Genomic DNA, 107,848 nt, shown 5'->3' with positions numbered 1-107,848 from the left:
TATTACTATTATTATTGTTGTTGTTGTTGTTGTTGAGAAGTCGACACTTCTAACTAGGAGAAATTTGAGGCCTAAGGAGCTAGTCAAATGGAACGTAGTGTCCATGACATTCTTTTTATTTATTAATTTACTTCCTTTTAATTAATTAATTAATTGTTTTTTTATTTATTTATTTCCTTATTAATTATTTAATTTGTTTATTGTTAATTATTTACTTACTTAGTCATTTATTAATTTATTCATTCGTTCATTCTCTAATTTGAAACTGCTAGAAACGCCAATCACAACATGGCGTCGACAATAGCGGGTAACTGGGGTTGCTCGTGCGGCTTCTACTCTACAAAGTCTACAATCTGCGCATGTCCATCACCGGAAGCCTCGCCGCTTATTGGCTGATTCAACCATTCAAAACAGACAATCCCCCCAGCCTGCCCCCGCTTTCCCAACGCTTCACTCTCACGCAGAAACAGAAACCGAAGCATCACACGCCGGTGTAAATAACTCCGGTAAATCCCACGGCAAAATGAAAGCGAGGTGCAAAACAGAAAAACACATTCCAGAGGCTTGTTTTGACACATTTGTGAGTCACCTGCTAATCTCGCAGATCAGTTGTTAAAAACACATTCCTGAGTATTAAATGTTGTTTTGAAGTATGTTGGGAACATTTGGATTAATGAGGATTTTGAAATGTGCAACAGAAATTATACGTATTGATTGTACCCATTCATTTGTAAAGGCCGTGGGACTGTAAACAACCCTGACGTCCCAGTTGTTATATAAGGACTGTTGTGGCCTATTTTTAAACCTGTGGGTATCCCTAACCAACCGGAACATTGTGTTTCCTATTCCAGTTCTTCAGCATCCCTGCTCTAATCTGAACATTTGGTTGAAGCAATGGTTCAGCGTATTATGCACTTTTTATTCTCTTATGCTTATGCTTGCGCTTTGCTGTATCAGTACAAAATGATCCCTCTGAATGAAAAACAGCCATCTCACTCACTGTTCAGCAACTGCGTCAGAGGTTTCAGTCGGTGCAGCCATAATCTGAAGCAATGCTGCCATCAGATGGCTGCTGGGCTTCATCCCATATGTGTGCACGCAAGTTTTCTAATCTGAGCTCCAGGAAGAAGGGTGGTATTTTTGTTTACTATGTGGATCACAAAGACAAACAGAGTAGCTGTGAAATGACTGCTTTGAGACATCCGCTCCTCAGATCATCCTGGTAATTATGTCAGTAATTCCGTCCATGATCTCGAGGATCATGAAATCATATCCATGTAGGGATTGTTTTTATTTTTTGTATTCATCCCCCCAACAAGCAGATTGCACCTCAAACTCCAAGGTGTCAGAGTGAAGAGGGTCTCAGCGTCCTAAAAAGCAACAAACACACATATTCTCCAGATTAAGGCTAATCCTGACTAGTCCCAATCACTATTGTTCTCAAAGTTGGACTCCTGCTCCTTTTTTGTTTTTGTTTTGCACAGGAGTTAATTTAGAAGGGCTTAACCTCTGCTCTGCAGCATGTGTTTTCGTGAAAGCAAAACTGTAAACATTTGTAAACAAATTCAGTAAAATAAAAAAAAAAAAAAAAAATAAAGATCCAACAACCAGAGAAAAACAAAGCTAAAACAATAATGGCATATATTTAATACGTTTGTTTTAGTTGGCTTCCTGTCTGCCTGAGCCCAGATTTGAAATATCTATGATCATATACACTTCCACTTTTATACTGATGATATATAAAAATGTTGACCCAAATCAGTTAACTACACTTTAAGCCTTACTTAGGCCATTTGATCAACCTAAATTATCATTTAGACATCCATATGGCGGCGACTTTTTATCTTTCTTTCATAAAAACAGTAAGAAAATGTGGATTATTTGTGCATATTTTACAAAGAATATTTTTAAATAAATTGATATTTTGGATATTTTCTTTCCTAAAAGAAGTTGAATTGGGGTTTTGTATTACGGAGCCCTCCAGGGGACATGAGGATTTATTTTTCTTTTGCGTCCCCTCGCAATAATCTACTGATCAGTTATGCGGCATAATTGAATATCATAAACCTTTCTTACGGTGGCCGCCGCACTTCCTGCTTTAATACAAGGCTATGTAAGGTTTTTCCATGAATGTCAATCTCTCGTTGTGAAATATCTGACGTTTTACATCTTTTTCTTTAGTATAGAAAGGCACAATAAACCTAAGATATAAATAGAAACTTTACATAAGTAGGAAAGAAATAAAAAATACATTAAAACTATTAGGACTATTTCTGAGTTATTATCGCGGGGTAATCAGTCATCTGACAGTTTGGATTGTGTCTCTGTTGTGTTCGTAGTCTGAATGGTTTAAAGGGCTGCTTTCTGATTTTCACCTGACGAGAGCTGACTCACCTGAGGCTCCGCCCTCTTCCAGGTGACATTAAACACCTTAAATTCCACGTTGTCCTCTCTTGGTCTCCATGGTGATCTGAGCTGTGAAACTCTGAGTTCAGATTTGAAATTTTCGGGGGGGGTTTTTTCCAAAGTTTTCAGCTAATTTCCAACCAGCATTTTATTGCAGGAAATCGTTTCAGGAAAGAACCAGAAGATTCAGGAATCTGGGAGCTGTGACTGTAGCCAACCTGAATACTGAGGCCCCAGAGCGCCCCCTGCAGGATCTGATGCACCATTAGCCAGACAGAAATGACAGTTTTATACAAATTATTCTAATTCTACAGATTTATTTAATCAAGTTTTGATTGAAAAAAAAAAAAAGGTTCTCATCAGTTTTTAAAAAAAAAAAAAAACATCTTGAGTCTCAATAATGTAAAAATAAACTGCTGGCTTAATTAGTAGCTTAAAGCTGAGATCAGAGTTTCTGTGGGACATCCAGTTCTAAACTGGTTAAACTGGTTTCTGTGATGGAAGCTGAAGTTTCTCTGCAGTTTCCAGTAAAGCATCTTTTTATCTGTGGAGCTTTGAGGAACATTTTCCAGTTGAATCCAGTTCAGATCAAAACTCCATGAAGCCTCTAAATGGAGCCCAGTTTGAATCGGATCTTTATTGATCCAAAGAGACAAACAATATCAGACACTAAATGACAGACATGAGAAAATAAATAGGAGGAAAATCTTGGGGTCAGAGGTCATCATCAGGATCCAGTCAGAGTCTCTTTAGACTCAAACTGCTGCAGCTTCAACCTCTGAGGATCAGCAGGACACAGAGACCGTTCTCTACTTTACAGAGATCAGAACCTGCAAGAGAGAAGAAGGATGGAGAGATCAGATCTGTTGGGTATTTTTCTCGAACCTATATAAAAGACCACAGACAACGTATATGAATTTTATAGACAAAGCTTTTGCAAAAGGAGAACTCTCCACCAACAACCTCATCAGCCGTTCACAGAGAATTCTGATCTGCTTTCACGTGAGCTCCTTCTTTTATTGTCAAAGAAAAACAGTCACAGGGGGCAGTCAGGAAAACAACAGAGGTCGTAAAACATTTAACCTAAACAAACCAGCAACTCAGTTCCAGGTGTGATAACTGATCTACGGTCTGAGCCCAGTTCAGCTCTAGGTCAAACTGTCAACAAAGAGGGAGGATAAACAAGAGACAAAATACGACTGCTCACAGGCAGTTAGGAGGTATTCTGGTTGATAAGAATTAAGGTCTGGGAAACACAGAGTTAACTGTTACTGAATATGAACTAAAGTAATAACAAAATGATAATACCAAAAAATATCTAACAAGATCAGTGAGTGTTTCCAGCCTCTCCAGCAGCAGTCAGTGACGCAGCACATCCAGTAGATGGTTTCCAGGCTGCAGTCAAACTGATCTCAGAGCTGTGACCAAGATGAACCTGATCAGTTGTTTCCTGTTGAACTGAGAGGACAAGGAGATCTGAGATCAGATCTGCTGCTGCCACAGTTTGATGAATGAGGACCACTGTCTCTAGACATGTTGGACGGCTGGACGCTGGAGTCCAGCTGGACGTCCTGGAGACATGGACACAGCAACAACACTCATCTTCACACCAACACAAACACAGGAACACAGCAAGCTGCTGCTCCTCTGATTGGCTGATTGCTGTCTCTGTGTCCAATCAGGAAGCCTGAACCATTCTCCTCCCACTGAGAAGCTGCAGCTTTACTGGGAACACTGAAGCTTTGCTTTGATGCTAACTGGGTTTAGTTCAATATGCTGACAGCAGCTGGACTCACTACAGTCTCTGTCTTGCTCTCGATTTTACCAGACACTTTTTTCCTCTGCTCCCTCCCTGCCCTTGTCTGCCCTCCTTGCTCTGTTTTTGTCCGGTCTTTTCTATATTTTTGGAGCCTTTCTTTGCACATCACCCAAATCTACAAATTATGGATGTGTTCAACCGATCTCTCAATGTAATTGATAAAATTTTCCACGAGAAGTCTGGGCACAGGAGAGCCCTCTTGTCCTGCAGGTACACACCTGGCAGGATTCACCCTGGATTTATTCATGATAACAGGATCTCTGCTGTTTGGAGCTTGTGGATTCCTGGCTTATCAACAAATTTATGACGGACTTGGCCGAACTAGCGAACACTCAGACTGGTTGGTGTGGACAGAGACAAGGACTCTAAAACTCACTAACGAGTTGGAATCAATCTTAGAGAAGTTGCTAGTTTCGGCTCAGTGGAACAACCAAACTAATTTGGATGATTGGGAACTGGGATGTATCGGAGAGATTTCAGGGAAAATTGAAATTTATAATCTTCCCGACCTAAGACATTCTGTTTATGAATTGGCTGTCCCTGTGTGAGCTTGGAAGGGCTGCATATCTCTAATCTCCTCAAAGATATGTAAACACAACGCTCTTCCCTCCTCACTCCCTCTTGTATCCATGGAGTTGCGAAGCTGAACGCTCCTAAGGACATTCCTAGATAAACAACACCTTATAAGACTCTGCCAGGATGCTCAGTAACGTTCCTTTGTGGCCCTTTGATGTCACCGCCTTCACTCGTGTCTTTGTTTTACCCCTTTGTTTTGTCTGAATGTTGCCACCTGCCCTACTATGTCCATTCCTCTTTTTTGTTTAGAAACGGTGGAGTACTCCCTATTTAACCCAGAAAGGGATTATTTTAGTTTGTTAGTAATATCAGAAATTGTGGAGTACGCACTATTTAGATCAATGTTATACAGCCCAGAAATTGAATCAGAATTAGAATAACTACGAACTTGGAATCCAGAAATACTTAAGATGAACAGTCACTGCTTAGTTTATATTACTTTTAACCCAGAAAAGGAATTAGATCAGTCACTCTTTAGCTTATTTTATCTAAAACCGTACAGTATTCACTATTTAGAAATGGTAATAGATACTTAGCAACCTTGAACAGGAGCACTTAGTTTAGTTTTGAATTGCCTTGTTGCTGAAAATGTGCTATATAAATAAAATTACCTTACTACAAATATTTACTTACCATAAAGTCTTTACAAGATCCTTCAGCTGCTGAACATCTGAATCCTTCAGGTTGTTGTTCATCAGGTCCAGTTCTGTCAGATGGAGGCTGTTGGACTTCAGAGCTGAGGCCAGAAAATCACAGCTGATCTTTGACAACCTGCAGCTCTGCAGCCTGAATAAAGAATAAAAGATGAGCTGAAGCCAACAAGATGCAGGTGAACCAGTACAACAGAACCAGTTAAAGATTCTCATGAATATTAAAGCCAACAAGCTGCTGCTTCAATAAAGACCTGCTGACTTCAGAACCAGAACCAGAACCTGGTACTGGGTCATGTTGTGTTGGAGGATTTTAGTCAGTAAAATCATTCCAGGTTCTGATCAAAGTGTTGAAGCATCAATCATTGATTATTGATTTGTTCCTGTCAGATTCCAGGAATTCACTTTTCTAGACTGGGTTGAATGACCTTTGACCTGCTTGACATGAGGGGGATTTCTACACACTGGGGGTCCGAATGCTGTCCTGTTCTGACCTCAGGTCAGCAGGTCCAACTCAGTTACACAGAGGGACTAAATTAAACTCTGGATCCAAGTCCAGGAACAAACTCAGAAAATATTTATTAGAACAGAAGATATGAACTTTGATTTATGATCAATTATATATAATTATTCACAGAAACATCAATAATTATATAATTACATACAACAATGTTTCCAGTCTGCAGCCTTCAGTCTGTAGAAAACCACAGAGCTCCTTCGGTCCAGAACCTTCCAGCTTGGTTCTGTACAGGTCCAGTCTTGTCAGATGGGTCGGGTTGGACTTTAGAGCTGAGAACAGAGACGTCCAGCTGGTCTCTGACAAACTGCAGATCATCAATCTGAATAAAGAATAAAAGATGAGCTGAAGCCAACAGGATGCAGTTAAAACTGAAATATGAACAAATAAATAATAAAAACGTAGAAAATTAATTTCCCTGAATGTAAAAGAAACATGATGAACTGATTCTAACATCTGATCCAGGCAAACTGGTTTAAAGAGTCCAAACCAGCAGAACCAGAACATTTTATCAACAAAGAAACTCAAAGTTTTCCATGAGCAGCAGCCTGGATGAGGTGAGCTATTTCTGCTGGTTCCTGATTATCAGCTGGAGACCCGACTTGGTAACCGGATCAGAACCACTCAATTTATCCATGAATGGCCTTGGGTTCTTCTTAAAGCTGCTGAAAGCCAATGGAGGCCATTATTTCCTAAGGAGACGTGACCTGATGAAGCTTCATCACAGAGACGAGGCTCCAACCGACTGACAGCTGTCAGACTGAAGAGGACGGTTCCTCTCTGACCCGGCCCAACAGAACCACAGCTTCAGGACAAAGTGAGGAACCTGCTGCTGCTGCAAACCTCACTGTCATTCAATTCATCTAGATTTGCTTTTCTACAATCAGTCACTTCTTAGATGTTTCATTAATGATGATTTGAACTGGTCAGTGTTTGTGGCTCGACTGGAGGAAAACATTTCATTCTGGATGTAAAGATGAGAATCAGAAATAAAACAATCTGAATCTTTACCAACCAAACTGAAACATCTCCATCATTAATTAAATTCATTTGAATTATTTTACTCATTTTATTCAGTCAGAAATATTTTAAAAACTCAAAAGGTTCAATAATATAAAAGTCTGAAATGAGAAAATAATTAATTTATAAGGTAAAATGTTTTAGAAATTTTAATCTGACATTTAAAAAGGTTGTTTTAAAATATTACAATACAATAATTAATTAAACTAAGGACTAAAGTATCAATTAATGATTTTATTGTATAAATAGAGAAAACAAACCCCAGATTCTTCACTTTACTGACTGAACTCCCCAGGATCTCAGACAGATTCTTCATATCAGAGTCTCCGCCTCCAACTATGAAGATCTCACTTATTTCCAGTTCAGTCAGATCTGGGTTGGACTTCAGAGCTGAAGCCAAAACTTCACATTCAGCCTTATGGAGCCAACAGCTACCAAGTCTGTGATGAGAGAAGAAATAAATTCAGTTCTAATGAAATCAATCCGGATCATAAACAGACTAAAATATGCTAACAGTGATGTCATCATGATGTCATCATCTGATCTTCAGTTTACTGAGTTTGACCCGACAGAGAGTCTGTGCAGTTCCTGACTAAAGTCCAGGTTCTGGTTCTGGTTCTGGTCCAGGCTTCATGTCCTCAGACCTTCAGCTCAGTCAGATGTTGAAGATCTTCTATCATCTGTGAAGGAAAGTTCAGTTTCTCTGCAGCATCAGAGCCTCAAAGGAGCTGCAGCAGCTGATGAAGAGGCTGACTGAGCTGAATGAAGGAAACTACTGGAGATGATGGAGAGGAGGAGGAACTGCTCACAGCTCTGACAAGTCACACTGACTTGGACTAGACCGTTTGGCTCCTTGAGATCTTCCACCAAGCAGGAAGTGAGTTATAAATGAAGTGAGCAGAGCAGGAAGTCCAGCCTGCTGTGGACCTCTGGCATCTCTGGGTTTGTTTAGCCCATATCTGCTGCTGCAGCATCTAGAATCCTCCTCATCATTAATAATAGTAGTATATTCTATAGAAACATGGCTCCCAGCAGCAGATTATTAAATGCTGCCACAGAGGAAACTGGGAGCAGACCAGACACATGATGCTCCCAGTTGTGTCTCCGTTCATCTGCTGGATTTGATGCTTTAACAAAGTAGAAAGTGGACAGTCGTCAACCTGCTTCAGCTAAAAGCTGCAGATTGTTCTGGTCGTCCTGCAGAGCAGCAGCAGAACCGGTCCTGCTGCTCCTTCAGGTCTGGACCGTCCTCTGTTGGTCTGAGAGGAACTGGGACAAACTGGTTGGAAGAGGGACACATGTCTCTGCAGTGGTCTGTCCATCGTCTCAGAGGAACAAAGGTTTGGATGTCAGAAGAAATTGTTGCTAAACTCCTAAAGAGCTGAAGAGCAAAACCCCTGGAGGAGACGGAGCGTTTGGGTCCAGCAGCATCTTCATGGTGAAGCAGTGAAAGTTCTCCAGAACTAAAGAGGCTGGGATGTCTAAAGAGCTGAAGCTCATGTCTCTGCAGGTCTTCATGGAGGACAGCTAACAGCTTCAACAAAGGCTGCAGATGAAGAGTTGATGAGGAAAATGGTTCCAGCTCTGGAAGCAGAGTTCTCAGAGCTTTGGGAGGATCTGGCAGAAACTAGGACTTTTTCTGGAACCAGACAACAATCACCACATTTTGGTCTCAGTTACAAACTCAGAGGAAACTAGTGGAGGAGGAAGAGGTGAGGATGATGACGGGATGAAGAAGATCAACACTGTTCACAAAGTTTATAATTAATGCAATAGTTTATTTTAATGGTCCAAATTTCCATCAAACCTAAACAGTTATTTTATAAAAACAGTCAAAGATCCTAAAAGGTGAATTATGGAGCAGCAGCTCAACGAGTGACGAGAGTTTAAAGTTTAAAAAGTCTCTCTGGATGATTGGATCTTAGAGGAAATAGACATTTTCTAGAGTTCAGGGTTTTCTATTCATTTCTACCTGAAAACTGATAAAATGTTAAATATTTTTAAATGATCAAAATGTGAAAAAACCAGAAGCTGCAGCTGTCCTGGATGAACTGAATGTTTAGATGTTTGAATGTCTGAAATCATCCAGAGGATGAAGGAAGTAGTTAAAGGCAAAAACATCCAGAATCAACTTGAAGAAAGAAGAAGAAACAGGAGGACAATAGTGCTGAATCAGCATCACACAATGAAAACATCTGGACTCACCGAGCCTTTCTGCAGTTCCTCACAGCTGGAACCAGTCTCAGTCGTCCTGATTCTGATGTGTTGTACTTCTCCAGGTCCAACTCATCCAGAACCTCTGACATCTGCAGCATGAAGGCCAGAGCTGAACAGTCAGTCACTGAGAGCTCCTTCCCTGAATCCAGCAGCCGTTGGATCTCCTGATAAAATGAGACGTCGTTCATCTCCACCAGACAGTAGAAGATGTTGATGCTTCTGTCAGCAGAGATTCTATCAGTGTTCATCTCCTTCAGGTTGGTGATGATTCTCTGGATGGTTTCTGGACGGTTCTCTGTCTGACCCAGCAGATCTTCTAAGAGTCTCTGGTTGGACTCCACAGTGAGACCATGAAGGAAGCGGACAAACAGGTCCAGGTGGCCATTTTTACTGCTGAGGGATTTCTCCATGACTTTCTTCATGAACTCATCTAGAAATGTTTCATTGTATTCTTCTCCCAGGAACGTCTTGATGACCTCTGACCTCCTGCTGGTGAAGCAGTGGAGCATGTAGTCGGCAGCCAGAAACTCCTGGATGCTCAGATGAACAAAGGAGTAGACGGAGATGTTGCGCGTTCCTCTCTCCTTTTTAAACATCTGAGTGAAAACTCCTGAGAACAACGCAGCATCTTTGATGTTGATGCCGCACCGTTTCAGGTCTTTGTCATAGAAGATCAGGTTTCCCTTCAGCAGCTGATCTAGAGCCAGTCTTCCTAGAGACTCAATCAGCTTCCTGTTCTCTGGATCTTCTTCAGGTTTTCCTCTGTACTTTTCCTCCTTGATTTTGTTCTGAAGCAACAAGAACTTGATGTACATCTCAGTCAGGGTCTTGGGCAGCTCTCCTTCCTCTCTGGTCTTCATCACATCCTCCAGAACTTTAGCAGTGATCCAGCAGAAAACTGGGATGTGACACATGATGTGGAGACTTTTTGATTTCTGGATGTGGGAGATGATCCTGTTGGCCTTCTCCTCATCATCTCTGAATCTCTTCCTGAAGTACTCCTCCTTCTGGGGGTCAGTGAACCCTCTGACCTCTATGACCCTGTCAATAGACTCATCTGGGATCAAACTGGCTGCTGCAGGTCGTGTGGTTATCCAGAGGAGAGCAGAGGGAAGCAGTTTCCCAGTGATGAGGTTTGTCAGCAGAACATCCAGTGAGCTGGACTCTGTAACATCAGTCAGGATCAGATTATCATCAAAGTCCAGAGGAAGTCGACTTTCATCCAGACCATCAAAGATGAACAGAACCTGGAACTTTTTAAAGCTGCGGATTCCTGCGTCTTTAATATCTTCAAAGAAGTGATGAATCAGTTCCACCAAGCTGAACTTTTCTTCTTTCAGTACATTCAGCTCTCTGAAAGTGAATGGAAATATGAACTGGATGTTCTGGTTGGTTCTGCCTTCAGCCCAGTCCAGAGTGAACTTCTGTGTTAACAGTGTTTTCCCAATGCCAGCCACTCCCATGGTCATCACTCTTCTGATTGGTTGATCTCTTCCAGGTTTAAAGAGGTCTTCTCTTCTGATTGTTTCTTGTCTCCTGGATGCTGTTTCAATCCGTCTGACCTCATGTTCCTGGTTGACCTCTCTAGTTAACCCCTCTGTGATGTGGAGCTCAGTGTAGATCTGGTTCAGAAACGTTTGATTTCCAGGTTCAGCGACACCTTCAGAGAGACTCTGGAACTTCTTCTTCAAGTTTAACTTGAGTTTCCGTTGACATTTTCCAGCTCGAGTCCCTGCATGGAGACAAAACACTGTAAGGTCTGGAGGCCACTGTAGCTGGGGAGAGTGACCAATGAAAACAGCAAACACAATATTATGCAGCACTGGGTCAAGCCAGGTAACTGTTCTCTCCATTGTCCTGTTTACTCTTTACAAACCGACTTCCAGTAGAAATCCAGGTTCTGCCCTAAGCAGAAGGATTCAGAGACACTTTGATTGTTGGATGTTTGGGGATAAACAGGAAAAACTGTATAAAAACCTTGGCAAGAACTTTTTTAACTTGATCTGCATCAAATGCCTGCAGCTCAGTTCAACAAGGAGACCTTCTAGCCACCTCTTCTGTCTGGATGCATGTAGATGGACGGTAGACAGTCGGAGAGTTCATGTCATGCAGATCAGCAGCAGTTTATCATTTACTGGCCCTCAATGTTGGCGCTGCTGCATCACAGTGTGAATTTGGTAGCTGTCTGTGTGTTTCTGAAGGTTCTTCATCTGCAGCTGAATGGAACATTTTTATGTACTGGGTGCAGGAATTAAAACTAAAATGGGTTTTTATCTTGTGCATTGCTGCTATGTTTGTTTTTTACATTATTTTACGGTAAATATAAAGTTCCCAAAGTTTATATTTCATGAGCAGCAACCAGTCACCACAGGTGATGTTTAAATTAAAAAGCTGCTGAATCCAGAACGTCATTGAGATCATGTGACTGTTTGATGAAGATTTTCTGTATTTGTTCGTTTCTCTTGTTTGATTTCAGTTGAATTCATTTTCTCATGTAATCATGTTTTAATTATTCAACATAACAGCAGAATTGTTGTAGAAATCCTCTTACTGCTCTGCAGACGGTCAGCCAGCTCCTCCTGCTTCATCTTCCTCAGGAAGTTCAGGGTGATCTTCATCACCGCCTCTCTGCTGCTCCTCCTCTGCTCTTCATCCTCACCCCTCATCACCTCCTCATCCTCACTCTGACCCTCTGAGCATTCTGGGTCATCTGGACTCAGAACCTTTTGGATCTTCTTCAGCTCGTTCTTCACGAATGTGACAATGTTTTCCTCCAGCAGCTGGAACAGAATGAGAAGACATCAGACTAGATCTGAACATCAGGTCCATGTTGGACAGACTGACAGTCCTCTGGTCTACAGACTGAACAGAACCGATGTACAGACCATAAATATGGAGTCCAGCTGGACAGACGGATCAGTGGGAACCTCTGAGCTCTGCAGATCCTCTCTGTGGAGGAACCAGGACAAATGAACCAGAATCTGTCTGTCCACACAGAGACAAACTGAGATGAAGCTTCTCTGCAGATTGGAGGCAGAATTAGCTTTGCATAGTTCTTTAGTTTTCTAAACCTTAAAACCGGCAGCACAGGTTCCATCGGTGTTTAACTAGGAACACTGAGATATTTTAGGATCTGTTTTCTGATGATTGGGACTGAAACGCTGAGAGAAAGACAGCAGCAAAAGTCTGATTGGTTCAGGTTTAAATATCCAGAACAGAATAAAACATCCACCTTCTTTATGCAGAAACAATTAAATTAGCTCTGATTTTATAATTCAGACCAAAATTATTCATACCTTGTCAGATTTAACTTTTAATAAAATCAGTAAATTTAAAAGGAAACAATTATGTAATTCATATTTTTCTCCATAATTACAGGAATCAACTGTTTTAATCTTGGAGCTCCACTAATGTTTATCCACAGATTCTCAACATTGTATCTGCATTTCTTTAGATAAATTCATAAAATGCTCCAACAGGTGGTTTCCACAGAGCTGAAATCTAAGATGGCAGCAGCTGATGCAGCTCTTAGATCATTACATGTTTTCTCCCTGTTTTTTATTATCAATAACTTTCTACATCAACATGTACACATGTCCTCCCTTGTCGCTTCTCACACTTCACATCTTAACATCTTCATTGATGGAAGAGACGGTCAGACAGTTACATCTCCACCTTCGTCCCATTAAGAGAAATCCCTCCTCATCAACAACGTCCATGGATATATACATCAGAATAACTGCTGTGAAATGAACTGGAGAGATGCTGAAAATACAAACTCAAGTAATAAAGGTTCATAATAATGATAATACAAAATAAAATCAAAAAGTACACGAACCAAAAAAAAGAAAACAATTAAATAGAGGTGTGAAGGTTACAGTATGAATTTAGTTATAGGTCTCCATCTTAAGTTGTCGTCTTGATGTTGTTTTTTCCATATATAGACTTTTTTAATCCCATCTCTCCACTGTGTAAAACTGGGAGGTTGTGGCCTGAACCAAGCAGAAGTTATACACTTTTTACAATCATAAGCAGAAATCTGATCAAGTATTTATTGTCTTTGTCAATCATGTCTGAGGGCATTATTCCTGAAATAGAAACAGATATATCCAGATCTAAATGCCCAAAATACTTTTAATATCTGGACATTTTTCCAAAACTCCACCACCTTCGGGCGATCCCAACATATATGAGGAAAATCCTCCACTTTTCCACAATTTATCCAACAAAGCCAGGATGTTTCACCATATTTAGATGTGATAATTGACATGATGCCGACTCTCCTTCATGAGAGTTAAAGAAACTCATCTTAACTTTCCAATCAAACTCCCTAGTTAATGTGTCCAGAGCTAAATGTTTCTTCCCAATCCTCGTCTGATATTATTATATTATTTCTGTCTGAGTCGTCGTATAGTTTTTATAATAGTCTGCGATGCTTCAGCTGTTTCTTTGGGTTGTTTTAGTCTGCATAGTTGAGGGTGTTTTATTTACTTGGCCTTTAAGTTGAAATGCCAAGAGGCGACTCGTCCTGTTGCCCTTTTCATAATATCTTAGTAGAACCTTCTGCTTTGACAGATAGTATCTCCTCTAGTTTATCTTTTGCCTTTTTAATGCCACTATGACAATATTTTCATTAGACATGCTTGATACATTCATTCTCCAATATCTGGAACAAGGTTCCTTATTTATACTTAAAGTTAACATTATAGGTGCATGGCCACTTATAGTTATATTTTCTATGTTACATTTTAATACCTTATGTATGTGGCTGAGATTTGTATAGATAATCTATTCCAGAGTAGCTTTTGTGTGGATCTGAGTAAAATGTGTCGTCTCTCTTCTTGGGGTTGATATTTCTCCAAGCATCAATCAGACCAAACTCTTTAGTGATATTATTTAGCATTCTGGATGTCGTTGTCTGTGGCCCATAATCAGAAGAGAATCCAACTAATATATTAATTTAAACCGTATTAAAGTTTCCCCCCATCAGTTTCATTCCTTTTGCATCATTAGTTATTATTCTGACTATTAGTTTCAGGAAACTGTCCTTCTCCTCATAAACATTTATTACTGATATTGTCATTTCTCTGATTCATCCTACAATCATTATTTATCTTCCATCTTTATCCTTTTCCTCTTTTTCAACTTCAAATAAAATCCCTTTTTTCAGTAAAATTGCTGCCCCTCCTTTTTCCAAATGAAGCAGAAAATGTCTGACCTGTCCTCTCCCTTCTCATTTTCTGTGTTCGTTCTCCATCAGGTGTAATAAAGTTACTGAGCATCACCTGAGCTGATGCTGGGTAACCAACCACAGCCAACATTCAGTGAATCTTTAAGATCCTTCATCCTGCCTGATGTCTCACTGAGCACTGAAGCAAAGAGACAGTAGAAAACAGGAGGTAAGAAAAACTTTTGAAGCTTTTGAGTTTAAAAACCTTCTGCTTTAGTCTGTCTGTTATCACTGTTTGAAAGAAATGTGTTTTTATGTTCATTTAGGTCCAAATCAGCTTAAGATGCAAAACTGCATGATCACAATCCAAGTAGATAAATGTTATGTTGTTGGTTAAATCTTGGATTTAACAAGAAAATAAAAAGTTTATGAAGAAACTTTTTAATTTCAAGATTTTAGGGTTGAGTTTTGTTGTGGAGTTGGACAAAGTTTATCCCATGAATCAATCACTAGTCATCAATGTTAATAAATATCATGGAACAGAAAATGGACGCATAATAAAGCCTCCTTTACTTTCTGCCTGTCTCCTCATGTATCCAAGCCTAGAACCAGTCCTGCTCTGCAGAGTCACATGAACCAGATAGAAACTGGTTTCTTACTTTCTGTCTGATGGTCCAGATTCAGGACTGAACTGTGGAGGTCTTCGTTTGGACCGGTCACTCCTCATGGAGGCACAGCTGGATCCTGGAGGTTCTGCTTTCCGTTTGAGGTTCTGACCTCTGAAACACAAACATGTTGTTATTCAGATCAATCAGTGAGAAACTGAGATAAAACCAGAGAAGAAGCTCTGAACACAAACTGCTGCAGGTCTGAAGCTCCAGAGTGAAACATTCAGACTGATCTGTTGGGTCAAACTCAACATTTTCTCCAGAACTGGTTCTACTGGTCTGGGTCACAGCAGAACCTGCAGGACAACAGGCTCATGTCCCAGTTTGATGGAGATGACCAGATTGTATTTCTAGGGATTACAAAGTACTTCTATAGTGTCCACTACTAGAACTCCATATCCCAGAATGCACTGCTCACCGGCTCACTGCTGCCATCTAGTGGTAGAAAGTAGAGAGCAGAATATCTGGTCCCTGATATCAGAACTAAAGCTGTTCATCTGGTCTGAGGAGCCGATGTGGGTCATTAAAGACCAGAACCCAAAAACCGAGCAGGAAGCAGAACCTCAGAACCAGGAGACCAGCCCAGTCCTCTAGAGCTGCTCTGACCTTTGACCTTCCTGTTTGGATCTGCTTAGGCTCAGTGGGTGTGGCCAGGTCCTCAGCCTACCTGGGTCAACTGGACCCAGTGTTCCCACTATATAATCCGAGTCGTTGGTCCTCACATTCTTCGTTGTTTTTGTTTACATCCAACATTTTCATCACTGATTCATTCAAACTCTGATTCACTGACCAACATCCTTCATATTTATTTATCTTTAAGTTAATTTAAAATCAAAATTCTCACTTTTTATTTAAGCATTGAGATCAACCAGTTGATATCATTTATATTTTATCTCTATAAAATCACATGAACCAGTTAGAAACTGGTTTCTTACTCTGGTTCTGATGGTCCAGGTTCATTACTGAAATTTGGAGGTTCATCATTGGACTGGTCACTCCTCACAGATGGACTGATAGATCCTGGAGGTTCTGCTCTGTTCTTCTTCAGATCCTGATCTTCCATCTTCTGGACTTCTGGAGAGAGAAACCAGAACCAGTCAGTCCAGTGATCCAGGTCCAGTAAGTGTCCTGTGAAGCAGAAGCTGGTTCCCATCATGAGTCCAGATGTTACCAGCAGTAACATCTGGTTTGAATCGACTCCTTCACTCCTTCATGACCTTTGATCTCTGCTGGCTCATCTCCTCAAAAACATCTGGAGAACTTCTGAGTTCAGGAAGGAAATTAGAGCCAAAACTGAGTTTGAAACATTTTCAGGTCTAAACTGGAATCATGTTTGTGTTTTTACTTTGTTTCCTTCACAGTGAATAAAATATTAACTAGACCTGTTGGTCTCTGTTCTCTGGGTTCTGACCCGCTCAGCTCTCTGCTTATAGAACCTCCAGCTGCTGTGTAAAGTTAACTGGAAATACCAAAATAAACAAACCTTCTAATTTCACCTCATTCATGGACTAAAGTTGCACTGCTTTAGTCTGGACAAGTTGGACAAGTTGGGACTGAAATGGGACAAATTGACAGGTGTCACCAGAGACAGTTGTTCAGATCTAACAGGAAAAAAATGTGGGACTTTTAAAACGTATGCAGGATAAAATGAGTGAAATTGACCCAGATCAGAAATTGGTATTTTTACATTTTACACCAACATGTGTTGTACAAATCAGTGGTAAAATGTAACCACGTTATTGATGCTGTTACTAACATAGTGAACTTGTGGAGGAGCAGGAGACTGAGCCTAGTGACACTGGCTACCACACTTCAGTCAGATGCTCAGCCTGGCAAAATACTAAAGAGTCTGAGACCTGAAAGCTCAGATTGGAGAGTTTAGTGAGACGAAAGGCAAAGACATCCCAGAGCTTTCAGATGAGGACTGGATGGAAGATGTTGCATTTGCTGTTGATGTGACTGATGAGCGAACTGAACACCAGGCTGCAAGCCAAGGGCCTCTTTGTACATGAAATGCACAGCCTGGTGAAGGCTTTCATGAGAAAGATCCAGTTTGTTTCCAGAGAACCGGAGAGCAACACTCTGACTCACATGCAAACCCTGAAAGAAGTCACATCATCAGCTGATCACCTGTGCAGGTACTCAGCCATGCTAGGAGCTTTGCATGATGAGTTTTCAAGGCGCTTTAAGGATCTCAGAACAATGGAGGGTGAAATGCACATGATTTCCTCTCCCTTTACCTTCTGTGTGGATGATGCATCCAGTGATGTTCAGCTGGAACTAATTGTTCTGGCCCAGAACTTTCAGACAGGATCTCTGCTGGATTTCTACTCTTCTCTCACAGAGGAGAACTTTCCTCACATTGGAAACATCCAGATATAGATCCTATAGATCCTCTCTCACTGATATCTGTCAGCTGAGCTTCACATCTCCACTTCAGACATTCAACCTGACTCTGATGCCCTCGTTAAAGCAGGAGAGATTATTTTTCTCTCACTGAACAAGGAAAAGCAACAAACCAAATGAGGCGATTAGACCTGAAATGTGAGCAAACCAGATAGCAGTGAACTTTATCTGGAAGCCTTTTCAAAATCACAGTTCAATATGTTGTTTCCTGCTTAATGTTTGGAGACAAAGACGATGTTGGGACGTCTTTAAAATGATCAGAACCTTTACAGAACTTTCCATCAGTATCTGAAACTCAGATGTGTTTTGGAGTGAATGTGATGGAAAATGTTCACTAATGAGTCACAAATAGTAGAAATGTTAACATTTTATCATTGTTTTGAGACATTTATTTGAATAAATTAAATTTTTTGGAAGGCAACCTCACTTTTTTATTGCATAACTTTAACATATTCTAGTCTTGACTGCTTGTCAAAACAATGTTGTTTACTGCTGTTTGATATAAAGAAATACAATAAATACTATGCAGACCTGAGTTCAGCCTTGGCCCAGCCCTCCACTATATTTACTGTTTCTTATGGAAACATGGAAAAAATAAGTGACCTGATTTAGAGGTTGGAGCAGCTGTTTGGTTTTAATCTATTTAAATATTAATCTATGAAAGTATTGATTATTTTGGTGATGATATGGAAGAGAACAACACAAGCAGCAGAACCAAACTAAAGTCCAATTTCTCCCAGAGAGACGATTAAAGAGACTTTGACTCTAAAGAACCAGGATAAATGGGTCGGTCCAAGATTCCCACTGAGAGAACAAAGGTTTGAACTTCCTGCTTCTCTGTTAGTTTGAGTTCATCTGTCAGAAAATCAAAGCTTCGTCTATTTTTGTGAAGATATGAAGAGCTGAAGGAGAACCGGGCCGAGTTCTGGTTCTGGTTCCTCCACAGAGAGAAAACAAAGAGAGAGGAAAACAAGAAGTGAACACTCACCTGATCAAGATGCAGCTCTGCTACGAAGTGAACTTTGACCCCCTGATCTGATATCCCTGACTCCACCTGAGGCTCCACCCCCTGCCCAGGTGACTTTAACACCTTTAATGTTTTCTTCCCTTTGAATCAACACTGAGCTGAGCTGGAAAACTCTAAGCTTAAACTTTTTCAGTTTTTTTTATAATTTTTAGTTAATTTCCTGTCAACTTATCAATACAGGAAGTGGTTCAGAAACAGGAAGTGATCAGCAGAAATCCTGGGAGGAGATCTGATCGCTTTAGTTCAGCTTTAATTTCTGTCTTTGTTTCTAGTCTGGAAAACATTCGGCTCCATTTCTAGACGGATCGTTTTCTGACTGCTTCCACTTCTTTAAACATTAACCTTCATGCCACCAATCCTACTGCGAGGGTCAAAGGTTGATTCCTCTTTATTATCCTGGTTTCAATTCATTTTACAGCAGGCAGTAAAAACAGGAACAAACCAAAAGAAAATGAACCATAAATCTTTACGACTCTCTAAAGGCTCTTCTGGTTCAAACTGTTGGCAGCAACAGGTTTAGTTTGGTAATCAATAACTATCAATAATAGTCTGAAGGGCAATTATGGTTAAAGTTGATTATTTTGATGATCAAGTCTGGGCTCCATCTGATTAGGACGTTTTTAGGATGGAACCAGACTAAAGAGTGAACCGGGTCGAGATGCGCCGCAGCGCTCAGTGGAAACAAGGCATTAGTGACCCGAACCAGCAGGAGAGAGAAAAAGGAAAGATTCTCTAAAAGCAGAATAAAACGTGGATAAAAGCTGCTGAGCTTTTTAAACACAAAGTCAGTCTGGAGTTCAGATCAGCAGCAACAAAGTATTTCTGCTGCCGCCATCTTTCCACAGCCTGGTTCTGAATGAAGAGCGGTTCTGATCCAATCAGAGCACAGCTCTTTGACTTTTAAACATGAATGATTCAAAATGATGATGTTCAGCTGCTGACCAACTGAGTCACCACAGGACCGAGTTTACCGTCGTCACTGTGGAGTCAGAAAACCAGAAGAAGGAACCTGCTGGGAACCAGTGGGTCCAATGGGACCAAACGCCTTCAGCCTCACCTGGTACCATCACAGGGTTCAAGACATAAATCCATCCAGCAGCAATGAGAGCAGAACTGATGGTGGTAACTCTTCAACCATCGGCTGAATCCAACCAACGGCAGAGAAAGTGAGAGAATAAAGAGCAAACGATGGAGCGATCTCCCTCAGCCAATCAGACACCAGGTGCTGCAGCATCGGCCGCTCTGCTCCTCCTCTGGGCCAATCAAACGGGTCCGACTCGTCCTGGACGCCATCAGAAGCAGCATTTTAACTGGCTGTGCAGCGACTTCATGACAGGAGACGATTCAGGGTTCAACTCTTCTGGAAGGAAAAACTACTGAGTCCTTCCAGCTGCAGAGACAACGGAGGATAAAACTGAGACCAAATGTGGTCCAGAGCAGCAGAACCTCAGCCTGGTTCACTGAAGGAAAAGGAAAAAGGAGCATCTGAAAAATTACTAGAGGAAAAAAGGATTTGGTGAAAAAGCTTCTCATGTTCTGAGTCACTGATCAAAACATCAATTAATATTTATAAATTACATGATGACAGTAATTTTTATTTCACAAACATTTCACCTCCCAGACATATTCGTCACCCTGTTCGTCCCTGAACCTTTGAATAAAAACCATTTTGAGGCTTTTCTTATAACACGTCCTGCTTGGACTTCGCTTCAACTCTGAGTTTGTTCCAAATCTTCACACCAATCACTGAGACGCACATTATTTTCATCGTTGTTCCAACAGGTGAAGTTCTAAAGTTCAGGCTTTCTCTATAGTCATATCCACCCACTCTGTCCGTAACAAGTGTTTAATATTTTCTGGTGATAGTTTGTTTCTAGCTTTGTACATAAACTGTGCAGTTTGAAACTACCAAACTACTAAGAGCTAAAAAAATCTTAAATTGTTGGTCTGACATTAAAAATCAACCTTATGAACTATTTGAATGGCTCTTTTCTGTAATGTGCATAATGGTTGATGTGAAGTTAGCATTAGCGAGAACTCCAATACTTCTAGCTATTTTAGATTGCAAATATTTAATCTGAGGTTTCCAAAAGATCTGATTATGAATCAAAACTGCCAAAAAGTGAATTTCAGTCACTCTCTCCACATTCACATTATCAGTTATTTGTAAATCGCTATGCTATTTACAAATAACATTAACTTGGTTTTATCTACATTTAGTGATAATTAATCTCAAACCACTTTTTCAATTTACATAACTAAATTAATTTCTATCAAAAGTTACTGTAAATTTTCATCTGTAAATAAATGTTTGTATTGTCTGTAAATAAAACAATTAAGTATTTTGGAAACCTTACATATATCATTTATGTATAAAATAAACATCTTTGGTTCCAGTACTGAGCCCTGGGGAACACCACAAACATTACCAAAGCATGAGGAATGGAAATCACCCATTTGCACAAATTGTTGCCTGTTGCTGAGAAAACTTTTCATCCATTGCAAAACTATTCCTCTTAAACCATAGCGCTCGAGTTTCTTGATGAGGATTTCATCATCAATTGTATAAATTCTTTTTTAAAGTCAATAAATAAACAGCAGGTTTCTTTGTATCTAGTGAACAGGTAGCTTCTTCTGTTTTTAAAGAACTTCCATTGCTGTGGATCTTTGTGACCTAAATCCAAACTGACTCTCAGTGAGTCGTTGGTGTTTATTAACAAATCTATCCAATCTGGCAACAAATATCGTTTCCAAAAATTTTAACTTTAAATATAAAAGTTTGGAGGAAATGTTGGTATTTTACAGGCAAATGAAAAATAATTAATATAAATAACCTATTGCCAGAATAATAAAATAAGGTAAATATATTTATAAATCAGTTTCTCTCTAAATAAAACTGTAGATGTGTGTCTGGTGAATTTTAGTCTAAAACAAGTTTGTTCTTCATTCAGTGAAGTTCCTCTCAGCGAGTCGAGGAGCCAGAAAATTTACTGAAGTCAGAGTAAAAATACTTCAAAATAAAAGTACTCAGGAAGAGTACAGTGTAGTAAAAATACTCCTAAAGGCTCATTTTTACAAAAGATTACTGGAGTAAAAGTAACTGAGTAAATGTAACTCTGGTCAGAAACTGACTTCAGATCCATCTGGACCAGAACCAGAACTTTGACTCTAAAGAAGACCAACAATCCTGATGCATGCTGGGAGTTTTCCTGTCTATCAGAACCAGAACCTTCCAGAAACTCAACAATCATCTGGGCATCTGCATTTGCTTCCAGAGGTCAGAGGTCAAACTGTGACTGGTTCTGCTGGGTGGAACCAGAACAGAACCAGAACCAGAAGCTCCTGCTGGAGAATCTATCAGTCTGAATGTGTTGAATGAATATAAAATACAAATTTCACTCTTTGAATGGAAACAATGACTTCAATGAACTTTTTGTGATTTTCTAATTTTTTGACCAGCATCTGCAGTTTTGTAAACAATTTGCTGAACAGAATGTTATTAAAAACTTTATTGGTCATTAAACAGACAGCAACCCACATTACATTAGAATAAATATGAAAACAAACATGAACCAATCAGCACATTATCCCAGTGATTCTCTGAGGTCTGAATAAATCAGTAAATCTCAGTAAAGAGCCTGATGTGACACATTGAGTCCTAAAGGTCTCTAGAAAACTGAAAACATGAAACATGGAGGTAAAAATGGAAAAACCAAAACAAACTGAGGAATATTAAAGCTGAGGATCAATGAATATGATGCAAAACTTCATTATTTAAAGATTTTTAGAATGACTATAATAAGATAGCAATATAAATGAAATTTTTTTTTCCAGATAAATGTTGGATGTTCTTGAAAACTGCTCTAAGATCAGAGTTTCTGTGGGACATCCAGTTCTAAACTGGTTAAACTGGTTTCTGTGATGGAAGCTGAAGTTTCTCTGCAGTTTCCAGTAAAGCATATTTTTATCTGTGGAGCTTTGAGGAACATTTTCCTGTCAACAGAAGAAGAAGCAGCAGAGAAAAGAGGTTTGAAGTGTCTTTATGATTCAAAGCTGAACTGAAAATGATTCCCATGTTTCCATCTCAGACCATTTCTGGTTCCAGGATGAAAATGAATCAGAGAAAAAAGATCAACTTTCCAATTGAATCCAGTTCAGATCAAAACTCCATGAAGCCTCTAAATCAGTGTTTTTCAACCTTTTTTGGCCCAGCGCCCCCCTAGCCTTTATCCAGGTCCCTCCCCGCCTCCACCAAAGAATTTGCAGGCTATTTTGCACTGACTGTTATTTTATCATTAATATTACTATTGTATATTATAGTATAAACATCTACACTATTGTAGATGTTTTGATTTTTATGCCTGTTTCTGTATTTATCATCAAAAATAATTTCCCAGAGAACAAAAAACTCATGGGAATAGAAATTATTTTCAGGTGTCTACAAAAAATGCAATGAACATTCACTTTAAAATCGGTAGGTCTAACAGCAGCCAATCAATGGGAAAAAAATATTCTGGTTCTTTGTCATTTTCTAGTTGTTAAATATTCCCCAAAATGACCAGATAAAAGATGTACAACATGCCAGTTTAAACTTTGAACTATTTGCAAAACGACTGAGCTCTGCAATATTAAAACCTGGATAGAACTGTAACTACATTAATCATAGCTCTTCTTCTCTTCAGTGTTTCTGGTGGTGCAGCTCTGTGCTTCCTTCAGGAGAAAGGGACATCAGAGTATCATCCATACTCTTCACCCACATGGCATTTACTGTGCAAACTAGAGCTTTCAGTGGAAAAACTAAAGTTCCTTTTAATGCCATACAAATATGAGACAGAAACATGGATTATATCTTTATATAGACTATTGATTATAGATTAATAGTTTTACTGGACAGAAATGACAAAGAACAAATCTGGTTCTTAATCAAATCCTAATGAGTCAAACTGAAAGTGTCATGGAGTCGTCAGCCTCATGACATTAACACTGACATGAAAAATAATATTGAAGAAATAAATTAAACACATAAATAAGTGATAAGTTATTTACTGTTATGGTCTGTAAGTTATATTTATTCTCAATACTAGATGTGGTCTCAACAAACCCATGGCACTTCAACAATATTATTTTACTTTTTATCTGGAAATAGTGTCTGTTTATTCTTGCCATACAGTCCTCTTATTGATCGAAAGGTCTTGCCATACCAGTTTATTCTTCTGTATTTACTAGTTTCTTAGTTTATTCTTGCATTTTGTTCTTCATTCATTTCCATTTAGTTTCATTTGATTAGTTTTATCCTCTCTTGGTTTATTGCCATGTCCACTTTAGTTTCTTTCCTGTTGTTAGATTTATTTTATCGTTTATTGACCATCAGTAATCTTCACTCATCACCTGCTGCGCTGCCTAATAGTCACGATGTGTTTCACATCATGTGTTGATTTTTCACTGTTCGGCGTCGGATTCTCTGTTTTTATGCCATAATTCACATCTAGTTTGTCGCTCCGGTTTATCTCCCGCTTCTCCTGTTTCAGAGTTTTGCGTAATGTGCGTGTCGTTTGTTTTTTTTACCCCCTAAGGTGCGCAGCGGTCAGGAAGCATATCGATGGGGAAAAGGCAGACTTACATAAACATTTAAAACAATGGAAACAATTTCGGTATTCTGATTATTGAAATTTAAAAGTGCTGTGTTGTTCCATCACCCCGGTTTCACACCGGACCTGTTAAAATGAACACTCTCTGTCATGGTGTCACCATGGAGGGATTTCTTTATTTAAATAGGTTCAAAGTGATGGTATCGTGATTTTAGTAATTACATGTTTATAAGAGCAATTTTCTGTTGTCCTTCCATGGAAGCGAGCAGCATCCAGACGGAAATAAAACACGTTTTAACATAAGCTGCTGCTTAACATGATCATAGAACTGCAGAAACATATGTACAAAAATACCAGACAACGTGAATCACAGCAACGTCATCAGCCGGTGAGACGCTGAACTGATACAGTGAAGCTACTAGCAGGAGCGGAGCTGCGCCAAGAAGCTACAAACACTGAAGAGAAGAAGAAGAGCTGCCATCGATACCGTTGCAGCCAAGCATGATTTAATGTTTCACAAAACAGTTTTAGGAAGTTGCTCAAAGTCTAAACTGGTATTGTTATGCATATAAGGTGTAAAGTTTACCTTCGACCAGACGCCCCCCAAAGGAATCCCAGCGCCCCCTGCCATCCTCTGAACGTCCCTGGGGGGCGGTACCGCCACTTTGAATGGAACCCAGTTTGAATCGGATCTTTATTGATCCAAAGACACAAACAATATCAGACACTAAATGACAGACATGAGAAAATAAACAGGAGGAAAATCTTGGAGGTCAGAGGTCATCATCATGATCCAGTCAGAGTCTCTTTAGACTCAAACTGCTGCAACTTCAACCTCTGAGGATCAACAGGACACAGAGACCGTTCTCTACTTTACAGAGATCATCAGTTCCTCCACCTGCAGAGAGAAGAAGGAAGGAGAGATCAGATCAGTGAGTGTTTCCAGCCTCTCCAGCAGCAGTCAGTGACGCAGCACATCCAGTAGATGGTTTCCAGGCTGCAGTCAGACTGATCTCAGAGCTGTGACCAAGATGAACCTGATCAGTTGTTTCCTGTTGAACTGAGAGAACAAGCAGATCTGAGATCAGATCTGCTGCTGCCACAGTTTGATGAATGAGGACCACTGTCTCTAGACATGTTGGACGGCTGGGCGCTGGAGTCCAGCTGGACGTCCTGGAGACATGGACACAGCAACAACAATCATCTTCACACCAACACAAACACAGGAACACAGCAAGCTGCTGCTCCTCTGATTGGCTGATTGCTGTCTCTGTGTCCAATCAGGAAGCCTGAACCATTCTCCTCCCACTGAGAAGCTTCACTGGGAACACTGGAGCTTTGCTTTGATGCTAACAGGGTTTAGTTCGATATGCTGACAGCAGCTGGACTCACTACAAACATTTACTTACTGTAAAAAATTTACAAGATCCTTCAGCTGCTGAACATCTGACTCCTCCAGGTTGTTTCCTCCCAGGTCCAGTTCTGTCAGCTGGAGGCTGTTGGACTTCAGAGCTGAGGCCAGAAAATCACAGCTGATCTTTGACAAACTGCAGCTCTGCAACCTGAATAAAGAACAAAAGATGAGCTGAAGCAAACAGGATGCAGGTGAACCAGTACAACAGAACCAGTTAAAGATTCTCATGAATATTAAAGCCAACAAGCTGCTGCTTCAATAAAGACCTGCTGACTTCAGAACCAGAACCAGAACCTGGTACTGGGTCATGTTGTGTTGGTGGATTTTAGTCAGTAAAATCATTACAGGTTCTGATCAAAGTGTTGAAGCATCAATCATTGATTATTGATTTGTTCCTGTCAGATTCCAGGAATTCACTTTTCTAGACTGGGTTGAATGACCTTTGACCTGCTTGACATGAGGGGGATTTCTACACACTGGGGGTCCGAATGCTGTCCTGTTCTGACCTCAGGTCAGCAGGTCCAACTCAGTTACACAGAGGGACTAAATTAAACTCTGGATCCAAGTCCAGGAACAAACTCAGAAAATATTTATTAGAACAGAAGAAATGAACTTTGATTTATGATCAATTATATATAATTATTCACAGAAATATCAATAATTATATAATTACAAACCCCAATGTTTCCAGTCTGCAGCCTTCAGTCTGTAGAAAACCACAGAGCTCCTTCAGTCCAGAACCTTCCAGGTTGGTGTCGTACAGGACCAGTCCTGCCAGATGGGTCGGTTTGAACTTCAGAGCTGAGAACAGAGACGTCCAGCTGGTCTCTGACAATCTGCAGCTCATCAATCTGAATAAAGAATAAAAGATGAGCTGAAGTCAACAGGATGCAGTTAAAACTGAAATATGAACAAATTAATAATAAAATGTAGAAAATTAATTTCCCTGAATGTAAAAGAAACATGATGAACTGATTCTAACATCTGATCCAGTCAAACTGGTTTAAAGAGTCCAAACCAGCAGAACCAGAACATTTTATCGACAAAGAAACTCAAAGTTTTCTATGAGCAGCAGCCTGGATGAGGTGAGCTATTTCTGCTGGTTCCTGATTATCAGCTGGAGACCCGACTTGGTAACCGCATCAGAACCACTCAGTTTATTCATGAATGGCCTTGGGTTCTTCTTAAAGCTGCTGAAAGCCAATGGAGGCCATTATTTCCTAAGGAGACGTGACCTGATGAAGCTTCATCACAGAGACGAGGCTCCAACCGACTGAGAGCTGTCAGACTGAAGAGGACGGTTCCTCTCTGACCCGGCCCAACAGAACCACAGCTTCAGGACAAAGTGAGGAACCTGCTGCTGCTGCAAACCTCACTGTCATTCAGTTCATTTAGATTAGTAGTACTTGAGTTCGGTCTTGGTCTCGAGAAAATTTTTTGATGGTCTCGGTCTTGGGCTCTGAGGACTCGGCATTTTATTTCAAGATCAGTCGAGAACGTAACTGTAAAAATATCACTAAACGTACAACATACTGTCCCCTTCATTTGTTAACATCTTTGTTTTCACTGGATGCAAAACGCACCGATTCAAAACAAAGCAATTGCCGTGTTTCTGTTACTCCCCCTCCCCACCTTTCACTCGTGCGCGGCGCTCTGAGACATGCACAGTGGTTTTCTCTGAGCGGCAGAAGATGTCCGTCTAATCATCAATAATGCAATATTGCTGCATAAATCATAAGAAATCCGATGGCCACAGCTAACTCAGCAGCGCTTCGCTTTCACAGACGGTGAGGACAACGTCTAACTTTTTTTGTCACTTAGAAAAGTAGCTCAAAGAAAGGTAAGCTCCGTTGACGTGATGTTAGCAAAACTAGCTGTACAGAGACACGTTATTTGTGAAGAAAAAAAGTCACTCACTGCGCTGAATTATTGTGCGGAGGTGTTGACTGACTTGTCGCACATATGGGACAACACTGTGTCCAAAAGTCTGCAATATAGTGATGTGACACTCAGGAACAGTACGATTCATCTACTCGTCTCTTTACTTATTAGATAGGACTGGAGTGTCACTGAGAGTCGTTCTATTAGGTACCATACGCTGTCAGAATCGCATACATGCAGTGAGTAGCATGCCCGCGCATGCGCATTAAGAAGTCCGGCCATCAGTGGAGTTGTCAGTTCAGTAGAGGCAACAAGTTATGACGAAAATATGTCATTAAATTGTTCATAATATGACATAATATGATAACTAGATAGATATACATGCGTTGTCGTGGTTTCAAAGTGTATTTAAAGCAGAGTCTAGCTGCAGCTGCAGTCAACTACAACACACGCCCATGTAAAACTCATTAACCTGCTTACTTAACCTAAGTTAGGATGCCATACAGCTGTTAATAACATTGTATGATGATCTACGTCATGATTCTATGTTACTGATTAAATAAAAGCATATGGTTATGACAGCGCATCTCCTTGGGCTGCCACCATATCGTGGTGGAGGGGTTTGAGTGTCCCAATGATCCTAGGAGCTATGCTGTCTGGGTCTTTATGCCCCTGGTAGGGCCCCCCATGCAGACAGGTCCTAGGTGAGGAAGGACACAAAGCGCAGCCCGAAGACCCCTAATGAAGCACAAAAACTTTGGATCTGGCGTTCTCTCGCCTGGACGCGGGTCACCGGAGCCCCCTTCTGGAGCCAGGCCTGGAGGTGGGGCACGATGGTGAGCGCCTGGTGGCCAGGCTTTCACCCACAGAGCCCGGCCGGGCTCAGCCCGAAGAGGAGACGTGGGTCCCCCTTCCAACGGGCTCACCACCTGTAGGAGGGGCCAAGGGGGTCGGGTGCAGTGTGTAATGGGCAACGGCCGAAGGAGGGGACCCTGACGGTCTGATCCTCGGCTGCAGAAGCTGGCTCTTGGGACATGGAATATCACCTCTCTGGTGGGGAAGGAACCAGAGCTAGTGTGGGAGGCTGGGAGGTTCCGGCTAGAAATAGTCGGCCTCGCCTCGACGCATGGCTCTGGTTCTGAAACCAGTCTCCTTGAGAGGGGCTGGATGTACTTCCACTCTGGAGTTGCCCATGGTGAGAGGCGCCGAGCAGGAGTGGGCATACTTGTTGCCCCCCATCTTGGCGCCTCTACGTTGGGGTTTACCCCGGTGAACGAGAGGGTAGCCTCCCTCTGCCTATGGGTGGGGGGACGGGTTCTGACTGTGTCAGAACAGTTCAGATTACCCACCCTTCTTGGAGTCCTTGGAGGGGGTACTGGAGAGTGCCCCTCCTGAGGACTCCCTTGTTCTGCTGGGGGACTTCAACGCTCACATGGGCAATGACAGTGAGACCTGGAGGGGCGTGGTTGGGAGGAACGGCCCCCCCGATCTGAACTCAAGTGGTGTTCTGTTGTTGGACTTCTGTGCTCGTCACGGATTATCCATCACAAACACCATGTTCAGGCATAAGGGTGTCCATAAGTGCACCTGGCACCAGGACACCCTAGGCCGCAGTTCGATGATCGATTTTGTCGTCGTTTCATCGAATCTGCGGCCGTATGTCTTTGACACTCGGGTGAAGAGAGGTGCGGAGTATGGGGTACCGGGCCCTTTGATACGGGCTGTCACGTCCTTGTACGACCGGTGTCAGAGTCTGGTCTGCACTGCCGGCTATAAGTCAGGCTCGTTTCCGGTGAGAGTTGGACTACGCCAAGACTGCCCTTTGTCACCGATTCTGTTCATTACTTTCATGGACAGAATTTCTAGGCGCAGCCTAGGTGTTGAGGGGATCCGTTTTGGTGGCCTTAGGATCGCATCTCTGCTTTTTGCAGATTATGTGGTCCTGTTGGCTTCATCGAAACATGATCTGCAGCCCTCGCTGGAGCGGTTCGCAGCCGAGTGCGAAGCGGCCTGGATGAGGCTCAGTGCCTCCAAATCCGAGGCCATGGTCTTGAGCTGGAAAAGGGTAGAGTGCCTTCTCCGGGTCTGCTGTGAAGTGGGCGCTGTACTGATCCGTATTGTTGAAGAGAGAGCCGAGTCAAAAAGCGAAGCTCTGGATTTACCGGTCGATCTACGTTCCCAACCCACCCTCATCTATGGTCATGAGCTTTGGGTCATGACAGCAAGATCGAGGTCCCGGATACAAGCAGCCGAAATGGGTTTCCTCCGGAGGGTGGCTGGGCTCTCCCTTAGAGATAGGGTGAGAAGCTCGGTCATCCAGGAGGGAGCCGCTGCTCCTCCACGTCGAGAGGAGCCAGTTGAGGTGGCTCGGGCATCTGGTACGGATGCCTCCTGGACGCCTCCCTGGTGAGGTGTTCAGGGCACGTCCCACCGGGAGGAGGCCCCGAGGAAGACCCAGGACACGCTGGAGGGACTATGTCTCTCAGCTGGCCTGGGAACGCCTTGGGGTTCCCCCGGAGGAGCTGGAAGAAGTGTCTGGGGAGAGGAAAGTCTGGGCGACCCTTCTGAAGCTGCTGCCCCGCGACCCGACCCCGGATAAGCGTAAGAAAATGGAAGGATGGATGGATGGATGGATGGATGGATGGATGGTAATGACAGCAGCGTATACATGTCTGAGCTAAGCGTATGACTGACAACATATGTATGCTGATCTAATAGAACACTGTTGTTCTATCAGATTACCATACGCTGTCAGAATAGCAAACATGCAGTGAGTACCAGGCCTGCGCATTAAGAAGTCCGACAGTCAGAATTGTCAGTTCACCATACGCAGCAAGTTCTCATGAAAATAAGTAATTAAATTGTTTTCAATAATAACTATATCCTATACCATGACAACTATACCACGTCATGGTTTCAAAGTGTATTTAAAGCAGGGTCTGGCAGCAGCTGCAGTCAACTACAACACACGCCCATGTAAAACTCATTAACCTACTTAACCGCTAAGTCAGGATGCCATACAAGTGTTAGTAAAGTGTATGATGATCTACGTCATGATTCTATGTTGCTAATTAAATAAAATGATAATGGTAATGATGTGTCTGACAGATATAGCCGTGAGTTCGTTCTAAGCGTATGACGATCTGACAGTGTATGCTGACCTGACAGAACACTCTTCTTTGTTCTTGTAATGCTCTGCATACACTGCAGTACCTATCATTATTTTATTTAATTATATACATTGATATTTTTTTTATTAATAAATAAATAAAATACAAGAATGAAAGAGCACGCAGAGCATGCACATTGCTCTTTGATTGTTTTCGTTCAAAGTGGCAGCTGTAATGGTAGTCTACCATGGTGTCAGACTAGCTAGCTTCATGTTGTGGAGAGAGGGTGAAAACAGTCACGATGAGCGCCTTGTGCATGGTTACTTCTTGGTTGTTGCTCCTTGGTCAGTGTTCATAGTTGAGCATTATTTGCCATCTAGGCATTGCCTCAATTGCTATGTTAAATGGTACAGAGAGTGGTGGTTTCTGACATGAGCAATATAGGCAAATGCCCAGGGAGTTATCTTTTTAGGTATGGTTTCAGACCACCGCGGATTGTAGCACAGAGATGGAAGCAAAGCAGAAAAAAGTTTGTTCTGCTTTTAATATTGGTAAAATTTATCAAGTATTTAATATCTAGGTCGTTTTATGGAAATACGGATCTTTCAGATCAGTTTGAGAAGCAATTTCGATCATATTTCACATTTTATCACGTCGTAGCATGGGGCGCTGGTCTTGGTCTTGACTTGCTCTCGGACCCTAAAAGTCTTAGCCTTGTCTCGGTCTCGATACACTCTGGTCTTGGTCTCAGGTTAGGTGGTCTTGACCACAACACTGCTGGTCAGTGTTTGTGGCTCGACTGGAGGAAAACATTTCATTCTGGATGGAAAGATGAGAATCAGAAATAAAAAAATCTGAATCTTTATCAACCAAACTGAAACATCTTCATCATTAATTAACTTCATTTGAATTATTTACTCATTTTGTTTATCAGTCAGAAACATTTTAAAAACTGAAAAACAAAGTTCAATGATCTCAAAATCTGAAATAAGAAAATAATTTATTTATAAGGTAAAATATTTTAGAGATTTTATTCTGACATTAAAAAAGGTTGTTTTAAAATATTACAATAAAATTATTAATTAAACTAAGAACTGAAGTATCAATGAATGATTTTATGGGATAAGTAGGGAAAACAAACCTCAGACTCTTCACTTTACTGACTGAACTCTCCAAGATCTGAAGCAGAGGCTTCATATCAGAGTCTCCACCTCCATTTATGTAGATCTGACGTATTTCTAGTTCAGTCAGATCTGGGTTGGACTTCAGAGCTGAAGCCACAACTTCACATTCAGCCTTTACAAGCTTACAGCCACCAAGTCTGTGATGAGAGAAGAAATACATTCAGTTCTAATGAAATCAATCTGGATCATAAACAGATAAAATATGATAACAGTGATGTCATCATCTGATCTTCAGTTTACTGAGTTTGACCCGACAGAGAGTCTGTGCAGTTCCTGACGAAAATCCAGGTTCTGGTTCTGGTTCTGGTCCAGGCTTCATGTCCTCAGACCTTCAGCTCAGTCAGATGTTGAGCCTCAAAGGAGCTGCAGCAGCTGATGAAGAGGCTGACTGAGCTGAATGAAGGAAACTACTGGAGATGATGGAGAGGAGGAGGAACTGCTCACAGCTCTGACAAGTCACACTGACTTGGACTAGACCGTTTGGCTCCTTGAGATCTTCCACCAAGCAGAAAGTGAGTTATAAATGAAGTGAGCAGAGCAGGAAGTTCAGCCTGTTGTGGACCTCTGGCATCTCTGGGTTTGTTTAGCCCATATCTGCTGCTGCAGCATCTAGAATCCTCCTCATCATTAATAATAGTAGTATATTCTATAGAAACATGGCTCCCAGCAGCAGATTATTAAATGCTGCCACAGAGGAAACTGGGAGCAGACCAGAAACATGATGCTCCCAGTTGTGTCTCCGTTCATCTGCTGGATTTGATGCTGTAACAAAGTAGAAAGTGGACAGTCGTCAACCTGCTTCAGCTAAAAGCTGCAGATTGTTCTGGTCGTCCTGCAGAGCAGCAGCAGAACCGGTCCTGCTGCTCCTTCAGGTCTGGACCGTCCTCTGTTGGTCTGAGAGGAACTGGGATAAACTGGTTGGAAGAGGGACACATGTCTCTGCAGTGGTCTGTCCATCGTCTCAGAGGAACAAAGGTTTGGATGTCAGAAGAAATTGTTGCTAAACTCCTAAAGAGCTGAAGAGCAAAACCCCTGGAGGAGATGGAGCGTTTGGGTCCAGCAGCATCTTCATGGTGAAGCAGTGAAAGTTCTCCAGAACTAAAGAGGCTGGGATGTCTAAAGAGCTGAAGCTCATGTCTCTGCAGGTCTTCGTGGAGGACAGCTAACAGCTTCAACAAAGGCTGCAGATGAAGAGTTGATGAGGAAAATGGTTCCAGCTCTGGAAGCAGAGTTCTCAGAGCTTTGGGAGGATCTGACAGAAACTAGGACTTTTTCTGGAACCAGACAACAATCACCACATTTTGGTCTCAGTTACAAACTCAGAGGAAACTAGTGGAGGAGGAAGAGGTGAGGATGATGACGGGATGAAGAAGATCAACACTGTTCACAAAGTTTATAATTAATGCAATGGTTTATTTTAATGGTCCAAATTTCCATCAAACCTAAACAATTATTTTATAAAAACAGTCAAAGATCCTAAAAGGTGAATTATGGAGCAGCAGCTCAATGAGTGAAGAGAGTTTAAAGTTTAAAAAGTCTCTCTGGATGATTGGATCTTAGAGGAAATAGACATTTTCTAGAGTTCAGGGTTTTCTATTCATTTCTACCTGAAAACTGATAAAAAGTTAAAGATTTTTAATGATCAAAATGTGTAAAAACCAGAAGCTGCAGCTGTCCTGGATGAACTGAATGTTTAGATGTTTGAATGGCTGAAATCATCCAGAGGATGAAGGAAGTAGCTAAAGGCCAAAAACATCCAGAATCAACTTGAAGAAAGAAGAAGAAACAGGAGGACAATAGTGCTGAATCAGCATCACACAATGAAAACATCTGGACTCACCGAGCCTTTCTGCAGTTCCTCACAGCTGGAACCAGTCTCCGTCGTCCATACTCTGATGTGTTGTACTTCTCCAGGTCCAACTCATCCAGAACCTCCGACATCTGCAGCATGAAGGCCAGAGCTGAACAGTCAGTCACTGAGAGCTGCTTCCCTGATTTCATGAGCTGTTTTATCTCCTTAGTAAATGAAATGTGATTCATCTCCATCAGACAGTAGAAGATGTTGATGCTTCTGTCAGGAGAGATTCTATCAGTGTTCATCTCCTTCAGGTTGGTGATGATTCTCTGGATGGTTTCTGGATGGTTCTCTGTCTGACCCAGCAGATCTTCTAGGAGTCTCTGGTTGGACTCCACAGTGAGACCATGAAGGAAGCGGACAAACAGGTCCAGGTGGCCATTTTCACTGCTGAGGGATTTCTCCATGACTTTCTTCATGAACTCATCTAGAGATGTTTCATTGTATTCTTCTCCCAGGAACGTCTTGATGACCTCTGACCTCCTGCTGGTGAAGCAGTGGAGTATGTAGACGGCAGCCAGAAACTCCTGGATGCTCAGATGAACAAAGGAGTAGACGGAGATGTTGCCCAGCCCAGTCTCCTCTTTAAATATCTGAGTGAAAACTCCTGAGAACAACGCAGCATCTTTGATGTTGATGCCGCACCGTTCGAGGTCTTTGTCATAGAAGATCAGGTTTCCCTCCAGCAGCTGATCAAAAGCCAGTCTTCCTAGAGACTCAATCAGCTTCTTGTTCTCTGGATCTTCTTCAGGTTTTCTTCTGTACTTTTCCTCCTTGATTTTGTTCTGAAGCAATAAGAACTTGATGTACATCTCAGTCAGGGTTTTGGGAAGCTCTCCTCCCTCTCTGGTCTTCATCACATCCTCCAGAACTTTAGCAGTGATCCAGCAGAAAACTGGGATGTGACACATGATGTGGAGGGTTCGTGATTTCTGGATGTGGGAGATGATCCTGTTGGCCTTCTCCTCATCATCTCTGAATCTCTTCCTGAAGTACTCCTCCTTCTGGGGGTCAGTGAACCCTCTGACCTCTATGACCCTGTCAATAGACTCATCTGGGATCAAACTGGCTGCTGCAGGTCGTGTGGTTATCCAGAGGAGAGCAGAGGGAAGCAGTTTCCCAGTGATGAGGTTTGTCAGCAGAACATCCAGTGAGCTGGACTTTGAAGTGTTAGTCAGGACTGGATTGTTCTTGAAGTCCAGAGGAAGTCGACTCTCATCCAGACCATCAAAGATGAACAGAACATGAAAGTTTTCAAAGCTGCTGATTCCTTCCGTTTTAGTGAAGCGCTCATGAATCAGTTCCACCAAACTGGTTTCTTCTTTCAAGGTATTCAGCTCTCTGAAAGTGAATGGAAATATAAACTGGATGTTCTGGTGGGTTTTGTCTTCAGCCCAGTCCAGAGTGAACTTCTGTGTTAACAGTGTTTTCCCAATGCCAGCCACTCCCATGGTCATCACTGTTCTGATTGGTTGATCTCTTCCAGGTTTAAAGATTTCTTCTAGTTTTATTGTTGTTCCTTGTTTCCTGGATGCTGTTTCAATCTGTTTGATCTCATGTTCCTGGTTGACCTCTCCACTTCCTCCCTCCAAGATGTAGAGCTCTGTGTAGATCTGGTTCAGAAACGTTTTCTGTCCGTGTATCGCAATGCCTTCATAGACAGTTTGGACCATATTCTTTAGAGACTCTTTAAGGTCACGTTGACATCGACCATCAAACTCTGAACACAGAGACAAAGAGATAGGAGGAAACACTTCAGCAAATTAATATTCACAATACATCTATTATTTATACATCAAAATGTCTAGAAAGGAGTTCATTCCAACTACAAACCATGAGGAGGATTTCATTCAGAAGAAACCAGAAACATGTAAAACATGAAGAAAATAATTCATAGAGCTGTACTGTACAGCTTGTTGATCCTGCTGAACATTCAAAGGGTTTCTACAGTAGGAGCCTCCACCCCTCATATCAATCTGCAGGAAAACCTTTCCATAGTTTTTGACCTGCAGCTCAGCAGGATATTATCAGAGGATACGCACAAGACTTTCACTGCACCTGATCCACAAAACACAGCACCAATCTAACCCCCACTGATGGGCCACATGAACGAGATGCGCCTGGACAGAAACCGCAGATAACTTGATATTTGTTTTTACTCTGAGAAACATCTCAACACAGTGAGTTTTGCTCCAGCTGCAAGTTTCCCTGTGTGTCAGACTATGGTGATCTTTTCATTTTTGTTTTTCTAATTAAATTGTTGAATTAAAATAATTTCTGACCACTCCTTGATCTTCCTGTCCTCATAAGCATCAAAATTGACCAGGGTGCCAAAACTTTTATGAGTGTGTGAATACTTTTTAATAGGGGTCCCCAAACTTTTTCCTGAGAGGGCCACATAACTTTTCCTTTCTCTGGTGGGGGGCCGGAGTCATTTTGTAACAAGAAAAAGTGTGACGATTGCAGGAGTGCCTAAATGTAAAAATATATTGTTTTCCAGAAAGCACAATTAAATAACCCTCTGTGGCTTCTTCACAAAAAAATCCAGTAAGGATTATAGTCCGTATTTTCCGAACTATGAGCCGCACTGGCCTATAAACCACAACCCCAAAGTTTTTTTTTTAAACTAGTAAACATACACATATAAGCCGCAGATATCTCTGCCGCTCCAGGTTTTCCACAACTATGCAGCTGCAGCAGAGGGGAGCGGACAGCCAAAATTGGAGTCATAAGAGGTCAATTGAATATCACATTTTTTACGTTGAAAAAGAAAAAGTTGCCAAGATTAGATTTAACTGGACTGATTACGGTAGTTTCCGAACGGTAACTGTAACAGTAAAAGTGCTGATCCTTTGCGTCTGCTAGCATGTGCTAAATCAGTGGTCCCCAACCTTTTTATTACCGCGGACCGGTCAAGACCTGGAAATTTTGTTGCGGCCCGGTGGTAGGAGGAATGAACAGTCAGATAAGGCTTCTGCATGTTGGTGTTCCCACTAAATCCTGAATATGCCCTATTTGGGTTGTTTTGGCCCTTTTATCGCAGCCTGTGGGGTTTTCCCTGACTGGGAACGAGAATACAACCTGCTGAATGCGACAGGTAGCCAATCAGAAAGCGCAGTGAAGTCAGAACAGAGGGGAATCCCAAACAGGTGACATATCGCGCAACTGAGGGTCCGGTGGATATCGAAAATGATATGTGGAAATGTTTATTATTAAATCTAAAGGCTATTATTATGTTTTTCAGTTAAAAATGTTAACTAAGTAAAACATAACTCACCACCAAATCATAGTGCAGCAAATAGAGCGGCTGTTCCCGTCGTCTTTTATCCACCGCCTTTTCTTTTTGTTACGTCTTTTATCTCTTAAAATGAGTCCAAAAACTATCACTATTGCCTCTACATCGTCATCCGTGTTTGGTTATTCTAAATTCCCGTATGCTATGTTGGGGGTTTTACTGGATTATCCTCTGGAATCGGGAGGTTAGTGACTGGAATCGGTTCGTGTTGCTCCTGCCTTGTGGCTGGAGACACGACCCGATCGAACCTGTTGTACTTTTATCAGTTCTGTGGTCACAGAGGTTTGGAGAATCGGCCGACAATTCTTAAATCTTGCCGTCTAAACCAGACTTGAGACTCACAAGCTCTACTCACCTCCTCTCAATCACTGCCCAAACGCTCTCTGACTCTGGTCGCTATGGTAACATTTACATATCCCTTCTAAAGAAGCGCCACAAAAACGAACATTTTACTTTCGTGAAAATTTTAACTCATGATAATGACTAACGGGAGCTCTGAGTTTGTTTCTCAGCAACGAGACATCAGGGAGTGATGGGAAACAATGACACCCGAAGTGTTGCTTATATCCACAGCCTGCTTGGTCTCTACTTGGCGAAGCAGTTTGAAGCTTCATTGCCTCATTAGCAGCCGGTCGCCGCATGTTACGCAGAGCGGCTTGTAATGTTTGACTCACCTACCGGTCCGGGATAAATCCATCCTCCTGTCTCTTCTCTGGGCCTTTTCCCCTTTGCAAATGTACCATGTGGAACCAATAGGGGTCGCTTCCTCCACATTTTGAGCTCCCATAAAAGGGAAGCTGTCCGGCTGGTGGCCAATTGTCAATCTCCTGTGTTCGACCAGGTGTGTTGGTCCACACGTTGCACTGTTTGTGATCAGGTTTGTGTGTTTGTTTTTTTGTTGTAAAGAAAAAACTCTTTTAATTTGATTATAGTAAGTCAGTGTTTGTGTGGTGGTGTTTTTATATAGGGCCACACTTCATGGTTTGATCTGACGATTGCTACCTGGGCATGTGGTTGGTCGACGCTGCAGTTGTCGCTGCACCCTGCTGTTCTTTTAGAGTTTGATTTTTCTTTTTCCATTGTTTTTTTCATTTATTTTGTTTATCTATTGTTTTTTGCAAATACACATCCTCTTATTTTGTAATAATAAATTGTCTCTTTTATACTGGTTGTTTTTATTGCACTATAAGTGGCCGTAACACAAAGACACTTTACAAAGACACCTGATCTGTTTCTTACTCATTTTGCTGCTTGTGGGCTCAATGTTGGTGTGCAAGTAACGAATGATTCACTTCCTGCTAAAGAGCCCCCTGGTGGTTGAAGAAAAATATCACATATAAACGGCTTATAGTCCGGAAAATATGGTAAATGAAAAAAAAAAAAAAAATCTGAATGCTCTCTGGTATTGTTCAGGGGGCCGGACCAAATATGGAGGCAGGCCGGATCCGGTTTGGGGACCACTGCTTTTTAATATCTTCATTTTTGCTTAGTTTTAACATAGCAAGCTACCCTGAGAGTCTTAAAGTCCTGGGATCAACTTTTGCACAAAGTTATAGCAAGCTTACCCCTTAAGGGTACACATAGTTTCTTAAGCTTAGTGAAGCTCATACATATACTTATATCCAAATAGCATTACTTTTAGTGTCATATTAAAGAAACAACAAAATCAAGGTGCTAATACTTTTATTTGAAGACTGATACATACTTATTCAACAGCAGCCATGTGTGCAAAGAACAAATGGTCTCATAAGCCAATTGTCAGCAGAAACTAACAAGCAGAAGTGTCTGTATATGAAACTGATTTAACAGAAAAAGGCTTAGCCGCCTGCCTCGCTTCAGGGCTTAAGCAGGATGCTGCTTAGACTTACATGTCTCAGTTAAAGGTCAGTTTTTAGCACCTATGAATAGAGAACAAAGACATCAGCTAGAACATTTGCTGATCATAGGAAAATATTGACACCCACCCTTGCAGGATATGCAGTGAATAACCAATAGATATATCTCTGACATTATGAGGTACATCACACCTTTCAATTTCTTGGAATAAGAACTTGGTTGTCAGAAAGTTCTCAAAATTGGTTGACGATGTTTCGCAACTGTTTCCCCTCACACCTGCGTGTGTGATGTGACAAGAACTGCATAAAGAGAGGATGTCTCCTCACCCAAGTGGGAGCTCACTCTGACATTGTCAAGTGTGTTTCTCCATCTGCAGATGTTCATTAAAGTATTTGTTCCTTGAAACTTCCTTGAAAGTCATGCAACATAGAATCAATATTCAAAATATTACATTAAGTCAGGTGTCGTCATTAAATTTGTAATTGTTTATGTTTAAAATCCAACTCTAAACAGGTGGGATTTAGTCTAGATTTAAAGGCACTAAGTGTTTCAGCTGTTTTACAGTTTTCTAGAAGTTTGTTCCAAATTTGTGGTGCTAAACCATTCAGTGATTTATAAACTAACAACAGTATTTTAAAGTCTATCCTCTGAGATACAGGGAGTATGTAGGGACTTTAAAACTGGTGTTATGTGCTCTATCTTCCTGGTTTTAGTCAGAACTCCAGCAGCAGCATCTGGATCAGCTGCAGCTGTTTGTTTGATATGTTGGACAGACCTGTGAAGACGCTGCTGCAGTAATCAATGCGACCAAAAATAAATGCACGGATGAGTTTCTCCAGATCGCGCTGAGACATTAGTCCTCTAATTCTGGAGATGTTCTTCAGGTGATAGAAGGCCGACTTTGTAACTGTCTTAATGTGGCTCTGAAGGTTCAGGTCAGAGGTCAGCACTACTCCCAGGTTTCCGCCTGATAGCTGGTTTTCAGTTGTAATAACTGAAGCTGTGCACTGATTCTAGATCTATAACTCTAAATCTATAACTCTAGATCGATAACTGTAGAATTATAACTCTAGATCAGGGGTGCTCAATATGTCGATCGAGGGAATGTTTTGAGTCAATCTCGGCAGTAGGTGACAAACTGGACACTGAGACCAGCACTTCCTCTTCTCCCAGTCCTTAGGTTTGAAGTAATCCAGTTATGATGTTGATAATGTAAATATAACTATTACAACTGTGACTTTAAAAATAACTCACAGCCAAAGTTATCAGTGAGGACAAGAGAGAGCAGGATAAGCTGTTCCTCCTTCAGCTGCCAGGAAGCAAAAGCCTGTTCAGTGTCAGCTCCTTTTGACACCAAACATCAAAATCTGAAGAAAAACCCCAATAAAAACCATTTCTGATATTCTAAGAAGGGTTTGTGTATGAACTTTTATGATGGAAAAATAATTACAGAAAACTAATTAATTTTCTACCAAGCTGTCTAAACCTGAAAGTAATTCCAATTTCAGTCATTGAGGAAATATAAAATTATAATTTTATATTTTCTGAATAAAACTCCCACTGAGGCGACGGATAAAAGAAAAAAGCAAATAAATAAACCAGGTTCTTGCTACACAGACTTGATTTAATCAGTTTTGCTCATTAAACTCTGATTGTTTTTCTCTGGTTGAAGGTTCCAGTTAATCTGACATGTTTCCCACAGAGTGATTTTCAAATGTAAAAAAGTAAGAAAAAAATAGAAAATATTGTTGCCTGTTGAGTTTTGATAAAAACCAAATATTCATCATCATCTTCCATTTCCTTTATTTTACTTTAGCTCCAGTTGATGGATTTAGCCCCAGCTAATATATTAGACAGGTTTACTACTGTTCACATTATGAAAAGGTTTTTTGATTTTATTTATTATTCTGAAGCATCCAGGACAGCATGGCTTGAAGATCACAGATGGGGACAGGATGGATGTATAAGACATAAAACCCATAAAACCCCAAACTGCATTTTGTGTTTACTCTGTAATATAGTTTGACTGAATATTGTTCAAAATGCATTTCTATAAGAGCCCAGATGAACATGTGCATTTTATCAAGCAGGAAAACTATTAAACTGACAAAAGCAGTGATGGTCCAGCAGCACCGATGGGTCGGTCCATGTGTTCAGCCCTAGATGGACGGTAGACAGTCGGAGAGTTCATGTCATGCAGATCAGCAGCAGTTTATCATTTACTGGCCCTCAATGTTGGCGCTGCTGCATCACAGTGTGAATTTGGTGGCTGTCTGTGTGTTTCTGAAGGTTCTTCATCTGCAGCTGAATGGAACATTTTTATGTACTGGGTGCAGGAATTAAAACTAAAATGGGTTTTTATCTTGTGCATTGCTGCCATGTTGGTTTTTTACAGTATTTTACGGTAAGTATAAAGTTCCCAAAGTTTATATTTCATGAGCAGCAACCAGTCACCACAGGTGATGTTTAAATAAAGAAGCTGCTGAATCCAGAACGTCATTGAGATCATGTGACTGTTTGATTAAGATTTTCTGTATTTGTTCGTTTCTCTTGTTTGATTTCAGTTGAATTCATTTTCTCATGTAATCATGTTTTAATTATTCAACATAACAGCAGAATTGTTGTAGAAATCCTCTTACTGCTCTGCAGACGGTCAGCCAGCTCCTCCTGCTTCATCTTCCTCAGGAAGATCAGGGTGATCTTCATCACCGCCTCTCTGCTGCTCCTCCTCTGCTCTTCATCCTCACCCCTCATCACCTCCTCATCCTCACTCTGACCCTCTGAGCATTCTGGGTCATCTGGACTCAGAACCTTTTGGATCTTCTTCAGCTCGTTCTTCACGAATGTGACAATGTTTTCCTCCAGCAGCTGGAACAGAATGAGAAGACATCAGACTAGATCTGAACATCAGGTCCATGTTGGACAGACTGACAGTCCTCTGGTCTACAGACTGAACAGAACCGATGTACAGACCATAAATATGGAGTCCAGCTGGACAGACGGATCAGTGGGAACCTCTGAGCTCTGCAGATCCTCTCTGTGGAGGAACCAGGACAAATGAACCAGAATCTGTCTGTCCACACAGAGACAAACTGAGATGAAGCTTCTCTGCAGATTGGAGGCAGAATTAGCTTTGCATAGTTCTTTAGTTTTCTAAACCTTAAAACCGGCAGCACAGGTTCCATCGGTGTTTAACTAGGAACACTGAGATATTTTAGGATCTGTTTTCTGATGATTGGGACTGAAACGCTGAGAGAAAGACAGCAGCAAAAGTCTGTTTGGTTCAGGTTTAAATATCCAGAACAGAATAAAACATCCACCTTCTTTATGCAGAAACAATTCAATTAGCTCTGATTTTAGAATTCAGACCAAAATTATTCATACCCTGGCAGATTTAATTTTTAATAAAATCAGTAAATTTAAAAGGAAACTATTATGTAATTCATATTTTTCTCCATAATCAGTGAATTACAGGAATCAACTGTTTTAATCTTGGAGCTCCACTAATGTTTATCCACAGATTCGCAACATTGTATCTGCATTTCTTTAGATAAATTCATAAAATGCTCCAACAGGTGGTTTCCACAGAGCTGAAATCTAAGATGGCGGCAGCTGATGCAGCTCTTAGATCATTACATGTTTTCTCCCTATTTTTTATTATCAATAACTTTCTACATCAACATGTACACATGTCCTCCCTTGTCGCTTCTCACACTTCACATCTTAACATCTTCATTGATGGAAGAGACGGTCAGACAGTTACATCTCCACCTTCGTCCCATTAAGAGAAATCCCTCCTCATCAACAACATCCATGGATTTATACATCAGAATAACTGCTGTGAAATGAACTGGAGAGATGCTGAAAATACAAACTCAAGTAATAAAGGTTCACAATAATGATAATATAAAACAAAATCTAAAAGTACACGAACCAAAAAAAAGAAAAACATTAAATAGAGGTGTCAAGGTTACAGTATGAATTTAGTTACAGGTCTCCATCTTAAGTTGTCGTCTTGATGTTGTTTTTTCCATATATAGACTTTTTTAATCCCATCTCTCCACTGTGTAAAACTGGGAGGTTGTGGCCTGAACCAAGCAGAAGTTATACACTTTTTACAATCATAAGCAGAAATCTGATCAAGTATTTATTGTCTTTGTCAATCATGTCCGAGGGCATTATTCCTAAAATAGAAACAGAAATATCCAGATCTAAATGCCCAAAATACTTTTAATATCTGGACATTTTTCCAAAACTCCACCACCTTCGGGCGATCCCAACATATATGAGGAAAATTCTCCACTTTTCCACAATTTATCCAACAAAGTCGGGATGTTTCGTCATATTTAGATGTGATAGTTGACATGACTCCAGCTCTCCTCCATGAGAGTTAAAGAAACACATCTTAACTTTCCAATCAAACTCCCTCCACGTCGGCTGTTAGTTAATTTGTGTCCAGAGCTCAATGTTTCTTCCCAATCCTCGTCTGATATTATTATATTATTTCTGTCCCGAGTCGTCGTGTAGTTTTTATAATAGTCTGCGATGCTTCAGCTGTTTCTTTGGGTTGTTTTACTCTGCATAGTTGATGGTGTTTTATTTACTTGGCCTTTAAGTTGAAATGCCAAGAGGCGACTCGCCCTGTTGCCCATTTCATAATATCTTTGATTTGTAAAGCGTAGAGAACCTTCTGCTTTGACAGACAGCATCTCCTCTAGTTTATCTTTTGCCTTTTTAATGTCTCCCTTTATGTTTTTAGTTTCTTCTCCCTTTCCAGTTCTTTGATCTTATTTTCCAAATCCCTTTGTTCTTTCATTCTGCCTTTTTTCTTTCTGGATGATATTTCTATTATTTTCCCTCTTATCGCTGCTTTTCCTCCTTCCATAATATTGTTGGTGAAACTTCCTCATTATCATTTATTTCAAAGTTTTCCTTAAGTGACTCCTTGATTTCTTTGACAATATTTTCATTAGACATGATTGATACATTCATTCTCCAATATCAGAAACAAGGTTCCTCATTTATACTTAAAGTTAACATTATAGGTGCATGGCCACTTATAGTTATATTTTCTATGTTACATTTTAATACCTTATGTATATGTGGCTGAGATTTGTATAGATAATCTATTCTAGAGTAGCTTTTGTGTGGATCTGAGTAAAATGTGTCGTCTCTCTTCTTGGGGTTGATATTTCTCCAAGCATCAATCAGACCAAACTCTTTAGTGATATTATTTAGCATTCTGGATGTCGTCGTCTGTGGCCCATAATCAGAAGAGTATCTAACTAATATATTAATTTAAACCGTATTAAAGTCTCCCCCCCATCTGTCATGATGTCAGCCCTACCCTGACTGTGCTGATTACTCATTCCCCTCACCTGCACTGTGCTGCTCCCATTTAAACAGCTGCTCGTCACCAGATCAGTGCGAGATCGTCTGTTGCCACAGTCACAGCTTTCAAGCCTTGTTCCATGTTCATGAGTCTCCTGGTTTTCTGATCCTGTCTGTTTTTTGACCACAGATTTTGGCCTTTTCCCTCTGCTGTTGAAGATTTTTGACCTCCTGTTGCTGAACCCTGCCTCTAGTTTTCTGTCTATTGGATTTACATTGCCTGAGAAGCCCCTGTGCATTACCCTGGATTGCTCAACGACTAAGTCTCTGGTTTATGGATTTTGTCCCTGTCATCTGGTTGTCCACGGCCCATTCACCCTACCCTCCCCAAGCTGGCTTCCCAACCCCTGTGGTTCCCCCATTCCTCACTCACCAGTGTGACCGCACCCTGTGGAGCCCCTTCTTCACCCTTATTTTGTAATAAACTTTTTGTGTATTGAACACTTGTCTTGGCTGCGTTTTGGGTTCTGGCTGATTTTGCTTGTACATGACACCATCAGTATCATTCCTTTTGCGTCACCAGTTATTATTTTGACTGTTTCAGGAAACTGTCCTTCTCCTCATAAACATTTATTACTGAAATGGTCATATCTCTGATTCGTCCAACAATCATTATTTATCTTCCATCTTTATCCTTTTCCTCTTTTTCAACTTCAAATAAAATCCCTTTTTTCAGTAAAATTGCTGCCCCTCTTTTTTCCAAATGAAGCAGAAAATGTATGACCTGTCCTCTCCCTTCCCATTTTTTGTGTTCGTTCTCCATCAGGTGTAATAAAGCTACTGAGCATCACCTGAGCCGATGCTGGGTAACCAACCACAGCCAACATTCAGTGAATCTTTAAGATCCTTCATCCTGCCTGATGTCTCACTGAGCACTGAAGCAAAGAGACAGTAGAAAACAGGAGGTAAGAAAAACTTTTGAAGCTTTGAGTTTAAAAACCTTCTGCTTTAGTCTGTCTGTTATTACTGTTTGAAAGAAAACAGTTTTTATGTTCATTTAGGTCCAAATTGGCTTAAGATGCAAAACTGCATGATCACAATCCATGTAGATAAATGTTATGTTGTTGGTTAAATCTGGGATTTAACAAGAAAATAAAAAGTTTATGAAGAAACTTTTTTAATTTCAAGGTTTTAGGGTTGAGTTTTGTTGTGGAGTTGGACAAAGTTCATCCCATGAATCAATCACTAGTCATCAATGTTAATAAATATCATGGAACAGAAAATGGACGCATAATAAAGCCTCCTTTACTTTCTGCCTGTCTCCTCGTGTATCCATGCCTAGAACCAGTCCTGCTCTGCAGAGTCACATGAACCAGATAGAAACTGGTTTCTTACTCTGGTTCTGATGGTCCAGGTTCAGGACTGAACTGTGGAGGTCTTCCTTTGGACCAGTCACTCCTCATGGAGGGACAGCTGGATCCTGGAGGTTCTGCTCTCCCTCTGTGGTTCTGACCTCTGAAACACAAACATGTTGTTATTCAGATCAATCAGTGAGAAACTGAGATAAAAATCAGAGAAGAAGCTCTGAACACAAACTGCTGCAGGTCTGAAGCTCCAGAGTGAAACATTCAGACTGATCTGTTGGGTCAAACTCAACATTTTCTCCAGAACTGGTTCTACTGGTCTGGGTCACAGCAGAACCTGCAGGACAACAGGCTCATGTCCCAGTTTGATGGAGCTGATCAGATCATATTTCTAGGGATTAGTCCACAAAGTACTTCTATAATGTCCACTATTAGAACTCCAAATCCCAGAATGCACTGCACAGCGTCTCTCTGCTGCCATCTAGTGGTAGAAGGTGGAGAACAGAAGATCTGGTCCCTGATATCAGAACTAAAGCTGTTCATCTGGTCTGAGGAGCCGATGTGGGTCATTAAAGACCAGAACCCAAAAACCAAGCAAGAAACAGAACCTCAGAACCAGGAGACCAGCCCAGTCCTCTAGAGCTGCTCTGACCTTTGACCTTTCTGTTTGGAGCTGCTTAGGCTTAGTGGGTGTGGCCAGGTCATCAGCCTACCTTGGTCAACTGGACCCAGTGTTCCCAGTATATAATCTGAGTCGTTGGTCCTCACATTATTTGTTCTTTTTGTTTTCATGCAACATTTTCATCACTGATTCATTCAAACTCTGATTCACTGACCAACATCCTTCATATTTATTTATCTTTAAGTTAATTTAAAATCAAAATTCTTACTTTTTATTTAAGCATTGAGATCAACCAGTTGATATCATTTATATTTTATCTCTATAAAATCACATGAACCAGTTAGAAACTGGTTTCTTACAATGGTTCTGATGGTCCAGGTTCAGTACTGAACTGTGGAGGTCTTCCTTTGGACCAGTCACTCCTCATGGAGGGACAGCTGGATCCTGGAGGTTCTGCTCTGTTCTTCTTCAGATCCAGATCTTCCATCTTCTGGACTTCTGGAGAGAGAAACCAGAACCAGTCAGTCCAGTGGTCCAGGTCCAGTAAGTGTCCTGTGAAGCAGAAGCTGGTTCCTATCATGAGTCCAGATGTTACCAGCAGTAACATCTGGTTTGAATCGACTCCTTCATGACCTTTGATCTCTGCTGGCTCGTCTCCTCACAAACATCTGGAGAACTTCTGAGTTCAGGAAGGAAATTAGAGCCAAAACTGAGTTTGAAACATTTTCAGGTCTAAACTGGAATCATGTTTGTGTTTTTACTTTGTTTCCTTCACAGTGAATAAAATATAAACTAGACCTGTTGGTCTCTGTTCTCTGGGTTCTGACCCGCTCAGCTCTCTGCTTATAGAACCTCCAGCTGTGATGCTCAGACACACAAATATATGATGGTCAGGCTCTTTGTGGGGACTTTCCATTGACTTCCATTCATTTCTACTGCCTAACCCTTATCCCATATTACATTCCTGAACATTTTAATTTGCCCTCACGCCTCCAAATATCGTTCTACTGGTACAAAGTCTGATCACAACCGAGTGTCAGCTTCCATAAAAACCTGTCAAAATTGCTCCTTGGCTGATGGTTTTCTATCTGTTTTCAGGCTCTCAACCATTCATTTTCACACTTCTGTCAAAATTTCAGAGCTCAACACACACCATATCTATCTCATCAATGCCATTACTGTGAGTGAGGCACAGATATGATTCACGGTATTATTGAAGAAGACAAATGGCGCTCTCATATGGTTCAAACGGTTTTTGGATCCGTCTTAGGGATTCTGAAGTGGAAGCAGTTGTTTCTGCTTCTCATCACTTACCGAAATCCACTTCCTGCTGCTGTGCCATCTTTTACCTGGAAAACATGAAGATTCATTATGTTTGAGGCTTAATTTCATAAACATTTACTTTGCTCTAATGAAGTTGGAATTTAAACTAAAAATACCAGATTAATACACACTCCCCAACAGAAAAGAATATTTATGTAAACTATGTCATAATAAAATAACGCCATAATATAAAAATATGACTTCCATAGTTTACATACATACTGATGTAAACTGACTGACTATAAAAATGTATTTATCTGACCATTAATGTATCATATTTTACTTCCTGTAAGGTTCTGCATCGACTGTCAGTCTTTCTAGTCCTTCAAATTAAAATTGAAACATCTTTAAATCCTGCTTGTTGCTTCTGACTGTAATGTGTAGCTGCTACCACTAGGTGGCAGCATCAGTTGCAGAGAGCTCCTCCAGAAAGGAGTCTGGCCTCCTGCTCAGGTGTTTAGTTCTCAGGTGAGTAGATTAATCCCTCTTTCTCTCCATCATCATGATGAAGGTTCTCCAGAACTGAAGATCAGCTGAAGTTTTCTGCTTTGGACAGAAAGTCCATGTTTCTGTCTCTGACCTCCAGAACCTGCTGCCCATGAAGCAGCTGGTTTAGCAGCTTTATGCTCCCTGATCTCTGCAGTGACATCATGGCTTCATACGGTCCAGAACCAGCTGGTTCTGATCAGACATTATTGGGTTTTAAAGGACAAAATGAAACAGAACTGAAGCCTTTGGAAGATCGTCCTTCATTAAAATCTTCTCTGGTCTTTGTCTCACTGTGAAGCTGTAATAAATCTGATCATGTTTTTTACAACATGAGGGCGAAGTTAAGAACAGTTTCCTGTTCTCCTCAGTCTGCTGACTACAAACTCTCCCTCAGAGACCCACAGCTGAGCAGTGGAGGAGTGTGAAGCTCAGCAGCTCCATGCTAACACAGATCAGACTGTGGAGATGCTGCTGGATCTCAGCTCAGCTGCAGAGCGCCTCCTGGTGGCCGTGCACCAGCATGACATCACACACTCCTTCAAACAGCTGGGATTGACCTTGATGATGACCTCAGCTGGCAAACAGCAAACTTTCTCTGCAGACTCTGGAGGTTTGGTATTTGTTCTGATGTCAGGAGGATTTTTACAGCAGAGCGTTTCATGCTGCTTTGGTAACTTGACTGTAAAATCAGATTTTAACGGATTAAACCAGCAGAGAGGATTGTGGGTAGGACAGCTCCTCTGTCTCCTCCAGAACTGTTGGACCAGATCAACCTCAGCAGGCAGACGGGATTTTAACAGATCCTGTTCTGAACTCTGAGGATGTTTTCCTGAACTCAGGGCCGAGCAGCAGAGATTTCCTCTGTCAGAATTTCCGGTAGTTATCAAGAGGTTCAAAGGTTGATAACTTTACTTTAAAGTTAAAGTTTAACAGGTAAAGTTATCAATGAACACAGGGCCTGAGACGAACAAGTCCAGAAGGACAAAGTACCAGATAACAAACTCCTCAGTTTAGCTCCTCAATAAAGCATTTAGAGGTTGGAGCAGCTGTTTGTTTTTAATCTATTTAAATATTAATCTATGAAAGTTTTGATTATGTTGGTGATGATATGGAAGAGAACAACACAAGCAGCAGAACCAAACTATAGTCCAATTTCTCCAGGGCCGTGCAGAGACCACTAAAGGGGCAGGTGCTCAACAAAAAAAGGGCACATCTAACCTCATTCTAGGACAGAATATTAACAGCCTCTCAGCTTTCAGAGTTTAATAAACAATGATAAATTACAAAATTGTGAAATATAAAATCAAAGCCAAGGAAAATATCTATACAGAGCATACAACTATGCATATGTAAGATATTTTATTAGTAATTTCTTTCTGCAGGTCAATTTTGTTATAGGAAAATATTACAATATTCAAACCCGCAATTTAGCAAGATATGTAAATCAGAGCTAGACTAGACATATTTTGTCTTTACAGAATTACACTATTAAAAATATAAACAAGGGCACAATGCAACCTTTTAGTGTACTGTAATCTATATAAAAAGATTACAGTCCACTAGTGGAACTGTTAGAGTACGGGGAGATGAAGATGGTTCATTCAGCAAAGCAGAGCTGCATCAAACTTTAATGTGGAACTGCAGAAAAAAAAAAAAGCAAAAATGTAATTGTTAATGCATGTCACTATGGGAAAAGCCTACTGAGTTTTGCTTAAAAAAACTTGTTTTAAAATTAAAATCCCACACTTTTGTCTCATGAAGTGAAAAAAATATTTGCAAAACAATCTTATTTGTGCATGTCAGAAATCTTTTCTTGATATTCTAAGTTTTTGTTTGACTCAAAGTTTTGCTTGTGATTCTCACATGACGTCATGGGCAGGAGCCAAAATCACAACAAAAGATTTCTGATGTGTGCAAATAAAAGTTTATGTTTGCCAAATAACTTTTTAAGTTCACGGGACAAAAAGGAGTCATTTAATTTAAAAAGAAAAAGTTTTTTAAACAAAACTTTTAGTTTTTAAAAAAGAAATTATTAAAAGTTTTGATTACAATTTTATTTTACTTAACTGAGGTTAATTTTTTTTTCATTGAATAATTGGGAAAAAATTAACTACATACTCTGCAAACCAGACCCTAAACTCACTTAAAGTCTGGGTTGAGTTTTTTCCCCTTCATTAATGACACACATTATATCTATTATGGTAATTCAGGGTGAGTTATTTTTAATTCTAAATGAATATCCTTGTTGGACTTTTATTTAAGTGTTATTCTCCTTCAAGGTACATTTACCTAACGCCAGAATAAATGCGATGTACATTATACAGCAAAGGAAATTAGAAGATCAGACATATATCCATTATGGAGATGATAAGTTTTGGACGGGCGATGTGCCTCGTACACAGGGAAGAAGCTTTTCAGTTATCTAGCTTTGCTAGCAAAGTCGTTAGCTAGCAGCTAGCTAATAGTACAACAACAGCAGCCTAATGTCTGTATGATAAAAATACTGAATCGATAGATAAGAACAGTTTTTCCTCACCTGGCTGTCTCCTCCCCTCAGTAGTTCTTCAGAGAAAGCCAAACGCGAAAGCCTGTCGATGTCTGTTGTATTTCATTACCTCTCTGAAGCAGAAACGATACTTCAACATTTTCCGTCATCTGACAAGTAGCAAGTCTACTCCACTTTATTCACTAAAAACGTTTTTTTTTTATTCACCAAAAACTGTTCTGTAATCTGGAGTTCACTATGCTGAGCTCCAGTTAGCCACCTTATCTCACTGTGCGAGAGGCAACTGCGTCATGGGCAAAAGGTCAAAGGTAACAAGGTTACCGGAGGGCTTATTATGTTGTACAAAACCCCCAACAAAAACAAATAATTTTAGTACATGTTATTATGTGTCAGAAGAGGACTTAGGAAATAATACTACCAAAAAATAAATAAATAAAAAATTTGACCAAAAGGGCACTTGGGGGCAAGGAGCAAAAGGGTCAGGTACTCAAGCACCAGCTCCCCCACCCCCTCCCTTGCACATACCTGAATTTCTCCCAGAGAGACGATTAAAGAGACTTTGCCTCTAAAGAACCAGGATAAATGGGTCGGTCCAAGATTCCCACTGAGAGAACAAAGGTTTGAACTTCCTGCTTCTCTCTTAGTTTGAGTCCATCTGTAAGAAAATCAAAGCTTCGTCTGTTTCTGTGAAGATATGAAGAGCTGAAGGAGAACCGGGCCGAGTTCTGGTTCTGGTTCCTCCACAGAGAGAAAACAAAGAGAGAGGAAAACAAGAAGAAGCAAACACTCACCCTGATCAAGATTCAGCTCTGCTACTAAGTGAACTTTGACCCCATGTCTCCTGATCTGATATCCCTGACTCCACCTGAGGCTCCGCCCCCTGCCCAAGTGACTTTAACACCTTTAATGTTTTCCTCCCTTTGAATCAACACTGAGCTGAGCTGGAAATGCTTAAACTTTTTCAGTTTTTTCTTATTTTTAGTTCATTTCCTGTCAACTTATCAATACAGGAAGTGGTTCAGTAAAACAGGAAGTGATCAGCAGAAATCCTGGGAGGAGATCTGATCGCTTTAGTTCAGCTTTAATTTCTGTCTTTATTTCTAGTCTGGAAAACATTCGGCTCCATTTCTAGACGGATCATTTTCTGACTGCTTCCACTTCTTTAAACATTAACCTTCATGCCACCAATCCTACTGCGAGGGTCAAAGGTCGATTCCTCTTTATTATCCTGGTTTCAATTCATTTTACAGCAGGCAGTAAAAACAGGAACAAACTAAACTCTCTCAACATCCAAACAGCTCCACAGGTTACAAAGTGCAGCTGATGGTGTGAGAGACTGAAGCAGCTGGTTCTGATGGTGGTGAGGTGAATCTGCAGCTGATGGAGGGAAACAAGGTCCGTCCTGATTGGACGACTCGGATCCATCAGAACAGTTCACTACGGTCAGAAAAGATACTGAACCATAAATCTTTACGACTCTCTAAAGGCTCTTCTGGTTCAAACTGTTGGCAGCAACAAGTTTAGTTTGGTAATCAGTAACTATCAACAAGAGCCTGAAGGGCAATTATGATTAAAGTTGATCATCAAGTCTGGGCTCCAGCTGATTAGGACATTTTTAGGACGGAACCAGACTAAAGAGTGAACCGGGTCGAGATGCGCCGCAGCGCTCAGTGGAAACAAGGCATTAGTGACCCGAACCAGCAGCAGAGAGAAAAAGGAAAGATTCTCTAAAAGCAGAATAAAACATGTGGATAAAAGCTGCTGAGCTTTTAAACACAAAGTCAGTCTGGAGTTCAGATCAGCAGCAACAAAGTATTTCTGCTGCCGCCATCTTTCCACAGCCTGGTTCTGAATGAAGAGCGGTTCTGATCCAATCAGAGCACAGCTCTTTGACTTTTAAACATGAATGATTCAAAATGATGATGTTCAGCTGCTGAGCAACTGAGTCGCCACAGGACCGAGTTTCCCGTCGTCACTGTGGAGTCAGAAAACCAGAAGAAGGAACCTGCTGGGAACCAGTGGGTCCAATGGGACCAAACGCCTTCAGCCTCACCTGGTACCATCACAGGGTTCAAGACATAAATCCATCCAGCAGCAATGAGAGCAGAACTGATGCTGGAAACTCTTCAACCATCTGCTGAATCCAACCAACGGCAGAGAAAGTGAGAGAATAAAGAGCAAACGATGGAGCGATCTCCCTCAGCCAATCAGACACCAGGTGCTGCAGCATCAGCCGCTCTGCTCCTCCTCTGGCCCAATCAAACGGGTCCGACTCGTCCTGGACGCCATCAGAAGCAGCATTTTAACTGGCTGTGCAGCGACTTCATGACAGGAGACGATTCAGGGTTCAACTCTTCTGGAAGGAAAAACTACTGAGTCCTTCCAGCTGCAGAGACAACGGAGGATAAAACTGAGACCAAATGTTGTCCAGAGCAGCAGAACCTCAGCATGGTTCACTGAAGGAAAAGGAAAAAGGAGCATCTGAAAAATTACTAGAGGAAAAAAGGATTTGGTGAAAAAGCTTCTCATGTTCTGAGTCACTGATCAAAACATCAATTAATATTTATTAATTACATGGTGATGACAGTAATTTTTATTTCACAAACATTTCACCTCCCAGACATATTCGTCACCCTGTTCGTCCCTAAACCTTTGAATAATAACCATTTTGAGGCTTTTCTTAAAGTACGTCCTGCTTGAACTTCGCTTCAACTCTGAGTTTGTTCCAAACCTTCACACCAATCACTGAGACGCACATTATTTTCATCGTTGTTCCAACAGGTGAAGTTCTGAAGTTCAGGCTTTCTCTATAGTCATATCCACCCACTCTGTGTGTAACAAGTGTTTAATATTTTCTGGTGATAGTTTGTTTCTAGCTTTGTACATAAACTGTGCAGTTTGAAACTACCAAACTACTAGGAGCTAAAAAAAATCTTAAATTGTTGGTCTGACATTAAAAATCAACCTTATGAACTATTTGAATGGCTCTTTTCTATAATGTTCATAATGGTTGATGTGAAGTTAGCATTAGCGAGAACTCCAATACTTCTAACTATTTTAGATTGCAGATATTTAATCTGAGGTTTCCAAAAGATCTTATTATGAATCAAAATAGCCAAAAATCGTATTTCAGTCACTCTCTCCACATTCACATTATCAATTATTATTTGTAAATCGCTATGCTATTTACAATTCCCAAATAACATTAACTTGGATTTATCTACATTTAGTGATAATTAATCTCAAACAATTTACATAACTTTAAATTAATTTCTATCAAAAGTTACTGTAAATTTACAACTGTAAATAAATGTTTGTATTGTCTGTAAATAAAACACAAGTATTTTGGAAACCTTATGAATATCATTTATGTATAAAATAAACATCTTGGGTTCCAGCACTGAGCCCTGGGGAACACCACAAACATTGCCTAAGCATGAGGAATGGAAATCACCCATTTGCACAAATTGTTGCCTGTTGCTGAGAAAACTTTTCATCCATTGCAAAACTCCTCCTCTTAAACCATAGCGCTTGAGTTTCTTGATGAGTATTTCATCATCAATTGTATGAATGCTTTTTTAAGTCAATAAATAAACAGCAGGTTTCTTTGTATCTAGTGAACAGGTAGCTTCTTCTGTTTTTAAAGAACTTCCAAACCGACTCTCAGTGAGTCGTTGGTGTTTATTAACAAATCTATCCAATCTGGTAACAAATATTGTTTCCAAAATCTTTAACTTTAAATATAAAAGTTTGGAGAAAATGTTGGTATTTTATAGGCAAATAAAAATAATTAATATAAATAACCTATTGTCAGAATAATAAAATAAGGTAAATATATTTATAAATCAGTTTCTCTCTAAATAAAACTGTAGATGTGTGTCTGGTGAACTTTAGTCTAAAACAAGTTTGTTCTTCATTCAGTGAAGTTCCTCTCAGCGAGTCGAGGAGTCAGAAAATTTACTGAAGTCAGAGTAAAAATACTTCAAAATAAAAGTATTCAGGAAAAGTACAGCGTAGTAAAAATACTCCTAAAGGCACATTTTTACAAAAGATTACTGGAGTAAAAGTAACTGAGTAAATGTAACTCTGCTCAGAAACTGACTTCAGATCCATCTGGACCAGAACCAGAATTTGACTCTAAAGACCAAGAATCCTGATGCATGCTGGGAGTTTTCCTGTCTGTCAGAACCAGAACCTTCCAGAAACTCAACAATCATCTGGGCGTCTGCATTTGCTTCCAGAGGTCAGAGGTCAAACTGTGACTGGTTCTGCTGGGTGGAACCAGAACAGAACCAGAACCAGAAGCTCCTGCTAGAGAATCTATCAGTCTGAATGTGTTGAATGAATATAAAATACAAATTTCACTCTTTGAATGGAAACAATGACTTCAATGAACTTTTTGTGATTTTCTAATTTTTTGACCAGCATCTGCAGTTTTGCAAACAATTTGCTGAACAGAATGTTATTAAAAACTTTATTGGTCATTAAACAGACAGCAACCCACATTACATTAGAATAAATATAAAAACAAACAAGAACCAATCAGCACATTATCCCAGTGATTCTCTGAGGTCTGAATAAATCAGTGAATCTCAGTAAAGAGCCTGATGTGACACATTGAGTCCTAAAGGTCTCTAGAAAACTGAAAACATGAAATATGGAGTTAAAAAAGTAAAAACCAAAACAAACTGAGGAATATTAAAGCTGAGGATCAATTAATATAATGCAAAACTTCATTATTTAAAGATTTTTAGAATGACTATAATAAGATAGCAATGTAAATAAAATCTTTTTTTTTTCTTCTAGATAAATGCTGGATGTTCCTGAAAACTGCTCTAAGATCAGAGTTTCTGTGGGACATCCAGTTCTAAACTGGTTAAAATGGTTTCTGTGATGGAAGCTGAAGTTTCTCTGCAGTTTCCAGTAAAGCATATTTTTATCTGTGGAGCTTTGAGGAACATTTTCCTGTCAGCAGAAGAAGAAGCAGCAGAGAAAAGAGGTTTGAAGTGTCTTTATGATTCAAAGCTGAACTGAAAATGATTCCCATGTTTCCATCTCAGACCATTTCTGGTTCCAGGATGAAAATGAATCAGAGAAAAAAGATCAACTTTCCAATTGAATCCAGTTCAGATCAAAACTCCATGATGCCTCTAAATCTGTTTTTCAACCTTTTTGGGCCCAGCGCCCCCCTAGCCTTTACCCAGGTCCCTCACCGCCCCCACAAAAATATTTGCAGGCTACTTTGCACTGACTATAATTTTATTATTAATATTACTATCATTATTGTAGATGTTTTGATTTTTATGCTCGTTTCTGTATTTATCATCAAAAATAATTTCCCAGAGAACAAAAAAGCCATGGGAATAGAAATTATTTTCACAGGCGTCTACAAAAATGCAATGAACATTCAACTTAAAATCGGTAGCCTATGTTGACAATGAAAATCCCGATCGATGAATCATAATTTGTATTGACACAAAGAGCATAAAATCAGCCAAGAAAAGCATTCAGACTTTACTTATTTTATTAACTTTCAGCGCTGAAAGGAGACGCTTTACCATTACATCCGAGAAGAGTTTCTAAAAAAAGTCTGTGCAGCGTCTGAGGAGAAGGAGGAGGGTAGCTGATTATATGGACTGAAGACACTCCCTGAAATCACACCATGTCTCTGTGGCTTGATAAGTTTCTGTTTCTCGTGAGAAATGGACCTTGGTGTCTAACAGAATCAAAAATGTAACTATTTACTATGGGCCCTTTGTCTAACAGCATGTGACTCTTTCTCGGCCTTGGTAACGCATCTCAACAATCCCCCTGTTGGGCTCTAAAGGAGCCCAAAAAGGAGAAGACAAACCCTAGAGTAGACACTGTCCCTTCCGGAAAACATCCCCCGAGGCTTTTACAAATGTTGACATACATATCATCATTTGAAAATGAAAGACAACGTTGGTGTTGTCTTTCATCCATGTCATTTCATCTCATTTCATTTCAATTTTGGGGGTAAAAACGGCCAGGGCACCCTTATGCCTCTTAGGCGGTGGATCGAAACCACAGTGTCCCTCTTACAGTCTAATAAAGAACATCCATCCATTTTCTTTACACCCTTGTCCCTCGGTGGGGTCGGGAGGGGTGCTGGTGCCTATCTCCAGCTAACGTTCCGGGCGAGAGGTGGGGTACATCCTGGGCAGGTTGCCAGTCTGTTGCAGGGCAGCACAGACACACAACCATGCGCACACACACACACACCTAGGGGCAATTTAGACAGACCTAACCTAACAGTCATGTGTTTGGGACGGTGGGAGGAAACTGGAGTACCCGGAGAAAACCCATGCATGCACAGGGAGAACATGCAAACTCCATGCAGAAAGACTGGGGCTGGGAATTGAACCCAGAACCTTCTTGCTGCATGGCAACAGCTCTACCAACTGCGCCACTGTGCAGCCCCTAATAAAGAACATAAGAAAGAAAATTGTTAATGGATGTTAGAGTGCTAAAGTTGGAGGAATATAAGTCACAAGATTTATAAGACGGTACAAAAATAATTAAAAGCTGTATGCTAGTTCAAACAAATGGGTTTTGCGTTTGGACTTAAAATATTGCAAAGACTCAATGTTATGAAGATCAGGTGGGAGTGAGTTCCAGAGTTTGGGAGCAGAGCGGCTGAATGCTCTGCTCCCTATAGTGACAAGACGAGCAGGGGGAACAGTGAGATGGACAGAGGAAGAGGATCTGAGGGGACAGGTGGGTGTGGCAATGTGACGGAGGTCCGAGAGATATGAAGGTGTGAGGTTGTGAACTACTTTAAAAGTTAGAAGAAGTATTTTATAGTTGATGCGATATGTGATTGGAAGCCAATGGAGGTGTCGTAAAATAGGTGTGATGTGATGAATTAAGGGGTCTGAGTAATGATACGAGCAGCTGAATTTTGAACCAATTGTAGTTTATGCAGAGTTTTCTGTGGCAAACCAAAAAGTAGAGAATTACAATAGTCTAAACGCGATGTGACCAAACTGTGGACCAGAACAGCAGTGGAGTGCGGAGATATGAATGAACTATGATATGAATGATATGAATAAACTATGATGAGGAAACAAGTAAAGATGCTCTCTAAGTAAAATGCAATAATAGTAATAAGATCTAATCATATCAGTCTCTCTATAGCGAGACCTGTCTACTTCAAATCAGTTTCTGCGTGTGTCCAGATGTAGAGCCGGCGCAGCCCGATAGGAAACCCTGACAGGCCCGCGAGGCCTCAGTGTGGCGTTTCAGCTTTAAATTGGTCCACCAATCGTGGAAGGCGCCCACAGTCTCACACCCCGGCACACCCAGAAAGGATTGGACTTCATTCTGCAACAGAAAAAACACAACAAAAAGCAAAATCAATGGATTATATATAATAAACATTAAAGTGAAGGAAAACATATATTTTTGTCTCTAGAAAGCTGGAGTTCCATGGTTCTTTTACGTTTCCGGGATACCATCTGATAGGCAGGTGGGTTCTATTGGTACCGCTGCTCTTCTCTATGTTGGAAGTGATGCACTGAACAGCCGAGGACCTCAGGCAGGGAACAGCAGCATCCACAGGAGATGAGGAGAGCAAGAGCAAGGAAGGTTCTTTAAGATTCTGCATCATCTGATTAGTAAATATAATGTTCTCTTTTTTTTTTATTTAAAGGCTGCTCCTTGAAGCTGAAGATCAAGTTTTTTTCATACTAAGCCAATAGAGCGTCAATATATCAGTAACATCTGTTATTTAAGTTCTCCTCTTAATAATAGTTAAATGCTTAAATTAAGTAACACATTTCAACCTTTAAAAATAACTTTCTTTGTTTTGTTTTAAGACAAAATCAGAAACCAAACAAAAAATCATGTAAAGGATCAGATTATGAAATGAATTTGCAAAACTGCCTGGACCACAGTCATGCTTAATCAAAGAAATATCATTTGAAATGTATATAAGATTAATCCCTAATAGAAACTTTACCAGAAATCTAAACCATATATAAATCTTTTGCTTTTGTTATTTTAATGAGATTCAGTCAATTAGTCCTCATTTAACAAGAAGTAACCCTCTACACTAAAGGCTTGTAAAATATCATCAATAGTGTGAAAAGTTAATGATCCGTGTTAAATTAAGATCCCTTGTAGTATTTTCCATTCATGTAATAAAAAACAACCCTATTTTGTCTCAGACCAAAAACTGTAAATTATGATTATGAGAAATGTTTAGGCATCGGATCAACAATTACACATAGAACTAGATTCTTTTTTATTCTGTCAATCTGTTAGACCTTAATTAGTTCCATAATCCAGTTTTGGGGAGAAATTTGATCCAACTAGATTTATTAAATTATATAATGTTCAGGTTAGACCTTTCTGCATGACTTGCTTAAAAAAATTATTTTGAATTATAGCAAGAGAGAAGCAGCAATCAAACAATTTAAACTCTATTTTGTAGAAATCTAGTTGACACATGACATCATTGTTAATTTTAATGTATTCAATTCAGAATATTCAGTATTACTTTAGAAACTCATTCGAGTAATTAAAACATTTGTGAATTTTGATTTAACCTCTGTGAAAGAATTTAACAGTTGATTGAAAAAATGTGCAGTAAACCCATAATTTGAGTAATTTTCCAAAGAGTAGATTTTCCTAAGATTTGAAATGGATTCAAATAAACTTAAACCATAACTTGAGATACTAGTCATCATATTTGTAGCCACTGTAATTTTAGCCAACTAGAACTTAGACCATCCTCTTTTGTATTTAAAGTGTGGTCGGATGTGCTTTTGTAAATCAGGAAATTAACAATTTTACCGTACTTTTATCCGTTTTCAATCGTTGTCATGCTGGAGGAGAGAAACATATTAGCCAGATGTTGGACAATCAGAGTTATAATTATTCAGGCAAACAATATTTCTGTAAACTGCAGAGTTCTAACACCCTGCTTCACCGTTAAACTTATTCTGGGGATCAAATAGCAGAGGTCAGAGTGCAAAGGCAGTAGATAATGAATTTGATGTAAATAAACTAAGGTGAGAAAAAGTGGCATCACACAATTCGAAAATTCAAGAAGAACCATCCTTTAGCCAGGTGCTTCCTCAGAGATCACAGTCAAACATCCAATGCGAGATCCTGTAAGCTGCAATCCGCCTTCAAGTGACAACAGGAAAAATCAATCCAACCTCACTGACCTCTGTAGAAGGTGTAAGAATCATCCAACAGGTCTTTGCTCTCAGACAGCAGTCCAGCAGAAGATGGCACAATTCATGTGTAGAAAGTGCAAATGTCCAAGTCAACGTGGCTAAGAACAGCGGAGGCCTGAAAGCCTTTTCTCCTCACCTCCTCACACGGCCCCCACGGTACCCGTCAGTCTACAGGAAGTAGAACTACTAGAGTAAAACACAAAGTAAATTAAGAAAATAAAAGTGTATGCCACCTTTTGCTCACATAATTATAAATTAAATGTCTTTTCTGTAGCTTGTGATGTAGATGAAGATTTGCTTCTTTTTTTTTAGTTTCAGCCAGGCTCAGGGTCACTGGAGCAGCTCAGATAAGGTCCACTGCCTCAGTCTCTGAGCTCCAAAGAGAAAGAAAAATAGAAATGCGTTAAGGTGATTCACCCTCAGATGTTTCAGAATTAACCGATTGTGGAATCAACTCCTCTCAAAAACTTAAACTCTCAAAAATTATTAAAAATGTAAACAAAATTTTGTATTTCAACTACATACACTTTTCAGAAATTGGTTATTCAAATGTATGTAAAATAATTAATTTAATAGCATCCAATTTTACATCCTTGTGATAATGCCATGCCTTTTTTTTTAAGAGTTTTTTTTTTTTACATTTTATCTGAATTTTTCCCCCGTGTCCCCTTGAGGGGCTCTGTAGAATTTTATAGTACTTTTAACCAAAATTTTCTCAATGATAACAATTACATCCAACTGTAACTTTATACAGTTAAAATTAGAGGTGATGCAGGAAATTCATCAATATGCAAATAAACATGGCATAGATATTGATTGAAGCTATTCAATTTTACATTATAACCTATATAACTGTATTTCAGTCATGCAGGAAGGCACTGTATAAGATCTCATTAAATAATCTCACAATACACCAATGTCAAATGAATAAATTCATAATTAACCATATCTATAAACCGACTAGGAATTAGGGTCTATTTCTTCTTCACCCCCTGTTGATATAATTAAAAAAATCGAAAGCAATTTTGCGTTTACTATTCTCCAAAACTAAAATATTACAGGGTGCGTCACAAAGTTTCCCAAATCTTCTGTCTTGAAAGTAGACTACGAGATGTTCTAAATGTAAAGTTTTATCAGAAATGTTTTATGTTTATCATTTATCATGTCCCCCTTTTGGTTTATTATGTAAATAGAAAACAAACTGTCATGTGGTGGTGGTTTAGGTGGTGAGAAGAGAAGCAGGACCCCAGGTCTGATGAAGGTGAAGAAGTTTAATGAGAGATGAAGCTCAGTACACTCCAAAACTCAGGCAGCACGGATAAGTGGGAACACAGCGGCTAAACTCTGGTAGCGACTGAGTAAACAACGACTGACTAAAATTAGCCTTCGCCATCACATGACTTGACAGTACTACTGTGACGACTAACACAAAGACTGACTAGAAACGTCCATGAGACAAACAAAGACAAGGACCCGACAAAGAACACAAACAACAGGTGAGACTAAATACACACAGGGGTAATCAAGGAACGACACACACCTGGGAACAATCAACAGGGAAGACGCAGAGACAGACACAGACACAGGGAGCAAACTGAAGACAAAAAACTCTAAAAATAAACACACAGAAACACGATCCTGACACAAACCAAATATTGTCCAGAGACTCTTTTTTTTCATGTCTAAAATGTCCAACTGAAACTGTACTGCAAAGGCCAAACATTTTGTTATCTTAACAAGTTCAGATCAGAATTTGGATTGCTTTCCTAAAAAGCAGTGTCATTGTTCTGTTAACCGACAAAAGAAAAATGTATCAATTTAGGCAGAGGAGCAAAAAATGTAGACAAAGATTATGCAGTACTGTAAGATGTCTTTGCGTTTCAAATCAAATGTTTTGTTGGACTTGGATTCATGTATTAATTCAATCAAAATTTAAGGCACACAAATGTTGTGAGCCAGTTGTTGTCCAATCAGTTTGTTTTTACATAAACAATTATTATCATATCCACTTTAAAAGTTTCATCATGTCCAATTTGTGCCTTTCTACCAAGACACGCATGTTTTTCAAAAGCAGCAGTTAGTTCAGTTAGTAAATTAGAAAGTTTGTTATTAGAGAGAAAATAAAAACAACAATAATATTAATAAAAATTAAAAGAAAATAAAAAATGTCAAACTAACATTTAACATTAAAAGAAAATAAAAAATGTCAAACTTAATGAAGCAGTCTCGCAATAAATGTTGTCTGGTCTTAAACCAAAGCTGAAATGTGATTACTCCTTTTCTAACGTATTATTTCCCAGTTTGAAAGTTAACGTAATGAACCATAATTGAATCTGGATCTGTTTCATAATCACCCTTTGAATCAAACACATACTCATATTCATTTACCAATTCTCTTCCCTCTTTGGAAGAGAGGGAAGAGACCAAGTTTCAAATAAAAAGAAATCCTGTTTTTGATAAGATAATAAGAAAGAAAAATTTTGATTAATCGATGATAAAGTTAAAGTCTGCTATAAACCTCATTTTTCAAGTTTCACTAAGTTTAAATTTTAACCCGTCTACAGCTAAGCCGAGTTTCAAAAACTTCAACCCATTAGATGTCACTTTATTTTGTTTATAATTTTACCTGTTATGTAATTTCATTCATCCTTCATACAGTTAATTTTACCACATGTGAAAATAGTAAATTGTGCAGGATTAGTTTAGTTTCAATCAGTTTTCCCTCAGCATCATTTATTCCATCCAGCCAATATTTCCCCAAAGGCTGTTTAACAGGTCGCCTCCTTTCTTCTGCACCAGATATTCTATCCCTTTTTTTTTCTCTTTCTCCCTTATTTTGATATTCACACATTGCAATAAACATAAAAGAGTACATTTAAACACATAACGTCTGCTCAGCGGCAGAAGCTTACACACACAGCTGACAGACACACACACACACACACACACACACACACCCACCTACACACACACACACACACACACACACACACACACACACACACACACACACACACACACACACACACACAGCTGACAGACACACAGAAATAGATCCACGCTTTTCAGCTCCTATTTTTGTCCTCTTACTTCACTTATTACTCTTTAGAGGAACAGATCGCAATCAACCTTTATCTTATCTCTTCTTTTTTCCTATGGTGGACTGCTTTCACCGCATTTTGGGTTTCTCAAGCAAAGTCACAGATTGGCTATCGCGTTCTTTTCCGGGGTCAGCGCTCCCCGAGGGTAAAACTGACAAAACCTAGCCTTTCCCTTCCCCGCATCCGGGGGAGGTCGGGGACGGCCAGTTCCCACTGCAAAAGCCAATCAACCTTTTACTTTAACTCTTAACTTTAACTTTGACTCTTAACAACTGAACTTTGATTCTTAACAACTTAACTTTGACTCAACTTTTAACTTTAACCTTACTCCAATGAACTCTTTGCAACATTTAGACAAAACAGTCAAAAGCAGTACGAACAACGGCCGACAATCAAACAGTGGCTGACAACTTAGACAACTCAGTGACAAGCAGACAAACCTGGGAAACAGTACAGACAACAGCTGATAACTGAAATTTATACAGACCTGAGAAACAGTACAGTGGTGTATATTAAGGAACAAGTGTCCTTACCTTTCATGTGGGCCCTACACCAGAGTACTGTTCCGGAAAGTCTGCGCCTGAACGGCCAGTCCAATCTCTGCTCATGTGTCAACACAAAACCATCCTCTGCTACCATCTGTTGGGAATGGAAATCCCGATTGATGAATCATAATTTGTATTGACACAAAGAGCATAAAATCAGCCAAGAAAAGCATTCAGACTTTACTTATTTTATTAACTTTCAGCGCTGAAAGGAGACGCTTTACCATTACATCCGAGAAGAGTTTCTAAAAAAGTCTGTGCAGCGTCTGAGGAGAAGGAGGAGGGCAGCTGATTATATGGACTGAAGACACTCCCTGAAATCACACCACGTCTCTGTGGCCTCAGAAAACGTTTCTTTTTTGTGAGAAATGAACCTTGGTGTCTAACAGAATCAAAAATGTAACTCTTTACTATGGGCCCTTTGTTTAACAGCATGTGACTCTTTCTCGACCTGGTAAAGCATCTCAACACCTAACAGCAGAAAAATCAGAGTGAAAAAATATTCTTATTCTTTGCCATTTTCTAGTTGATAGTCCACAAAATTATGTAAATCTTAGGGGGTTAAAGAAAAAAAGATGCGCACATTGCGCAACTATTTGCAAAACAACTGAGTTCTGCTAAATTAAAACATGGATAGAACTGTAACTACATTAATCATAGCTCTTCTCTTCAGTGTTTCTGTCGGTTTCTGGTGGTGCAGGTCTGTGCTGCCTTCAGGAGAATGGGACATCAGAGTATCATCTATAAAATTTCACCCACATGGCATTTACTGTGCAAACCAGGCATGTGCAGAGGGGGGGGCTGGGGGTGCTTGAGCACCTGCCCTTTTTGCTCCTTGCCCCAAAGTGCCCTTTTGGTCCATTTTTATTTATTTTTTTGGTATTATTTTCAAAGCCCTCTTCTGACACATAATAACATGTACTAAAATTATTTTTTGTTTTGTTTTGGGTTTTTTTTTTACAACATGATAAGCCTTCCGGTCACCTTGTTACCTTTGACCTTTTGCCCATGACGCATGACGCAGTTGCCTCTCGCGCAGTGAGATAAGGCGGCTAACTGGAGCTCAACGTAGCAAACGTTCCAGATTACAGAACAGTTTTTGGTGAATTATATATATAAAAAAAAAAACGTTTTTGGTGAATAAAGTGGAGTAGACTTGCTACTTGTCAGATGACGGAAAACGTTGAAGTATCGTTTCTGCTTCAGAGAGGTAATGAAATACAACAGACACTGACAGGCCTTTGCGTCTGGCTTACTCTGAAGAACTACTGAACGGGAGGAGACAGACAGGTGAGGAAAAACTGTTCTTATCTATCAAACCAGTATTTTTATCATACAGACATTAGGCTGTTGTTGTTGTGCTATTAGCTAGCTGCTAGCTAACGACTTTGCTAGCAAAGCTAGATAACTGAAAAGCTTCTTCCCTGTGTACGAGGCACATCGCCCGTCCAAAACTTATCTCCATAATGGATATATGTCCGATCTTCTAATTTCCTTTGCTGTATAATGTACATCGCATTTATTCTGGCGTTAGGTAAATGTGTCTTGAAAGAGAATAGCACTTAAATAAAAGACCAACAAGGATATTCATTTAGAATAAAAAATAACTCACCTTGAATTACCATAATAGATATAATGTATGTCATTAATGAAGGGGAAAAAACTCAACCCAGATTTTAAGTTTAGGGTCTGGTTCGCAGAGCATGTAGTTAAATTTTTTCCCCAATTATTCAATGGGAAAAAATAAACTAGCCTCAGTTAAGTAAAATAAAACTGTAATCGAAACTTTTGGAATTGTCATGATTTCTTTTTTAAAAACAAATTGTTTTGTTTAAAAACTTTTTTTAATTAACTAATTTTTGTGTTGTGAACTTTAAAAGTTATTTGCAAAACATAAACTTTTATTTTCACACGTCAGAAATCTTTTGTTGGGATTTTGGGTCCTGCCCATGACGTCATGTGAGAATCACAAGCAAAACTTTGAGTCAAACAAAAACTTAGAATATCAAGAAAAGATTTCTGACATGCACAAATAAGTTTGTTTAGCAAAAAAAAATTCACTTCATGACACAAATGTGTGATTTAAATGTTTAAAAAAGTTTTAAGCAAAACTCAGTAGGCTTTTTCCATCGTGACATGCATTAACAATTCAACTTTTGCTTTTGTTTTTTTCTTTTTTTCTGCAGTTCCACCTTAAAGTTTGATGCAGCTCTGCTTTCCTGAATGGACCATCTTCATCTCCCCTGCAGCAAACAGGCAGCTCTTTTCTTTATAGATTACAGTCCACTAAAAGGTTGCATTGTGCCCTTGTTTATATTTTTAATAGTGTAATTCTGTAAAGACAAAATATGTAAATCAGAGCTAAACCACCAGCTCTGATTTACATATCTTGCTAAATTGCGGGTTTGAATATTGCAATACTTTCCTATAACAAAATAGACCTGCAGAAAGAAATTACTAATAAAATATACTGCTCAAAAAATAAAGGGAACACTTAAACAACACAATATAACTCCAAGTAAATCAAACTTCTGTTAAATCAAACTGTCCACTTAGGAAGCAACACATTGATGATTTTTGTGTGATTTTGTTGTCAGCACATTCAGCTTTGTACAGAACAAAGTATTCAATGAGAATATTTCATTCATTCAGATCTAGGATGTGTTATTTGAGTGTTCCCTTTATTTTTTTGAGCACTGTTACATATGCATAGTTGTATGCTCTGTATAGAGATTTGCGTTACCTTTGATTGTATATTTCACAATTTTGTAATTTATCATTGTTTATTAAACTCTGAAAGCTGTGTGGCTTTGTTAATATTCAGTCCTAGAATGCGATTAGATGTGCCCTTTTTTTTTTTGAGCACCTGCCCTTTTAGTAGTCTCTGCACGGCCCTGGTGCAATCCAGAGCTTTCAGTGGAAAAATAAAGTGCCACATCCTTTTAATGTCATACAAATATGAGACACAGAGGCGCAAAAAGTGGGTATGCAGCGTTTGCAACGCATAGGGGTGCAGCACCAGAGAGGGCGCCAAAACCCCGTCTGGAGGGGGCGACGCACCGATTATGTTTTCCCATACACTTCAGCGCGCCTCACGCTCCTTCACCTCTCGCACATAACGAGGTAAATGTAGCGATTTTTACACTTCACGTATCGTCGCCTGGGGGGGGGGGGCGATTTATGTTTACGCATCCACCTGAATAATGTGTAGTTGCGCCACTGATGAGACAGAAACATGGATTATATCTTTATATAGACCTGTCTATTGATTTATAGTTTAATAGTTTTTACTGGACAGAAATGACAAAGAGAAAATCTGGTTCTTAATCAAATCCTAATGAGTCAAATTGAAAGTGTCATGGAGTCGTCAGCCTCATGACATTAACACTGACATGAAAAATAATACTGAAGAAATAAATTAAACACATAAGTGATAAGTTATTTACTGTTATGGTCTGTAAAATATATGTATTCTCAGTATTAGATGTGGTCTCAACAAACCCATGACATTTCAACAATATTATTTTACCTTTTATCTGGAAATAGTGTCCGTTTCTTATTGCCATACAGTCCTATCTATGTATTAATTATTGCTTGAAAGATCTTTCCATACCAGTTTATTCCTCTGAATTTACTTTAATTTCTTAGTTTATTCTTCCGTTTTCTTCTTCATTCATTTCCATTTAGTTTCCTTGATTAGTATTATCCTCTCTTGGTTTATTGCTATGTCCACTTTAGTTTCTTTCCTGTTGTTAGATTTATTTTATCGTTTATTGACCATCAGTAATCTTCACTCATCACCTGCTGCGCCTCCTAATCATCATGTGTTTCACATCATGTGTTGATTTTTAACACTGTTCAGCGTCGGATTCTCTGTTTTTATGCCATAATTCACATCTAGTTCGTCGCTCCGTTTTATGTCCTGCTTCTCCTTTTTTTGCGTAATGTGCGCGTCTTTTTTTTTTTTTTAACCCCCTAAGGTGCAGGGCGGTCAGGAAACGTATCGATGGGGAAAAGGCAGACTGATATAAACCTTTTAAAACAATGGAAACAATTTCGGTATTCTGATTATTGAAATTTAAAAGTGCTGTGTTGTTCCATTACACCCGTTTCATACGGGAAACGGGTGTGATGGAAATGAACGCCCTCTATTATGGTATCACCCATGGAGGGATTTCTTTATAAGTAGGTTCATTTTTCAGAGGGATGCAAAGTGATGGTATTGTGATTTTAGTAATTACATGTTTATAAGAGCGATTTTCTGTTGTCCTTCCATGGAAGCGGGCAGCATCCAGACAGAAATAAAACACTTTTTAATATAAGCTGCTGCTTAACATGATCATAGAACTGCAGAAACATATGTACAAAAATACCAGACAACGTGAATCACAGCAACGTCATCAGCTGGTGAGACGCTGAACTGATGCGGTGAAGCTACTAGTAGCAGGAGCGAAGCTGCGCCAAGAAGCCAACAGAAGCTAACACTGAATAGTAGGAGAAGAAGAGCTGCCATGTATATTGTTGCAGCCAAGCATTATTTAATGTTACACAATACAGTTTTGTGTATTGTTGTGAATATAAGGTGTAAAGTTTACCTTCGACCAAACGCCCCCCAAAGGAATCCCAGCGCCCCCCTTTTGTAAAAATGTCCGCCAGCGCCCCCTGCCGTCCTCTGAACGCCCTCTGGAGGGCGGTACCGCCCACGTTGAGAACCGCCACTCTAAATGGTGCCCAATTTGAATCGGATCTTTATTGATCCAAAGAGACAAACAATATCAGACACTAAATGACAGACATGAGAAAATAAACAGGAGGAAAATCTTGGAGGTCAGAGGTCATCATCAGGATCCAGTCAGAGTCTCTTTAGACTCAAACTGCTGCAGCTTCAACCTCTGAGGATCAGCAGGACACAGAGACCGTTCTCTACTTTACAGAGATCACCACCTGCAGAGAGAAGAAGGATGGAGAGATCAGATCAGTGAGTGTCTCCAGCCTCTCCAGCAGCAGTCAGTGACGCAGCACATCCAGTAGATGGTTTCCAGGCTGCAGTCAGACTGATCTCAGAGCTGTGACCAAGATGAACCTGATCAGTTGTTTCCTGTTGAACTGACAGAACAAGCAGATCTGAGATCAGATCTGCTGCTGCCACAGTTTGAGGAATGAGGACCACTGTCTCTAGACATGTTGGACGGCTGGACGCTGGAGTCCAGCTGGATGTCCTGGAGACATGGACACAGCAACAACACTCATCTTCACAACAACACAAACACAGGAACACAGCAAGCTGCTGCTCCTCTGATTGGCTGATTGCTGTCTCTGTGTCCAATCAGGAAGCCTGAACCATTCTCCTCCCACCAAGAAGCTGCAGCTTCACTGGGAACACTGGAGCTTTGCTTTGATGCTAACTGGGTTTAGTTCAATATGCTGACAGCAGCTGGAATCACTACAAACATTTACTTACTTTAAAGTCTCTACAAGATCCATCAGCTGCTGAACATCTGAATCCTTCAGGTCATTGTCTCTCAGCTCCAGTTCTGTCAGACGGAGGCTGTTGGACTTCAGAGCTGAGGCCAAAAAATCACAGCTGATCTTTGACAAACTGCAGTTCATCAACCTGAATAAAGAATAAAAGATGAGCTGAAGCCAACAGGATGCAGGTGAACCAGTCCAACAGAACCAGTTAAAGATTCCCATGAATATTAAAGCCAACAAGCTGCTGCTTCAATAAAGACCTGCTGACTTCAGAACCAGAACCAGAACATGGTACTGGGTCATGTTGTGTTGGAGGATTTTAGTCAGTAAAATCATTCCAGGTTCTGATCAAAGTTTTGAAGCATCAATCATTGATTATTGATTTGTTCCTGTCAGATTCCAGGAATTCACTTTTTTAGACTGGGTTGAATGACCTTTGACCTGCTTCATGTGAGGGGGTTCTTTTTCTAACTTTGCTCGGTGTTTCACTATGGGAATTGCCTCAGCGTGACCCAACTCCAAGCTCCAATGACATCACGTCTGTCCGCGACAGACAGGTTGAGCCGCCACCATGGCTCCACCCACCATTCAATATCACGGCCAACCTACTCCAACTACCAACTACCTGTCAGCTCTTTCTCGCTTTCTTCCCGTGTGAAGAACTACAACTCCCTCAGCATATTCAGGCTTGCTTGGCTCTGCTTAACCGTTCTTACGTGTTCCATAAAGGAAGACACCAATGAACACAGTACCAGGACAGGCCTGGACTGTGCTGGGTAAGTGCTTCGAAAGAAGCATTTTCTTTTTTTGTTTTAAGCAGCTATCGCGACAAGGTGGGCTGCTTTTATAGCCACTGTTTTAATTAACAGAGTAACTGAGCTGACGCGTCAAGCCTGGCTTGGTAGCTGCTTAGCGGTACATCGCTAGTATAAACAGTTGGTAAAGTTCAGCTAATGTGTCACAGCGAGCTGACTTTATCTTCAGTTTTACAGCTAATGTGTTACGAGGAGCTATAAGATTTTGGCATGGCTACGGCTCCCTCCCCCACCAAAGGGTCGGAACCGACGGTTAAAGAGGGTGTATCCCGCTCGTTCCCTGCGTCATGTGGGGCCTCTATTTCGGGCAGGGACCCGCACCCTATGTGCATCGTTTGTATGGGCACTAAACACGCTCAGGCGTCGCTGGCTGACACTCAGGGGTGCCAGCACTGCTCGTCAATGCCAGAAAAAATCCTGGAAAGGCGACTAAGAGTTGCTGTAGCTAACAGTCAGGACCTGTGCCTCTCATCACCTTCAGCTGTTTCGGCGGTTGAAAAGCATCAACCGCGAGCCTTTAAGAGCTGGGCGGACATGATGGTGGAAGAGTCCTCGCCCATGCCCCCTTTGTTTTAGGGCAGGGGTGTCCAAACTTTTTGCAAAGGGGGCCAGATTTGGTGTGTTAAAAATGTAGGAGGGCCGACCTTGGCGGACGTCCTAATTTCAGCAATCTTAAGCATGTCTTTAGGTTCATTTCAAACATGAATATCATATGCAATTGAATATTCACTTAACTTCACTTTTTTAACACTTTAACTTTTTTCTAATGGTTAAACAGAATTAATTGTACTCTTGTGTGCAAATTACATTTGAAACATAAAACAATATCTCACCATGGCAGTTCAATATTTACATAATTTTTAAATAAAATAACAGAAAAATGAGCAAATAACAGTCATAATCAACAAGTGCAGGGCTCATGTGAAATATGACATATTAGTAAATGTTGATTAGATTTTTAAAAGTTTCTTATTCTGGAGTGAACACTGAAAACTTGTCTGAATTTATGACTTATTTTGATCTTAAAAAACAAAAACAAAATTTATTCAGAGACTTATGACAAATGACTTGTCTGCATTAATGTGATACTGAGATCTGGACTGCGGCACATGGGCCAGGTCTGGCTGAGATGTCTCATAAGTGAGAGTCCGTTATTTAAGTTCCCAACCGAGAATGTCTTCTCTCACAAATAAGTCGAGAAGGGTTGCATCCCGTGCAGTATTTGACTGTTAAATGTAGCATAATGTATTGAACCGAAACGGGATGCGATTTGTTCCGTATTCTACAAATGTGTATGTGTAACAACAAACAGGAGGTCCCCGGGTAGATTATATAGTAGGCTGTCCCAGTCATTGTTTCACTCACGGTGTTGCAATATTGTGCTTTCTGGGTAACACAGACCAACCCCGATGCGCTGCCGCAGCAGTCCCGCACCCCATGAGACCAGGACGATGCGTCCCTTATTTTGATTTCTGACAGGTGGCAATCCTAACGTCGACCCAAACAAGCTTAGCATTTTCTTACCAAACCGAATCTCTCGAAACCTGTGTTTCTCCAGCTGTCGGTAAAAGTTCGCGAGAGAAAGCTGCTGGTGCTGACCACGGCTCTTGCGTCACTCTGCAGCTCAGTAAGCTACAGCTGCAAATGGCCTGAGTCACAGGGCTGCTGCCCTCTAGTGGGTAAACGAGGAACAGCATTTAGTGTGTAAGCTCCGCCCTATGCAGGTAAAAGTACTGCTGCCCAGTGTATTAATGCTACGTGCGGGCCAGATGTTATTGATTTGATGACAGAGGCTGCGGGCCGGATGAAATTTGACCATGGGCCGCATTTGGCCCCCAGGCCGGACTTTGGACATGACTGTTTTAGGGTCTAATGGGGAGTGGGGAACTCGAAACGGGCTTGGAGGAGACGGAGGGTGATGCAAACTCCAACCTCCTTGAACTGTAAGTCATGGAAGAAGAGGAAGATGACATCTTCCTGGCTCAACTGTCCAGGCCGCCCAGCGGAGCGGAAATCGTCTCCTCTGGGGACAGTGACCTGTATGATGTGTGCAGACGGGCTGCTTTGAAGCTGAACATCCCCTGGCCAGCAGCCCAGGATACAGGTGGTACAGAACGCGACTTGTATTATGGGAAGACACTGCCACTAGTCTTACCATCAGCTAAACAGCTTTTACCAACTGTTCCCGCCTGCATGAGAGAAATAAGCTGTTTCTGGTCTAGCCCATTTAATAGCAAGCTCCCCACCCGGGCTTCTCTAAACTGGAGATACGGGGCATGGGTGAGTTGGGGCTGGCCAAACCCCCCAACAGTGGAGCCTTCAGTAGCTTACCACCTTCACATCTGTGTCAGCATCTTCAAGCATCTCGCTTCCAGGTAAAATAGATCATCTCACTGCATCTATTTATCAGCGAATGTACAAATATGCTGCACAATCAGTGTGCTCGCTTAATGCAGTTACACTGTTGTCAGCCTATCAAGGTGAAATCCTGGAGGAGATTGGTCGGCAGCTGGACTCAGGGACACCAAACCCCACCCTTTGGGATGAGATATGTGTGGTGAATGATCTTATCCTACGCACCTCTAGAGGTGCCGTTCAAGGTTGTGGTCGTGTCATGGGACTGGCAGTCTCAGGGGAGAGGGCCTTATGGCTAAACCTGTCAGGCCTGAGTGACGCCCAAAAGGCTGAAATTACAGTATGGGTTTAACCTACGACCTAGTTGGCTCCTCCCTGGAGAAAATGAGGGGAATAAGTACCCTCAGAAAACAGGAGGGAGAGGCCTTCAATCTTTGTTTGCCTTGTGAATCTAGCCAAACTCCCCCACCAGCACCGAGACTAGGCTTTGCAGCTGCTGAAGTGAGAGGATGGGAGGGTGGACCTAGGGCTCCAAGAAGGCCTGCTGCACAACCTCCCCAGCAAAATAAATATGAGAACCCAAAACCATGGGGTAAGCATACTTTTGCAGCAGCCACTGCAAAAAATTGTCCATCTTACCGCATGGAGGGGAAAAAGAAGCAGGCCACCTACGTAAGTAAAGTACAGATATATGATACATGTACTTAAGTACAGTAACGAAATACAAGTACTTCATCACTTCCCATCACTGCAAATCCCACATGACAAGCTGATATTGCAGCGAAATAAACCTTAATAGTTAAAAAGGCCTTGTCCTTTCCCAACAAGCTCTGTAGAAAGCAGAGGACTTCCACCACCGAACACTGAAAAGGAATAGCCTGTCTCTCCAGACACCACTCCTCAAAAACTTGCCATTTACCACTGTAAACGAGATGACGGAGACCTTGAATTCTGGATGGTGTCGATGACCTCTGAAGGGAAACCTGTTGCATTTAGGTTCCACCTTTTATGGGTGAGGCCCAGAGAGCCAGGCGATCTGGATGTAGATGATAAATCTCCCCCTGACCTTGTCCAGTCTGACAGGGAGAGGAACAGTGGGCAATGAGAGTTTTCCCATGAGGCAAAGAGATCTACGGCAGCCCATCCATATCTCTGCCAGATCTGCTCCACCACTTGAGGGTGCAGCTTCCACTCTCCGTAAAGGGGGCTGCCTCTGGATAACAGATCGGCCCCACTGTTCAGAATTTCTGGTACATGCGTTGCGCGAACCGATAGAAATCTGGTGCTGCTCCGCATAATTATTTCCCTGGCCAATCTGTGTAGCTGAATGGATTGGGTCCGCCCTGACGCCACCACTGTGGATTTGTCCGTCTTTACCAAGACGTGGTGGCCAACCATCAAAGGCATGAAATGCTTCAAAGCTAGAAATATGGCGTGTAGTTCCAGCATGTTGATGTGGAGCCATGCCATTCTTTTCAACCATACGCCGTTCACAGCTCTGCCCATCATAGTTGCACCCCAGCCCGTCATAGATGCATTCGTAGTCAGAGTAACCCTGGATGATACCGCACCCAGGGGAACGCCCACCACAAAGATTGCTGGGTCTCCCCATGGTCGGAAAGCAGCCACACACGAAGGCGTTACTCTCACCCTGTGGTACAGATGACGGCGGTGACATAGACATAGTGAAGTGACCCTCCAAAGATGCACGCTTCGAGTTATGGTGGACATTGTCTGACGTCACTGTGAAAAGGGTCACTAAGTAGACCCCTTATGGAGCGCTGAGCTGTACGTAACAGCGTTCTCCATCTTCTATGTGGCAGCAGAGCGATCAGAGCTCCTTAAGTCCTGTGCTGTGTGTTTCAACCGTTTTACGAAACAAACTGGATTCATTGGCATTACCTTTCACAGGTAAGGATGAAAGATCAGAATTACTTGACTTTGCAGGGAGAATTTCGCTTCTAAACAACCGGAAAATATTTCCTATGCAGCTAAATTGGCCCGAAATAACTGCTGATTGTTAGCGTAGCAGCTAGCATTTTCATACTGTTTTCTAATGAGAGAGAGGTGATGAAAAATCGCTGTTAGAGGAGAAGTTAATTAAAAACCAGAGGATTTTGTGAGGAAAGATCAATCAGAATCAGAGCTAGAGCTGCTGTTCTTCAGTATGTTTCCAGCTCAGCTTCACCATGTCAGTATTTAGCTATAAAGATGCTACGAGTCACAGCCCAACATGCTGAAAATGTCTTTTTCTGAATGTGAAAGAAACATATGAAACATATCGTACGTATTTTCTATTACACTTTTGGATAATTTCTCTTTTATCCTTGTGAACCAGGACATCTAAGAAGTCATTGAGTTCTCCCAGTGTGACCAGCAGACTGAAGCCCTACCTGTGACCAGTGTCCCCAGTATAATAAATAAATGTTTTTATTCTTTCACTTTTTGTGTATTTTTAAATATCTCAATCTGAAGTATTAGTGTATTAATAAACCTCATGTAATGAAATAAAAATAATTTACTCCACTAGAATTATTTTAACTCTTTGCTGTCAATAGCAGAGTTGACATACTGTAATAAGTAAGAAAAATGTGTAGTTTATTGTTTGACAATGACTGATTTATAAATCAAAAGTCATTTCTCATTAATGTATAAAAATAAATACAGGAAAATTATTTGTTTCTTGTGTTGAAATGTTAAAGGTACATTACATTATGGAATTATGTAAAGAATAGTTTAATAAAACACTGTAAAAGTGTGTCTGTTCATCAATGTCATTATAAAAATTATCAGAATAGTTTCTATCAAATAAAACATTGTGCTTTTTACTCAGAAATGCCCCAAAACAATTAAATAATCACATCAAAAGTTAGAAACTCTGTCTTTAGTAATTTCTTTGATTGCCAAATATATTAATGTGTGTGAGAAAATGTGTCAATGGCAGGTATTAACTTAAAATACTTTGTAGAACGGCACTTTATAAAGTTCGGTCCATTCACTTGTATTACCTTACTGGCACATATTCCACATTCAGTATATATGCACACACACATTATATATATATATATATATATATATATATATATATATATATATATATATATATATATATATATATATATATATTGTATATATATATATATATATATATATATATATATATATATATATATATATATTGTTCGTTTTAACACTACAATACCCATAGTGCATCTGTTCGTTTTCTTCTTGTAGTTCGATTTTTTTTTTTTTTTTATCTATACCAGTAAGCCATCGCTTCTTTTCTGTGCTTCTGTGGTTCGGTGACATTAAAATCCATCAATAGAAAAATTCTGAGCTGCATGCCTATTCCTTCTGACCGAGGAAGATTCAATTGACGAGACATCCGTAATTAGCGCAAGCTAGCACGCAGTCTTTTACAAGTGGTCCTTCGAGCCGGATCTCGTTGGTTGAATCAACAACATGGCAACGTTACAAGACAACATTTCTCAAGGGGAAAGTCACAAGCATAGTCCCCGTCCACGCAGGAGCAGGAAGCTTCCGGGACATCTGGCGGAATATGAGCATGACCTACCTGATCCAGAGGAGTCAGAGTCGTCAACAAGCAGCGGCTCAGACGAACCTGATAAGGATAAGAAGCAAAGATGGGACAAGATGGAGGCAGTATGGGGCAGAGTTTTAGAAACGATGAATGAGATGCAAGTCACCATGAAGGAGACCAGTGGTGCATTAACCAAGCGCGTGGAGCAACTGGAGCGAACATGTAAGTCATGCAGCCCTCTCCTGCCACACGGTCACACTCAGCAACATGATAGAGCAGAATCCCTTCTTGCGTTCCTACCACAGCATCGAAGTGTGGGTATACACATCAGTCACACCAAGGATCAATCGAACACCATGGTACCAACAAGGCAGGATAACAGAACACCTGTGAACCTACTAAGACCAGTAGAACCTGCTGCATCCTTATCATCTCTAAAGGCAAGCCCCACGTTACAGACAGCACCATGGCCAGCTCCACTGTCTTCAGACTCCAGTAATCAGCCAGTTCCACAACCAGATGTACTTGCAGCACCTCAGACTATGTTCCATCCACCACCTGTGTCCCAGTCTTGGATGAACACGGCCTTCCAGCCAGTAGGTCAGTCTGTACCTTCATCTGTTCCACAGCCGAGAGGTCCTCTGGTTTATCCAGGAATCCAGCCAGCATCATTACCAGCTCCACCTCCTAGAGTGAGACATGTGATACAGCCTGCTCTACAACCTGACATTCAAGTATCACAATCCATGCAGCTTGGGAAGCTCGAACCGCGTCAGGCTGAGTCTCTACACAGTCAGAGATACCAACATCTGCAGTTACCAAGCAGCGCCAACCTCTCTGCAGTCTCCGCTACAACTCTGTATCAGCCACCACAGGGAGCAGCAGCACAGCAGAACTACAACCAGCATTATGCAGCTCCACCTGCTGATTTTCCCAGCCATTACTCTGCTACCTACGCATCACCTTCAGTTGCATACCAGGCATCAGCCCCCCTAACTTCGACAGCGGAAGTCAGCCAGCCAAATCTGATGGAGATGATTGTGGCCTCATCATATGGCATCCCAAAGCCTAGACTGGTAACATTCAAATCTGGCCGAGAGAGTGAATTTGCACTGTTGAAGAAAGGATTGGACAACCTACTAGGGCCTCATGCACACCTCACAGAGGAATATAAATATCACATCCTGCTGGATCATTTAGAGCATCCATGTGCTCTACAAGTCGCCAGGCGCTTTATTCATGACCGCACTCCCTACACTAGTGCAATTCGAGCATTGGAGCTGAGATATGGACAGCCTCGACAGTTAATCCAGAGCGAACTCAGTACTATCCTCAACTGCTCTCCTATTAAGGCCGGTGATCCTCAAGCCTTTGAAGATTTCTCCTTAGCAGTGTCTAGCCTTGTAGGTCTCCTCAGCACTATGGATGATGTAGCGGCCAGTGAGCTCCAGTGTGGTTCATATGTAGACAGGTTACTAACCAAACTTCCTCCAAGTTGCAGAGACAGTTTCATTGAGTACTGCATCACACGTGGCATTATACGCACTGGCAGCAGCCGCACATACAACATGTATGACCTCTCTGAATGGCTCGAGCGCAAGTCCCAAGTTCTTCAGCTATCCAGGCAAGCCACTCAGTCACAGTCATCAGACAGACTACGATCAGAGAGAAGTAACTTCAGAGCGCCTGCAGGGTCTAAAGCACAGAGTAAGTCCGCATCCATATATTATGGCTCCGATCCTGCTCAAATACAGCCAAAGACAGACACCAAGGCTCAAGCTGTTAAGTCCTTCTTCCCCTTCCAAGAAGAAACAGAAGTTTAAGCCATATTGCCCATACTGTGAAGGAACAGAACACTACCTCAGTGGCTGTGTAAACTTTAAGAAGCTAGACCTCACAGCTGTCGCCACTTGGCTAAAGGATAAATCAAAATGCTGGCGATGCGGCCGTAAACACACTCCAGAACAGTGCACTCTGAAGAAGCCGTGCACCACCTGTGGAGAACAGCACTTATTGTGCTTCATGACCTGGTTGAGGCTAGAAGGCGGGACCCTAACATCCTAACAATGAGTACCAGCAGTGTATTTCTGGATCCTGTCAGTCACTCTGGCCGTGTAATGCTGAAGGTTGTGCCCATCCAGTTACACCATCAGAGGAAATCTCTAGACACGTACGCTCTCCTCGATGATGGCTCAGAGAAAACCATCATACTCCCAGCTGCTGTTAAGTTATTAGGCTTATCACCAGAGGAGGAAACTCTATCTCTGCGCACCATCCGTCAAGATGTGATCCAGATAAAGGGAGGCTACGTCTCATTCCAAGTGTCCCCGAAGAACCAACCAAAACTGCGTTATAAAATAACACATGCCTTTACTGCTCAACAGCTCAGCCTAGCTGAACAGTCGTGTCCAGTGGAGCTCTTAAAGGAGAAGTATCACCACTTACAGCAAGTGCAGCTAGAGGGATTCAACCATATACAGCCTCTAGTGTTAATCGGTTCAGACAATGCTCACCTCATAACTCCCGTCCGTCCAGTCAGGCATGGCCCAGCCCGTGGACCTGTCGCTGTTTGCACTAAGCTGGGGTGGGCCATCCAAGGTCCAAGCAGTAGTATGCCTACACAGCAGGGAGAGATGCACTGCCTGAATATATCATGCCTTTCTCCTGCTGAGGCTCTGCATCAGGATGTTCAACGTCTGTGGCAACTGGACGCTCCCATACATAGACCTGAGAAGGAGGTCACACGCTCGAAGGAAGACAGAGAAGCCATAGCCATGTTAGAGGCTAAGACCATCAGGATTCCAGTGGATGGTGTGGAGAGATATGCCACCCCCCTGCTGAGGAAGAAGGACTTCCCTCAGATGCACGTCCCTCCAGAAGTCGTTAAAGGCATGCTGAGGTCCACAGAGCGGAAGCTGATTAAACATCCGGACCTGGCACTCACATACAACCAGGAGATTAAGAAGTTGGTTGATTCTGATTACGTGGTGAAGCTTACTCCAGAAGAGATTCACAGTTCTACTGAATCTTGGTACGTGCCACACCATATGGTACATCATAACAACAAGGCTCGGGTGGTCTTCAATTGCTCATTTGAGTTCCAGGGCACCGTCCTCAATAACTACCTCCTGCCAGGCCCTCCACTGGGGCCTACACTACTGGGTGTACTCCTCCGCTTCCGTCAGTATCCTGTGGCAGTGAGCGGAGACATAAAGGCCATGTTTCACCAGATCCGCCTGCTCCCTGAAGACTGTCCTCTGCTACGGTTCCTGTGGAGAGATGGTGAAACAGAGAGGCTCCCAGATGTATATGAGTGGAGAGTCTTACCTTTTGGAACAACGTGTAGCCCTTGTTGTGCTACATTTGCCCTTCAGAGACACGTGAAGGAGCACCAAGACACTCATGAGGACATCTATAAATCTGTCCATACAGCCTTTTATGTGGACAACTGCCTGCAGTCCCTTTCTGACCCACAGGAGGCCAAGTTGCTCATTGACAGGATGAGGGAGTTACTCTTCCAAGGTGGATTTGAGATAAGACAGTGGGCCAGCAACCTACCTGAGGTGGTTGCCCATCTACCCAGCATAGCCAGGTCAGAAAGCTGTGAACTGTGGTTGAACTTCAAAAGCCTTGATTAACGTTGTCTTACTGATTATCTTTTGTGGGCGGGGCTGCCTATGTGGTGTGCTGATGTATTTGCCTTCTGTCGATTGCATCCTCTCTTTCTCCCATCAGTTTGTCTAAAAATGTATCCTCAGTACCAAGAGTTGTTTACAGCCTATACAGCTGTTTGTTGGGACTCAGATTTGTGAAATACAGGAGTTGACCTCCTCAGAGCAGTGGGGGTATGTGAACTCTGATGAAAATCCAGCTGATGACATCACAAGAGGGAAATCGCTGTTAGAGCTCACCATCTCCAGCCGTTGGTCACAGGGCCCCCACTTCCTCACACAGGCTCCTGACACCTGGCTGAAACCCCTGACAGAGTTCCCAGATTGTGGTAATGAAAAACTCAGAAAGACCGCTTTCTGTAGCTTCACATCTATATCTCAAAGTCTGCCAGATCCTACACAGAGCACATCGTTAGAGGACCTGGTTCTGGCCACTCACCAATCCCTGCATGGGGCGGCTGCCACCTCATTCACTGCTGCCGAGCGTCAAGAAGCAGAGACTCAGTTGCTTCGCTCTGCACAGAAGGACAGCTTCCCAGAAGAGGTCCAAGCCCTCCAAGCAGGTAACACTGTGCGCCCCAGCAGTCGCCTCTGTGCTCTTTCCCCTGAGTATGACAGCCTCAGTGGACTGATCAGAGTTGGAGGCCGCCTGCGTCAAGCTATAGATGTATATCCTGACAGCATCCATCCAGTTGTGTTAGCTCCTGATCATCCTCTGACTCGTCTCATCATAAAGCACTATGACGCTCAACTGCTTCACCCAGGTGCAGAGAGACTATGCAGAGATACGACGCACCTATTGGATCCTCAGAGGTCGACAGGCCATTAAGAAACACCAGTACCAGTGCGTAGACTGTAGGAGATGGCGCGCCTCACCTTCCATGCCAAAGATGGCTGACCTTCCCTCAGCTCATTTGAGACTCTACAAACCCCCATTCTGGTCTACAGGCGTAGACTGTTTTGGACCGTACCTAGTTAAGATTGGACGTCGAAGAGAGAAACGCTGGGGGATCATCTACAAATGTCTGACCACTCGATGTGTTCACTTGGATCTCCTCCCTAGCCTCGACACTGACTCTTTTCTGATGTCATTACGCAGATTTATTGCTCGCCGGGGGAAGCCATACGAGTTGTGGTCCGACAGAGGCACCAATTTCAGGGGAGGCCATAAAGAACTGCAGTGCGCCTTTGAAAACATGGCCCCAGTGTTGCAGCAACAGTTGGCCAAACAGACCATCAATTTTAACTTCAACCCGCCGCATGCTCCTCACTTTGGGGGAGCCTGGGAGAGGGAAATCAGGTCAGTCAAATCAGCTTTACAAGTTGTCCTGAAAGACCAAGTTGTGGCAGAGGAAGTACTTTTAACAGCTCTCATAGAGGTTGAAGGCATCCTTAACTCTAAACCTCTCGGTTATGCCTCCTCTGACGTGGCTGATCTGGACCCCATTACACCAAACCTTTTGTTAATGGGGCGGCGGGATGCAGGACTACCACAAGCAGTGTATGGTCCTCATGATGCCCTCTCCAAGAGGAGATGGCAACACAGTCAGGTCATCAGTGACCATTTTTGGAAACACTTCATCCAGGACTACCTTCCAGGACTTCAGTTACGACAGAAATGGAGGAAATCTACTGATAATACTGCTGTGGGACAAATTGTGATGATTGTTGATTCCAACCTTCCCCGAGGACTGTGGCCCGTAGGGACCATCACCAAGGTTTTCCCTGGGACGGGATGGCGTTGTTCGAGCTGCTGAGGTGAAGGTCAAGGACAGCATCTACATTCGCCCGGTAACCAAACTGGTGGAGCTTCCTGAAGTGCCTGAAGATTCGGATCCTTCTTCTACCTAGTGGACTTTGTATGAGTGTATTTGTTTGCAAATACAGGGGCGGCTATTAAAAGTCCACCTGTTAGTTTTAACACTACAATACCCATAGTGCATCTGTTCGTTACCCATGGTGCATCTGTTCGTTTTCTTCTTGTAGTTCGATTTTTTTTTTTATCTATACCAGTAAGCCATCGCTTCTTTTCTGTGCTTCTGTGGTTCGGTGACATTAAAATCCATCAATAGAAAAAATTCTGAGCTGCATGCCTATTCCTTCTGACCGAGGAAGATTCAATTGACGAGACATCCGTAATTAGCGCAAGCTAGCACGCAGTCTTTTACATATATATATATATATATATATATACATATATATACATATATATATATATATATATATATATATATATATATATATATATATATATAGGCCTGGGAGCTTGAGGGTTCCTCAAGCTCCCAGGCCTGTTTCTGCTAAGAAATCATCGCCGGCTTTTGCACATTACAACATTTTGTAATGTTGTAATGTGCCAGTATTACAACAAAATACCAGTATTTTGGCTGTGCCTAGAACTGCACATTTCTGGACTGAGATGTCTGATGTTGTTCCCGGGATCTGCTTTTCTGCTTTAGCCACTGCTCCAGTTTGGGGGTGACTGCCCCGAGGGCCCCGATGACCACAGGCACCACTGTCGTCTTCACCATCCAGGCCTTCTCCAGTTCCTTTCTGAGGCCCTGGTATTTCTCCAGTTTCTCGTACTCTTGTCACTTGGTATTGCTACATCCACCACAACAGCTTTCCTCTGTTCTTTATCCACCACCACAATGTCCGGTTGGTTCACCATTACCATCTTGTCTGTCTGGATCTGGAAGTCCCACAAGATCTTAGCTCGGTCATTCTCCACCACCTTTGGGGGTGTTCCCCACTTTGATCTCGGGGCTTCCAGTCCATATTCTGCACAGATGTTTCTGTACACTATGCCCGCCACTTGGTTATGTCGTTCCATGTACGCTTTCCCTGCCAGCATCTTGCACCCTATGTGCTGGACTGTCTCAGGGGCCTCCTTGCACAACCTACACCTTGGGTCTTGTCTGGTGTGGTAGATCTGAGCCTCTATTGCTCTGGTGTTTAGGGCCTGTTCCTGGGCAGCCAGGATGAGGGCCTCTGTGCTGTCCTTGAGTACAGCTTTCTCCAGCCATTGGTAGGATTTCCTGATATCAGCCACTTCAGTTATTTGTCGGTGGTACATCCCATGTAGGGGCTTGTCCTCCCATGATGGTTCCTCCAGCACCTCGTCCTCTGTTCCCCATTGCCTGAGACATTTGCTGAGCGGACAAAGCCGTTGAGGCTTTGTACTTGATGTATTTTTGGATCTTGGATGTTTCATCCTGGACAGTGGCTCTCACACTCACTAGTCCTCTGCCTCCTTCCTTACGGCTCGTGTACAATCTCAGGGTGCTGGATTTGGGATGGAACCATGCATGGTTAGTAGCTTCAGATTCTGAACATCTGTGGCCTTTATCTCTTCCTTTGGCCAGCTAATTATTCGGGCAGGGTATCTGATTACTGGTAAGGCATAGCTGTTTATTGCACGGATCTTGTTCTTGCCAATGAGCTGGCCTCTCAGGACTTGCCTTATTCGTTGGAGGTATCTGGCTGTGGCTCCTTTCCTTGTGACCTCATCGAGGTTGCCATTTGCTTGTGGTATTCCCAGGTACTTGTAACTGTCCTCAATGTCTGCTATTGTTCCTTCTGGGAGTGAGACCCCTTCTGTGCGGTCAACCTTCCCTCTCTATGTGACCATTTGGCCACACTTCTCTAGTCCTAATGACATCCTAATGTCAGTGCTGTAGATCTTGGTGGTGTGGATCAGTGAGTCCATGTCTCGCTCACTCTTGGCGTACAGCTTGATGTCATTCATGTAGAGGAGGTTACTGATTGTGGCCCCATTCTTGAGTCGGTATCCGTAGCCAGTTTTGTTGATGAGGGGGTTCAGGCCTATGCAGAACAGCAGAGGGGACAGAGCATCTCCTTGGTATATGCCACATTTGATGGACACTTGGGTTTGTCCGCAGGTTCCACGATGGCCCTACATGGGCAAACCCATGTGGGACTCATATATCAGCCCTCCTTTCCCCCACATGGGTCCCACCTAGGCATGTTGGCTGGGTTGGTGATTGTTTAATTTCCAAATGTTTATATGTGAGTGGGTTGATGACGAACATTAGCTAAAAATACTTTGTGGAACGGCATGTTCTGAAGTTCGGTCCATTCATTTGTATTAGCTTACTGGCAGAGATGCCACATTTAATATGGCGGATGCAACAGGCTGACCCAGTCCATGAGGCATCTACGTATTGATGTCTATGCAGTGGAAACGCGGTCACTCAGAAACAGAGCCGTGCCGAGCCGGGTTGTTGAAGTAAAGCCGGCGAAAAAGGGGCAATAGAGAAACACCTCACTCTGTTATCAAAGAACCAGGGATTGCGTTAAGTAACCCAATGATTTCTACACACTGGGGGTCCGAATACTGTCCTGTTCTGACCTCAGGTCAGCAGGTCCAACTCAGTTACACAGAGGGACTAAATTAAACTCTGGATCAAAGTCCAGGAACAAACTCAGAAAATATTTATTAGAACAGAAGATATGAACTTTGATTTATGATCAATTATATATAATTATTCACAGAAATATCAATAATTATATTATTACAAACCCCAAATAGTTCAGTCTGCAGCCTTCAGTCTGTAGAAAACCACAGAGCTCCTTCAGTCCAGAACCTTCCAGGCTGGTGTTGTTCAGGTCCAGTTCCGTCAGATGGGTTGGGTTGGACTTCAGAGCTGAGAACAGAGACGTCCAGCTGGTCTCTGACAAACTGCATTCCCACAATCTGAATATAGAATAAAAGATGAGCTGAAGCCAACAGGATGCAGTTAAAACTGAAATATGAACAAATAAACAATAAAATGTAGAAAATTAATTTCCCTGAATGTAAAAGAAACATGATGAACTGATTCTAACATCTGATCCAGTTAAACTGGTTTAAAGAGTCCAAAGCAGCAAAACCAGAACATTTGATCAACAAAGAAACTCAAAGATTTCTATGAGCAGCAGCCTGGATGAGGTGAGCTATTTCTGCTGGTTCCTAATCATCAGCTGGAGACCCGACTTGGTAACCGGAGTCAGTTTATTCATGAATGGCCTTGAGTTCTTCTTAAAGCTGCTGAAAGCCAATGGAGGCCATTATTTCCTAAGGAGACGTGACCTGATGAAGCTTCATCACAGAGACGAGGCTCCAACCGACTCAGCAGTCAGAGTGAAGAGGACGGTTCCTCTCTGACCCGGCCCAACAGAACCACAGCTTCAGGACAAAGCGAGGAACCTGCTGCTGCTGCAAACCTCACTGTCATTCAGTTCATCTAGATTTGCTTTTCTACAATCAGTCACTTCTTAGATGTTTCATGAATGATGATTTGAACTGGTCAGTGTTTATGGCTCGACTGGAGGAAAACATTTCATTCTGGATGTAAAGATGAGAATCAGAAATAAAACAATCTGAATCTTTACAAACCAAACTGAAACATCTCAATCATTAATTAACTTCATTTGAATTATTTTACTCATTTTGTTCATCAGTCAGAAACATTTTAAAGTGAAAAACTGAAAATTAATGTTCAATAATCTCAAAGTTTAAAAAAGGAAAATAATTTTTTATAAGGTAAAATGTGGGAGATTTTAATGTCACATTTAAAAAGGTTGTTTTAAATTATTACAATTAAATTATTAAACTAAAGACTAAAGTTTCAATGAAAGTTTTTATTGTATAAATAGAGAAAACATACCCCAGTTTCTTCACTTTAGTTATTGAACTCTCCATGATCTCAAACAGATTCTGCATATCAGAGTCTCCATCTCCACCTATGCAGATCTGACTTATTTCCAGTTCAGTCAGATCTGGGTTGGACTTCAAAGCTGAAGCCACAACTTCACATTCAGCCTGATAGAGTGAACAGCCACCAAGTCTGTGATGAGAGAAGAAATAAATTCAGTTCTAATAAAATCAATCTGGATCATAAACAGACTAAAATATAACAGTGATGTCATCATGATGTCATCATCTCACCAACATCTGATCTTCAGTTTACAGTTTAGTGGCGACTGTGGGTAGAGTGGTCGTCTTGTGATCGTAAGTTTGTAGGTTCAATTCCACCTACCTCCTGCCACATGTCGATCTGCCCCTGGGCAAGGCACTTAACCCCAAATTGCCTACCGAGCTGCGTAAATGTGTGAGTGTTTGTGAGTGTGAATGTGACTTAAGTGTAAAACGCTTTCGAGTTATACAGATTATACAGATGTTGAAGATCTTCTATCATCTGTGAAGGAAAGTTCAGTTTCTCTGCAGCATCAGAGCCTCAAAGGAGCTGCAGCAGCTGATGAAGAGGCTGACTGAGCTGAATGAAGGAAACTACTGGAGATGATTGAGAGGAGGAGGAACTGCTCACAGCTCTGACAAGTCACACTGACTTGGACTAGACCGTTTGGCTCCTTGAGATCTTCCACCAAGCAGGAAGTGAGTTATAAATGAAGTGAGCAGAGCAGGAAGTCCAGCCTGCTGTGGACCTCTGGCATCTCTGGGTTTGTTTAGCCCATATCTGCTGCTGCAGCATCTAGAATCCTCCTCATGATTAATAATAGTAGTATATTCTATAGAAACGTGGCTCCCAGCAGCAGATTATTAATGCTCCTTCAGGTCTGGACCATCCTCTGTTGGTCTGAGAGGAACTCGGACAAACTGGTTGGAAGAGGGACACATGTCTCTGCAGTGGTCTGTCCATCGTCTCAGAGGAACAAAGGTTAGGATGTCAGAAGAAATTGTTGCTAAACTCCTAAAGAGCTGAAGAGCAAAACCCCTGGAGGAGACGGAGCATTTGGGTCCAGCAGCATCTTCATGGTGAAGCAGTGAAAGTTCTCAAGAACTAAAGAGGCTGGGATGTCTAAAGAGTTGAAGCTCATGTCTCTGCAGGTCTTCATGGAGGACAGCTAACAGCTTCAACAAAGGCTGCAGATGAAGAGTTGATGAGGAAAATGGTTCCAGCTCTGGAAGCAGAGTTCTCAGAGCTTTGGGAGGATCTGACAGAAACTAGGACTTTTTCTGGAACCAGACAACAATCACCACATTTTGGTCTCAGTTACAAACTCAGAGGAAACTAGTGGAGGAGGAAGAGGTGAGGATGATGACAGGATGAAGAAGATCAACACTATTCACAAAGTTTATAATTAAAGCAATCATTTATTTTAATGGTCCAACTTTTCATTAAACTAAACCATTATTTTTTTAAAACAGTCAAAGATCCTAAAAGGTGAATTATGGAGCAGCAGCTCAACGAGTGAAGAGAGTTTAAAGTTTAAAAAGTCTCTCTGGATGATTGGATCTTAGAGGAAATAGACATTTTCTACAGTTCAGGGTTTTCTATTCATTTCAACCTGAAAACTGATAAAAAGTTAAATATTTTTAAATGATCAAATGTCTAAAAACCAGAAGCTGCAGCTTTCCTGGATGAGCTGAATGTTTAGATGTTTGAATGGCTGAAATCATCCAGAGGACGAAGGAAGTAGTTAAAGGCCAAAAACATCCAGAATCAACTTGAAGAAAGAAGAAACAGGAGGACAATAGTGCTGAATCAGCATTCACACAATGAAAACATCTGGACTCACCGAGCCTTTCTGCAGTTCCTCACAGCTGGAACCAGTCTCCGTCGTCCATCTGATGATGTGTTGTACTTCTCCAGGTCCAACTCATCCAGAACCTCTGACATCTGCAGTATGAAGGCCAGAGCTGAACAGTCAGACACTGAGAGCTGCTGCTTCCCTGAATCCAGCAGCCGTTTGATCTCCTGATAAAATGGTACATCGTTCATCTCCACCAGACAGTAGAAGATGTTGATGCTTCTGTCAGGAGAGATTCTATCAGTGTTCATCTCCATCAGGTTGATGATGATGCTCTGGATGGTTTCTGGACAGTTTTCTGTCTGACCCAGCAGATCCTCTAAGAGTCTCTGGTTGGACTCCACAGTGAGACCATGAAGGAAGCGGACAAACAGGTCCAGGTGGCCATTTTCACTGCTGAGAGATTTATACATGACTTTGTTCATGAACTCATCTAGAGATATTTCATTGTAGTTTTCTCCCAGGAACATGTCAATCACGTCACTGTCCTCAACTTCTTCTTCTTCTCCAAGGAACATCTTGATCACCTCACTGTCCTCATCTTCTTCTTCTTCTCCCGGGAACATCATGATCACCTCTGATCTCCTGCTGGTGAAGCAGTGGAGCATGTAGACGGCAGCCAGAAACTCCTGGATGCTCAGATGAACAAAGCAGTAGACTGATTTCTGGAAGATCACACTCTCTCTTTTGAAGATCTCTGTACAAACTCCTGAGAACACCAAGGCCTCTGTGACATCCAGACCACACTGCTCCAGGTCTTCTTGGTAGAACATGATGTTTCCTTTCTCCAGATGTTCAAACGCCAGCCTCCCCAGCTTCAGAAGAACTTTCCTGTCAGCCTCCATCAGCTCCTGTGGACTTGTCTCATGTCCTCCATGGTACTTGTTCTTCTTCCTCTTTGTCTGGACCAGTAGGAAGTGTGAGTACATGTCAGTAATGGTCTTGGGCAGCTCTCCTCTCTGCTCTGAGGTCAACATGTTCTCCAGAACTGTAGCAGTGATCCAGCAGAAGATTGGGATTGCACACATGATGTGGAGAGTTTTTGATTTCTTGATGTGGGAGATGATTCTGCTGGACAGCTCTTCATCATTGAATCTCTTCCTGAAGTACTCCTCCTTCTGGGCATCGGTGAAGCCTCGTACTTCTGTTACCCTGGAAATACATGAAGGAGGGACCTGATTGATTGCTGCAGGTCTGGTAGTTATCCAGATGAGAGCTGAGGGAAGCAGGTTCCCCTTGATGAGGTTTGTCAGCAGAACATTGACTGATGACTTCTGAGTGACGTCAGAAACCAGCTGACTGTTGTTGAAGTCCAGTGAAAGTCTGCTTTCATCCAGCCCATCAAAGATGAAGAGAAGTTTGCAATTATCCAGCTGCTCTGCTGGGAGCTTCTGGAGTGTTGGATGGAAAACATGGAGCAGCGAGAGAAGACTGTGCTGCTCATCTCTGATCAAGTTCAGCTCCCTGAACGAAAGCAGAACCACCACACTGACATCTTGGTTCTCAAAGCCCTCGGCCCAGTCCAGAGTGAACTTCTGCACTGAGAAGGTTTTTCCAACACCAGCAACGCCATTGGTCAAAACCACTCTGATGGCTCCATGTTGGTCAGGGAAGGTTTTAAAGATGTCATGGCACCTGATTGGATAGTCATGGAGGTTCTGGATCTTGGAAATTCTCTCCAGCTGCTTCACCTCATGCTGGGTGTTAACATCTTCACTCTGTCCCTTTGTGATGTAGAGATCAGTGTAGATCCTGTTGAGGAGGGTTCTACTTCCTGTTTCATCACTTCCTTCAGTCACATGTTCACATCTCGTCCTCAGACTGATCTTATGTTCCTGTAGGACCTTCTGCAGACCAACATATTCTGAAACACAGAAGAAAATAAGTAAAAACATGTTTGCTTTAGTAATAAATTTGGAACAAAACCATCTGGAACATTAGGAGGTCTTATCATTGTATGGTTTCTGACTTCACAGGATGTGATGCTAAACAATCAGATCTATTCTGTTTTCAGACATTAAATGCAGCCCTTTAGTCATTGTTAGGATGGCCCTTAGCGGCTGGAGGAAGTAGGAGACTTGAGGCAGAGAAACTGTGCAACCCCACTGGGTGTTTATTCACCAACATTTAACAACAAACAACCCTGCTTACAGTGTCTTAGGGTCTCAGCAGCAACACACACCTCAATATGGCCAACATGCAGCCTTTTATAGTTGCAGACTGTTCCAATTCACAAACAGGGTAAAACAAAATACATACACACAAACAAGGTTTGACAAACTAACTAAATCCTCATGATAATACATATTATCAAATTCTAGTCATTCTAAGCATCTCTAAAAGACCTTTTTTATTCATATAAATACAAATCCAACATTAAATATATAAAATGTATAACTCTACTGCTCCCCCTCTTCCATCTGCTTTGGTCTCTTCCGGAACCTTTAAAAGGTGCTCAGGCCCCCGGGGAATCTTTTAGCCTGAACACCCTGCAGAGGAAGAGAGAGGTAAGCCACACCCATACAAAGCCTTCAAACATTTTAACAATCAATACCTATTTTATTCCTTTGTTGTATTTTAACAGGACATGATCAGTTCCAGCTGAGATGCCACTGAAAACACCCAATAAATAAACATTTCAATCTGTTTGTATCTGTTTCATTTCCTTCATCATGCATTTCTTTTATCATTTAACACATTTTAAGTGTTGTGCCGCCAAGTAATGAAGACCTTCATTACAGTCATTTTCCAGATTGGATTCTGCAATCTGAAGCCAACTTCTGCTTCGTTTGGGTTTTTCAGTTCTGATTTAAAGCAGAACCTTATAGGCCTGGTGTAATGACCAATAAAAATAAAACAAGAGTCAATGCATGGCAGGAACCTACTGTTCAACACCCAACAAGTGATCTCTTTATTATTTATTTTTCTTCCATCACCATTCATGTGACCCATACCGCTGCGTCACCCCCACAAAAATGGTATCAAAATGTTCAGCTTGATCCCAAGAAGGGAAGTATTACTTTTAGTGGGATTCTGAGTTAAAATGAGCACATAAATTGAGAAAAACAAGACAAATCTAGGCCTAGTGTCTCACAGAATCAGTAATATTTCTCTCTGAAACACACAGCACAGTGGAGGTCTGACTCCAAAACTCTTTTAAGTCACCCTCACAAGCACAAATATTGCCCTATTGATCTCAAAGTCGGTCATGACATAGATACACATGCCTGTGTGGCCTATGTGGTTTTGGTGGCTTCTATCGGTGTGGTAATGAACGACAAGGAGCTGCTCAAGTTGGCATCAGCTGTTTCTTTAATTCTCCATCTGCATTTCACAGAACGGGCATGGAGGTAAGGTCAGTCTCTGGCATAAAACAAGCTCCTCGTCAGTGATCCTCATGGCTCTGAGGATTACCCATAATACAATAACCACAATAAAATAATTTAAAATTACAGTGATCGTATAGTGGATTTTGTTTTACAATAAAAGGACAACCAGTGAGTCTCCTTTTTAGAGAAAATAAAGTAACTAATTAAAATGTTCTGAAAAATAAAATAAAATGCTGACATTTTATTTACTGGATGCCATTTTTATGTTTTAGTTTATATAACCTTGCATTTTAGAACAGTGCAGAAACATAAATTAACCACATCATTGTATAAAACTGTTAATATAAAAATGGCATCCAGTAAATAAAATGTCAGCATTTTATTTTATTTTTCAGAACATTTTAATTAGTTACTTTATTTTCTCTGAAAAGGAGACTCACTGGTTGTCCTTTTATTGTAAAACAAAATCCACTATACGATCACTGTAATTTTAAATTATTTTATTGTGGTTATTGTATTATGGGTAATCCTCAGAGCCATGAGGATCACTGACGAGGAGCTTGTTTTATGCCAGAGACTGGCCTTACCTCCATGCCCGTTCTGTGAAATGCAGATGGAGAATTAAAGAAACAGCTGATGCCAACTTGAGCAGCTCCTTGTCGTTCATTACCACACCGATAGAAGCCACCAAAACCACATAGGCCACAATGGTGCCGTGACCCGGATCGAACATATTTCAACAATATGCAAAAACGACAACCACAAACGCACTTCACAAAATGCATTAATAATATTTCTTTAACACATGACAGAGACACGTTACCTCGTCAGTGATCCTCATGGCTCTGAGGATTACCCATAATACCTCGCTCTTTCTAGGGTGAATGCAATACAACTTTTTACCAGCAGATGGTGCATTTTAGCAGGATTTAACCTCAACCATTTTAACTATGTTACACCTGCTCCCATAAAATGTTTTCAAAATTTTGCTAAGGCATATGGTTTATTGTCAAGGTCCTTGAGACCGACGCTGGGTATGTCACAAGTATAGAAATTCTGTCTCCAGCATCCTGTCTTATAGAGAAAGCCAGCCCAGGTCCAGATAATTAATTACCAGAGCAACAAGTCCCAGAGAGAGGCAGTGAGTAGTCTCACAAACAGTCGTACGCAGGTCTCACAATGCATTGTGAGAAGAATACATATTTCCTGTGACTATTCATATTTTGTTTACATAGAATTATTATTTCTCTGAATTTTTGAGTGTAAATTAAAATCCTTACTATGAAGGTTGAATTTTTTAAAGAAATAAACAATTACCCACTGTCTTCATGTTTTTTTTTATTTTGGACCATGAGTGAGAACCACATGTGCGAAGCTTGTACTCAAGAGTCTCAGACTGAATTTCATTGTGAAAGGGGTTCAACCATTGTACTGTAATCGTGAGCTAAATCAACCATATCAGTATGATAATAGACCTGACAATAGTTTCTGTTATTGTATTTTAAACAGATGTACTTCTGATATTACCAAGTGCAAGTCCATCTGTGTGAGTTGTGGCTAAATTGCTAGGTCCAAAGCAATGGGCACACTTCTGCAGGCCCCATTTAAATTTCTTCAGGAATTTTCCAGTTATAATAATATTATACCCTCCATTTATAATCAAGAATAGATTACCATTAATCAATGTTAATGATATTGAACAGTAAAATCAACCAATATCTGATTGGTGCTCTGCTACATTTTGTAATATTTTATCTGAACTTTATTGATCTATTTACAGTCCATTTATCACTTGTCATATAATTTTTACAGGTATTTTTCTGAATAGGCTCAAATTAAATGGGGATTATATTAACCAGAGTTACCAACACATTTACACCAGCTGGAAAAACAGATTTAGTTGAAATAATTGATTACAAAGAGATGGTTAAAACTTTGAATCTCCAAATCTGAATTAAAGATGTGGATCTGGTTCAACAGAGACGATGGGAGGAAACTCTGAGATGTTCAGTCTCACCTGGCGCACAGCTGCTCCTCTTCCTCCATACAGGAAGATCTTCCTTCCATCCATCCATCCATTGTCTATCACTTCTTATCTCTGCAGGGTCATGGAGGGACTGGTGCCGATGTTCAGCAGGAATCAGGTGAGAGCTGGGGTTCACCCTGGACAAGTAAAGACATTTATTCATCACTGAAATATTTCACTAACAACAGGCTGGAGCTGAAGATGTTCATGAAGATCCACCACAAACTAGAGACCAGAAACTGGGTCAGAACAGAACTTCAGAACATTGATGTTCTCTGGTTTAAAGTTCTTTATTGTATTATATCTGGTATCATGATTGATCTTCCTTTTGTTGTATTGAATCTGTTCTGGTTCAATAATCATGATTCTGTCTGATCCATCAGAGGCTGAAAGAAACAGAAACTGATTCTAATCTAGATCCCAGTGGAGAAAGATGGATCCTTCAGTAACACCAGTAACACTATTCAGACCCAGTTTGCATTGATCTGAGCTCTTTATAAAGAGCCTTATGCTGTGGCAGATCATTTTGTGGACATGCTAGCAGAGCTAACAACAAGTTATCTAAAGTTCACGTCTTTTATTAGTCCTATAAATTTGGGTCGACTAAATCTGACCTCATGATCCTTTGGACTTTGATTCTGTTCACTTTGTAGTTATTTTTGTCCTGATTTATTGTTTGCAGTTGTAGTCTTTGTTACAGTCCATCTTTATTGAGTGCAGTTCCTGTTTTATTCAGGTGGTCTGGTTCCTTTTATGGACTTAGTAATGATTTCCATCTGGTTCTAAGCTCTGAAGCAAAGAGACAGTAGAAAACAGGAGGTAAGAAAGATTTTTGAAGCTTTGAGTTTCTAACTAAAAACCTTCTGCTTTAGTCTGTCTGTTATTACAGTTCGAAAGAAATGTGTTTTAAAGTTCATTTAGGTTCAAATTAGCTTAAGATGCATAACTGCATGATCACAATCCAAGTAGATAAATGTTATGTTGTTGGTTAAATCTTGGATTTAATAAGAAATTAAAAAGTTTATGAAGAAACTTTTTAATTTCAATGTTTTAGGGTTGAGTTTTGTTGTGGAGTTGGACAAAGTTTATCCCATGAATCAATCACTAGTCATCAATGTTAATAAATATCATGGAACAGAAAATGGACGCATAATAAAGCCTCTATTTTTCTGCCTGTCTCCTCGTGTATCCAAGCATAGAACCTGTCTGCTCTACAGAGTCACATGAACCAGTTAGAAACTGGTTTCTAACTCTGGTTCTGATGGTCCAGGTTCAATACTGAACTCTGGATTGTGTCGTTTGGACCGGTCACTCCTCATGGAGGGACAGCTGGATCCTGGAGGTTCTGCTCTCCCTCTGTGGTTCTGACCTCTGAAACACAAACATGTTGTTATTCAGATCGATCAGTGAGAAACTGAGATAAAAACCAGAGAAGAAGCTCTGAACACAAACTGCTGCAGGTCTGAAGCTCCAGAGTGAAACATTCAGACTGATCTGTTGGGTCAAACTGAACCTTCAAGTTTATTTGTTCAGTTCATTTCAGCAGCAAGGCAGTTCAAGGTGCTTTGCATAATAAAGCAGAAAGCTATAAAGAAAACACCAGGCATTCAACAACTGAACAGACATTATATTTGATGAGAGCATCACCAAAATCATAACCATCAAATATGTTGGTCACTGTTTCATTTATAATCAAAGAAACTAAAATCAGATGGTTTTTAGTCTCAAGTTAAAGAAATTCAGTGTTTCGACTCTTATTCAGTTTTCTGGAAGTTTATACAATTTAAACTTTGACAAACTCACCTGGTTCATCTTCTGGTAAAAATCAGTTTAGTGACGTGATTGAGACGAGAGACTAGTGATGGAAAAGTTACTGCAGAGTAAAGAGTCAACTAGTTGCTGCAACATCCAGTTCAGAGACAATCTGAGTCGTTGCTCCTCACATTGTTGCTGGTTTTTGTTTTCATTTTCATCATTTTTCATTCAAACTGATTTACTGACCAACATCCTTCATGTTTAACTTTAAATTAATATGGAAGAAATTTAAGTTACTTTTGATCAAAGATCAACCAGTTAATATCATCTATATTTAGAAACTGGTTTCTTACTTTCTGTCTGAGGGTCCAGGTTCAGCACTGAACTTTGGAGGTTCATCTTTGGACCGGTCACTCCTCACAGACGGACTGATGGGTCCTGGAGGTTTTGCTCTGTCCTTCTTTAGATCCAGATCTTCCATCTTCTGGACTTCAGTCAGCCTAAGAAAGAAACCAGAACCAGTCAGTCCAGTAGTCCAGGTCCAGTAAGTGTCCTGTGAAGCAGAAGCTGTTCCCATCAGGAGTTCAGAGGATCAGAAGAACCTGATTCCAGCTCAACTTCAGAAACTAAACGTCTCTTAATGGTTTTGTCTGGAATTGTGACATCAAACTTCTCGGTCTTTCAAACAGAAACAAGAAGCTTCTGCCAAAAACAAGACAAGAAAACATGAACCAGTAGAAATCACCAAGTACTGGACTGGTTCCAGTCTGACTACAGAACAGGGATTTCAGGTAACTTCTCACTGGAAAGGACAGAAGTCACCTGTGTTCCACCACAAGGTCAGGCTATAGCAAAGTAATCAGATTACTTACCAGGACTAAATGATACACAGCTCTACATTATGATGTCACTAGGTGACCTTTGACCCCATCCAATCACTGAACAGATGCTTAGAACAGATAAATGTGTGGATGTGACAAAACGTTTTCCAGCTGAACAGAAGCAAAACTGAAGCCTAAAGAGGAGTGATCTAGAGTTTTTGGATTTTTAATTTTTGGATTAAAATGAATGTTTGTACAGCTGATGTAAATTTTTAATCCATCAATTCCCCCCCCCGCCCCCAAATAACTTTCACATATTGAATTTATTACCTCAGCGTCACAACAAAGGTTGAACTTAGTTTGTAACATTAATCAAATTAAGCCGCATTTTAACATTATATGCAGCAGAAAGTGATCAGCTAACTTTGGTTAATCAAAGTGAATTCATGATTTAATGAGGAAATAATAATATGTCCACATATTACCTGGTTTGTAAAAATGGCTTCTTCCCTTAAGAACTGATGTCATTATTTGAAAACGTTTCATGTGAAAGAAAGTTGTTTGTCTGATTTTAGTTATACCATCTGAAACATTTAAGAATTATAAAAAAACAAAGTGTAGAACAATGGCAGCAGCATAATATCTAACCGCCTCATGATCACAGACGTAAAGAACTACAAACATGTCTGTCCATGTTCTGACTCTGTTCACTGATAAGTTTTATGGTTCAGTTGGAACCGAAACATTGTTTGTTTTAACAAATAAAGTAACTTTGTTCACCACAGAACCAGAAACAATCATTAGAAACACATTTATTGCTGCTGACACCAAACTCTGTAAAACAGCTGCAGGGACAGGAAGTTACTCTGGAACAAAAATCTGTCAGAGAATCAAACAGGTCAGAGAATCAAACAGTTCTGACTCTTTTTCTCTTCAGAAAGAGAAAAACTCACTGAGCTGCAGTGAAGTTTCAGTAAAAAGTGATTTTACCTTCAACTCTGAGAGACTTGATTTAATTCACTCGTTCTTCAGAGCTTATCTTCTCTTCCTGCTACCTGTCAAACATGTCATGCCTGGTAGAGACTCGGGTGACTTACAGGAAGTGAGTGAGGAAGGGTGACTTACAGGAAGTCACTTGAGTTTCTCCATAGACATAATATAATATAATATCCTTATATTATGTCTATGAGTTTCTCTACCAGTCATGATGCATTCAAGGCATATTTAGCTTAAAGGAGCCATGATGTTGTTTATCCACAGGGTTATATTCTTCTTCTTGTTGGTTTTACTGGCGGTTGGCAACAAACTGCTAGTAGCATTGCCAGCACTTACTGGTATGGAGTGTGGTTTGTGATGATCTATCTATCTATCTATCTATATATATATATATATATATATATATATATATATATATATATATATATATATATATATATATATATACACAAAAAATTCCCTTCTCAACCTCCGCGGGTGGTCTCTCTCTTTCATCCTCTGAGCTCGGGTCCTCTACCAGAGGCCTGGGAGCTTGAGGGTTCTCCTCCAGTATCTTGGCTGAACCTAGAACTGCACATTTCTGGACTGAGATGTCTGATGTTGTTCCTGGGATCTGTTTTAGCCACTGCTCCAGTTTGGGGGTGACTGCCCCGAGGGCCCCGATGACCACAGGCACCACTGTGGTCTTCACCTTCCAGGACTTCTCCAGTTCTTCTCTGAGGCCCTGGTATTTCTCCAGTTTCTCGTGCTCCTTTTTTCTGATGTTGTAGTCACTTGGTATTGCTACATCCACCACTATAATGTCCGGTTGGTTCGCCATTACCATCTTGTCTGTCTGGATCTGGAAGTCCCACAGGATCTTAGCTCGGCCACTTGGTTATGTTGTTCCATGCACGCTTTCCCTGCCAGCATCTTGCACCCTGCTGTTATGTGCTGGACTGTCTCAGAGGCCTCCTTGCACAACCTACACCTTGGGTCTTGTCTGGTGTGGTAGATCTGAGCCTCTATTGCTCTGGTGTTTAGGGCCTGTTCCTGGGCGGCTAGGATGAGGGCCTCTGTGCTGTCCTTGAGTCCAGCTTTCTCCAGCCATTGGTAGGATTTCCTGATATCAGCCACTTCAGTTATTTGTCGGTGGTACATCCCATGTAGGGGCTTGTCCTCCCATGATGGTACCTCCAGCACCTCTTCCTCTGTTCCCCACTGCCTGAGACATTCGCTGAGCACATCGTCCGTTGAGGATTTGTCCTTGATGTATTTATGGATCTTGGATGTTTCATCCTGGACTCACTAGTCCTCTGCCTTCCTTATGGCTTGTGTACAGTCTCAGGGTGCTGGATTTGGGATGGAACCATGCATGGTTAGTAGCTTCCGAGTCTTAACATCTGTGGCCTTCATCTCTTCCATTGGCCAGCTAATTATGCCTGCAGGGTATCTGATTACTGGTAAGGCATAGCTGTTTATAGCACGGATCTTGTTCTCTTGTTTTCAAGCTGGCTTCTCAGGACTTGCCTGGAAGTATTTGGCTGTGGCTCCTTTCCTTGTGACCTCATCGAGGTTGCCATTTGCTTGTGGTATTCCCAGGTACTTGTAGCTGTGCTCTATGTCTGCTATTGTTCCCTCTGGGAGCGAGACCCCTTCTGTGCGGATGACCTTCCCTCTCTTTGTAACCATCCGATCTAGATTTAGTTTATTTTGTTCATTAAAATAACATCCAGATAAAGTAAGTCTACTGCCTGCTGCATTTGTGTCCACCGCCACATCATGACACAAACCAGATGAAAGAGCCCATCTTTAAACATTTAATGTGTAATTAAACAACAAAAGTGACAAGTAAATTTTATGAAACAGATCACACATTAATATTTGTTGTATTTAACATATTTCAGGTAAGTGAACATGTAATGAAATAGATCCTGTCCTAGAATTTTTTGCAATTGAACATTACAGGTAGCAAGTGATGACCATCTGAGGTAATACATTTTATGAATATGTTTTTTAAAATATTTTTTTAAATAAAATACAACATTTTGACTTCAGAAATAGCTAAAAAATACATGAAAAGTGTTAAAATGTAATAAAGGTGAGTGTGCCTCATCTATACAGTCTAGTAGAACAATTTCACACATATTGAGTTAATGGGGCACAATTTGGAAGCTTGAAGACATTTAATATTAAAATTATTGAATATGACTTAAAATTTTAATAGAGGTTCGTGTGTCTCTGTAATAGCATGAATGACCACTTTACTATATCAGTTGGTCACAAGACAAAGCATTTATTTACAGGAGTGTTCGGAAATTGACAGTCCCCATGTGAAACTCCGAGCGCTTGAGGAGGGACCAGTAAAGAACAGCTGGCCGAAATTAGCGTTCATAAATCAGATCAACCTTGAGCTGAACGTCCCTTACTCCGCGGAGCTCGGTTTATCCAGTATCCAACTTGAAAACAGCTTCACTGCGGTCGGTAACGCAATGAAAACACCGGTGTTCTGAATAGTTTGTTTTGGTCTGTGGACACCAAAAATGGCGCCGAGCCACGTAAACGTCATATGCTGTGACATCGGCTCCAAAGCTCTATAGTTCCCCATCAGTGTTAAATTAATATTTATCTTAATAATTCATTAATATTTATCTTAATGTTTACGTATACAATCAAACAACCATCCAGCTCTAGCCAAGTAACCAATGTTGAAACTGTGTTATTGAATTAATGTTGTTTTGTAGTGGTAATCTAATGAATGAAATGCCAAGGTCTGATCAACGTCTGATCAATGTTGAATCAATGTCGGCTGTTTTGCCTCTTACTTGTTCATAAATTTCTTACTGACTGTCTGTGATGTATTGACACAAACATCTATAACTTACTACCAGGAGTGAAGCGGTCCACCTCTGCTATTTACAAGAGTGGGATGTCCCAAACACACAGCCACTTCACTGTTGGCTTGTTAGCAAACGATGTTGAATTATCATCACAAAGGTTGAATTTATGGTTAAGGTTGACGACTGATGGTGGATAAACCTTCAACCAGCCACTTCTAGCCAATTAACTAATATTGTAAATATGTCTTTAAATCAATGTTGTTTTCTGGTTGAACTCTATTGATTGGCATGCCAATCCATAGTCTAGTGTTTTTCAACACTGTTCCTCCAAGCACTGCCCTGCAAGTTTTAAATATTTCCATAATTCAGCACACATGGTTTTCATTGATGGCTGATTGACAGGGTTTAGCTGAACTAAAAACATGCAGGTCAGTTTGCCTTGAGGACCGGTGTGTAATCAATTTGAATCCAAGTATGCAGCTTGTTGCACCCCTCCTCATCTCATCATATCCCCGTATTGCCCCCCCAAACTTCCTCCGACCCACCCACCCAGTTTTACATTGAATCACCCACATTGATTCTATGTAAAATCAACACAAATATGCATATGCATGTAAATTGACATACAGATTATGGTTGAATTAACATTAACATAGTGTCAGTCATGGTTGAAACCCTAACCTTGATTCAACATACAAGTCACCAACAACTACTTTCAATTTTGTTTCAATGCCAGCCTTTAACGTTATTTCTGTGTCTCTGCCTGACATTCTTTCAATGTTGTTTCACTCACTTTGTGCTATCTGGACTTGGATTTAAAATTTTGGTTAAAAAAAAAAAAAAAAGAAAGAAAGAAAGAAAAAGTGTGTGTGTGGGGGGGGGGAAGCTCACCTGTCATCCAGACTTCGTCTTGTGGCAATACTGACATCTAGGGGCAAAAATATAGAAAACATCTTTAATTTAAAAATCTACTCAAAAATAAGAGCGATATTGAATTTAAAATTGTATCCTGTATTTTATGATTTATTGTGATAACAATAATTATAAAATATATGTCCAAAACGTTATTTGTTTTTTTTTTTTTTAGATAAATATACTGTCTTCACTGCACCACAAATACCGCTCCAACAGTAAAAAATAAATAAGAAAGCGTAAAATATTCTTGCAAGACTTAGTTGGTGGGGTTTTCAAGCACCTTTAATGTCTATAATAGTAATGATAATCGGGAGATTGAATAATTTTATAATGTTATATTAATGATAATTATTACTAAATTACTAAATAATATTTTTACATTTGTGAATAACATAACACTATTAAGTAATATTTATATTATATACCGAGACAAATTGAAAGCGGAAGACAAATAAGAAGACACTTCCGGTTTGTGTTTTTCAAATCAATAAGTGTGATAAGCAAAGTGTAATTATCTTTCATCGTGCAAGATCTTAAAATGTTATTCGAAATAATTCATGTTGCACTATCTCACTATTAAAATTTTTTGGTCAATGACTTTTTATTGTTACAATTTATTCACGTGACGTGTTTTAGTTTTTACTGTCACTTCCGTTTGGATTGCTAGTAACGGCTAGCTTACCTTTCTCTAAGTCGGAGCAGGACTCTGCGCGGCTGTAACAGAGCCGAACCCCCAGCGGAGGAAACATGGTGTCTGCGGCGGCTCTCTTTCTTGTCTTCTTGGCTTCTGCATGTGAACAAGTTATTGCTGAAAGGCAGCTAATTTATGCTACAGTGGTGAGTGTCAATAATGTTTGCTATAACGCTACAGAAGCTGTTTATTTCTGCACTGTTATGGCTGAATTCTACAAAATTGCCTTCAAAATGTGTTAAAAACTTTCATTTGCGGATATGTCAACTTATATCAAAAGTTCCATAACTTTTGAGTTGCATAATTCAAAAGTTATGCAACTTTTTTAGTGTTGTGAAATCTTTCACGCCCTCTTACTAATTCAGCTCGAAAATAAACCATTTTAGATGACGTTTTTTTAACCCTCTGATGCGCAAGTGGGTCTTTTTTGACCCACTGAGGTGATCTTTATGCAATATCTTTGTAATAAAAAGTTTGCATCAGTTCATATTCAAGGTATTCCTCAAAAAACATGTTACTGATATCATGCAATTAATTTTTTTTAATTAACCCTTTTAACATTTTAAGAAATAGCATGTTTTCAGTTACTACCTCATTCTTCCATAAGTGGGTCAGAAATGACCTGCATTCATTTCCTATGGAATTTTATGGGAATCTTTGTTTCTCACCAACTATGACTGTCAGGAACACATATTCATAGCTATAAAAAATAAATGCATAAATAAGTGAGCTGGAAAAGAGTTGAGTGTATTTTACAAGTCAGAGAGAATGTCTGACCATTTTGACCATTTTTTTTGCCTCTTTTCTCTCCTCCTTCCTCCAGTTGTTTCGACATGGTGACAGGTCACCAGAGACAGCCTTTCCTACTGACCCTCACCAAGAAAGCGCCTGGCCTCAGGGCTTTGGACAGCTAACGCAGGTAAAATAGCTTTAAGTTTTGCTCTCTCTACAACTCCTCTCTCCAGATTAGCCCTTAACCAGAGATTGGTGAAGTACCCAAAATCTGTACTCAAGTAAGAGTAGAACCACTGCAACATATTTTTAGTCAAGCAAAAGTAAAACGTAGCCACCCAAAAAATTACTCAAGTAAGAGTAAAAAGGTGATTCAGATACTGAGCAACTGATCAAAACATCTTTAACATTTCATGAGATGGACCAAACTGTAAATGTCGTGGAAATTTGATAAAAAATTAAGATAATTCAAATAAATAACATAATTACAAAGCAACAAAATGAGGCAATATTCGAAATCAATTTCTTTCAATATAAAGTTTATGAAACTTTGACAAAACCTGCAGGTTATAACAAGCTTGTTCTTCATTCAGCAAAGTTACTCACTGTGGGTACTAGAGAGTCAATTTTACTCAAGTAAAAGTGGAAAGTTCAGCATAGTAAAAATGCTCCAAAAAGTAAATTTTTTTCGAATAGTTCCTCAAGTAAACGTGAGTAAATGTAACCAGTTACCATCAAACTTTTCCCATGACGGTATCTGGTGACAATAAGTCAGGCGACTCTAGAACTACAGTTAAAATGAGTATATTGATTAGATTTCTGATGGTTCTAAATGTCTGGTTTGTGTTAAAAGGTCGGGATGAGGCAGCAGTATGAGCTGGGTCAGTATCTGCGGATGCGGTACAAAGACTTCCTCAATGAATCCTACATCCGCCACGAGGTGAGACGTGGAAACACCACCTTTATTCTCGCTCACTTGAGAATTAGCAAACACCTGAACACGTTTTCTCATCTTCCCCCAGATTTTAGTTCGCAGTACAGACGTTGATCGCACCCTGATGAGTGCTGAAGCCAACCTTGCAGGTCTGAACAACTGGATCCTGTCTTTCTTTTTTCATGAAGTAATTCTTAACCTTTAGCGTGTCTCTCTTTTGCGTAGGCCTCTATCCCCCTAAAGGTCAGCAGATATTTCAACCCAGTTTAAAGTGGCAGCCCATACCGGTCCACACGGTACCGCAAAACGAAGAAAAGGTTGGTGTTTGGGGTTTATCCGATGCTCCGGCTGAAACAGCAGATTCCTGATTTTGTGTTTTTATTTTTCTGTTCAGCTGCTCTCATTTCCTTTGAACGACTGTCCTCGCTACGAACAGCTGATGAATGAGACTGAAAACACAGCAGAATTTATCAATGTCACAACAAAATACCGGGTACATCATTTCTCCTCTTTACACTATTAAAAACAATGGATTAATTTCTGAGGAAAGTAATAATTTCTCCCTAATTCTTTAGGACTTTATAGAGATGGTAAAAAATAAAACGGGACTGAAGGCAGCGAATGTGTTATCAGCTTGGCTTGTGTACGACACACTATTCTGTGAGGTAAAAATTTCAAAAGGCACACACACAAAAAACAAAATTTAAAACCAGAATTTAAAATTAAATCAATATTAAGCTTTTTTTTATTGGTTACAGAACCAGAAAATACAGAAAGAAATGTGACTAAATTCATTTAGAAATATATTATGCAAAGCAGCATATTAAGGTAAAATATGCTTTCAGTTGTTAAACATATGTTATGATATGGAAATTATTAATCTTAAATGTCCTTTATTTTGAATTTGGGTCATTTTTTTTTAGGTGTTCACCTTTAGCAATTATTCCAACCGATACAAAAACATGACAGTCTAAACAAAACCTACACAAACAAAGTGGCTCAAACCTGCTTGGCCACTTCAGGGCGTCTCGGTTTTACATTTATTAATCTCTGTGTCTGTTTGCTTTACATCAGGGGTCACCAACCTTTTTGAGACCAGGAGCTTCTTCACGGGTTCAGAGCAACACAAAGGGCTACTCGTTTGATAAAGACATACATTTTCTTGGCTCATCCTTTATAACAATATTACATATGATTACATGCTACCTGATCATATTAATGTTAGGCACTACTCACAATAATTATCAGTAGTGATTTACCATGACTGATATGGTTAATCCTTCTTGTGTGATCTTGCCGTTTTCTGTGAACTAAAAATATGGAGTTTGAATCTCCCATAGTTCTAAGATTCAGCCAGAGCTTTTCACAGTGTGCGTGGTTCTGGCGGGTCGCCAGTTTGTCACCCACTGGCTGACATCAGCAGATGTCGGAAAAAGAAAAATCCGACAGATTGCACGAAAATATTACTGCACCCGACCTGCAAAAGCACAACCACCTCTCCAACGCGCATCGTGTGCGCGTAGACAGCAGATGTCAGCCATCCGGTGGTCCGCCAGCTCTCCAGTTCAGGAATCATCAAAGAAGCTCATAAACCGACGACCCGCCAGAAACGCTCACACGGTAAAAAGTTCAGCTGGGATCCAAACTATCTCTAACTACGAATGGAATCAAACTCCGCTTTCATTTTTAGCTTACAGAAAAAACGCGAAGCTGCCAAATAAACAAAAGTAAATTGACCAATAAGATTTAGGCTTTGGCGTGCCCTTTGACCCCCACAGACTCTCTATGTACAAGATGTTTTGACACAAAAGAGCTGTTTTTCTCCACAATTGTATTAATAGTAAAGAGGGTTGGATAATACAAATCCCAGAAATGATTCTTTTCTTTTTCTTACTGACAGGAAAATCTAAAGATATGCAGTGTGTGTACATCCATCCTGCTGCAGGAGTCTGTGCATAATTCTGAACATTAACCCTAGAAAAGAGTTTTATACATAACCCAATTTATTTTAAATGTTTTTATAATTTACTTTTTAAAATCTAAATATAAACAAACGTTCTTACTTGAAAGTAAAAACATTTAATTAAATATATATGTTTTTTGGCAGTGCTCACTAATGACAATGGCTACTTTTAGAACTTGCTCCGCAGGCGACTGACAATGTCCCTGCGGGCACCGTGTTGGTGACCCCTGCTTTACGTCCTCAGTCCCGACACAACATGTCCGCTCCAGACTGGGTGACTCCCGACGTCATGGAGAAGCTCAGGTTTCTGAAAGACTTTGGATTTCAGGTAGAAGTCGCAGCAACATCTCGGCTTTTCTTTGAGATTTCTGATGATATTGAAGAAGGTTAACATGGTTATTAATGCTGAATGTCTGCAGCTCCTATTCGGGGTTTACAAACAGCAAGAGAAGAGTCGCCTGCAGGGAGGTACGAACGTTTTCAGATCTGTGGAGGATTTTTCCACAAACATATAAAAACATGTTTCCACTCTTGATGGAAAAATGAGAGCTGCTGTCTCTCTTCCAGGCCTCCTGCTGGGGGAGATTGTGAAGAACCTCACCAAGATGGCCGCCCCACACCCACAACGACAGTTAAAACTGATGATGCTCTCAGCGGTGAGATACTGATGATTCACACCGATTTAGGTTTTTAACTCTGAAGTTAAAGCATTCAGCTTCTATACACTATACATCTGGAACAAACTTCCATAAAACTGCAAAACAGTTGAAACACTGATTTCTGAAAAGACCCGCCTGTTTAGAGTTGCTTTCAACCAATAATCACAGCAACACTGATCAATTTGATGTTTTTGATGATGGCTCTTAACAAAATGTCATGTTAGTTTCCAGATTCCCAGTTGGTGACTGTTTGATGTTTTTATTTTTGTATTTTTACGATGTAAATCTCTTTGAACTGCCTGACATGAAATACAAATGAGCATGATTGATTGAAGTTGTTTTTTCTGGTTGCTTCACAGCATGACACAACTGTAGTTGCTCTTCAGGCCAGCTTGAATGTGTTCAACGGGAAGCAGGCGCCTTACGCTTCCTGCCACATAATTGAACTGTACAGGGAAGACGATGGGTTTGTATTTTATTTTTGAGATTATATGTCATCAAATAGGAGATTATTTGCAATGATTTCCTGTGTCCATTTAGATCTGCGTCCGTGTCGATGTTTTACCGCAACGACACCAGCGTGGAGCCGTACCCAGTCCAGCTGCCAGATTGTGCTCATGTCTGCCCCCTAGAGGACTTTGTGAGGATCACAAAGCCGTTCATCTCAGACGACAGGGACAAGGAGTGTCAGGTGCCGTCAAAGGGGAGAGACAGACATTGTGACAAACTTTGGCGTATTTACAATAAAGCTGAATTGATTACAGGGAATTTTTGAGAAGTTTTTTGTCATCTTGAACTTTATTTGAACTGTTCTGTGAAAGGTCACAGATGCAGAAACCAGACGTGGCATTGTGGGGTCTCCATCATTCTGTTAGAACAGAAAACATCTCATTTATCTTTCGCTCATTGGCTTCGTTACTCTACTCTTTTATTAGATTTTATTTATCTTTACTGTTAAACGATGCACAACTTTGAATCCTGCTACTCTTTTGCCAACAGCAGAGGATGGGGAACCACATTGTTGCTCTGACGTGCTGGACTAGACCTGCTCACCTAGACCTGACCTTTCTCTCTTACTAATCTTCATTGGTTTTGTTTGTGGATGGCTCCTGCTCTCGATCCAAATTTGGGAGGATATACCAAGTGGTATATGCTGTTTGTTCACTTAATGAGGTGCTGGAATCAAACTCCCTGGCAATCTTAAATGCAGCACAAGACCAGCCTCGATGGGAGTAGAACCCACCCACAAACCATATTTATTAACAACTAATTTGCTGGAAAATGACATGTTAAGTTATTGCAAAAGGTCTGTCAAAGTCTCTCTCTCTCTTTCTCTCATCAGAAAGTGGAGGCAGCACTGCCGACCCCAGCAGCGGGTCCTTTCCATAACTTCCAGCCTGGCCAGTGGGTGCTGATCAAAGACTTCCCGATGAAATATAAGCGGCTGGGGCCGTGCAAGATCCTGCTCGTCACCGACACCTCAGTGCTGCTCTGCATTGGCTTGGTCCCCGCCAGTCGCTGCATACTCTTCGAAGGAACACCTCCAGAGTGTTCCTTCGAAGACAAGTCTACTAAGTTGGCAGAGGGTTGCTGTTGTCTCCCCAACTATGAATCCAAGAAATAGCCATGGCAAATCATAGTTTAAGAGCATGAACCTCTTTTTACCAGCAACATTGAGTGGAACACAGTATAACCTGACACCTACTCCTGAGTAGCGGGACGTTTGAGAGGAGCTGCAAGGATAGAGCGGAAGACAGAAGTATTGATATATATTACTGGATGGGACATTACATGACTTATCGTGCGCCATTGCTGTCCATTGAGCCAGGAATATCAAGAAAATACCACAATCACGCAAATAATCTGGAAAAAGGTGTAGCGGTTAATTCAACACTGTGACAGCCATGGATAACAAGGTCCAAGGGTTTCACATTTAACAGGTGAGGAAAAAAATTTAAAGAAATCATTGAGAAAGTGAGCAGTGAGCCAGTTATGCTCACCTAACTGTGCAGTTCAGTGTGTTTTGGTTCCTTAGCACTAAAATAAGACAACCCACACACCAAGTCATAAGTAGAGCAGGTGTTCAAATGAGCAAAAACTTGATAATAAAGCAATATAAACATCACACACACACACACATATATATACACTAACAGCTCTGGTTGTTTGCAATTTATGGCACTTAATGGATGTCGACTGATTCCATGTGTAAGAGGGCTGATGGAGAAATCCATTGACTGAGCAGTAACACATCAGATGACCACTTATCCTTTATTGAATGCTGCAGGTGATGAAACTTCCAGATGACGATGAAGAAGATGATTTTTTTGTTGCTTAGTTACATTCCGTTTATTATGTACAAGTCTAAACCCTAGTGGGAGGATTTGTTACTGATGTAATCATCAACTTATTTTACTATGTGTAATCTAGATATATTGAATTAATCATTTTTGCCATTAACTCTGAAGTCTGTTCATTTATTTTAAGGATTAATTTTTCTTAAGTTTTTATTTTTTTGAAATGTTTATTACAAGATTTTTATTTCTTATAATCACAGCTATGTATCTTCTAAAAGCACAAAGTTTTTATTAAGTTGATCCTTGAGGGGAATCAAGAGTGGGGATATTGTCGTGACAAACTTTGGCTTATATACAGAAAAGCAGAACTGACTACAGTGGACTTTTGAGAAGCTGTTTTTGTCTTAAAGTTATTTGTTTTAAATGAACAACTCCAAGGTGTTAGAGTAGTGGGGTCTGTTAGCTTCCTAAAAAGCAACAACCACATCTATTCACCAGATTAAGGTTAATCCTGACTATTCCCCATCAGTATTGCCCTCTGTATCAGTATTATTGATTTAAGTTTTACTCCTGCTCGTTTTTTTCTTGTTGTTTGGCACAGGAGTTAATTTAGAAAAACAGAATCAAAAAAGCTTACCCATCATCCGGACTTTTGCTTGTAGCAATACTGACATCTAGGGGCAAAAAAACAGAAAACACATTTTATTTTTTTAAAAATCCACTCAAAAATGAGAGCGGTATTGGAGTTAGGGCCAATATGAATTTTAAAATTGTATCCTGTATTTTATGATTTATTGTGATAACGCTAACAATAAAAGTGATAATAAAAATATATCTATATATCTAAAACTTATTTTTATTTTCTTTTTATTTATTTATTTTTTTAGATAAATATATTGTCTTGAGGGCTGCACAGTGGCGCTGTTGCGTTGCAGCAAGAAGATTCTGGGTTCGATTCCCGGCCCCGGTCTTTCTGCATGGAGTTTGCATATTCTCCCTGTCCATGCGTGGGTTTTCTCCGGGCACTCCGGTTTCCTCCCACAGTCCAAAAACATGACTGTCAGGTTAATTGGCCTCTCCAAATTGCCCCTAGGTGTGAGTGTGTGTATGCATGGTTGTTTGTCTCTGTGTTGCCCTGCGACAGACTGGCGACCTGTCCAGGGTGACCCCGCCTCTCGCCCGGAACGGTAGCTGGAGATAGGCACCAGCAACCCTCTCGACCCCACTGAGGGACAAGGGTGTAAAGAAAATGGATGGATATTGTCTTGACTGCATGTTATAGCATCACAAATACCGCTCTTAAAAAAAGAGTTTTAAATAGGCTTGATCAGCTACACAACACTCCACAGTTTTACTAATATTTAAAATAGGTAAAAC

The 107,848-nt window shown here is 40.8% G+C and overlaps 3 protein-coding genes across 6 annotated transcripts; 1 reads left to right on the top strand and 2 right to left on the bottom strand.

The window, feature by feature from the left end:
* Positions 1–3,215: 3,215 nt before the first annotated feature.
* LOC148160732 (uncharacterized) lies at positions 3,216–46,458 on the bottom strand. Its single transcript, XM_088008104.1, has 15 exons — positions 46,316–46,458; positions 45,366–45,485; positions 41,613–41,676; positions 41,279–41,507; positions 33,494–35,228; positions 31,611–31,790; positions 26,156–26,329; positions 25,474–25,626; positions 19,854–19,866; positions 19,633–19,758; positions 12,091–12,270; positions 11,757–11,985; positions 9,194–10,937; positions 7,203–7,428; positions 3,216–3,236 (listed from the first exon to the last, which is right to left on the bottom strand). The coding sequence occupies exons 1-15, from the start codon at positions 46,441–46,443 to the stop codon at positions 3,216–3,218; spliced, it is 5,322 nt and encodes a 1,773-aa protein (XP_087864230.1). The 5' UTR covers positions 46,444–46,458.
* An 8,276-nt stretch (positions 46,459–54,734) lies between these two features.
* Positions 54,735–95,560, bottom strand: LOC106911089 (NLR family CARD domain-containing protein 3-like). Of its 4 annotated transcripts, none has more exons than XM_088013303.1 (9): positions 95,456–95,560; positions 93,998–94,144; positions 93,141–93,260; positions 91,881–92,026; positions 86,523–88,398; positions 84,650–84,829; positions 83,524–83,697; positions 68,588–68,740; positions 54,735–68,070 (listed from the first exon to the last, which is right to left on the bottom strand). In XM_088013303.1, exons 2-9 carry the CDS (start codon positions 94,123–94,125, stop codon positions 68,064–68,066), a joined length of 2,784 nt encoding a protein of 927 aa, XP_087869429.1. In that variant the 5' UTR covers positions 94,126–94,144; positions 95,456–95,560; the 3' UTR covers positions 54,735–68,063. The 4 variants fall into 4 exon arrangements, with proteins under 4 accessions (XP_087869429.1, XP_087869441.1, XP_087869435.1 ...); XM_088013315.1 differs by having other exon boundaries at positions 93,174–93,260; XM_088013309.1 differs by lacking the exon at positions 54,735–68,070 and having other exon boundaries at positions 68,584–68,740.
* A 4,315-nt stretch (positions 95,561–99,875) lies between these two features.
* Positions 99,876–107,303, top strand: LOC106930687 (lysosomal acid phosphatase-like). Its single transcript, XM_015008390.2, has 13 exons — positions 99,876–100,032; positions 100,710–100,805; positions 101,472–101,558; positions 101,641–101,701; positions 101,778–101,869; positions 101,947–102,045; positions 102,128–102,217; positions 103,760–103,843; positions 103,935–103,983; positions 104,083–104,171; positions 104,534–104,640; positions 104,715–104,865; positions 105,517–107,303. The coding sequence occupies exons 1-13, from the start codon at positions 99,943–99,945 to the stop codon at positions 105,796–105,798; spliced, it is 1,377 nt and encodes a 458-aa protein (XP_014863876.2). The 5' UTR covers positions 99,876–99,942; the 3' UTR covers positions 105,799–107,303.
* The last annotated feature ends 545 nt before the right edge of the window (positions 107,304–107,848 follow it).

The sequence above is a fragment of the Poecilia mexicana genome, unplaced genomic scaffold, assembly GCF_051168715.1.
Source record: "Poecilia mexicana isolate PSO_F unplaced genomic scaffold, ASM5116871v1 scaffold_2, whole genome shotgun sequence".
NCBI lineage: Eukaryota > Metazoa > Chordata > Actinopteri > Cyprinodontiformes > Poeciliidae > Poecilia > Poecilia mexicana.
The sequence above is the reverse complement of the archived record's forward strand: the minus strand, read 5'-3'. Positions and strand labels throughout refer to the sequence as shown.

Excerpts from the sequence above, each read along its gene's own strand:
- LOC148160732 (XM_088008104.1), bottom strand. The coding sequence starts at position 46,443 with ATGGAAGATCTGGATCTGAAGAAGAACAGAGCAGAACCTCCAGGATCC. Across the intron at positions 11,986-12,090 it reads AGCTGGACTCCATATTTATG|CTGCTGGAGGAAAACATTGT; the intron begins GTCTGTACATCG and ends ATTCTGTTCCAG. Across the intron at positions 3,237-7,202 it reads AATCATTAATTGATACTTTA|GTTCTGATCTCTGTAAAGTA; the intron begins GTCCTTAGTTTA and ends TCTCTCTTGCAG.
- LOC106911089 (XM_088013303.1), bottom strand. The coding sequence starts at position 94,125 with ATGGAAGATCTGGATCTAAAGAAGGACAGAGCAAAACCTCCAGGACCC. Across the intron at positions 88,399-91,880 it reads GAGGAGCAGCTGTGCGCCAG|AATATGTTGGTCTGCAGAAG; the intron begins GTGAGACTGAAC and ends TCTGTGTTTCAG. Across the intron at positions 83,698-84,649 it reads ACTAAAGTGAAGAAACTGGG|ATTGTGGGAATGCAGTTTGT; the intron begins GTATGTTTTCTC and ends TTCTATATTCAG.
- LOC106930687 (XM_015008390.2), top strand. The coding sequence starts at position 99,943 with ATGGTGTCTGCGGCGGCTCTCTTTCTTGTCTTCTTGGCTTCTGCATGT. Across the intron at positions 101,870-101,946 it reads TACCGCAAAACGAAGAAAAG|CTGCTCTCATTTCCTTTGAA; the intron begins GTTGGTGTTTGG and ends TTTTCTGTTCAG. Across the intron at positions 104,172-104,533 it reads AACTGATGATGCTCTCAGCG|CATGACACAACTGTAGTTGC; the intron begins GTGAGATACTGA and ends GTTGCTTCACAG.